The sequence below is a fragment of the Eschscholzia californica genome, unplaced genomic scaffold (assembly GCF_041429995.1).
Source record: "Eschscholzia californica isolate CP2 unplaced genomic scaffold, dmEscCali1.0.p SCAF_2, whole genome shotgun sequence".
Taxonomy (NCBI): Eukaryota; Viridiplantae; Streptophyta; class Magnoliopsida; order Ranunculales; family Papaveraceae; genus Eschscholzia; species Eschscholzia californica.
In genome coordinates, this window is record NW_028238309.1 from 8866488 (window position 1) to 8983578 (window position 117091).

General features: G+C 34.8%; 7 protein-coding genes and 6 pseudogenes across 10 annotated transcripts; 7 read left to right on the forward strand and 6 right to left on the reverse strand.

Moving 5' to 3' along the window:
• Window positions 1-15964: 15964 nt before the first annotated feature.
• On the reverse strand, window positions 15965-16734 carry LOC147555961 (putative long-chain-alcohol O-fatty-acyltransferase 8; the record flags this gene model as incomplete). The annotated part of the gene is made up of 1 exon (XM_086658553.1): window positions 15965-16734. A coding segment is annotated over one exon (606 nt), but the record flags the coding sequence as incomplete, so codon positions are not given.
• A 2564-nt stretch (window positions 16735-19298) lies between these two features.
• Window positions 19299-20090, forward strand: LOC147555962 (peroxisomal membrane protein 11A pseudogene; annotated as a pseudogene).
• A 1794-nt stretch (window positions 20091-21884) lies between these two features.
• Window positions 21885-24717, forward strand: LOC147555963 (uncharacterized). Its single transcript, XM_086658554.1, has 2 exons — window positions 21885-23123; window positions 24667-24717. The coding sequence occupies exons 1-2, from the start codon at window positions 21885-21887 to the stop codon at window positions 24715-24717; spliced, it is 1290 nt and encodes a 429-aa protein (XP_086514680.1).
• Window positions 24718-26768: 2051 nt separating this feature from the next.
• On the reverse strand, window positions 26769-27877 carry LOC147555964 (acyl-CoA--sterol O-acyltransferase 1 pseudogene; annotated as a pseudogene).
• A 4395-nt stretch (window positions 27878-32272) lies between these two features.
• LOC147555965 (small ribosomal subunit protein uS12-like) lies at window positions 32273-33112 on the reverse strand (annotated as a pseudogene). Its single transcript, XR_015234926.1, has 3 exons — window positions 32931-33112; window positions 32694-32820; window positions 32273-32606 (listed from the first exon to the last, which is right to left on the reverse strand). The product of XR_015234926.1 is annotated as a small ribosomal subunit protein uS12-like (transcript).
• Window positions 33113-36792: 3680 nt separating this feature from the next.
• LOC147555966 (low affinity inorganic phosphate transporter 1-like) lies at window positions 36793-38022 on the forward strand (annotated as a pseudogene).
• Window positions 38023-41979: 3957 nt separating this feature from the next.
• On the reverse strand, window positions 41980-44159 carry LOC147555967 (putative long-chain-alcohol O-fatty-acyltransferase 5 pseudogene; annotated as a pseudogene). The gene has a single exon (XR_015234927.1). The product of XR_015234927.1 is annotated as a putative long-chain-alcohol O-fatty-acyltransferase 5 pseudogene (transcript).
• Window positions 44160-46630: 2471 nt separating this feature from the next.
• LOC147555968 (putative long-chain-alcohol O-fatty-acyltransferase 5 pseudogene) lies at window positions 46631-47828 on the reverse strand (annotated as a pseudogene). Its single transcript, XR_015234887.1, has one exon. The product of XR_015234887.1 is annotated as a putative long-chain-alcohol O-fatty-acyltransferase 5 pseudogene (transcript).
• An 18039-nt stretch (window positions 47829-65867) lies between these two features.
• LOC147555969 (Ypt/Rab-GAP domain of gyp1p superfamily protein) lies at window positions 65868-70511 on the forward strand. Its single transcript, XM_086663681.1, has 7 exons — window positions 65868-67251; window positions 68384-68500; window positions 68625-68803; window positions 68921-69014; window positions 69126-69203; window positions 69349-69450; window positions 70124-70511. Exons 1-7 carry the CDS (start codon window positions 66769-66771, stop codon window positions 70277-70279), a joined length of 1209 nt encoding a protein of 402 aa, XP_086519807.1. The 5' UTR covers window positions 65868-66768; the 3' UTR covers window positions 70280-70511.
• Window positions 70512-72243: 1732 nt separating this feature from the next.
• On the reverse strand, window positions 72244-75681 carry LOC147555970 (rho GDP-dissociation inhibitor 1-like). Its single transcript, XM_086663682.1, has 5 exons — window positions 74762-75681; window positions 74589-74655; window positions 73519-73737; window positions 73309-73433; window positions 72244-72627 (listed from the first exon to the last, which is right to left on the reverse strand). The coding sequence occupies exons 1-5, from the start codon at window positions 75056-75058 to the stop codon at window positions 72550-72552; spliced, it is 786 nt and encodes a 261-aa protein (XP_086519808.1). The 5' UTR covers window positions 75059-75681; the 3' UTR covers window positions 72244-72549.
• A 5842-nt stretch (window positions 75682-81523) lies between these two features.
• Window positions 81524-90957, forward strand: LOC147555971 (uncharacterized). Its single transcript, XM_086658555.1, has 12 exons — window positions 81524-81926; window positions 82558-82621; window positions 86133-86238; window positions 86325-86371; window positions 86630-86711; window positions 86964-87060; window positions 87440-87491; window positions 88016-88090; window positions 89081-89150; window positions 89427-89510; window positions 89699-89759; window positions 90510-90957. The coding sequence occupies exons 1-10, from the start codon at window positions 81524-81526 to the stop codon at window positions 89442-89444; spliced, it is 1014 nt and encodes a 337-aa protein (XP_086514681.1). The 3' UTR covers window positions 89445-89510; window positions 89699-89759; window positions 90510-90957.
• Window positions 90958-93513: 2556 nt separating this feature from the next.
• LOC147555972 (putative lipid-transfer protein DIR1) lies at window positions 93514-94512 on the forward strand. The gene is made up of 2 exons (XM_086658556.1): window positions 93514-93838; window positions 94505-94512. Exons 1-2 carry the CDS (start codon window positions 93514-93516, stop codon window positions 94510-94512), a joined length of 333 nt encoding a protein of 110 aa, XP_086514682.1.
• An 8132-nt stretch (window positions 94513-102644) lies between these two features.
• LOC147555973 (uncharacterized) lies at window positions 102645-104115 on the forward strand. Its single transcript, XM_086663685.1, has 2 exons — window positions 102645-102917; window positions 103345-104115. Exons 1-2 carry the CDS (start codon window positions 102903-102905, stop codon window positions 103852-103854), a joined length of 525 nt encoding a protein of 174 aa, XP_086519811.1. The 5' UTR covers window positions 102645-102902; the 3' UTR covers window positions 103855-104115.
• Window positions 104116-117091: the final 12976 nt, after the last annotated feature.

Consider the following 117091-nt stretch of genomic DNA (forward strand, 5'->3'; position numbering starts at 1 on the left):
CACAAATAAAAAATAACATGGAACTACTACGCCTGATAGTTTTTTCTCTTTAATGTATCAAAATGGAACCCGTCGCTCCTTCAAATCTCTAAAATCATCTATGATGGATTCTGTGATCCTTGACTCTGTGATCCTTGACTCTGTGATCCTTGACTCTGTGATCATCTATGATGGATTCTGTGAACCTTGACTCTAAAATCTCTAAAATCGTCTATGAAGAAAATTTCCACGATTTAGTGATCCTTGACTCTCATCATCACCTCTAAAAGCAAGACCTTGAAACGCTAGCCATGGAACTGCATCAATTGATGTTTTGAGCCTTAACCGATTTTCTACAATTTGTTGAGAAGTGTAAAAGTGTAACTATGAATCACTTGTTTTATGTGTTGAGATTGATTCATTAAGTCCTCTAAGGATCGCATGGAAACTTTATGAGAAGAGAGTGAATCTTTTCCGACATGATTCAAAAATGCACAGTTTTTTCCGTCTCTTACTTTTTTCCAGTTTTAAAGCCATCAACTGTGAAAGATTTTTGTCCAGAACTCCCAGATGGCTTGTTAAATAGATAACATGGTAGACAAAACGCAACATCTTTTGAAGGATAATATACTAACCATAACGCAAACAATTTAAACCACGAATATTGAAAGCTACGTCGGTGAGTGGCATGTCCTGATTTGGGGTAGATTGAGAGTAGAGGTTGGTATGGACCGGCTTTAATATAGGCTCTCCTAACTTCATCTTGTTGGTTAACATTATATTCCCATATTTGAGGACGTAGCCCTGGATCACGCTCTAAAGAACCAATGTTAACCTCATTGATATCGATTCTTGGGGATTTCGTAGGGGGTGCATCTATAATTGGAGCTTTAGCATTAGAAGATGAAACTCCTTCTGCTCCACCAATATTTTTTCTTTTAAAAAATTGATCGATCGTAGTAGATTTTTTAGGTTGTAAATTATCAAAATATCATACGAATGCTACACATAATAGAGAAAAGTAAGAATAATATATAGACTAATAAAATAAGAGCTAACCTTTTCGATGTCTCTTTTGGATCATCGTTATTCATTCGATTGCTCCCGCTAGCCATTTAAATCTTTATTCCCTATTTGAAACAAACAAAAATTGACATTAAATTAACGTTTATCTACATGAACATATAAATTACTAAGTAGCAAGTAATGTGTAGTTTTTTTTTTGAACTAGTAGTAAGTAATGTGTAGTTGCAAAAAAGAAAAAGAGAGATAAAGACATACAGTAAGAGGGTGAGAGATAGGAGAGAATGAGAGATAGACAAAAGAGTTCTAATAAATTATTAAATTCAGTTGTCAAAGTAACTCATAAAATAATACTTGTAAGGATTGAAATTGGGAAGGTGGGAATTAGGGTAAAGAGGTGGTGGGGTCAGGGGTGAAAATTAGGGTAATAAATAGGTGGGATTTTTTTTTTTTTTTTTGGAAGTCGACTACGATCTACGTATGTCGTTACATTTGGCACTTGATACATCATAGATGTGATAAGCTCGATAACCGCCCACTCAAACACTAACAGGACCGGGCCTATAGCCCAACTAGAACATGCCCTAAAGGCCAACAACAACATTATTTACACCCTAATAATCCCAATTCAAATAACCAAAGATTCCACCTTCTCTGAGATTCGAACCTGGTACCTCCAGGGCTTTCTGGAGTTTATGTCAACACCTTGGAACCACTTGGGCTACCAACTGTTGACAATAGGTGGGATTGTGGGCGGCAAATTCAGTTAAGTTTTTAGGTTATTAGCTCGGTGGCTAAAAGTTGGTGTAAGTGATGCCGTGTTGGACTTGAATTGGATCAAGGGGGCCAATTAATATCATTGCAAAAGATTTAGACCTTTTGACTGTTTAGTAGCTGGGAAAAAATAAGGGTCAGGGGGGCCATGGTCCCTCTTGGCCCTAACATAGTAACGTCCCTGGAGGTAAGGAGAATAAAAGCAAACATATGTTAATACTTGTTAGTTGGTATTTTTTGTTTGCCCGTACTCTGGTTAGCATTAGCGATAGTGAGAATTCCATCTTAGATATGGGAACCTGTATGATCCAGAGAGACATGAAGGGTAGAAAGAAAAAAAGATTTAGAGAGAGAGAGGAGAGAGAAAATAAAAAAAAAATTATGTTTGAAGGTCGCCGGCCGGAAAGTTGGCCAGCCGGCGACTTTCGCCGGTGAAGATGATGAGGTGTCGAGAAGATGAAGTGGCAGAGAGAACAGATGAGATGGAGGAGAACTTTCAAAAAAATGTATTCTGTATTCCCCATAAAAATTTATTCCCCGGAGAATTTTCTTTATTCCCCAAAGCCGCGGCCAAATAAAATAAGGCCGTGGCTTTGGGGAATAAAGAAAAATCTCGGAGGAATAAAAACTTTAGTCAAAAATATTTGACTTAGGGGGCATTTTTTATTTAAGGTCCAAACATTGACTTTGTTATATTTTAATCCCTGGTCTTCATCTCTGTTAGTGATCAATAAACAAACAACAACAATAAAAGGAAGCATCTAAGAAGTTGGGTGATCAGCAACAACAGTAGAAAGAAAACAAAATCAGAAGAAAAAAAATAATACAACAAACAACTGTGATAAACTTGCTGGCAGAAATCTATGGTAACAATGATGCAAAAGTACCATTTTTATTTACTGAAAAACAAATCTAGAGAGAGAGAGAGACGGAGAAGGATAAGTAATTTATTAGAGAGAGGAACAGGAAATAATCATTCCTTCTCAACTTGCCCTAAATACAAATAAGCTAATCTTTAATAGTTTGATGAACCCTAACATATCTAGGATCCGATCTAATTGTTCTTAAAGTCTCCCTGATGGTGTTGCCTAATCTTCTCATTCCCGTTAATGTAGTTGCTTTGTTATCAAGACAATCTGCATTTCTTGAAATTGTTCCATCATAATAAAATAAAAATTCTGAAGTTTCCCTTTTATATCTTCTGAATCAAAACTTAAACTCACTTTCTTAATCTTCATTGATTCAATACTTGATTTATCAACAACCAGCGTCGAACTATACTTCAAATTCCATAATTTCCTGTTCTAGATCCAGAACGAGAGAGTGATCTACTGTGAGAGAGAGATAGATCTATTGAAAGAGAGAGATCTACCGAGAGCGAGAGAAAGAAGGTGACAGAGAGAGAAACAGTGAGATGGAGTGATGAAGATGATGGAGTTTAGGGGAGACAAACAGTGAGATGGAGTGATGAAGATGATGGAGTTTAGGGGAGACAAACAGTGGGATGGGGCGATGAAGATGATTAAGTTTTGGGCAGAAGAGGGGAAGATGAAGATTAGGGGGCTAAAAACAACCAAGTAAATTTTTGGGTTAAGAAAAAGTATTCCCTCTAAGTCGATCTTGATTGACCAAGTCTTTATTCCCCGCAGAGGTTTCTTTATTCCCCAAAGCCGCTACCTAAAAGAATTTTTAGAAAGAAAAACAAAATCAGAGAGAAACAAATTATGAATATAGATTTTTTGTATAAGTTTAATCTAGGGTTATTTCCCAAATAGCCCCCAACTTTGTGACCGGTTTCCCACCCTCCTTTTTCAGATTCCGCTATAACACTGTTAACTAGTCATGACCTCTCTCTCATCCAACTCATCGCCTCTCTCTGCCACCTCATCTTCTCGCCCCATCATCTTCACCGGCGAAGGTCGCCGGCCGACCAAATTTCCGTGCGGCGACCTTCAAACTTTTTTTTCTCTCTCCTCTCTCTCTCTTTAAAAAAATAAAATAATTCTCTCCTCTCTCTAAACACTCCATCGAAGGGAAACCCTTCGCCGGAGTTCAGTCTGTTCTTGAACAGACCGTGAAGATCGGGTCTGTTCTTGAACAGATCGGGTATGTTTAAGAATAGATCGATGAGGTATGCTCAAGAACAGACTAAACTCCGGCGAAGGGTTTCCATTCGCCGGAGTGTTTAGAGAGAGAGAGAAAGGAGAGAATTAAAAAAAAAAATTGTTTTTTAAGAGAGAGGTGATAAATGATGTGGCAGAGAGAGGTGATGAGATGGAGGAGAGAGAGTAATGAACACTTAACGGTAACTAAAAAAAGGGGGTCATTTGGGTATTTTTCATAAAGTAGGGGGCTAGGTAGGAAACTGGTCACATAGTTGGAGGCTATTTGGGAAATAACTCTTTGATTTATCAAATTTCGTCATTGAAAAACTTATCGAGTAAGAAAAAACCTTAAAATAATTTAAAGAGAGGAACTATAAACTATAACAGTTATAAATCAACAATTTTGCATAAGTTCACTCATCAAAGATTAAACTAATCTATAATAATTGGAAGAGAAAAACAATAAAACCTTAAAACAATCAACAATTTCAATTTATCATTATGGGAATGATTGAATCAAAGTAAAAAATTGAAATATTAAAGAATTTTGAGAAAGATAAGTTGAGTCAAAGCGTGTTAATCTCCTCCCTCCCTCCCAATCTTTCCCTCCCTCCAAAACTCTAGGTTAAAGCTTTCTATCTCGAATGGGTTTTGAGGAAACCCTTGACCCTCTTTGAGAAAGTCAAAACAGACTTTGAAAAGGAATTCAAGTAAAAGACAATATTAGCCCGACCTTGTTTATAAAATTACGAAAACCGCCAGGGGCAAGTACCCCTTCTTTCCCTCACATGGGTCCGCCCACGGATACAAGGGTAGGGATGTCAACGGGGCGGGTTTGGGACGGGTTACCTCTTTCCCAAGTCCGCCCCGTTAGTAAACGGGTTTTACCATTCCCGTCCCAATAGTTAATCGGGGCGGGTATTTAATTACCATACCCGTTCCGATTAGAAATTACTTAACCATTACCGACCCGCCCCGCCCCGTTTAACATGAAACGGTGCGGGGCGGGTCGGATTTAAACATAAATTTCATATTTTTATTTCAAATAAGTCAGATTAATCAAAATAATATAAATATTATAAACAAAATTTTATAACATTTTGGTTTTATCAACTATAAACACTACAACTTATTACATAATATAAAATAGTTAAATTGATGATATAAGATAAAAAGTTTTAGAAACCTATTGTATATATAATAATACATAACATATATAATCGGGGCGGGGCGGGGCGGGTTTTACTACCTAATCCCAAACCCGCCCCGAACCCGGTAAATGGTTTTATCTTCATACCATTACCGTCTCATTTAATAAACGGGGAGGTAAAACCCGTTCCATTAGGGGCGGATTCGGGAAAAAACCCACCGGTTCGGACTAAATTGCCACCCCTATACAAGGGAAAAGAAGAAAAGTTAAGCTTTTAACAGGAAAGAGGAACCATCAGTTCTTTGTTCCTATTAGAATTAGAGTTCCCTTTTCCATGTTGAACAAGGAGGAAGATTTGAAAATTTAGTAATATCCAATTCTTAGCAGGAAAGTTCATTTGACTAAACGACTGACCGTGACATAAGAAACCCCTAATTTTGGAGCGAAATTTCACTTGAGATTTTAAACAAGAAAATTTGGACAAGTCTAGCTGTCCATTTTTGTTGGGAGCTTGATAGAGATTACATCAAATGGATGATATAAAATCATTTTCGTGTAAATCCTCTCAAAATAGAGGGGTATTAGTGTCAACAATTAAATTAGTTAAAAATCTCCTTAAAATATCTCCCAACATCTCACGATTTCTCTCTTACCCTCTCTCTTTTTTCTCTACCTTCCGTAACTTCCCAATAGCCCTTATCTTTATCTTCTGTTTTCTTCTTCTTTCCCATAAATTCTTTTAAACCATTATCGTTATCTTCTTTCTTTTTCAGATAAAATGTTGTTTACCGGCGTAGCCAAGAGGGATCTGTCGCGTCCGTAGGACGCGGAGGAAACCTAGTTATGTTAATAAAATGACATTTTATCTTACAAAAATCCTCATCTATTATAATAAAATAATTCAGTTAGTTATTCAGAGTATAAGTCTGACCGTCCATTTTTATTGGGAGTTTGATAGAGATCACATCTGAAGGCTGATATAAATGCTTCTTCCTGTAAAATACTAAAAACAGTTGTAATATCCCTAAGAAACCACACACTACACGTCTCCTCTCTACTTTTCTCTCTCTCGGTAAATTTCCTGCAGTTATATTATCTTATCTAGTCGTCCGTTTTTGTTTGGATTTTATATTTGATCTGATCCAACCACATATTGTAGATTTACTTATGTAAATAAACTTAAGATGGAAGGGTAAGTTTAAATGGAGAGGAAACTCAGAAGGTTTGTGATTTATATATATATATACAAATCACTCTTTATTTGTTTTTAAAAGTCAGGAAGTTTGTCCAGTTTGATTTTTTTTTAGTGTTACTGTTATATATCCCTCTCTCTCCCTCTAGCCAAGAGTCCCATGTATTTTTATGTTCTTTGAATGTGTGCACTTTCTCTTTTTTTTTTTTTTTTTTTTTGAATAATAGCCATTAACCAAATCAAGATTACAAAGTTAGACCCAAAACAAATTACAACAAAACTCTGGGGTACCAAAGTAATCTAATTAACAACGGGCTTAATGCAAATTAATAACTAGGTAAGGGATGGAACCGAGGCAGCCAACTCGTGAGCATCCGTATTCTGAACCCTAGGGCAGTAAAGGACCTCAATCGGACGGCCATTTATTCTCTCTCGAATTCCTTCTATCTGATCCGTTAATCTCCAAGGAGGAACCAAATCCACGTCCCTTATTAGCTCTAATAAAACCCTAGCATCCCCTTCGATAATATAAGAAGAGAGACCCATTTCTTCAGCTAGGGTTATACCCAGCTTCATGGCTGCGATCTCACTATACATCGGTGAAATCGACTCGATCAATCTTGCTCGAGAGTTAATGATTTCTCCCTTTGAGTTCCTCACTATCGCTGCACATGAAGCAGATGATGCCCTAAAAGCACCATCGAAATTTATCTTCAATGTTCCTTCTGGAGGTGGGCACCAAAGTGATTCCTGCATCGATTCGTTAGTGTTCGAGATAGAGATGGATGAAGGAGCATACCTTAGTGCTTCTGTTACCGACCACCAGCATCTCTGCAAATTTGGTGGTTTATTTTGGAAGATCTTTTCATTTCTTAACTTCCACCAACTCCACAAAAGATAAGTAATCTTATACCAATACTTTAGCCTACTGTCTTTATCCTTTAGAATGTTTGAAAGATTTCTAATGGGATCTGTCCTAAGATCGTTTAGATCTGTTATACCTGCTATGTTAATTAGTTGACCAAACAAAGGGCACTCACCAAATAGATGTTCCATACTTTCCAGATCTCCCGAGTTGCACATCTTACATGTTTGATCTACTTGAGGGATTCTGATCCCTATATTGGTAAGAGTAGGAAGACCTTTATGAATCAATTTCCAAACAAAATTTTGAATTTTAGGTTGCATTTGATTCATCTTCCAAAATTGGCTCCAAGGAAATTCCTGTGCTTCTGTTGATAGTACTGGATTGGTCTTTATTTCTGTATAGTATGATTTTGCAGAGAACTTACCACATTCTAGAGGACACCATATCAATCTGTCACTATGATAATTAGCATGAATAGGTATTGTAAGAATTTTGTTAGCTTCCATATCATTAAAATGTCTACGTATAAGAGCCGAGTCCCATTCATGAGTATCCTGCTTAATAAGTTGAGAAACATAAATAATATTTTGAGGTAAAGTGTTAGTAGTAGAAGGTATGTTCTCTATCAAATCAGGAATCCAAGGATCATTTCTGATATTTATAATACTACCATTAGCCACCTGATAAATTGTATTTTTCCTAATTACATCTTTAGTATGGTTCATTGCCTTCCAGAAGTTTGATGATCTAGCAGTAGGTCTATGAGACCAAAAGGGTTCATTGTTAAGATACTTAGCATGAATTAGTTTTACCCATACCTCATTTGGATTAGTCAGGAACTTCCAAGTCATTTTAGCTATAAGGGATTGGTTAACCTCATTTATAGTCCTAATGCCTAATCCTCCTTTGTGTTTGGGACTAGTTATTATGTCCCAATTTATGAAATGAAGCTTTCTATCAGTGACATCATGTCCCCACCAGAAGCACCTCTCAATTTTATCAAGGTGTTTAGCTACTCCTTTAGGCATTATTTGATAACTGCAATTGTAAGTACAAAAAGAAGCCAGGATTGATTTGATTAATGTTGTCCTCCCTGCCTGAGATATATATTTTTGCTTCCAACCTGCTAACGAATTCTGAAATTTATCTATAAGCCACTTGTAACTATCAATTCTATTGTCTTTTTTGAGTACAAGGGCTCCTAGATATTTCTCTCTATCCGTCATGAGTGGAGCATGAAGCTTGTGGACAAATTGACTAGTTATATTGGTGGGAACTCCTCTGCTAAAATACAAGGAAGATTTCGAGTAATTTACCTGTTGTCCTGAGAAGCTGCCATAATGCTCCATGATCCGTATCACAGTATCTAGATTTTTAATTTTTGCTTCACCAAAAATGATAAGATCATCAGCAAATAGTAAATGTGTAATTGTAGGGGCTGAATGATTGATCTTATATCCTGTAAACAAACCTTGATTCTCATAATAATTAAACAGGAGGGAGAGTGACTGTGAGGATAAAATAAATAGATAGGGCGATAATGGACAGCCCTGTCTAAGGCCTCTAGTGGCCTGAAAGTTCCCAACAGTAGTACCATTGAGCTGAATATTGAATCTCGCAGTCGTTATACACGACATAATGAGATTAAGAATTCGACCATTTAATCCTGTTGCCTTAAGTACTAATTCTAAAAAGTCCCAGTTCACTCTATCGTAGGCTTTCGCCATGTCCATCTTAAGAGAGAAAAAACCTTTCTTGGCTTTTGACCCATGCATCGAATGAAGGAGTTCCTTAGTGATAATTATGTTATCCATAATCTGTCTATTGGGCACAAATGCATTCTGATTCCACATAATTCCTTCCTCGAGATAAGGTCTAATTCTATTGGCTATAATTTTAGTGATGAATTTATAGACCGAATTGCAAAGGGAAATCGGTCTATACTCCGAGGCTGTACTCGGATTCCTAGTTTTAGGGATTAAGGCAATAGTAGTAAAGTTTAATTGTGGATCGATCAAACCTGTAGAGAAAGCTGATTGAATATATGCAATGAGTTCCTGAGAAATAGCTTCCCAATTATGTTGAAAAAAGAAACAAGGTAATCCATCTGGTCCCGGACTTTTGATCGAGCCCATTTCCATTACTACTGTCTTAATTTCCTCAGCCGAAGGAATCCTTGAGATATCGGCCAGTTGTTCGACCGAGAATACCTTATATGCATTAATAACTTCGGCCGGCGGATTAGTTACTTGAGTTGCCGTAAATAAATTCTGAAAAAAGCCAATGAATTCCTGCGAGATTTCTTCGATGTCATTTGTGGACTGACCATTGCTTAATGTAAGTTGATGAATTTTGTTTCTTTGTTTTCTGACTGACATGGCAATGTGAAAAGCCTTTGTGTTCCTATCCCCGTTTTGGACCCATTTTGATCTCGTTCTCTGTTCTGCTTTCGCTCTTTGAATGTTTTCCAACCAAACGATTTCTTCCTGAATTTTTCCTTCTATATGTAAAATAGCCGAAGTAGACTGTAGTGATTGGATATCAAGAAGTCTTTTTCTCAAAATACTAAGTCTGTTTTTGATAACCCCAAAAGCTCTCTTACTCCAATGTGTGACCGAATTCTTGACCTGCTCAACTTTTTCTAGAAAATTTCCTTCTGAACTTAACCATTTTTCTTCAAAGATCTGTTTGTAGTCAGCATGTTTTGTCCAAAAGATTTCGAACCTTGAAATGGTATTGATAGGATGGCCTTCAACACTTAATTTAAGCAAAATCGGTGCGTGATCGCTATTATAGCGAGGTAAATGGAAAACGCCGGCCTCCGGATATCTAGTTAACCATCGAGCATCACAAAGAACTCTATCCAGTCTTTCTTTTGTTAAATGATGAACCGCTTTGTTATTTGTCCATGTGAAGGCAGGGCCATTAAAACCCAGGTCCAACAGATTAGCATTAAGGATGAACTGTTTAAAATTAGACATAAAAGGAATATTAGAATGACCACCCCATTTCTCATTATTACTACATATGGCATTTAAATCACCAATACAACAAAAGGGATTAGAAATATTCTGAATACGAGTAAGGATACTATTCCAGAAATTAGGTCTATCTCTAATATTAGGTGGTCCATAGATACACAAGATATCCCACGACTCAGTGAAGGGGATATTAACCGTAGCATGAATAAGATTATTAGAGGTATAGTGAATATCCATGTGAATGTCTTCCTTCCAATATAGGAGAAGACCTCCACTACGACCAACCGACGGAACAGAAATATATTTACTTAGATTTACATTAATAAAACAGTTAAGAGGTACATAATTAGATATTTTAGTTTCGGAGATAAAAACCAAAGAAGGTTTTATCGCTCCTAGGAACTGATTAAGTGTCTCTTTTGTCGGGGTGTTCCCTAATCCCCGACAATTCCATGCTAAGACACTCATTGATTCTCCGGCATTTGGGTTGCCGGCACCCTTTCATTGTTACCCAAAACCAGATCATTCGATGATCTTTTATAAAACTTTGAAGTTCTGTCCTCTATCGATGTCATTTCCTCATCTTCCCCCCCCATCCGATCTTGGTACTCCAGAATGTTGACCCTGTTCATGAAGAGAGTTTCCTGAAAAAACAGCATTAGTATATAAGCCTGTTGCACCATACGACATCTCCAGACCTCTTTTCTTCGTTCTAGATAATCTCGATAGTAATTCTCCAAAATTAGTGTGAATGGAATAGTCCGGTACTACTTCATTGTTGTTGTGACCCTCCTCTGGCTGGTTGTGTGTAGTAGTATCACTAGTCGAAGGTTTGTCCGTTCCAAAAGAATCAAGATCCCTAGTTCTATTTCTAGCATTGAAAGGGACTTTAAAGTCCTCACTATAGGAAGGAGTCATTGCTTTTGTCACTTTGAAACGTTGTTCTTCTGAAATATTCTGTTTTAACAAATCATTCAAGGCTAACATCGTAGGACAAAACTTGATGGTATGACCGGTCAAACCACAAGACAAACAAAACCTCGGTAATTTTTCTATCTTAAGAGGAACAGCAACTATTTTGGTATTCGAGAGTTTGAGATACACTCGTTGAGGGAATGCCTGTTTGAGATTCAATTCAATTCGAACTCTGGCAAAAACACACCATTTAATCGCTTCCTCATGGGTAGTAGGAATAAAGTTTCCCAATGGTGCTGCTAATCTATTCACAATTGTACTGTTGAGATGACTCGGAGGCAGTCCATGCATCTGGACCCAGAACCATGCAGAATCAAACGTTTGATCTCCCGGCATGACATCTTGAGTACATTTCTTCAGTATAATCAATTCGTCTTGTATTACCCAAGGCGAACTTTCAAAAGCCAGATCCAATTCAGTTGCCGTAAGAAATTTGATTAAGAAAGTGTTATCTTTTATCTCCGAAACATTAAACCTATTTGGTCCATGAATGACCCTCGATAATCTAGACAAAGCAAGATTGATATCGATCTTCCTATCACTTTGAAACCAGACCACACCATGTTTGACAATTTCCATCTCCCAAGGAGGCAGATCTTCCACATCAACTAGAATCGGAGGCTGTTCCTCCGTAGTTAATGCTGCAAATTTTTGAATAAATTGGTTACTCGGTTCTGCCATTGAAACAGGAAAACGAAAGGAACTTAATCGGTGAAACTGATTAAGACTAGAACTTGAACACAGAAAATAGAAACAAAGAAACTCCCAAAGAGTGACATAAACTGGAATTCCAGGCGAAAATTTGCCTGAATTCGAGAAAAGAGGAGTTTAAATCCCCGGTAACTGCCAGTAACTGTCACAAAAGGAAAACAAAACTGAATAACTGCCCAAAAAAGAACTATTGCACCACCAAAAATGGTGTTGACCGATGCCTATTATAACTGTCTCCGCCCGGGAGCAAAAAGTCTACCAAAAATAACAAGAGAGTTCGTGTGCACTTTCTCTCTAATATCTTTTTTACATTTTTTTAGTTTTCAAATTAATTTTCAATGCATGTTTCATCTAAGACAATTATAGCCTATAGGGAATAAAAAGTTGAATTGTACTCATATATATTTTTGGCGTTTGTATTAAGTTGGAATGTGGCCAGTTTGTGTTAAGTTAGAATATCCATGTGATTTTTTTTTTTAGGAGTCCATGTGATATTTAGATCTCTCTTTTTATCCCCTTTGCTCCTGTTAATCTCTGTTTTATCTCAAGATTTGATCATGTTTTTTCAGGGAGAAAGGAAACAGAAAACCGATGATTTAATGGAATTTTCTATGGTCAAACTTTTTCCAAGAATGATGAATATTAAACTTTTTCCAAGAATAAATGAAGATCAGAACTTTCAACAAAAAAAAAAAAAAGAAAATCAGAATGAAAGTTGGGTGGATTTTTCCAACAGTTTAAAGTTATTGAAAAGATACATGTAACTCCTTTTTTTTTGTTGAAAGATAATATATATTAGATAGAAATTAGAGTTCTATTACAATACAACTTACAAAGAAAATAAGGTACTTGTTTCCAAATCTTCGATTTGTTTTTCTTTCGTGCCCATTTTGCCAGCTTATCTGCTACTTCATTGAATTTCCTGCTTGTATGAGAGAATTGAACTATTTCCAAACTCTTTTTTATTTCTTGGATCTTATTGATATCTACTAGGGATTGCCATTGAATATTATTCTTTCCTTTCTGAAGATATTTTATGATATTAATGTTGTCACTTTCGATAATGATTCTTTTATATTCATGAGATTCTGCCTATTGCATTCCTTTAAGGATCGCAATTGCCTCACCTTCCTCCGAGTTTCTGCTTCTAGAGGTGAATGTTGCAGCTTCGACCAATTTAGATTCATTGTCATGGATAATAAGACTGATGCCAGTAATACTTTGTGTGTCTATGAAGGATGCATCTACATTGGTCTTTAAAAAGGACGATTCAGGGGGGATCCATTTGCCTTGTTCTGTTTTGGTTTTTGTTTCGTTCACTTTTTGTATTTGAGGGAAGGTCGTAATGATAGTAATCATTGTGTCTAACTTGTTGATTTCATGTTGAAAGCAATGGTCACATCTGATTTTCCATATGTTCCACATGATGGTAGCGTAATGAATGTTGTTAGTTGTGTAAGCCGTTTGGTCTTTGGTTTCCCAGGAGAAGATCCAGTCTCTTACTGATATAATATTTTCTGAAATTATATTGAAATAGAACCATATATTTTTTGCAAGAGGACAGTGTAGAATCCATAGATACATGCAACTCCCTAATATTTTGTATTGTTTTCTTACATCTATTGTAATTTTTGTGTAATTTTAATTATTATTTTGTCTAAAATTTTCTTTTTCCTTATAATTATATTGGTAATTATTATATTCGGTAGGGGTACAAATGTCTTTTGTAGCACTTAGAAAGTAAGTGCAAAAAAATAAGCTCCACCTTTTTTGCACTTACTTTGACCCACTTACAAGTGATATTCAATTATTAAGTGAAAATCACTTAATAAGTGCAAAAATCAAACACCATCTAAATTACACTCCTTAGTACTTTATCGTTTTTTTAATTCACCCCCCCATATCTCGGTCTCATTATTATTACAATTATATATATATATATATATATATATATATATATATATATATATATATATATATATATATATATATGGGACACAACAAACTGTGTATTTTATATTTTTCTCTTATATTTTTTTTTTTTTGAAGTCAAGGGAACAATTTCCATTAATAAGTGATTAAATCACAATGTTTACATGGATGATCATAATTATTTCTCTCCTCTGAAAACTTCATGAGAGTTACATACCTTTAAATGCAAAGTGCCTCATGAAGAGAAAGAAATGAGACTAGACACAGACTCGATAAAATGACTGTAAAGGTCGAAAAATGAAAGGATCCTAAAGATCACAGATGAAAAGACCCTAAAGGTCGCAAATGAAAAGACCCTAAAGGTCGACTGAGAAAAAAAACGAAAACAACCGATGTCACCAGAAAACCACTGTCGTCGCCGAAAAACCGTCGCCAAAAACCGTCGTCATCATCGGAAAACCACCGCCACCATAGAAAGAATCTCTCTGTTCTACCTGTCTCCGTACCACCACCACCATAGAAAGAATCTCTCTGTTCTACCTGTCTCTGTACCACCACCACCATCTTCACCACCATTAACCGCCACCCTCTATAATCATTTAACACCACCACAAATACCACAACCGCCACCCTTTACCAGACCCTTCTGTCCAACACCACCACCACCCCACCACCATCACAAACCATCACCACAACTCTCATGTCTCCACCAAACCACCATCACGAAACCCCACCGGATGTAGCCACAAATCCAATCGCACCCCCACCACAACCACTATAACCATTAATCACACCAAAGCCGAAGTTTAATGCCTGCCATTACCACACACCACAACCAGATCTTGCCTAGAGCAAATCCGTACTCTACCACCACCACTAAAACCACCGCCATGAGCAAATCGGTCACCACCAAACATCACAACACACACCACATAATATTCCTTTAGAAACAGAGAGAAAAGGAGAGGAGAAAGAGAGAGGGAAGAAGAAAAGAGGGAAAAACTTAAAACATAGAAAGATAAGTATGGGTAACTATCTGCAAATGGAAGGCTCCAAAACCAAATTATGGTTGTTGACAACCCCTGCAACAAACAATTTATAGCAAAATTGGGTATAAATGCTACTTTTGAATACCCGAGAAGAACTATCTGCAAATGGAAAGCTCCAAAGCCAAATTATGTTATGATAATACTGATGGCTCACTTCGTATAAACAGAGGCGGTTATGGTGCTATCATTCGAGATGAACAAGGAAATACTATAGGTGCAGCAGCAGGGACAACAACTCCTTCTACTATTACATGAGCTCCAAGGCATTGAGGCAGGACTTAAATTGGCTAACGCCCTTCATTTAAGTCGGGTGCAACTCAATACTGACTCGATGACAGTCAAGTCATTCTTTACCACACGTGGCCCTAAACCACTATGGCATTGTTGGAACATTTGAGAAGAATTTTGCGCCTCACTACGGGATTACAAGAACTGGAGGTCGAACACATATACCGAGAGTCGAATAGAGCTGCAGATATGTTAGCTAATTGGAACACGACACACACATATGAAGAACTCCACCAGACAAGTTTCACCGAGGAGTTACACGATATCTTTCGTGAGGATAAAGAAGAAAAATTGTATTTAAAAATTAAGTAGTCTCTTTTATTCTTATTTGATTGGGTCTGAGCCCTCTCTCAGTGTACCGTTTCAAAATATAAAGATAAGTATGGGTAACTACCCCGTGGAGGAGGCGCCACCCTAAAACGGATCTTTCTCTCTCTTCTAACTCTTTTTTCTTATATTATTGTTTTTTCATAATTGGACTCTCTGTTCCCAATTTTTCTATCTCGATCTCATCATTAATTTTCTACTGGTGAGAAAGCTTAAGATGATAAACTATGTATTTCATATTATGGGCATACCTAAGATTAATGACTTCATTTAATATAAGATAGAATCAGAACATGTGATTTGTGGGTAATACAAAATCTAATTAAACCTCTTAGCACATGATGATAAGTAAATCTCAAGTAGTCACCTCTTTTTTATGTTGACTAAATGGAACCAAAACATAAAATAATTAGTTTACGAAAACGTTGAACAAAAGTCTATAGATGCGATAGGAAAAGCATTATTTGTTGCACTAGCCATTAGGAGAATCGAAAACCTAAATAACACATAAACAGGAACAAAAAATATTTAAAACATAAACTACAGATAAAAATTGCAAAACAAAGCTCTTGGCAAAAACAAAAGAATTACTTCTAAAAAGACAAGAAGAGATAAAACCCTGGGTCTCCATTGACAGAGTGATTCCATCATAGGCCATTTCCTTACACTTCGTGTCCCAATTCAAACAAAAAGTGAAATTATACCAATATTGAGGATCCTATAATAATAGAGAATGTGAAGGATGTGATATTTGGTTATAGCAAAGTTAATAACTTACAAAAATGATCTTAATCTCAAATTGTCTTTAACAAAATCAGCAAATATACCATATTCAGCCATTGCTTTTAGAACCACATCATTCCTCAAAAGTTGGGGGAAGAACCACAGAAATCCTGTAATAGCAACAAACCCGATAGTCAATGGTCTTGATATCCATGGATTCAACTGCCACCTGTCACCTACAGCCTTCTTGATTCCCAATTCAAGTGCCACACAAATCCCATGTATGACAAAAAACCACGTCACCTCCCACGTGGGATCAACTCTTGTAATGTGATAGTATATCAACTCATGCATCAACCCTGACACCACGAATGTCATAAATGCCCCTAGTAATGGGGCCCACATCTTTTCGAAAATACGTACGGAAAGACTGTATACAGGTACATACACGGTTGACCGCAAAATATTCGCAGCCATAAGGTTCCATCTCCTACCCCAAAAATCTTGAAGCGATGTCGTTAAGAATGGCTTATTAAACTGGGGTTCGAGCTCTACACCTAAAAGTGATCGAGCCACGGTTGCGCATGTGGTCACCATAACTTCAACCGATGAATATATGTAGAGGACTAAGAGAACTTTTGGGTGTATAAATCCATTTTTTTTTTTTTTTTTTTTTTTTTTTTTTTTTTTTTTTTTTTTTTTTTTTTGTTGACAATGTATAAATCCATTTTGGTATACATACATGTAAACTACAAGGGCCAAAAATAAGATTTTAATGGCCAAATTAGAAGATGGAGTCAAGGGTGATGCTTCTTTTTTGTTTTGGGGAGATGGGTTTTGTTTGATTTTAATGGGAAGACAAGTAACAGAAATGAAAGATGTGAATGATGAATTTGCTTGACTAGATGAGGATAATGGACCTTGGTCAAAGGAAAATAAAAGGAGCTTGAAATTAGCAAGCCAAGTGAAGAGAAAAGAAGTAGTACCTCTAAGAGTTATTGAGAAGAAATCTAAGGGAAGGATTGTGAAATAATAGAAGATAGGAAGGAGAAATAGAAGTCTCAATTTTCCTTTTGGGATTTTTGAGGCTATGAAGTAAGAGTAAGATAGAGATGCAAAAATTAAAATGCATACCTTGATGAAATTCTTAAATTCACCCTCCATCATCTTGTTCTTCCCCTTCCCCTTCCCCTATCTCTCTCTCTAGATTTTATTTTGACAACATCATCTTTTGTTCTCTTTTTCTCTCTCTAGATGTTTGACAATACTTGGGTGTTTTATTTTGTTGGTGTTGTGCTATACTATAACAATTTTTTGGACATGGTTGACTATATTCATTAATTAATGAGTGATTAGTTATTATAATAGAGACAGAGAATTTGATCTGTTAGGAAATTATACTACTTTATAGGAAGGAAATAGTTGAGAAACTTCACTTTAAATGATTTTGTAGTTTGGAAAAGAAATATTTTCTGCCTAATCTAAATCACATTTAAAAAGAAAATCATTTATTACATAACTAAATTTTTTGAATGATCACACCTTTTCAATCTGGCTTATATAGAAGTCACATTGAAACCTCACTCATTTGAAAACTACTTTGTAAGTAAAGTATAATAACGGAACCATATGTAGTTCACAAATGCTGAGCACATCTTATTAGTTATTACAATGTAATAAAAAAAAGGGTTAATTCCGTTTTGGCCCCCGATTTGTGACCAACTGGCCGTTTTAGCCCCCATAAGTGTCCGGCAGTTCGTTTTGGCCCCAAGGGCCAAATTTTTGACGAAATTATCCTCGGGGGCCAAAACAGAATTATTTTTGAAAAAGGGTAAAAACAAAAAAAAGCCACATCACCCCTTTCTTTATCATCCACTTCACCTTATCTCTCCTCCATCTCACCACCTCCTCTCCACCTCACCCTTCTTCTCCGGCAATAGGTTGCCGGCCGGAATAAAAAATTCCGGCCGGCCACCTCTAAAAAAAAAAAAATGCTCTTTCTCTCTCTTCTTCTTCTTTCTCTCTCTTACTCTTCTTCTTCTTCTTTCTCTCTCTTTTCTTCTTCTTCTTCTTCTTCTTCTTCTTTCTCTCTCTTTTCTTCTTCTTCTTCTTCTTCTTCTTCTTTCTCTCTCTCTTCCTCTTCTTTACTCTCTCCCTCTCTTTACAAGTCCGGCGAAGGGGAGGATCCCCTTCGCCGGACGTCTGGTTTCCAGACCTTCACGGTCTGGAAACCAGACTTTGAAGGCCTGGAAACCAGGCCGTGAAGGTCTGGTTTCCAGACCTTCGTCTGGATCTGGAACTCCAGATCCAGACGAAGGTCTGGAAACCAGGCCGTGAAGGTCTGGAAACCAGACGTCCGGCGAAGGGGATCCTCCCCTTCGCCGGACTTGTAAAGAGAGGGAGAGAGTAAAGAAGAGGAAGAGAGAGAGAAAGAAGAAGAAGAAGAAGAAAAGAGAGAGAAAGAAGAAGAAGAAGAGTAAGAGAGAGAAAGAAGAAGAAGAGTAAGAGAGAGAAAGAAAGATAATTTTTTTTTTTTTTTTTAAAGGTGGCCGGCCGGAATAAAAATTCCGGCCGGCAACCTTTCGCCGGAGAAGAAGGGTGAGGTGGACAGAGGTGAGGTGGACAAAGAAAAAGAAAAAAAATAAATTACAGAAATGCCATGGGGGTAGAAAGGGGGCAACGGAATTAACCCAAAAAAATATTTGAGCTTATAGCCCAAAAAACGGGGCCTAATATGACATTTAGTCCACATAATTCCATTAAAGATTTGAAAACCAAAATAATATTGTAAATGGATATCTAGTCCATTGGTATGGCCAGCGCTTTGGGGAAAGCTAAATAGTTTCCGGGGTGTTAAGACTTGGTCAATTTTGTTTGACAATTTTATTTAGGGGAAAACAAAATAGCTTCTCCACCTCAGTTATCTCTCTCTCCACCTCACTTCTCTCTCCACCTCATCTTCTCTCTCCACCTCATCTTCTCTCTCCCTACCATTCTCTCTCTCTTCTCCGATTAGGTTGCCGGCCGGAAAATTTTCCGGCCGGCGACCATGAAAAAAAAAATTCACTCACTCTCTCTCTCTCTAGAAACTCCGGCGTAGGGGTTTGTCTTCGCCGGAGTTTCCATTCCGTTCATGGGTTTTTTTTTAATTGCCAGTTTGAGCACACCTTTCCACCTCTTACTCTCTCTCTACCACTCCTGTAAAAATAGTTACATACTAGATGGAAGCTCCCTCTGTTTCAATTTCAGAAAACCCTAAACCCATCATAGTGAGACATGCTAACAAAAAAATGAAAGAAAGAGATTTTCTTACCATCTCGAATCTTATCTATCAAAGAGAGATGGTGTTGACAAACTCCTCAAAACCTCAAGGTATGCTTCTAAAATTATCTTAGCTTCTTCAATTCTTCCCCAAACCCTACCTTTAAATCGTTGTTTGAAAACCTTCGAATCAAGCGTTGGTGTTAGTCGTAAAGCTTTTCGGTTAGGTAAATTCGTTCAAGACTTAAATGCTTTAAGAAAATCAGATTTTGATTCCAATCATGAAAAAATTCTCTCAATTTTAGCTTATGGAGGTGAGGGTATTTACTTTTTTGTTGAACACTTTGTTTGGTTGGCTAAATCGGGTTTAATTGATTCTAAATATTCATCTGGGTTACAAAAAATTAGTGCTTGGGCAGAATTTATAGGGTATTTTGGTAGTATTGCTTTGAAAATTAGGGATTTGAAAATGATTACCGAGGCAGAGGATCGTTTGAAATCTAGTGTTGAAATTGCTATGTTGAGGGGAAATGGATATTTAGAGGAGATGAAGGAAATGCATAAGATGAGAGAGAAAAAGTTAATGAAGAAACTTTCAATTGTTCAAGATTTTGCTGATGGGTTAATGGCGTTTTCGGATATTCGAGATGGAAAAGGGTTTTATTCAAGTCCACTTCTGTTAGCATCAACTGGATTTCTTTCAGCTCTTATTAGTACTCATAAGAACTGGTTGTCTTGCTGAAACTTTGAGTTTTTGAATTCAGACTTTCGAGATATGATCTGTATTTTGCCTTGTACTTGTAATTTTTTTTTAATATATTATAGTAGCTTGGAGATGAACGTGAACCTATGAAGATTCTAGAAAATTTCCGGTCGGCGACCTGTCGGAGAAGACAGAGAGGTGAGGTGGAGAGAGAGAGGTGAGGTGGAGAGAGAGTGAGGTGAGGTGAAGTGTTTTTTTTATTTCCCCTTAAAATTTATTTCTCCGGAAAATTTCTAAAATTCTACATATTCCCTTTAAAATTTCATACCCCGGAAACTATTTAGCTTTCCCCAAAGCGCTGGCCTTTTTTTATTTCCCCTTAAAATTTATTTCTCCGGAAAATTTCTAAAATTCTACATATTCCCTTTAAAATTTCATACCCTGGAAACTATTTAGCTTTCCCCAAAGCGCTGGCCATTGGTATACATCTAGAGAGAAAAACACAAATCCCTAGAATATATATTAATTCATAATACCTAATATAACCTTCCTCATATATTATGATGGAGACCATCTTCCTATTGGGCCTCACGGCCATGGTGATAGTGGGCCTCACGGTCAAGAAGCTACATTAGCGTAGTTTCTATAATTAAGTATTTAGGGTTTCCATAATTATGAGTCTTAGCAATCAAGGAAAGTATTATTAGTAGTTATTTTATTTCCTTATTTGAGTCTATCTAGGAAAGTTTTATTTCGTTAGTTTAGTTTATTAACAATGGTGGATTCCATTACTTTTACGCTTCCGCAACAATCTACATCAGCTGGTATTCAGAGCCTCAAGAATCGGAGAACATATAAAATTTTTTTAGATACTTCTCATCTTGAATGTTGGAAAAATCTTCCACGTTTAAGTTGGGATCCTTTTAGAGATGCACAACAACTCTATGTTGATCGAAAAGATCAAAACAAAATTAATGTCGTTTCCAAAATCCCTATGTTTGATTGTCAATATCATATAAATTTTTGGATCCAACAGATGGAAGATTGGTTTCTGAACCAAGAGGTTCATGATGAAGATAAGGTTTTTGTCATCGAACAACATATGTCCGCAAGAATCTATGAACATTTCAATGCAATGCAATGGAGACTCATTAATCAAGGGAAAAAATTCGTAGATGATTGGACTACATTGAAAAGCATCTTCAGGTATGTTTTTCTTCCTTTAGATGAATATTTTTCTTATGTGGAAACAAAGATTGAATCAAGTAGACAGTTCTCCAATGATACTTCGATCACCGTGATCGATGATATGGAAGAAGAAGAAGTTCTTGACAAAGGGAACAAATTTCTCTCAATGGCCGAGGAACAGGAAGGAAGTAATTTTCCTTCATCGAACCTAAACTCTATTTGTGATACAAAGAAACCATGTCCGGACCAATTATTTGATTCATATACAATTCCGGGAGTAGACATCCTCGTCTGCAATCATAAGATTCTTCCGCCGCATCTATTCTCCACTTCGCCTCTTGATCAAAGAAAATCGTTCATAGATAATTGGAATCAAATTAAAAGTATTTTTCGATATGCTTTTAGCCCTTTAGATGAATTCTTATCTTATGTAAAACCTCGATCAGAAATTGCGGCAAAAACCCTAGTCGATAAAACCATGACACTTGACCAGGAAAACAAAATCCAAGAGGCTACAAAAAACCAAACGAAGCCTCTTCTTCCTCCCTCCTGTTCTGGTATTCAAAAGAGAAGATACAACCATCAGAATCATCATAATCTTCAATTTGGTATTGGGTTTAAAACCCCTTTCAAAGTTCTTCGCTTAGGGGAAGTAATGGCGACGGAAGTGGAGGAGATCGTTGACAACTCAACTATTACCTCTCAGCTGACTGATACAGGTAGTTCTTGCAAGGAAACTGAATATGATAAAACTGAACATGATAAGTCCGAAGTAGATAAGCTGCAAGAAAAGGTTAGGGAAGTAGATGCTTCTATCCAACGATCCGAAATAGATCCAAAGAATGAAGTAGAAGTAGTTTGGATAAGGGTCAAAGCTACTGCATCTGTGTTATCTTACTTGAAATCTAGGGCAAGAATCTTGGTTGTTCCACATTTAATCAATACTTCTTGTGGGACCAGACATGAAGAAGGTGTTGGACTAGTTGACAAGAATGGTATACCATTATCTCATTGGTGGAAGGATGCAAATATTTCTTCGTCTCACAATCTAGACGAGGAGACATGGATTCAAACTGATAATAGATATGTTTCTGTCAATGAACACGACGAAGCTTATATTGCTGAAACACTGAAGTCTGTACAAATGGTCACATATGTGATGGAGGTTCTTGTTAAGAGGATTATTATGGCAGAAACAAAAAAATGTATTGAGAAGGAAAAGGTAAAATTGCGTCCAGAAGAAATTAAAAAGAAGGCTCGCCAAATAGAAAGCATGTATGCGAAAGTAGAGGAAATGGATAAGTTCGCGCCAAATACAAATTGTATTCTGAATGAAATGCGTCAGAAGGTAGAAGATATGGTACATGAAACATCTAAACAAAGGGAACGAGCTTCAAAAATTGAGCAAGATCTTTGTCGTGTAAAGCAGGATTTTGAGTCACTGAAATCTTATGTTAGTAGTCTTATCAGCGTAAGAGAAACTCTTCTTTCTTCGGAGAAGCGGTTTCAAACAATTGTCAAAGTTAATGCCCATCACCTGCTCGATATAATGTTTCTTCGAGGTTCTCCACCTACTCGATTATTTCAAGTGAAGACAATGGTGCCTACTCAAAGATATAAGTCAGCCGGAAGAACATGTGGTGACTTTTCTCAGGTAATTCCTAACTTGACATATTATGATCGAGTTTTGGTTTATAAGCATCACGAAGACGAATGTGGGAAGATTGTTCAAGCAAAGGATTTGAAAGTTGATTTTTCCATCAAGAAGGAGGTGGTATTTTCACCGCTTTTGTTCAAAGATGATGGAATATGGTATTTTCAAGTTTTGAATAGCTCCGTCTTATACGTTTTGGATGGGAGGACGACATTCATCGTTTTTCCAAGAACAAAGAAGGTAGTATATGTGGTTTCTTTCCTCAAATTAAAAGACGATGGACGATGTCGCAATTTACTAGACGTATCTACGTTGGTATTGCTTTTGCGAGTATCTTGACAATATATGTTTCACATTATAATTGGTGATATTGTCAATATTTTTCTTCTTCGGATTTTCGGCAATTTTCGTGAAAAGTGGGAACTAAGGATTGCCTTCAAACTCGTCGCCGAAGTTACCTTCAACATCGCTGATATATATCCTCATTACTTGGACGATCCGCTTTATGACAACACCAACTTGGGGGCAAGTTGTTCCGCAGCGGGGGAGTATGATGGAGACCATCTTCCTATTGGGCCTCACGGCCATGGTGATAGTGGGCCTCACTGTCAAGAAGCTACATTAGCGTAGTTTCTATAATTAAGTATTTAGGGTTTCCATAATTATGAGTCTTAGCAATCAAGGAAAGTATTATTAGTTGTTATTTTATTTCCTTATTTGAGTCTATCTAGGAAAGTACAATCTCTATATAAGAGAAGTCTAGTCTGTCTTTGTGAACCAGATCAGAGAATATTATCAACCAAGTTTATTATTAATCAAGTTATTAATCAAGTTTATTGTTTATCGTTATTTTATCAGTTTTATTTCGTTAGTTTAGTTTATTAACAATGGTGGATTCCATTACTTTTACGCTTCCGCAACAATCTACATCATATTATAACTGACTTACCAACAAAATCCTTGAATATCTTTTTCCATTTTTATCTCCCACATTCTCTCTCCAATCACGTTTCTATTCAAAATAATGTTAGCTTCATTATCTTCAGTAACAAAAACAATTTATTTTCTCTCACTAAAACCGTTTCACTTAATAAATCTCCATTAAACTCAGAAATCTTGTTTCATCTTCTGTAGATTGTTGTGCAAACATTCATCCTTTATCAGGTTTGACACTTTGAAATTCATTATAATCACCATTGTTAAGATCTAATATTGTTTCTCATGTTAAATTATCAGATTATGTTGCTCTATTATGGATCATATCAGATTTATGATCCAATTTTATAATATATGGTTACTAATTCATTAATTCTAATGTATGATGTTTATTTTCTCTCTCTAAAATTTTCATAACTATTTGTTCGTGAATTTCATTATAATCAAATTTCTCTCTGTATCATCTAATCAAATCTTCATCATTATTCAGTATTTTCTCTCTCTAAGATTCATAGCGAATTTTATGATGTTAATGTTAAATCCTTCTTTACAATTCATTTTATTCGATTAAGAAGTGTTCGTCTCTATGTATTTTGTTACTTTTTAGTAGTTTTAGGTTACAGATTTTGATTTTTAGATCATTTTTTCAAATCTTCATAAAGGTTTCCGAACAATTTTTGATGCAGAGAAGATCTCGTACGATTTGTTATAACTTAAGGCACACGATATATAATTTAAAATAAATTACGGATCGTTTACATTCATCCTTTATCAGGTTTGACACTTTGAAATTCATTATAATCACCATTGTTAAGATTTAATATTGTTTCTCATGTTAAATTATCAGATTATGTTGCTCTATTATGGATCATATCAGATTTATGATCCAATTCTATAAGATATGTTTACTAATTCATTAACTTCTAATGTATGATGTTTATTTTCTCTCTCTAAAATTTTTATAACTATTTGTTCGTGAATTTCATTATAATCAAATTTCTCTCTGTATCATCTCATCAAATCTTCATCATTATTCAGTATTTTCTCTCTCTAAGATTCATAGCCAATTTTATGATGTTAATGTTAAATCCGTCTTTACAATTTATTTTATTCGATTAAGAAGTGTTCGTCTCTATGTATTTTGTTACTTTTAGTAGTTTTAAGTTACAGATTTTGATTTTTAGATCATTTTTTCAAATCTTCATCAAGGTTTCTGAACAATTTTTGATGCAGAGAAGATCTCGTACGATTTGTTATAACTGAATGCACACGATATATAATTTAAAATAAATTACGGATCGTTTACAATAAATTTCATATCATTTTTTATCCAGAGAAGAGCTAGTACGATTTAGTTGTAACAGAATGTAAACGATATATAATTTACACGACATTACATGATGTTTACTGAACATAACACATACATAAAAGTAGCATTTAAATTCGTTACTAAAGTTCTAGTACATTACGCAAACATCTTTTGTACGATGTTTTTATAACAGAATGTAAAATATATGTATTTTGTTACAAATTATACATACTTTATAAATAATATCTAAAACATCTCATAAATCTGAATACATTATATATAATTTATTCAACATTACGCGTACCTTTTTCCCAAAACAGTTGTCATTTATAGTACAATAAATGTTCCAAAAATTATATGTAATTTATTACACATCATACATATTTTTTCACATAACAGTGACCTTGTGATTCAAACTAAAGTTATGTTTGCCTCCTAACACATTATGAAGTTTAACAAACATTATGCATAATTTATTTCATTATGCATGTCGTTTCTAGTAAATTATATGTTTTGTTTACAAATGTATATGTTTTCTTTTTGTAGTTTTGCTGTTACTTGTGGAATTTCCTACAGAATCATCCAATATAAGTAAGACCACAAAACTAAAATCTGATGGTTGGGGTAAAATATTTACTGAAGTTGGTCAGCTGTTTCCTGGTGGTGCAAAAGCATTTCGATATGCTCTTCGACAATATAGTGTAACTGTTGTTTGTCCTGCTCAAGACTACAAATGGAGAGTACATGGATGGGAACCATTTTTGAACCAGAGAAGATTTTGTACGTTTTTTGTAACAAAATGTAAACGATATGTAATGTAAAAGAAATTATGTGTATTTTATTGAACATGACACACATACATGTGATAAATTACGTTATATACATGACAAATGATGGTTTCCTCGTCATAAATAACACAAAATTTACGTATTTGTTTCATAATTTGTATTCAATGTGTATTTATGTATGAGTAAAAACGAAAACAAATGTTGATGTAATGTTCCCAGAAAAATATACTATTTCCAAATCTGAAAGTTAAGTGAGAGAAAATGATATATACGTGTTGTATATTAACCCCCAAATCACGCTAAATTGATTTCACAAAATATACTTTTTCTAAATCTGAAAGTTAAGTGAGAGAAAATTGATTTGAATCGAAAAAAAATTACATAGTAAGATAGAGAAAATTGATTTGATTTCCAAATCTGTAAAGAAGAGAGAGAAAATTGATTTAGAAATATCCGTGGTGATGGCGTTTCGTTTTGGTTAGGATTTTAGTTTCTTATCGATTCGGGTAATAGGAAAGAGAATATTTGATTTTCAAATCTATTTAGAGGAGAGAGAAATTATGATTTTTTTTATCTGTTTTTTGCTTTAAAGCCCCCAAATCACGCTCGCTCACGTTAGAAACTTTCCAGATCCACCCGGAAAATTAAAATTCCCGCGAATTTTTTAGGAGGGACATGGAAGGTATAATTTCATAAAGTATGGGTTATTTTTGTCCATAATGTAAAAGGACAAAATATCCATATTTTGCGAAGATTGGATCATATACCTTTTTTGAACATTATTTTGGTCTATATACCCATGGACCCTAATGAGATACGTGAATAACATGATGTATCGAGAAGAGAAGACCTGATCAACAAGAGTTAAATATATTTGAAGCTCAAGAAGATTGAGTTTCATGAGAATGTGTATTGTGATAACCCAACTTATTACTAATGAATTCCCAAAGAATAGCGTACTCTTGAGTTGCTCTAACATCGACTCGACTTCGTAAATACTGAGGAAAGAACAACCAAAAACTAGTAACCACCACAAATCCAATAGCTAACGGTCCAGAAATATATTGAGGCAGCCTCCACCTGCCCTTAGAATATTTTTTCATCTCTATCTCTACAGCCAAGCAAACCCCATGAAGAAGAAAGAATGAGAACACTTCCCCAGTGGGCCAAACACGGCCTAAATAAAAGAAGATCAATTCATGCATAAACCCAGATACAACGAAAGTGGCGAGTAAGCCCAGTAATTGGCCCCATTTCTTTCCTAAAATACGCGTACTAGAATACCGTACTGGTATGTACACGGTTGGCCGTAGAATACCTGTTCCCATGAGATTCCATCTTCTACCCCAAAAGTCTTGTAATGAAGTTGAAAGTAATGGTTGGTTAAATTGTGGTTCTAGTTCTAGTCCGAGTAAGAACCGAACCAGTCCTGCAAATACTGCTAGAATCATTTCTAAACTGATGTACATGTGAACACAATCAAGGACTTTTATAAAATATGGGTGTAATTTGTGTTTATAATCATAAGCCCAAATTAATGGAACCAAAATTAGGGCTTTAATGAAATAGAATAGTGTTGATTTAGATTGGTTTGATGTTAATATTGGTGATGGGTTTTCTTTGATTTTGATGGGAAGACATGCAATGAAAATGAAATGCAAAAATGAGATTGATGGGTTTGAGAGAGGACCTTGACCAAAAGAGAAAAGGAGAAGTTTGAAATTAGCAAGCCAAGCAATGAAGAAACCAGTGTTTCCAATAAGATGAATTGAAGAGAGAGATAGTGGGAGGCCAATAAAGATGGGAATGATTGGAAGGATTGAGATGAATCTTAGGAACCCTTTATGGAGAGTTCTTGAGATGAAGTAAGAGTAAGTTAGGCATGCAAGAACTATAATCCATACATTAGTCAAGCTTCTAAATTCACTCTCTAATTCCATTCTGTCTTGCTAGATCTCCTTTTGTACTTTCTCTCTACTTTGAGAAAAAATGAATTCTTCACTAGTGATGGAGATGGAGTACATGTGAGAGTGAGACCCTTTTTATGGATTTTTTTGGGGGAGAAAGAAAAATGACCTCTCTGTGTGAGACCCTTTTTATGGAGTTTTTAGGGGAGAAAGAAAAAGGGCCTCTTTGTGTGAGACCCTTTTTATAGAGTTTTTGGGGGAGATAGAAAAAGGGGAAATTTCTAGAAAGGTCAAAATAATATTGAAAATGAGTAGAAAAGCACAAAACATTTGAAAATTATTATTCAGGTCAAAAAGTGTGCAAATACTAAAATACCCCTTTTTGTCATTTTGTGTAACTAAATTCTTTTATTTTTCTTTAAACTTTAAATCGATATAACTTTTGTTTGAGATGTTGGATTTCTATAAAAATTATATATTTAGAAATAATTTTTCATTAGCTTTCTAATAAGATCCACTTTCAATATTTTTTTCAAAAAAAAAACTCAGAAAAAAACGGCATTTTTTTTTCCTTTACGTTTTTCTGCAAACGTGTTTGTAACAATCTGTTATGCAAACATGTATTTGCATTTGCGATAATGCAAATTCATTGCAAACATGTGTTTGCATTTGCGATATTGCAAACATGTGTTTGCATTTGCGATATTGCAAACTGCGTTTGCATGTGCGTACAATGCAAACTGAGTTTGAAAACCCGAACTGCTCTTACATCTTTGGTGGTGGTATTAAAGAGATAAAGAGATGAAAACCCGAGCTGCTCTATGGTGGTAGTGGAAAACTTGAACAAAGGAGATAAGAATAATCTCGTATATTATCCCGAAGAACATAATTTTGTTATCAAGTAATAAAAAATTGTAAACATTGAATCAAAGATGAAGAAGGAGAAGAACTGAAGAAGAAGAAGAAGAACGTTTGGGAGAAGAAGAAGAAGAAGAAACACCTAAACTTTATGAGTTTTCTAGAAAGAAGATAGATTTAAATGAGTAAGGGTATTTAAGGAAAGAATAAAATAGAAAATGACCTTAATAATAATTATTCATATTATTTTAAACCTTATGCATCAATATTCATATTATTTTGGTAACTTTTAGTTAATATAAAATGTTACATGCTTTTTTAGTTATTATTAATAATATATTGACCTAAACAACCATTTTCTCATAGAAAAAGGGCCTGTTTGTGTGAGACCCTTTTATGGATTTTTTGGGGGAGAAAGAAACGAGTCTCACACAAAGAGGCCCCTTTTCTTTCACCCCCAAAAAAATCCATATATAAAAAGGGTCTCACACAAAGAGGCCCTTTTTTGGATTTTTTTGTTGCAACCACAATTTCTTTTTGTTGAAATATAAATGCATTAACCTACGAATTACTACAAGAAAGATGGATCTAGCGACAATTTTTTTATCGCTAAACATTATATTTTGTCATAAAATATTTTTATCGACCAAAAATAGTTTTTTTTTTCTTGTTGAAAGTCGACCAGAAATAGTTAGTCGTCCCTTGGTTGCAGTAGTCCGGTCACCAAAAGTATTTAGAGACCAAGTAAGAGTTAGTTGTAGAAAATAATTTTTTAATGACAAAGTTTATTTGTCATTATAAATATTTTCAACATCCAAATTGTATGGTTGTGGATGTCCAAAGCAAGTTCTTTCCTCTATTAATCCTCCCCAAGATAAACACATTATAAACCCTAAAAATCAATTAATTTTGAAACCCTAAAACATATTCACTTCTAAACATATTAGGTTGTTCTCCTATGTTTTTAGGGTTTAGTGATTATAAGAAAACAAAGCTTTGAAAAATAAGATGTAGAAAAGAAGAAAATTGGAAAGAGTTTAGGGTTTAGAACCCTAGAAAGATTTTGCTTAAATTTATAAAAGTTCTTTCTAAATTCGTTTATAGGATCTTCTAAAAATTTAGTTTTGTTTAACTCTAAAATTGGGAGCCCTATAACAACAAATAGATATAAAAAAAGTCAATCTCGGTTGACCAATTTTGTAGAGAATTTTTATTCTCCAGATATTTTTTTTATTCCCCAAAACCGCGGCCTTATTTTTTGGGGCAAAAATAAAATTTGACACAAAATAACTTATTGGTAACGACTATTTATTTTGCTATTGAAAACAATTTCCCGACGAACCACTTGCTCGTAAACACATATTATAGCAACCAGATTTCATTTTCTCCCTAAAACCTATCGTTATTTTTTTCTAGGACACGGAGGGAAATATACTCATTCTGTTTTGGTGACAAATCTAATGACAAAATTCTGAAATGGTTGCTAATAACATTTTTTCGTGATAATTTAAGAAGTCATCGTTGAAACTCACTTTCAGTGACAAATTTCATTTCCTCGCCGAAAATATGGTCGCTAGACCTGTTTTTTCTTGTAGTGAACGGTACAAGATAAACATAAAAAATTACATAAATGTAGAATTGTAGAAAATATCTTCGAACTCTAAAGCGTTCTTCATTTTGTAGCCTGCACATACGACAACTCATCTTGAAAATGATACGAATTTGATCTTAAGACTCCGCCTGGTTGATTAAAAGATGAAACTTGTACCTACCTTTATGTAACATTAAAGATAGATAAAACAAACACCCAAAGTTCCAAAAGAAAATGAGGATGTTTGCAAGAAGGAACCAAAAAATGATTTCGAATTATTCCGCCAGTATTCTCTAAATAAAGAGACCATGTCCACTCGAATTTTAAAGAAAAAAAAATGAGTCACCTGTTATTGGAATCGCTGTCATAGCAAAGGTATAAATACCGAGCTAATCTAACAAAGGATCGCAATTGAGTTGCTAATAAGAGTGGAAAAGTGAAGCTATTAAGGAATTTGGATAAAAGTTCAGATCTATTCAATAACCAAAGACAAAAGTAAGCAACAAAAAGGGAGCTGGGAGATCAGAAACAAGACATGTGAGGTGATTTTCAATATATTTCACTCTTCATCAACCTTGAGCAATACATAGACCAAACAATGATAATCAAGTGTTAAAATCAACTCAGTGATTAAATATGTTTGAGGTTAATAGTAAGAACAAGACGTATGAAGCGTAAATGATGAGAAGGGTAAATTACTTCCCAGAACTCCTGTGATCGTTTGCTTGACTTGATTTTTCGATCCACGCTAGCTTGTAGTCTCAATTGGTTGCAAGTTGAGCCTTTACCTCTAAGTGATGACAAATTTTTGGAAGAGACTAAAGAATTAACTGGAATCTAGTTGCAGGTATGGACGCCGAATGACGTATCGATTTTTCTAAGATATTTAAAGATATGTGAAGATCCAGAATATTTAGTTTCATATATTTCTAATATCTATTGTACTATATCTACTACTATTATTAGATAGATTTTGTGTTGTTTCCTAATTTAGTAACGAGAAATTAGGAAACCTTAACCCCTAATTTCTCTATAAATTAGAGAGGGTTCTAGGAATTAGATTATGGAGTTATGTCTGACCAATGTAATCGGTCAAACTCATAATTGTTTGTGGTGATTGTCAATAAAGAAATAATTCTCCGTGGATGTAGGTCGTAATTGTCCGACCGAACCACGTTAAATTATCGTGTCAATTATTTTATTGTAGTTCTCTGATTATCTCATAATCGTGAAATTTAACACAAAACACAACCCAAGATGAAACTAGATCTAAAATTCTTGAGGCGTAAATGAAATTTGATGAAGGTTGATGAAAAATGGAAAAGCAAAGGAATTGAAAATTTTGGTATAATTATTTCTTCTCACCCATTCTACAAGAATATTTATATATTTGGAAACAAAAGTAAACGTTATCAAAATCTAACAGAAAGGCTAAAAGAAAAATCAAGTAATTAAGGCGTTGGTTACATCATCGCTTTTAACAACATAATTATTGCCCTTAATTTGGTTTGTTATTCATCATTTTATAAAAACTATGGTATATCTCGTGCCCACACTTGTATCAATCAAATGTTACGAAATTTATTGTTATATTTTATTGAGAGAGAAAGATTTTTATTAGTTATTATTGTTTTGTTTCTTTTCTCTTAAATTAGTTATTACTAGGTATAACCCGTGCCTCCGGCACTGAAAAAAGCAGTCTTCGAGCAAAAAACATATAAAAACACAAAGAAGAAAAAAAAAATGATAGAAGTATATAAAATATCTTCGTGAAGAAAATACAATAGGTAAAGTCTTGATTTAATCAGTTTATATCCACAGAAACAATAAAAAGAAGAAGATATATGTAATGAACCTAAATAGATTCTCGAACAAAATTACATAGGCATATTTTCATATTTCTAAGTATTCACAACATAATCTTTCAAATTTTGAATGTTCCAAGTAAGTTGATATTTTGATTACAGAATTTAATTAAAATTGTTGAAGGGGATAAACTAAAAGTTAGGGCTTCTCCATAAAGGATAAACCCTTCACATGAATTGTTAAATTAGTAGGAACTGTGTAGTATATCAGTTCCTTCATATGATTTTTGAAGTTAGGGCTTTTCTTGATAAAATAGTTGGAATCAACTTTCTACCATAATACCATAAACCTAAATGAAGTGTAAGATGAGTCAAACATTTCTCAACTAAACTTAAGACCTTGGCTTCTTGTTCTTCTCCTTAAACAAAGCAAGGAAACACTTGCTACGAACACAACTTTGAACCTAACTCCAAGAATATCTCCGACATCATGCCCTTTACGTCCAAATCCGACAATCAAAATCTCATCCTGCCAAGGAAATAAAGAAAAAGCTTTAGTTTTTGAAGATATGCTCATTCATAGATGCTGATATCCAAATTTTCGTTAATGACTTACATTTTCTTCGATGTAGTCAAGGCACCCATCATCTGGGTACAAAAGCAGCAATCTTCTCACATTCTTAATCAACTGAACTCGGGCACACTTCTTGATAGCAGAGTTAGGCTGCTTAGCTTCCATTCCACTGTAAATTTTTTAAGTATTTCTTAGTTTCCAAGTAGTGAGTCAAAAAAGTAAGGACTAATGGCAAGTAACAAGTACAAGAAGATTATTATACATCAGTATTAGCCTCACATTTTCTCAAGAACAATGCCCTTAGCATGAGAAGAACCGGCAACTGTCTTCTTCCAATCATTTCCAATGAGACTTCTTGTATGATTTATCGGCCCACCTCTGTCTTCTGCGGTGGGACTTGAGCTTGCGACCAGCTTCCCTATGGTGGGACTTGAGCTTCCGACCAACTCCCATACCTCTTGTCTTCCTGTATAACATTCATTCTATGGGTTAACAACCGTTTACTTATCTATGAGTGACGATAAATAGCAAAAATCCCAAGTAAAAGGCAGGTAAAACATTCCAACTCTGAGAGTTGGTGATGAATAACTCTTTACTACTTCCTCGACACAATTTAAACATTTCAGGGCAAATTCACGATCAACCAATGTTTACTTTAAGTACATCATATATGTTACTACTGCCCTAATTGGTCCTCAAATACTATGATCTTGCTCTCATAATCTCATCAAATCAGAGAAAGCGTGACCAAACCCAATACATTTTTAAACCATAGTTTACTGAAATAAGAAGCCAAATGTTTTATCAATCAAAATAATCTCTTCTAATGGCATTGGAGATCAACTTCCAACAATCCATACTACCAGCAAATGTAGAAATTAGAATCTAGATAATGAAATTCAGGGGATAGCTAAAAAGTATCAAATCTGGGTGATAATCATTACAAACATAAACTGAAAAACTAAAACCCTAGAACAGTTAGTTGGCCTACTCAAATGCTTTAGTTCACCGTACAGTTCAAACTAAAGACCACAATATATTCATTTTTTGGTATCTCACAGAGTTTGAAGAATAGTTTCCACGTGTGTATTTAAGTATTGTCTATAATATACGAACACCTAATCCAGCCAACCAAAGCAAAATATCCCATCATGTGCTTGGATTCACACACGATAATAGAAACCTTATAATATAATGCATAACGAAGCCTTACCACCATCCACATCATTGGTTGCATTTGCACCCTGCTTTACAAGGCTGCACCCATATCTTTAAATCTATCCATGAACGGATGCTCTTCGCAACAGTGACACCATCTTTTTTTACTTTCGACGTCCCAAGTTTGTTCTAATACAACATTTCGCCCCTTCGAGAAATCAAACCATCAAAACAACCATCCATCAACTATAACATGGATTACTTGCATTAAGATTTATCACAGCCAAATAAACTTAAATTTCCATTCAAATGAGGTTGAATGCTTCTGCAACAACTACACAAATAAATGACAAAGGGAATGATTGATTCCCTCTCTTCCATCATAAAAATAATATAAGTTAAACTACAAAAAATTGAAAACTGGAGCCCAATCCACCGACAATGAAACCAGATCAAATTCAAAAAATTGAACTAAGAATATCAAAATAGGAGAACAACCTTACAACTCTAATGAGAAAAGAAGCTAACCTTGAAGGTACAATTGGTTACTTGGTTGAGGATTTTCATCAAACAACTGGAGCTCACAGCTCATTAATCCAATTACATAATTACTGGATAAAGAAAGAAGATTAACAGTGAAAGACTAATGATTTTCCTGTTTTGACGTTTCTAAAAAAGGATTTTCAATAACCGCATTAGAAAACCGAGTTGGGTGAAGGTGAAGTCGTAAGAAACTTCAGAAATTTACTTGCGTGAAAGATCTTCTACAAACTCGTTCTTATCTGCATATCAACAGAAAAAATATATCAAAATATTGAAGAACAACAATAAAACCAAGATTCTTTTTCACCAATACCGGAGATTTGGGGTTTGTGGTGTTAAAACTGATAAATGTATTAATGTAGTTTGTGGGCTCACCATTCTAATGTCAATCTTATAATAACAAAATAAAGATTGAACTTCACTTGTACATACCTCAATTAGGAGCATGTATTATTTCGAACCTTATCACAAACTTCAGACTGGTATAGAGCGCGAGTTGAAACAATGAAGGTATAGATGCCCAAAAAATTTCTTAGGACATCGAGGGACATGCTATTCCTTCTATAATTTAACATTAATTGATCAGCATATCTAGTACTCAATCGAACAACCCCAAACACATAAGTGAAATAAGACGAACTGCCATTAAAAACATTCATTTCTTGTTCAATAGAAAAGTTCGATTCAAAATATAATGACTAAACCGTCCACACTCTATAACCTAACAACCTTTCTCGGTCAATCTTAAGTAGTTAGAACAGCTAAAAAGAAAGCTTTTAAGTAATCAAATAAGTTATCACCGAAAATAAACAATAATTAGGCAATCTCATAAATTGGGCAATTAAAAATCTTCCTTTTTACATAATGGAACAACTTGCTAAGAATTGTCGGATTCAAGCCTTCCATATTTGTTGTTTCACATATAGTGAGGAAAAAGTTAGTTCAGTCCCTCATACGTAGAAACTTAAAGTATGGTAATTTCATAACTAAAAGATTACTAAACAAAACAATCATAAGATTTAACACAAATTTGAATAAAATTGAGGAACTAACCGCGATCTTTTCTGCCAAATGAGCAAGTCGGAGAATCCTGATTCGCTATTACTGCTACACCTTGAATTAGGGCCACTACTACCATTCTCCAAGAAATCACTACCAAAACTGCCAAATCAAGCTTACTTTCAAGGCTAAAACCATTTATGTTCCCAACCAATAGCCCTTCATCACAAATCAACTTCCTTAGTAAATAAGAGAGTCTAACACAATCGAATAACTTCATTGGATCAGGATTAGGTAAAAAGAGATTCAGATCAATCAGTTGTTCTCAACCTATTGTTACACATCAATGAAAAAATGGAGTAAGGAGATTCACAACTTTGTACCACAATCAAGAAACCGAATTACCTTTTAAGAAAAATTGCTTTTAACAAAAAAAAAGTAAGAAGTTTCAGAGTCATTACCAATAAAGAACTTTGTCCCACTCACCATAAGTTGTCGACAAAATACTCTTGCTGTTTCATTCTCTCTCCAATCAAATAAGAATTAGATTTATCAATCCTCAATATCAAATTGACACAACAAGATTAAGAATCTAAAATAACCTCGACCTTCTTCTTTGAATTATGAAGGCCTTATGTGATTTTCTGACTTCTGTATTGCCTTGGAAGATGAACCAATTTGTATGGTGTATTTAAGTACTCCACTCTTCCGTTTAAAAAGGAAAAATCAAGTCTCTTCCATCTCACTCTTTCGTTTCCTTCTTCTGTTTAGGTTTCAAGTCTCGAAGGGGATTAAAGACGGAGAGAGAGAAAAAGAGTCTGGTTTGGAGACGAAGGGTTTTGGTATTAGGGGTTGTTTTTTAGAAGGGAAAATGGTTGTTTAGGTTCAAAATATTATCATAATAACTAAAAACACCTAGATATTTTCCTATTAAGTATAAGTTATCAAAATATTATGGGTAATAATAGGTCAAGTTTAAAATAATTTTGATATTTACTATTCAGGTCATTTTCTAATTGTTTGGTTCCTAATATACCCTTGCCCGTCAGAAATTACTTTCTCTCTCAAGAAACCCAAATTTTTTCTAGGGTTTTTCTTCTTTCTTCGAGTCCTTCTCTTCTTCTTCGAATTTTCTTCCCCAGACACTTATTATTATCCAAATCAAAGCAAATACAAACTATGTTGAATTTAGAAAGCCTATGGACAGCAAATTACCTCCAAGTGGGCAAAGTCAGGTTAGTTTTTGTATCAAAATTCCTGCGTTTTTTTCAAAATTTCTAATGGTATTTGTTGTGCTCGATTTCATAGCATGATTCGTCGAGGGCTTTTGTTGTTCCTGAGTTTGCTTTTGAAAGTTTAGGGTTTATCTTGAACCTTTTTATAGTGGATTTCTGATTTCTGCAAATTTTGGATATGATTGAATGTTCTAGTCTACCCCAGCATGGTAGAGACATATTTAGACACAAAGGAGTCATTGGTTTTTGCTACAATTGCTTCTGGTCTATCCTTTGGTCATTCACCTAATGCGTTATGATCACTCTCTATTTTTGGAGATTTTGGTTAGGGTTTTGTATTGGTGGTGACTACCCATTATCTACAACTATTATGTCTGAATATGCCAACTAAAAAATGAGAGGTGCATTCATTGTTGCAGTTTTCTATGCAAGGTTTTAGATTTTTATTTGGAGGAATATTCGGAACAGTAATTTCATTAGTATTCAAAACTCTTTATAAAGCTCCTATGTATTCCGTCGATGTTTGGAGTATAATTTTGATGTTTGGAGCTTTACCCGCTGCTTTAACTTATTATTGGCGTATGAAGATGCCCGAAACTGCAAGATATACCGCTCTTGTAACGCAAGATACTAAACAAGCAACTGCAGCTATGTCAAACGTTTTACAAGTCGAAATTGAAGTTGACTGCCCCGAAAAAAACAACAATTGAGAATAAATCCATTAATAACTCTTTCGGGTATTTTCGAAGAAATCTGTTAAGAGACATGGCTGGCATTTGCTTGGACCAGCTAGTACTTGGTTTTTACTTGATATAGCGTACTATAGTCAAAACTTATTTCAGAAGGATATTTTTACTGCAATTGGATGTATTCCACCGGCAGAAACTATCAATTGAAGAAGCTTATAAATTTGCAAGAGCACAAACCATGATTGCGTTATGTAGTACTGTTTCTGGGTATTGGTTTACGGTGGCGTTTATCGATCGAATGGGTGGATTCAAGATTCAATTAATGGGGTTCTTTTTCATGACAGAATTCATGTTAGGTCTTGCAATTCCTTTCCACCATTGGACTTTGAATGGGAACCATCTAGGGTGTGTTGTTTTATGTTCTCTAACATTCTTCTTTGGTAATTTTGGTCCAAATGCTACTATATTTGTAGTTCCGATCGAGATATTTCCCGCTACGTTAAGATCAACTTGTCATGGTATATCAACAGATTGTGGTAAAGCTGGTTCTATAATTGGTGAATTTGGTTCTTATATTTAGCTCAGAATCAAGATAAAAGCAAGGCTGATGCAGGTTATCCAGCAGTTATTGGTGTAACAAACTCTCTTTTAATACTAGCAGCAACAAATGGGGTTGGCTTCCTTTTGACTTTCTTATTACCAGAATCAAAGGGAAAATCACTTGAGGAAATCTCACGAGAGAATTAAGATGATGATGAACCGTGAATAGCTATATTATATGCCTCGATTTTGTATTGACTTATTATTCATTTGTTTCTTAGTTCTTGTTGTGTTTATGTATATGATTCATTGATCAAGTTTGTTTTTCTCAATCTCTCTCTCTACATTATTTCATCTTGAAGTATTGAAAGTTTAATCTTAAAGTAGAAAATAATAAGAATTTTGAAGGTTTGATTTTAAAGTCGACCACATAATTTCTTCATGAGTTTTATATGATGAATGATGAAATTAATTCCAAACTCAAGATTTCGTACACATACTCTTAGTTTATATTCTTGATTTGCAAATTGAGTTTGCAAGATATGTAACTCAAGATTATATTCTGCAAAGCTTGCAAATCATGTTTGCAATCTATATTTTGCAAACATTGTTTGCAGTTTACATTATGCAAACATATGTTTGCAGTTTACATTATGCAAACACATGTTTGCAGATCAGATTGTTGCAAACACGTTTGCATAACAGATTGGCATAACAGATTGTTGCAAACACGTTTGCATAGCAGATTATTGCAAACACGTTTGCAGATCAGATTGTTGCAAACACGTTTGCAGAAAAACGTAAAAGAAAAAAGCGTCGTTTTTTTCTGGATTTTTTCTTTGGAAAAAAAATATTGAAAGTGGATCTTGTTAGAAAGCTAATGAAAAATCATTTCTAAATATATAATTTTTATAGAAATCCGACATTTCAAACAAAAGTTATATCGATTTAAAGTTTAAAGAAAAATAAAAGAATTTAGTTACACAAAATGACAAAAAAGGGTATTTTAGTATTTACACACTTTTTGACCTGAATAATAATTTTCAAATGTTTTGTGCTTTTCTACTCATTTTCAATATTATTTTGACCTTTGTAGAAATTACCCCTTTTTAGAATATGGTATTAGGGGTTGTTCATCTCAGTCAATTCTGCACACAATCTTATTCAACGGTCTAGATTAAGTCTTAGGTTTTTCTTTGTCCCACTCACAAGCATTTATTTTGTCCTAGTCAGCACAAAACCACTCTGTTTTGTTATATAGATTTTATTGAGAGAGAGAGATTTTAATTTCTTTTTTTAACTCTTGAAATTTATTTTGTTTCTTTTTTTTCTTAAAGTAGTTATTTTATTTCTAATAAGGAAATGATTATTTTTTTAAAATAGGTAATTTTATTTCTACGAAGGACTATATTTTAAATTTTGACAATGGATTCTAGACAATCTATTATATAAAACAGAAGGGAAAACGATGACTGGGACAAACATCCTTATTTAATTATGCATATTGTCTAGAAGCCCTTCTAAAAATTTAAAATATAGTCCTTCGTAGAAATAAAGTTACCTATTTAAAAAACAATAATTTTTTCCTTCTTAGAAATAAAATAACTAATTTAAGAAAAAAAAACAAAATAAATTTCAATCATAATCTATATAATAAAATAGAAGGGAAAACGATGACTGGGACAAACATTTTTTTTTTTTAATAAAGGATATTGTCTAGAAGTCCTTCTCAAAATTTAAAATATAGTCATTCGTAGAATAAAATTACCTATTTACAAAATAATAATCGTTTCCTTCTTAGAAATAAAAATCTCTTTTTAATAAAAGATATTGTCTAGAAGCCCTTCTCAAAATTTAAAACATAGTCCTTCGTAGAAATAAAGTTACCTATTTAAAAAATAATAATCCTTTCTTTCTCAGAAATAAAAATTCTAATTTAAGAAAAAAAGAAACAAAATAAATTTCAATGGTTAAAAAGAAATTAAAATATCTCTCTCAATAATATAATAACTAATTTAATAGAAAAGAAACAAAACAATAATAACTAATAAAAAAATTTCTCTCTCAATAAAATATAACAATAAATTTCGTAACAAATAATAATCCTTTCTTTCTCAGAAATAAAAATTCTAATTTAAGAAAAAAAGAAACAAAATAAATTTCAATGGTTAAAAAGAAATTAAAATATCTCTCTCAATAATATAATAACTAATTTAATAGAAAAGAAATAAAAAAAATAATAACTAATAAAAAAATTTCTCTCTCAATAAAATATAACAATAAATTTCGTAACATTTGGTTGATACAAGTGTCCGTGCCCTAGGGCACGGATTATACCCTATTCTATATAATAAAACAGAACGGAAAACGCTGACTGGGACAAACATCTTTTTTTAATAAAGGATATTGTCTAGAAGCCCTTCTCTTAATTTATGATATGGTCCTTCGTAGAGGTAAAGTTACCTATTTAAAAAATAATAATTCTTTCCTTCTTAGAAATAAAAATCTTTTTTTAATAAAAGATATTGTCTAGAAGCCCTTCTCAAAATTTAAAACATAGTCCTTCGTAGAAATAAAGTTACCTATTTACAAAATAATAATCCTTTCTTTCTTAGAAATAAAAATTCTAATTTAAGAAAAAAAGAAACAAAATAAATTTCAAGGGTTAAAAAAAGAAACTAAAATATCTCTCTCAATAAAATAATAACTAATGTAAGAGAAAAAGAAACAAAAAATAATAACTAATAAAAATCTATCTCTCTCTCAATAAAATATAACAATAAATTTCGTAACATTTGATTGATACAAGTGTCCGTGCCCTAGGGCACGGGATATACCCTAGTCTATTATATAAAACAGAAGGGAAAACGATGACTGGGACAAACATCCTTATTTAATTATGTATATTGTTTAGGAGTCCCTCCCAAATTTTGAAATATAGTCCTTCGTAGAAATAAAGTTACCTATTTAAATCTATTATATAAAACAGAAGGGAAAACGATGACTGGGACAAACATCCTTATTTAATTATGTATATTGTTTAGGAGTCCCTCCCAAAATTTGAATATAGTCCTTCGTAGAAATAAAGTTACCTATTTAAAAAACAATAATCTTTTCCTTCTTAGAAATAAAATAACTAATTTAAGAAAAAAAGAAACAAAATAAATTTGAAGGGTTAAAAAAAGAAATTAAAATCTCTCTCTCAATAAAATCTATTATATAAAACAGAAGGAAAAACGATGACTGGGACAAACATCCTTATTTAATTATGTATATTGTTTAGGAGTCCCTCCCAAAATTTGAAATATAGTCCTTCGTAGAAATAAAGTTACCTATTTAAAAAACAATAATCTTTTCCTTCTTAGAAATAAAATAACTAATTTAAGAAAAAAAGAAACAAAATAAATTTCAAGGTTAAAAAAAGAAATTAAAATCTCTCTCTCAATAAAATATTAACTAATTTAAGATAAAAGAAACAAAAAATAATAACTCATAAAAAATTTTCTCTCTCAATAAAATATAACAATAAATTTCGTAACATTTGATTGATACAAGTGTCCGTGCCCTAGGGCACGGGATATACCCTAATCTATTATATAAAACAGAAGGGAAAACGATGACTGGGACAAACATCCTTATTTAATTATGCATATTGTCTAGAAGCCCTTCTCAAAATTTAAAATATAGTCCTTCGTAGAAATAAAGTTACCTATTTAAAAAACAATAATCCTTTCCTTCTTAGAAATAAAATAACTAATTTAAGAAAAAAAGAAACAAAATAAATTTCAAGGGTTAAACAAAGAAATTAAAATTTCTCTCTCTCAATAAAATAACAACTAATTTAAGAAAAAAAACAAAAAAATAATACCAAAAAATAATAACTAACAAAAATCACTCTTTCTTAGTAAAATATAAAATAAATTTTGTAACATTTGATTGATATAAGTGTCCGTGCCCTAGGGCACGGGATATACCCTAGTATCCATTATTAAAAAAAGATGTTTGTCCCAGTCATCGTTTTCCCTTCTGTTTTATTGTATAGATTTGCCACCCAAATAGATTTAAATAAAAAAATTAAAACGAGTGCAAGTCACTTACGTGAAACTACATTTAAGAATAAAACAACATCCAGAACTACAGAAAACAAAAAAGATAAAATAAACATTAAACAAAAAAGAAAATAAACATTGAACAATTTAAATAGTCCTACATCAATGGTAGATGAAACAAAAAGCTCATTTCAAGAGTATGAAAAATTCTAGTTGGCCAACTTGTTTTTGAGGTAAGAGAGCTTAAATACCACTTATCACTGTCAGGCAAGCTGCAACAACATCTAATGGGGTAATTTTAAAACGCCTCCTATAGTAGTTATTGCCACCATTTTTTCCTTACACTTTCTTGCAGAACTTGCTTTGCACTTGAGGTGACACCGATAACACTTCAGATAAAATTACCCGGGTTAGTGTTCAGACAATGACCCCCCAATCATTTTTCTACCGAACTTATTCCTAATGAACTCCCAAAGAATAGTGTATTCTTGAATTGCTCTAACATCCGCACCACTTCGTAAATACTGAGGAAAGAACAACCAAAAACCAGTAACCACTACAAATCCAACCGCTAACGGTCCTGAAATATATTGAGGCAACCTCCACCTACCCTTAGAATATTTCTTCATCTCTATCTCTACAGCCAAACAGACTCCGTGAAGAAGAAAGAATGAGAACACTTCTCCGGTGGGCCAAACAAGGCCGAAATAAAAGAAGATCAATTCGTGCATAAGCCCAGATACAACGAAAGTGGCTAGTAAGCCCAGTAATTGGCCCCATTTCTTTCCTAAAATACGCGTACTAGAATACCATATTGGTACGTATATGGCAGGCCGTAGAATACCTGTTACCATGAGATTCCATCTTCTACCCCAAAAGTCTTGTAATGAAGTTGAAAGTAATGGTTGGTTAAATTGTGGTTCTAGTTCTAGTCCGAGTAAGAACTGAACCAATCCTGCAAATACTGCTAGAATAATTTCTAAACTTATGTAAATGTGAACACAATAAAGGACTAATATAAAATATGGGTGTAATTTGTGTTTATAGTTATAAGACCAAATTAATGGGACCAAAATTAGGACTTTAATGAAATAGATTAGTGTTGATTTGGGTAATAATTTAGATTGGGTTGATTTTGAAATTAATGATGGATCATTTTCATTTGATTTGGTCATTTGGGTTGATGGATTTTGTTTGACTTTATTTTGGGTTGGTGGGTTTTCTTTGATTTTGATGGGAAGACAAGCAATGAAAATGAAATGTAAAAATGAGATTGATGGGTTTGAGAGAGGACCTTGACCAAAAGAGAAAAGGAGAAGTTTGAAATTAGCAAGCCAAGCAATGAAGAAACCAGTGGTTCCAAGAAGATGAACTGAGGAGAGAGAAAGTGGGAGGACAATAAAGATGGGTATGATTGGAAGAATTAAGATGAATCTTAGGAATCCTTTTGGAATGATTCTTGAGATGAAGTAAGAGTAAGTTAGGGAAGCAAGAACTGTAATCCATACCTTAATCAAGCTTCTAAATTCACTCTCTAATTCCATTCTGTATTGCTAGATCTCTTTTAGTACTTCCTCTCTCTCTCTACTTTCTTTTAGAGAAAAGAATTCTTCTCTAGTGATGAAGATGTATGTGATAAAGATGATTTAAATAATAGTAATATTAGTCAAGGTGGGATCGTGATTCGTGATTACAATGAGTTTCACGGGTCAGTCCTGCCGGTCATCCATAAAAAGGGTCTCACCGTAATTGCCCCTTTTGGTCTACAGGAACTCGAAGACGATACCATGAAATGACCGCTAACGAAATCAGGTAACTTCACCATTAATTCTATGTACCGTCATATCAGAGTAAACCAAGATTCAAGAAACAAACCTGAGCATTGGAGTCAAATGGTTCTTCATATGGAACATCAACACCTCCCCAGGATCAAACTATTTCTTTCGAAATGTTGCACCAATAGCTTACCAGTTAAAAATAGAATGATAAATACATTGGTAATGACTTTAATTGTAAGTATTGCAATAGCACGGAAACACTAGAACACACACTTTTACATTGTTCTTATGCTCGCATAATCTTGTTTTGTTTCAATATCAAAACTGATAAAATTAACTCGCTCCTACGTTGGATCTTACAGTGGAAAGACATAGAAGCAATTTATGCAGGTCAATTCTCCAAATTCTATGGTTTATCATGAAGACCAAATGCGATCAATGCTTTAACAAGTCAGTCCAAAATCCTATGTAACTCATTCAAAGAATACATGAGTCACCACATATCAATAAAAGCGACAAAACCCAACATACCCTCGAGCCATAGAATAAATGGAATCCACCAACAGATCCTTTCTACAAAATCAATGTAGACGCCTCATTCACTCATATTACAGAAAGAGCAGGTATAGGATGTACCATCCACGACTCCCAATTTCAAGTTATAGTAGCCTTATCAGACACGACCAGAGGATGAAATTCAGAAGAATGCGAAAGCAAGGCGATTCTCAGATGCATACAATGGGCAATACAAAGGCAGATACAAGACATTCATATCGAAAGCGATAACAAGAACATTGTGGAACACCTCTACAACCCCAAAACCTCGGTGCATTGGCAATCCATATCTCATATCAAGATGATTCAAAAGCTTATTGTGTACTTCAGAAACGTGATCTTCACCTACTGCTCGAACTCGTGGAATTCCTTACCTGCCTTTCTGGATCCTTAGGTTGTTTTGTTGCTTTGTTATTTGTTTTTACTTTCCTCAGTTTGTAGTTCTCAACAAAAAAGAGAGGCCCCGTTTAGTTTTCTTTTTTTGAGTTATTTTCTTTTTGGCCCCCTACTTTGTGACCAGATTCCTTTTTGTCCCCTCCCCATTTTTCGTAAATTCAAAAAATGACTCATTGTTTCTAAATCCGTCCGTTAACTTTGACAGCAGGTATTTTTGTTTCCTTAATTACCCTTCCTCTTAAAAATGAATTCTCATATGTTCCTTCTCTATCTTCTCCAATGTTTCAGAAGTGGTCTCATGAGATTTTTTTTTGTTTCTTCTTCTTTCATTGTCTTCCTCTTTCATCTTCTCCTTCTCCTTCTCCTTCTCCGTCTCCTTCTTCTTCTTCTTTTTCTCTTCTCCTTCTTTCTTACCAATCAATTTGTAATTATATCATCACCAAAGTTAGCTTCAACTGTGTTTTTAGTCTGCAACCTAAAATAACGATTAGGCGAAAGGGATGAATTTAGAAGCCAATAATGATCAACAATTCTCCCTTCACCGAGATTAGCAATTGCACCTTTCTAAAGTTCCTGAATATCTTAAAATGAAGCTTGAAAGGTTGGTTTAATTTTCTTTACTAAAGTTCCTGGGTGGATGGTTCCCCTAATGGGGAATGTCAGATCTGCCCTTTTGGACATGGTTTGGACGTCCACACATCAAGGGAATCAAGAAATACAAACTAGTTTCTATTTTTGACTATTTCCTTAATCTTATTCAAAATGGACTTTTTAGGAATCTAATTAGGGTTGGACTCTAACTTAGTAGTCGAAAAAGCCTTTCGAGTGATACTGGTATGCTAAACACAAACAAAAGAATAAGCAATTTCAGAGAAATTAAGAAAATCTGAAGAAAGTTCTTTTAATAAATACTCCGCGGAAAATTAATTTTTTGTTAGTTTGTATAGGCTCCATTTTCACTTTCGCTTTAGGCTTCTCGTAGACTTGGGTCGGCCCTGGTTGCAAGACAATTGCAAATTGTTGTAAGCTTGTTGCGACATGTTGCAAGCATATTTCGAATTGTTGCAAGCATATGGCAAGCAACACCAAACCATTGCAAACAATTGAAAACCATTGCGAGACACTAGAAATTGTTTGAAGATTATTGAATCTTTTGCAAAAAATGTTCAAACCTTTGCAAATAATGTGGAAGCGTTTTTAATTAATGTGTAAGTCTTCATAATTAATGTACAAGCCTTTGCAAAAAATTGTGGGAGTCCTTCAAATTAATGTGCAAGACTTTGCAATTAATGTGTGAAGCCTTTACAAACAACCTTAACAATTTGGAAGCCTTTGTAACCCGTGCGAGTCTGTGCAATCACTGTACAAGTCTTTGCAAGTAGATTCAAGCACTTGCAGTAATTAGTATTTTGAAAACATAAAAGTATTATCTTCAATTTTTACAGTAGAAAAATCATCATCTATTGCAAACTTATTGGAATCGATTTTAAAATCATTTGCAAATAAATCAAAACAGAGGAAAAAAAAAGATTTTAGGCTTTAGAGAGAAAAACAGAAAACAACTAGAAATTTGAAATGTATTTCGAGAATCAACAATCAACAAATTTAAATCCCTAGAAAGTGGATTCATTAATCAATATATAAAGTAGAGGACACAAAATTTCTTAAAATCATTGACCATGTTTTATTTTAGAGTTTCAAAACATTTCCAAAATCTTATAGAAGAATAGTAACTTAGCAGAAATTTTGTAGGATGCCTCATGGAGATTTGAGTATCAACAATCTCATTAATGATAGAAAATGAAAATCTCTCAACCCAAGAAAATCGAGAAAAATAAGTGGATCTTCAGCTTGTTTTTCGATTTAGGAGCAAGAAAAAGAAAATTAGAAATTAATTTGTTTTAGCTCTCAAAGTTATTTTAGTCTTTGCAGACATCAGATAATTTATAATAATACCCTAGGGAATAAGGGAAGTAAAGACTATAAAACATTAATAAATCATTTTTAAAAAAAAAAAATTTTGGGAAACATCTTGAATTAAGTCATTAACACATTTATAGATTTAGATTTGAAAAATTAAGATTATTTATCAAAATGTAACAAATTATTTTTACATAAATGACAAACTACTTTAAATGACATATCGGTCTCTAAAAGTAACAATATTTTTAATGAAATCCCCAAAGTCAGCATACTCCTGTATTCCTCTGACATCCACACGACATCGGATCATTTGAGGGAAGAAGAATCGGAAACCAGTTACCACCACAAATCCTAATGTCAGCAGCTCCGAAACCAAACGAGGTAACCGCCACCTCTCCTTAATAAACAACTTAACTCCGACCTCGACAGCCAAACACACTCCATGAATAATAAAAAACAATAAGATTTCCCCAGTGGGCCAAGTTTGGCAAAAGTAATAAAAAAGAAGTTCATGCATAAGCCCAGATACAAAAAATGTAACAAATAGGCCCATTGATGAAGCCAACTTCTTCCCAAAAATACGGATACTGTTGAAATATACGGGTTCAAATACGGTAAGCCGTAGAATATTACTCACCATAAGATTCCATCTTCTACCCCAAAGATCTTGTAATGATGTGGAGAGTAATGGGCTTTTGAATTGTGGTTCTAGTTCTAGCCCAAGTAGGAACCGAACCAATTCTGCAAATATGGCTTCAACCATATCCACAAGGAAGTAAATGTTGAGTCCATATAGGAATAGTATGAAATTTGGGTGTAAATATTGTTTATAATTATAGGCCCTGATTACCATAGCTAGAGCTAAGCCTTTTGCAGCAAAAATTAGGGCTGACTTGGGGTATGATGATGATGACCATGGGTGTCTTATTTCTTTGATTTTGATAGGGAAACAAGCAAAGGAAATAAAATGTAGGAAAGAAAAATTAGGTAGAGATGAAGAGAGAGGACCTTTATCAAAGGCAAATAGGAGAAGTTTGAAATTTGCAAGCCAAGAAATGAAGAAACCAATGAAGCCACTAAGATGGATAGAAGTAAGAGAAAGTGGGATGAGGGTGAATATGGAAATGATAGGGAGGAGAGACAGAAGTCTTGGGTATCCTTTAGTGATGTTTTTGGAGATTAAGTAAGAGTAGGTAAGTGATGCAAAAATTGTGAGCAAAACCTTCATGAATCTCACTAACTCACCCTCCATGCTATATGAATCTCTCTCTCTCTCTCACCTTCTCTGCATGCAATATCTCTCTCATCTCCATTCTTTTTATACTACTTACTAAAATCATCTATATATGGCCCTATAGGTTGAGAATGCTTTGTTAGCAAGTTAAAATTCAATTAGTTGTTCATTGAACTTGTGGATGAGAAAGAGATGTTTGATAAGAGTAAATGAATTAGTAGTAGATAGGTCATCCTCATAAAACCCCTCAATCAGGCTACAAAATGAAATGTTAGAAACTAGTTAAGCAATAACATTAAGGGTTAATTCCGTTTTGGCCCCCAATTTGTGACCAACTCACCGTTTTGGCCCCCATAAGTGTCCGGCAGTTCGTTTTGGCCCCAAACTTCCTGTTTGGCCCCCAAAATTTTTCATAGCCTCCCCATTCTACCCTCATGGCAATTTTGTAATTTTATTCTTTTTTTTCTCTTTGTCCACTTCACCCAAATAATTCCACATCACCTGCTTCCACATAAGATGTCGCCGGAGAAAGCACCGGTCGGAGAAGTCACCGGCCGGCAACTTTTCCGGCGACTTTAATTTTTTTTTTTTTTAAAATCTTCTTTTCCTTTTCCCTCATCCTCTCGTGACCGGGATCTGACCCAAACAAACTGAATCCCTCAAAGATTTCCCAAAACTCAACCCTTTGTTGTCAGCATAGTTTGAATCATCTCTCTGATTATCCTTCTCTTTCTTCATCCCCAATAAGTTCCCAAAACCATCTTGTTGCTTTCCCCATTTCTGTTGAAGAACAACAAATCAAAGATATTTGAAAAATACCCAAACCTTTTAGTTTAAATCAAGAAAACCAACTGTAGCTTTCAGAGAAAAACCCTCTTAATACTTCTTCCATTTTGCAAATGAAGAACTGATAAGGACAGATAGATAGAGATAGAGATAGAGAGAGAAACAGAGAGATCTAGAAAGGAAAAAATAATGAAGAACTCTAAAAAAATGGATAAAAACACGAGATTTGGGTAAAACAAAACCTGTCCATACCTCGTGAAGAACTATCAGACAAAATTGACGCCACATAAAGATACAGAGATATGATTAATAAATTAAATTCAAAAACCCTAATAAACTACTTTGAATTAGAGAAAAATCCCAATTATATGAAAGGTGCAAATTTCAAAAATGAAATAATTTACAGAGAGAGAGGTAGGCCACTTACCCAACTTTGTTTGAATTTGGTATTATTTAAGGATGATGATGGTTGTTTCTCTCTCTTCCAGTGAGAAATTGAAAAGAAAATACTTTCTTTCTTTCTCTCACTAAAAACTAGTAATGTGGGGTCTTTAGAAAGAAAAGAAAGATACCTCAGCAAATCTGACACTCTTGTGAATCGATGTTCAATTCGTTTGTTTAGGTTTCTATTTTTACCCCTCTATTTCTTACTCTCTCTACTCTCTGCAACTGTTCTTCCTCACTCTTCTTTTCAGAAAAAAAAAAGAGTAACTACCTGCCCTTCTTCTTTCTCTCTCTAACTTAAGTAACCTAGGCTTCTAAGCAAGAAAATGTAATGAAGAAAGTACGAATTGAGAGATGGGTTTTTTGTATTTTTTTCTCTAGCTATGGATCTATCTATTTTGACTGGACCTGAATCCGTATAACCATTAAAGCTCAGGAATTAATTACGGGAGCAAATCTCTGCAACTGAGTTATCTCTCTCTGTTATTTTTCAGAAGGAAGATCCCTGAATGCAAAGGATCTCTCTAACCTAAATCTAAATTTCGAACGTCACAGACCTTCTGAAAAAAATTAGGGAAGAAGAAGAAAAAAAAAATTAAAAAAATTAGTCGCCGGAAAAGTTGCCGGCCGGTGACTTTACGGCCTGTGCTTTCTCAGGCGACATCTTATGTGGAAGCAGGTGATGTGGAATTATTGGAGTGAGGTGGACAAAGATAAAAAAAAAGAATTAAATTACAAAATCGCCATGAGGGTAGAATGGGGAGGCTAAGAAAATTTTGGGGGCCAAACAGGAAGTTTGGGGCCAAAACGAACTGCCGGACACTTATGGGGGCCAAAACGGTGAGTTGGTCACAAATTGGGGGCCAAAACGGAATTAACCCTAACATTAAATACTAAAAGTGTGGAGAGGTTGGTGTTGATGGTATTCTATCCTTTGTATAACCTAACTTTCTCCCAATCTTGGTGAAAAATTACATTATGCAATATGTACATGAGTACGTATACACTCATGTTATGAAAGCTAAAGCCATATCTTATATGGATAAATAAATAATTCGATATTATTTTAACTATCAAATAAACAAAGAAAAATATGATCTAGTTTGTTCCTTTGTTTGCTACAGTACAAAAAATTATATGATAATAATTTCTCATTCTATACATTTTCTCTGCTAACGAAACTCTAGAAATTTCAACAAAAAAAAAAACGAAACTCTAGAAAGGCTGGTAACTTTCCGTACTACTGCGTCTCTCTCTGCTGAAGAACCAACAAGAGAGAGATGTCCCAATGAGCAAAATCAACATACTTCTTTGGAGATCTTCCACGAAACTCCAGATGTTTGCCTCTCAGTTAGGTTTCTGAAACCCTAACTTTTACTCTAGCACAAAATTTCTACTTTACGATAACATCTATATTTAGGGTTTCTATGTGTTGGTTTACAATAAAATATCAACTGATCTAGAGTTTTTGTGTAAATGACTCATTAATCTAGGTTTTCTATGTGTTGATGAACTTTTTATATCTTGTTTTGATAAACTATGCATCTCATTCCGGGGTAATATTTTGGTGGCTAGTTTCAGGAAGTAGAATTTCTGAACTCCGTTACTAAGGTCAAACAATTGAAAGATTTTGCTAATGCTAATTCCTTTTCTATTTTGAAACCTAAATTATAATTTTTATCTTGAATGCTAGTTAGTAGACACTAATATGTTTAATAGTTTTAATGAAAGTTTTCTACAGACATCTCCCTAAAGTGTAAGGTGTATAAGCAAAATCATTGCTTATTCTTCCATTGATTCTGTAATAGGTGTCCTTGAGAATTTTAAATTATTCTACTTATGATGGTAGATCTTGAATGTCCCAAAAGGTCAAGTCAAAGTGTCGTCACACTTAGATCATAAAACTTACAACATAAGATTCAACCGTTTTTATCCTTGTAATATACAATCATCAAGAAAGAGTCACCAGTCTCTCCAGATCGTGCTATTCTGACCCGAAGAATTTGAAGTAATATATAAATATTCTTCATTGTTAGTAAGTTGAAATTCAATCAAAATTGACCTTTTGGATGAGAAAGAGATGTTTGATGATTGTAAATGAATTAGTAATAGACATGTCTGTTGAGAATTACACGTATCTAATACATAACCTAATCATGTTACTAGTGTTGGTAGCGGAATCTCAATCATCTTATGATTAACACTAGGTTGTCCAAGATCTATATATGAACTTATCAATGAACTAGAATGAAGAAGAATACCTGGATTCGCTTTCCCACGAACTAAATTCCGACCAGTATTCGGAAGATAAAGAGCTTCGAGTGGAGTTCCTCTACTTGAGACACCGAATTGTACAACTCGAACTCCCTTCTTTTGAGTCAGCTAGGATCTTCTTGAAGGTTGAGATGAAGAACTGCTTCTTCTAGACTTGATAGAAAGAATGGGAACTTTTTCTCTAAAATCTTCTTCTCTCTAAGATGTGTGAGAGAGATGATTTTCTTTTGAGAAAATTACATACCTTTTCTGAACTCATAATGGGGCTTTATATAGGCATTACCTTAGTAGAGTCATACTCAAATAAGGAATCCTAAAAGTCCCTTCAGAAAAGATAAGCACAAGTTAGTGTTTAAACTAACCGGAACACTTTAATATGGGGAAGACCCTAATTAGGGTTCCTCATTGGTATGGCCGGCCAGAGCAGCCCTTAACGGGCTTGCTCTGACCGACCCACCCCTTTAGTTAGGCCGGCCAGGGACCTCCCCTTAAGGGAATCTCTGCTTGCCCCTTAAAAGTGGGTTTTTACCTTTTCGGACTTCCCTTTCGAGCCCGATTTTCTATCTTTTAGACTAGATCATATCCATCTATTTGCAAATTCCCATTAGTCTATTCTCACTGTTCAAGTTATCAATTCTTATATGTAACCCGTTGTAGGATCCGGTCTATGTTAGTCGCGGATAACCGAAGTGATCTGACAATCGTAAGCGGCTTCTAGCTAAGCATTACGACTCCTAATTGAACCGGATTGATCGATCTGTTGGGTTTTAAACCCTTATACTAGTGTTTATAGCGGAAATAAGACATCTAATGTCTACACTAGTATCCCCAGGATCACATGCAAAACTAGTAATTAAACTAATGGAGATAGTAGATTACCTTAATCGCTTTTCCCTCGAACTAGTTGAATTGATTGAAGAAGACCAAGAGCTTCAAGTGTAGCTCCTCTACTTGGGACACGAGCAATCAATTTAATCTCCCACCTTGTTGTATAGCTAGCACACCAATGGTGGTTGGAAAGAAGAACACCTTCTTCTTTGACTAGATAGATAGTTAATGGGAATCAGCTCACTTTCTCCTCTCTACTTGATGTGGTAGAGTAAGAAAGCTTAGAGAGAAATTCCACACCTTATTCTCTGCCCTAAGAGTGTTTATATAGAACCCTAATAAGAATCCACCTCCTTTTAGGTTTCCCAAAACACCCTTTAGAATAAGATTTAAGGAAATAGTCGAAAATAGCAACTATTGGTATTTTCTCAATTCCCTAAGGAGATGACGTCCAAACCCAGCCAAAATTGGCAGATTTAATGTTCATAACATAAGGAAACGTCCCTCCAAAAATCAGCCCAATCCGAGCCTTAGAAGTGCCCGAATCGGCTAAGGCCCAAAAACCCTGTTTTTGGCCTTTTTGTACTATCTTTGCCTAATTCCTTTTTAGGCCTATGGGATATGTTTATGGGACACTCCCATGATTATATCTCACTCCCACTAGTCATATCCTAGATCAATTTGACACTCTTATGTGTAACCCGTTGTAGGATCCGATCGAAGTTAGCCGCGAATTACTTCGTAATTCGACGATCGTAGTTGGTCTCTAGCTACAACTCTACGATCCCTAAATCAATCGGACTTGATGATCTTCCACATCAATTGTACTATCCGACAAATTGTTCGCATTGTCACCTTGGTCGAAGGACATCTCCTTCAACTCCTTCAGACTCCCACTTGGACTTAGAACAAGTGCAATGCCTCGATTCCCGTGTCAATTTAGTATCCCATCTGATACGTCATGTCATTCAGACTTTCTTGATATCCGAGTACAACTGTAAAAGACAAACGATTAACTTTTAATCTGTTTGAGCGCGGCCACGCATTTTCAGTTGCTACTCATCAAGTGGCCTTGAGACACTTTGTACCTAATGTGATTTAGGATGACACAATCCATTATTGCGCTCCCACTTAACTTCATGTCTATCCTGTCCTTCCCAGTATCCGTCTTTATAACCTCCTTTTACGGCGCGGCGTTTGACGGAACCAAAGTCGGGCATTCCTTACATAAGATGAGTGGAGCACTCATGTTTTGAGGAATCTCTCCAATTGTCTTTATGAGAAGTATTGACGTTCATCACGAGTGATGTACTTCTCATTTGAGGGTTATCCAGTGTGTAAACCTTTTACACACCCACGTAGTCGAATAGAATATACTATTCCTATAGCCCATGAAACTGCGCTATCCCATCGACTCCCGTGCTAGTCTTCGTGAGTCATTGTTGTCCATGCAATGACCTGGACCAGGGTTTATGATAATAAATATTCCAAGTTCACTTAATAGGGTTTCATTCATCAAATCACGTATGTGACAAACCTATTCGGAATGTTTTATTATCGATGGACTGTCGTTTAAATACTAAACCAAATTTAGACGACTTGTGAAATAACTCTATTATTTCTGATAACGAGAGTTGTAAATCTGAGCCTCTTCTGTAAAACTCTTTTTACCCACTCAGTTTTACTCGTCGAGGTTTATTCCAAATTCACCTCATGCCTTAGACTGTGTATGAGTCTCATACTATGTCTTAGGTGACAGTTTAGTTTGACTACGTATGTAGTCCGTTTTAAACTTTGCTAATTATCAATTAATTTGAAGATTGCTTACTTCAACCTTGATAATTTCTAGTAACTTTTACTAGAGTTAAGGCTTTTAATTCTTTATGTAGTATTTGCAACAGTTCCCGGCTTAAAACACTTTTAGCCTACTTTCCTTCCATGTCTGGAAGTTTGCTACGATGACATGTTCAAGTTTTGTACTACTTCATCCTTTAGCCTTCTAGGATGTTTCTAAGTAGTGTTTCGGTTTTCAAATCCGAATTTGGATATTCAAATGCTAATCATACCCAATATGATTGACTTTATGTATTCGAACATAAATCTCTCTCTCATGCTTGTTTGCTACATCGGTGTCTTTTCAAACTCCGATTTAGCAACGCTCTTAGTCATGAGTTTTGGGTCGATATTCTTTTAGACTTTTCCTGAGTCTTAGATTTTCGGTTTCGGATCTCAAGCGTCTCAGCGTACTGAGTCTCTCTAATCCTATCATCTTTTTGATCTATGCTTATAGATCCTCAGATGCCCAAAATGGCATTTCATCCTTGTGTGTGGTCCTTTTATTGAGTCAGTGTGTTTACTGTTACACAACATCTTATGTCGTACTCAATCTTTTGTATGTACTCTGCATACGGACTCGGAAGGTTTGTTTCTCCCACTTACCTTCTTGATACTCGTGATTCAAGATTTTCTTCATTCCTCAGGAATCAAACTTCTTTGATTTCCTTTTTGAATCGAAGATTCTAACTCTTGCGTGCTTTTAATCCGTCGATAGATTTCTGAAGCATGCCTATGGACATAACTTGATTGGAAGAATCTTATTCTTCTTGTCTAGTTTCGGGAAACATGAATGTTTCCATCCTTCTCAGTTTTCTATTTTGGAAAACCAATTTAGGTCTTCTGTTGACTTAATAAATTATCAAGCTTCATGTCTTGACGAGATATAGATTCCACGATGATTTTAGCTTCTAGCCAAAATCTAGAGTCAGTTTCCGTTTCTGCGCAGGTCTTTTATCTCTTCAGAAATAACCTTTATTTTCTGAGTCTTTAAGATTTTATTTTGACCTTTCAGGGCTTTTGAACAACAACTTGGAGTTATCTCAACTACTTTGAGATATTCCTTTAGAGACACTTTCACTCGCTTTGAGAGTTCTCCTGCGAATGACATTCGCTTTTGTGCGGTGGGTTTACAAGATCATATCTTTAATCTTTCCTTTTCCGAGGAGCCGCAGTTTGTTGCTCTTGGTCGAATTTAATCGTCTTGTACAAGTTTTCATGATTGTTCTTCATGACTCTTCATGATTTTTCTCATGATCGAATTAAATCGACTTGTACTTTTTTCCCACTTATTCTTGTAATAATTAGTGATTTTCTCCCAGACTACTAGGTGTGCTAATTATTAGAAGAATACTATCATGAGCAACAAACACTTTGTTCTCTTGATTGGTTACGGAAGAAGCCCAAATTTCTTTCAAAAGAAATTGCGTCAGATATTAGCTAGTTTTGTAACACTTTTACAAATTTAGCTTTAGACGGAATTTTGGTAAGTGTGAAAACAATCGTTTATAGAATATGTCCCAAAATATTCGGAAGACTGGCTTAAACCCATCTTTGATCGAATTATGCATAGCAATGTTCGATTACTCCCACTGAATCCAGCATCATAGCAATGTTCGATTACTCCCACTGAATCCAGCATCCCACAGATGTGTTCCATGGAGCGAGTTGGGAATCGGCTTCTCAACTCCTTTGATGGTTTATCAAATGTTTGACTCAAGTTTTTACCACTACAATCTAATCGGATGACTTAAACTCTCTTGTCAAAATGATTCTTTACTTCGGTCTGTACTTTGTTTGAACCTTTCAAAACATTCTGACTTATACTTTATGATTTGTACGTTTCCATACTTCACGAAGTTATCAGCGTACATATTTGAGTAGCTCTAGTTAGCTTCTGCAAGTAAACTTATAGGTCTGCATAACACTGTATGAGTCCTAATAGATTACTAGTCTCTATGCCTTTTGAAAAGGGTGACTTTGTCAATTTAGTCCTTAAGACCTAATTGACAATGCTGAAGTTTAATGAGTTTGAATCTCTTGATTTTAGCCATTATCAATGTTAACCTTCAGTTAATTTTACCACTGGTTTAAAACATCAGACGTTTCTAGAAGAACAAAATAATCACTATTAAGTTCTAAGCTAGATCAGTGTCTAAAAGAAGACTTTGATCCCTTTCAGCATCCTTAGCATTACTGCTTCTGCTCCCTCTTGGATCTTTACTTCTTTTAGTCAAGTATGTGATTTCCTTGAGCTTTACCGAGCCGTACATCCGGTATAAAATACCTGATGAAGAAATTTTACGATACTTGTTTTTAACTTTGTTAACAAGGATGTTGGAATCGGAATTCGTAATTCCATTCCTTATGTCCTCCAGGTGCTAAGGGTAGTTTCCTCTTGAATGGTCTAGCCATTGTTTGGAAACATTCACAGTAATGAGAAATACTTTTGATCATGTACTCGGTAACTGTTTGCCTTTTCTTCGATCAAATGTTTGTCTCACTTGACTGACCCTTTGCCCTTTTGAATCTTAAGAGCTCTTTCTTAGATTTTTGTACCAAATCTCAAGAACCTTTCTTAGACTGGATATTCCCGTATGTTCTGCTTAGTTTGTTCGTAACAACCTGAGTGACTCATCTAAGGTTTTATCTATCTTTGTTCAATCGATATTGAATTGGGTGATAGATGTATTATGTTGTCTTCCGTTAGGATGACTTTCAGATTGCCTTGGAAGTCTCGTACCTCTCCATTTATGACTTCTGTGGGAAATTCTTCCTCAGTTTGTCTTAATGGTTATGCTAGCATCCATTACTCTTCCAAAGAGAATGTTATAAGATTGCTTGCAAATGGCTTTTGACCTTCTTCGATATGAGTCAACATGGGGATTGGGTATTCTAGTAAGCTTTCCTTTTGAATCTGAGAACTATTCTCGGATTTATTCTTCCATTCTAGGAAGTGGATCAGCACCTCCCTTAGGTGTGATTTCAAAGTTGAAACCGTTTTCATGTGTCATCTTAAAAACTACATAAAGAAATGACAAAATTTTAAAACTCGTTATCGTTTTCGAAAAAACTTAGTTTTCCCACATTATTCAATAAAATCGTCCCCGATTGAATAAGTGATTCCAAGATCCCACTTCTTCGGAGTGAAGCGGACTTTGGCCCTGCCCTCCACTTCCGTCGTCCTAGGTGAGTGAACTGCTTCACTGATCATACCCTTATGACTCTTGGTTGATAGATAGTCATTGATGAATGACTAATCTATCCTTTTGCCTCGAGTATCCAAGACTCTCTTGCTGATCTCGTTGAGTAGAACCATTTAGACGTGTAGGCCTCTTCTATAGACCTACCCGCATTGTCCCAAGGTAGAGGAGGTACTCTGCTTTGGCCGACCCACCTTCCTCGAACAAGGGCGCAACGAGTGTCTTAATCTGGATAGGCGATTACTCAAGATTACTTTTGGGGACTTTTACGCTAGTCTGGCGTTTGTTATAGTGAACTATTTAGCCTAACTAACATCCAAGACATAAAGCGTAAATAAGTAAGTAAATGCGCGCGAGAAAGTAAATCAAGCAGACATGGATCCTAGTATGGCCCCTAACCTAGAAGATCTAATCTCCTTTGGTCTTTGTCTTGTTTCGCCTTTAGGTTCGTCTAAGACCGCCATCTTTGAACCTCCATTGATTTCTCCCACTCGCCTTTGGATCCCATCCTCGAGCTTCTTCAATGGACTCATAGACCCTAAACTCTAATTACAAGACTCACGATTCGCAGATCGTATAAACTTGAAATTAAAATTAATTACAAAGCATGCACCCATCCGTGCTTAAAACAAGAATAAGATATAAAGCTATGGTCATACTAGTTTCCCGCATTCACATCTCATGCAATCATATAATATATCAAGGCTAAGAATTATATATGCATGATTATCTTGGGAGATACTTTTGTTGACATCCCATGTCACATTACGGACCTTAAGTCTAAATTCGAAAAATTCGACTAATGGTGCGTTCTCGTTTTATCTCTTATGATTTCTAAAATCAACTTTAAGAAAAACTCCGTTTTGGGCTCGAGAAAGCCCGGGTCAATTTCGGAAAAAACTTGGTTCGATTCTCAATGATTTCATAAATCAATTTAAAGAGAAATCCGTTTTTGGCCTTCCGGATGGCCCGGATTAACTTTGAAATTATTTGGTTGGAATCGGAAGAAAATTTGGCAAAAACTCCCACTCGAATGATAGTCCCTTTTCGTGGTCCGAAAAGCCTCGAAAAAGCCCGAGACAAGTCCTAGACAAGTCCCGGCCCAAGCCCAAAAAAGGGCTCGGACAAGGTCCGGACATAGCACGGCCCATAGGGCCGGCATGTCCTGGCCGAGGCCTATCAAGGCCTGGTCTCGTCCTGGCCGGAGCCAGGACGCTAGTCCATGTACCAGACGCGTCCTAGACGTGTCTGGTGCTGGACCGGACCAGCACTAGGTGTCTCGGACTAGTCCGAGACACCCAGAACCTCAGACGCGTCTGGTGGTAGCTACTGGACGCGTCCCAGACGCGTCCTGGTATAGCTACTGGTCGCGTCTGGAAGACGCGACCACAGTAGTGGGACGCGTCCTGGTCGCGGCCTTGGACACGTCCTGGTCGCGGCCTTGGACGCGTTCTGGTCGCGTCCTGGCCTGACCAGGACAGCAACCTTGAAGTTTCTAAAACTTAAAGTTTCCACTTTTTTTTTTTTTTTCTTATGCAACTCTAAGTTGCTATTTTCCAATTTTAAAACTTTTCTAAAATTTTGAAATTCCTTTTAGAACACTTCTAAAATTTTTTCAAAACTTTTAGAAACTTTTAAAATTTTCCAAATTTTGTTTTTCAAAAGTTTCCAAAACTTAAAAACAACTCTTAATCAAACCAATTTTGGATCAAAATCTAGGTTTTTGAAACTTTTCAAATAACAATTGTGAAATCAATTTGAAAAATCTTTGAATCCAATTCAAAATCAATCAAATTCTTATGTTTAAAACTCTTTTAAACATAACTATCAACTTAATCAAGCATGGATTAGTCCGAAATTCAATCAAATTGAGTTTTTAAAACACTTTCAATCATCAATTTGATTCTCAATTTGAAATTCATTGAATCCCATTCAATAATATCAAATTGTGAGTTTAAATAATTTTAAAACACTTTTAAAATACTTTTATAAACTCAATTTATTAAACTATCAATCATATCCAATATGAACTAGTTCGATTCTTAGCAAAAACTAGTTAATTGCAAGAGGCTCTGACGCCACTGTTGGGTTTTAAACCCTTATACTAGTGTTTATAGCGGAAATAAGACATCTAATGTCTACACTAGTATCCCCAGGATCACATGCAAAACTAGTAATTAAACTAATGGAGATAGTAGATTACCTTAATCGCTTTTCCCTCGAACTAGTTGAATTGATGGAAGAAGACCAAGAGCTTCAAGTGTAGCTCCTCTACTTGGGACACGAGCAATCAATTTAATCTCCCACCTTGTTGTATAGCTAGCACACCAATGGTGGTTGGAAAGAAGAACACCTTCTTCTTTGACTAGATAGATAGTTAATGGGAATTAGCTCACTTTCTCCTCTCTACTTGATGTGGTAGAGTAAGAAAGCTTAGAGAGAAATTCCACACCTTATTTTCTGCCCTAAGAGTGTTTATATAGAACCCTAATAAGAATCCACCTCCTTTTAGGTTTCCCAAATCACCCTTTAGAATAAGATTTAGGGAAATAGTCGAAAATAGCAACTATTGGTATTTTCTCAATTACCTAAGAATATGACGTCCAAACCCAGCCAAAATTGGCAGATTTAATGTTCATAACATAAGGAAACGTCCCACCAAAAATCAGCCCAATCCGAGCCCTAGAAGTGCCCGAATCGGCTAAGGCCCAAAAACCCTGTTTTTGGCCTTTTTGTACTATCTTTGCCTAATTCCTTTTTAGGCCTATGAGATATGTTTATGGGACACTCCCATGATTATATCTCACTCCCACTAGTCATATCCTAGATCAATTTGACACTCTTATGTGTAACCCGTTGTAGGATCCGATCGAAGTTAGCCGCGAATTACTTCGTAATTCGACGATCGTAGTTGGTCTCTAGCTACAACTCTACGATCCCTAAATCAATCGGACTTGATGATCTTCCACATCAATTGTCCTATCCGACAAATTGTTCGCATTGTCACCTTGGTCGAAGGACATCTCCTTCAACTCCTTCACGATCTTCCAATAAAGTCATCATTATCCTATGAGCCAAATCATATGCATTGCCATCTTAGTCGAAGGACATTCCTTCAGAAGGATATACCTTCAGACTCTAAGAACATATATCCTTCAATGTCATCTCAAAAAACCCTTCGAGCATGCTAGAAATGTCACTGGAAGATGAGTTTCAGCAATCACTGTCATACATCATCAAAACTTGACGGTTAATCTGGAAAATCAGATGTGAAGTCCTATTTCAAAACCAAAAACCCTCTATTCCTAATCATAAGAATCACCAGTCTAGTATCATCACAAATTAGTCTTTTGACTCCAGCTAGACAGAGTATGAATTCATCAACATTCATATGGAACGGAAGCCCCCACCATCAACTATTATTAAGTGTAATTTTGATGTTTGCTTCACTACTATGACAGAAGATGCAGTTATTTGTATTCTTTTTCATGTTTCCAATTCGAATTATATTGTAGGCCAATCAACAACCATTTGTTGCCGGATCGTAGATGAGGGGGAACAGTGGCAGCATATCAAGCACTATAATTTGCCATAGAACTGAATTTAGTGAATCTCATTTTGGAAGGTGATTCAAACAACATCATCACAACCATAAATGGGGCTATCAGTTCAGCTCACTAGACCAGTTGGAGGACCATTAACCTTATTAGATCCTTAAGATCATCTTTTATTAACTTATCTTTTAAATTCGTAAACAGAACTGCTAATGCCAAAGCAGACATGCCTGCAAGGCAAACCAGAATCTCAAAATTCTCTCCAGAATGTATCCCCCAAAGGACATGGTGAAATGTATTATGTAATTCTCTTGGAGATGAAAGTACAACCTAACTTTCTCCCAATCTTTGAGATGAAAGTACATCATACATGTTGAATAAGAGTTCGACACGTGGCGATGAGCGTCCACATTGGCGTCCTTAAATAAAATTTCCTTACCAATTCAAATTGAGTCCGTCAAATGTCTACGACTGATATTAGGTCCCCGACTTTTCTTCTAATCTGGGCAGTTGAAAGGAATCGACTATCCAGATCTCAAAAGTAGGTCATAACACCTCCCAAATCTCAGTTTCACATGATTAACTCTCCCCCATCTCTTTAGCAGCAACAAAGTTATTCTTCTCTTCTTTAATTCAATTAAGAATTATCACAATTTTTCATCGATTTCAAGGTGTTTCAGTCAACAAGTCGTTGGTGAATCTTGTTCATCGAAGATTCATCCACTTTGAAGCCAAAATCAAACTACATTTCTTATGATTTTTTAAGTAAGGAAGTTGGAGTTTTTTTTATATATATTTTTGTTCCAATAACTATATTTAGTACTTATAAAAACCTAGCTTATGGTTTTATTGCTCTTATAAATATAGAATTGATGGACTCAATTTGAATTGATTAAAAAAATGATCTTTTTAACCAAGATAAAAATGATAGTTTGACTAAGCAAATTGGGGTAGGGACCTAATTGCAAATGCAGTCATTTGATGGACTCAATTTGAATTGGTCTGAGAATTAACTTTAAAGCCGCCAATGTGGACACCCATTACACGCGTTAAATTCTGTTTCTGTAAGTTTGTTGTATGTCCAAATCCTTTCTTGTTTTTTTGGAAATTGACTACGATGTACGATAGTCATTACAATGGCGTTGATACATCAAAGATGTGATAAGCAAGATACTATCAAAGTTTAACAAGAACAAGGCTAAAGCCCTGGAGGTCCCGGATTCGGTCCCCCGACCGAGGTGGAATCCTTAAGTTATTAAATTTGAAATTATTAGGGTATAAATAACGTAGTTGGGCGCCATAGTTTAGTCCAAATCCTTTGTTGCTTGCAGCATTTCCGCAGGGGAGTAAATGAATTTTAATTTAGATAGTACCGACAAAATTTAATCTATAAATCATATTTTCCTTATTATATTTTGGCCATAAATATTTGAATCTGTTTCAATATTAATTCTGGTAGTATGCTTTTATTTTTCTATTGGTTTTTTTTTTTTTTTTTTTTTGAAAGTAAATACATAAACTTAAGCGTCTGTTACAATATCCAAAATAAAAACAAACATAAAGGTACACAAATTACAACAACATAAAACCGATATGAGGAATTGCACAAAAAGCTTCGTTTGGTGGTGCTTCCTTCATTCTGAAGCTTATCAGCCCTCCAACTCTTCAAGAGAATGCTATGACAATTGATCTTGAGAGACCTTTCGATTAATTGAAAGACGAAGGTAGTACCTGTTCTTCTGGTTGGTTTAATGATGAAACTTTTACCTAACTTCCTGTGACATAGAAGATGGATTAAACAAGCACCTACAGTTTCAAGAAGAAACATCGGTGACTGCAAGATGGAATCAAAAATTGATTCCGAGGTATCCCGCCAGTATTCTCCATGTACAGAGACCATATCCGCTTGAGTTCTACCGAGTAGAATCAGGTCAGACACCTGGTAAATGGGATCGCCGTCATAACCTATAAATACCCTGCTAATCCGACAAACGATCGCAAATGAATTGCGACAAAGGGTGGAAGTGAAAATGTTACAGAACTTAGATAGAAAGTTAAATCAGTTTGATAACCAGCTTCAAAGGTAATCAACAAAAAGTGATCTGGAAGGAAAACAACAGAAACTGCACCACAGAGTAGAAGAATTATATTCAACATATAATGTCGTCCGGGGTCGAATGGAAAGTTGAGGTGTATTTTATATGTTATTCGGCTGATCCAGAGGCCAAAGTGGCCAGCTACTGTTCGATTAATGTTCCTAAATTGATAACAGTTAATGATGGATGAAACTAACATGGAAACCCGATCAAAACGATCGCAAGTAGATCGACGATAAGCTAACATAATGTAACGAGGATAAGTTTTAAGAACGAAGTATGCATAAAGGTTCAACATGACCGGTCGACCCACTGAATTGAAATCAGATACTAGGCTATACTTCGAAGTGAAGAACACTAAACTAACATGAAGGTGATGATAGGCAATAATATCAGATTCAAAAGATGAATCTAAATTGAAGCTCTAAGTGATGAAATATTCTCCTATTTAGATACAAAGGATAGAAAAAAAAAAAGGCAATATGAAGCCAGAAGAAGAAGATCGATTTCACCTATATAGATAAAGAGTAGCACTAGATAAAAAGCTAAGAATTCAGAGAAAGCAGATTAAATTAAGAGATAAGAGAGAAAGAAGCTTCCCTGAACTCCCTGGAAAATGATGAACTAAGCAGATTAATTCAGAGTCTCCATGCTTTTCTCCAAGAGGTTTCTTCTTTCTATGATTTGGTTCCAAGTGAAGCTATTTTACTCTGGATAGATAAGATTTTCGTGAGATGATCTCTCCGTAAGATCTAGTTGAAAGAGGCAGCGATTTTCTTGTTGTGTTATTTGATTGTGATTGATTTGGATTATAAAAATTAGGGTTTACTTGGGGTGACTTAGTTAAGGTGGTTTAGAGAACAATAATGGAGGTAAGGAGTTAATTGATTTGGATATAGGGTTATGCTGGTATGTTAAATGAGAAGATGCAATTGCATGTATGATTTGGGTGGTGGAAGAAGGTGGATTTGGTTGATCTAAAAGAGGGTTAGGGTTGGTTTTTGGGGGGAAAAGAGGGAGGAAAGTCAATTTCCTTGACTTTCTCTCTCTTCAAAAACCCGTTAGTCACCACTTCTATTGGTTACTTTCTTACTATAACAAAACCAACTCCAACCCAACCCTAGTTGCACAACTCATTAGAAACACTAAATGGGAGGAAACGATCTTCCATAGCACTTTCAATCCTAACATATGCAATTACATTCGTTTTATTGATATTCACTCTAAAGGGCAGAACACTCTCTAATGGTCGCTCACAAAATCACAATTCTTAGATGGATCTATGTACCATCAATTGGCGATCGAATAGGTATCAATCCCTAACAATGATATTAAATGGAATTTCGTTTGGAAAACCAAAACTATTTCCAAAATTATGTTTTTTATGGAAATGTTGTACTGACACTTCCAGTGAGATAACGAATTGGCAAATACATTGATAATATTTTAGAATGTTTGTGGTGTACTTATCCATAAACTACGGAACACGCTTTACTACATTGTTTTTTTGCCGGAAATATATGATTCTATTTTAATATTATTTCTTCTAACATGATATCTATCGAAGATTGGATCACCTCTCGGAAAGAACTGTATACTAGTGATAAAGCGGATATCAATTTCCAGGTAACTATCCTCTAGTTCATCTGGAAAAAAAAGATGCGAGCATTAGTTTAAACAAACTATAGTATGTTCCCCAATTCAAGTCATTAACCAGATCAAGTCTTTTCTGATGATCAGAGATATTTATATTCCTTATAGTGATAGCGATACATTCTTTACATTCTTATCTGATAGTATTGGCGTACATGCCAGTCGAACTTATTTTGCATTCTTATCTGATGATCGGTCATATTATCCATGCCCGTCGAACTTATTTTGCACAAGTGCCTACATAAATTCTAAAATTAATCTGGCACAAAGAAAACAGTGAAGTTAACTGTTAAGACAATTATAATTGGCCTCCACCGAGTAAAATAACAAAATATGAACAATCATAAAAAGGAGAAAACCAAATTATGATACATGACCTTCAAAGTAAAAAAGTTAAACTTCACGCGCAATCTAAGGTGACGATCATGAAAATAAAGATGTCAAATTGTGATTTTATTTCCATGCATTCCAAATTTCCAATTGTATTTTTTGCAAACACATTGATGTAACAGTCTTATTTTTTTTTTTTTTTTTTTTGAACTAACAGTCTTGTTAGCTAAATAGACAATAAAAGAAATAGAAAACAGATGTAAAACTTAGTTCTTCTGATTCTCTGTCACCGTTACTCTTGTAACAATGTTTCGCGTTAGTTTACGTGAAATTTGTAGACAAAAAGATATTTTATTTAATGATTAAAACGTTGTAACATAACTTTCCATCTCATAAGTTACTTCTACAAAAAAACAATTTTTTTAAGTTCAATTGTTTAAGACAAACTTGGAATGATGTCGCATCTTTTTTTTCTGAATTTTAGTTGGTTTGTAATAGACGCTTTTGTTTAATGATATTTCTCTTCATCAAAAAAAAAAAAAAAAGACAAAAATGAGATTTGTGTACTTCCAACAACGGTAACAACTTGTCAACAGTTGGTAGCCCAAGTGGTTCCAAGGTGTTGACATAAACTCCAAAAAGCCCTGGAGGTCCCAGGTTCGAATCCCAGAGAAGGTGGAATCTTTGGTTATTTGAATTGGGATTATTAGGGTGTAAATAATGTTGTTGGCCTTTAGGACATGTTCTAGTTGGGCTATAGGCCCGGTCCTGTTAGTGTTTGAGTGGGCGGTTATCGAGCTTATCACATCTATGATGTATCAAGTGCCAAATGTAACGACATACGTAGATCGTACATCTATGATGTATCAAGTGCCAAATGTAACGACATACGTAGATCGTAGTCGACTTCCAAAAAAAAAAAAAAAACAACGGTAACAAATTTAAATACTTTTTTTTTTTTGATGAAGAACAAATTTAAATACTTGCTTAGGAGAAATGAAGTTTAGATTATCACCAAGACAAAAATTAGAAAACAAAATCCCTAAATAAGCCCATGAGACAAAAGGGCATATAGTTTGGTCATAAAAGGGTTAAGGGCATACTAGTTTGGTCGGAAAAGATATGAAAGTATGAGGAAATAAGAAATTAACTCAAGGGTATATTAGTCATGCTAAAAATTAAACTGGTTCACCTTAATCTACTCGTTAATCCGAGACCTCATCTCTATCATGTCAATCACTCAAACCCTCGTCACCATTAACAAATCCACTCATTCTTGAGTAACGCCAACACCCATATTGATGAGGCGATGAAGATTTTTTTCTTTTTAATATTAATAAAGAAACGTGAGACATCCCAAATTAGGGTTTCAGTGAATCTCTCTATCTAAGACCTCTTGACCTCTCATATCAATCTTCCAAGTTCTTAAACATTTTTAATCACGAAAAAAACGGGTATTTGGTCTCCCTAAACACATCTCCCGATTTTCATTCCTTCAAACTTTCAGACAAATTTTAATTCAACACAAAATCCCCTTTCCTCCTGCAACTTCTTTTCTTCATTCACTTTCAATCTGTAAAAATTCCTGATAAAAGGGTAGTATTTGCTTGATTTACAAACTTGGGTTTTGTTCATTTTTTCATAATTTATTGTGGGTTGTAAATGAATAAGAAAACCTAATTCAAAATTACTATCACTTTTTTTCTTTTCCATATATATCATCTCTCTGATCTTAGACCCACAAAAAAGACCCTTTATTGGTTTAAAAAAGAATGTGGGGTTTTGATTGTTTATTGTTTTCATGAATCTTCCTTAGGCTCCCCATTTCAATATATTCAATTTTTTTTCAACCCTTTTCTTCAGATTTCAAGGTCTGAAACTTTATAGAATTTTGGATCAATAATGTGGGTTTTGTTCTAATCTATAACTCTGTAAATCCCAATCTTTTTTTTTTCGATCTAGGAACCCATCTGATCTCTCTCTTGAACCTCTTTCTCTCTTTAGAACAAGAAGAAAAATGTTTGGGACTCAAGCAAGTAGAGAAATCTCTCATGAATTCCAACCCCAAGTTTGGAAAACAAGTATTCATACAAGAAGAGCAAATATTACTGTAAAATTTCAAGATTTGTATGGATTTACAGTTGAAGGGAATGTTGATGATGTAAATATATTGAATGAGGTGAGAGAGAAAGTAAGACAACAAGGTCGTGTTTGGTGGGCATTAGAAGCAAGTAAAGGTGCAAATTGGTATTTAAGGCCTAAAGTTTCTTCATTATCTCAAGGAATTTCTGTGAGTTCATTGAAATTATCAGCCCTAACAAATACAATGGCATTAAAGAGACTAATCAGGAAGGGAATTCCATCTGTTCTTAGGCCAAAAGTTTGGATTTCAATATCAGGGGCAGCAAAGAAAAAATCAACTGTTCCTGATAGTTATTACAATGATTTGATCATAGCTGTTGAAGGGAAAGTTACTGCTGCTACAAAACAGATTGATCAAGTAAGTTCTTTGATTTCTGTTTAATTTTTTTTTTTGGGTTTGGAGAATTTTCAATTCTTTCTCTTCTTGATATGTTGTTTAGATTGTTATTTTGATATATGGGTTTGTGAGAATTGGTTCATTAAGTTGTTTGATTTGTGATTTGGAATCATTTGGGTGGTGTTGTAATTTGAAATTTTGATTTGAAGATTTGGCATTGATTAGGTAATGGATATAAGCATAATGTAGTAATGTACATTTCGCGAAGGTTGTTCTCCTCTATAGATAGATGGCAATAAGATACGATTCAACCAAATTGGATTTCTCAACATAAGCATAATGTAGTAATGCATCATATCGTATGGATCTCGAAGTTGATTGCTAAACAGTTTGATGATTAATCGAATTTCGTTGCTTTTGCTTGAAATGTGGGGGAACTGGGAGGGCCCGACTCGCCTTGAAGCGAGATAGTTAGTTGCAGGAATCGGTAAATGTGGATGATGATTGAAAAGTGTATCATATGTCAATGCTAACTTCAAAGGAAAGGAATGGAAGAAGAAAGAATTGAATTAATGTATGCATATGTGGATAAAAAGTGGCATTTTGTCTGGTAATGAAACCATATTAGGGAATCTACCTTCCTAATAGAGATTGGTTGGTTCTTTTTTCAGTGTCATAAGGTCCATGAAATCGCGGAGTTTGAAATACAATGCTTAAGTTGAAGCCAATTTTGACTAACGTATAAAGTGACAAACTAAGTACTAAAGCAGCCGTATTTCATCCCCATGCTTTAGGCTGGATCTGTCTATTAAAGTTTGATCATGGGTTGTTTGTATTAAATTGAACGGATGCATTTATAATATTCGAAATGTCTATAACAGGAAGTAAAAAGTAAATCAGATAAGATTATGTCATTCACTTCCTTTTGTGTGCTTAAATTCTTCGACCCTTGAACCCTTTGTTTTAAATATGGCAAGTATTTAGGTATTTTGACTGCCATTTTACACTCTGGAGAGTTTTGAATAATACAAACTCGGTCTTTAAGTGTCAGTCTGAGACGATTTCGTAGTTTCTTTGAACTGTCCTACCTGTAAATATTTGAAAAATAAACATAAACTTATTTCCATTCTTATTCTTTTCCAATTAAATGTAGGATCTTCCACGCACTTTCCCTGGTCATCCATGGTTGGACACTCCACAGGGACATGCATCTCTTCGACGAGTCCTAGTCGGGTATTCTTTCCGAGACTGCCATGTCGGGTATTGCCAGGTTCGCACATTTTCACCATTAAGACGACCCATGTCTCATATTTTTTTAGTATTACCTCCAGTAGCTTTTATAATGGACTAGATTATCATAGTTTACGCTCAATTTTATTTATATAATATTGCAGGGTCTAAATTACGTGGCAGCCTTATTGTTGCTAGTAATGAAAACGGAAGAAGATGCATTTTGGATGCTCGCCGTCCTCTTAGAAAATGTACTGGTGAATGATTGTTATACTGATAATTTATCTGGATGCCATGTCGAACAAAGGGTATTCAAGGATTTGCTTGCAAACAAGTGCCCAACGTAATTCTTGAATTTTCAACATATTAATTTCCTATTCTATAGATTCTAACTCAATTTTTGTCCTTCTAACTTGGTTTATTGCCTTTGCTTCTGTTCATTTCGAAATGAATTGTGCAGGCTTTTTGCCCATTTGGAATCAATAGGTTTCGATGTTTCACTCGTTGCCACAGAGTGGTTCTTGTGCCTCTTCTCTAAAAGTTTGCCATCAGAGGTTAGATGAAAGATCCTTTTGTTATGTTTCCTTTTACTTTCCTTGAATTGAAAGATATAATGACCTTTATGTTCCTTATTTGCTTTTATCTTTGATAATCTCCGTCTTTAGACAACAATGCGGGTATGGGATGTTCTTTTCAATGAAGGAGCACAGGTTCTCTTTCATGTAGCCTTGGCTATCTTTAGGGTAAACATAAACTCTCCTAAACTTATTTTTTCATCGTTTGTCCTTTAAATTCTTGATTGCCCCTTGAAATAATTTTGGGAGCAAAATTAGAACTATGCGTTGTACAATTCACTCAGGTTTACTAAAAATTAATCTGTTTGTGCAGATGAAAGAATTGGAGCTGCTAATGACCCAACAAGTTGGTGATGTGATCAGTATCATACAGAAAACCAGTCATCACCTTTATGATCCAGACGATTTGTTAACAGTAAGCCGAATCTTGCAAGTTTTTTTTCTCTCCGTATTTTAGTAGCCGTCATTATGTAAAGTTGTAAACCATGTCTACTTTATCACCCAAACCCCGAAAACCTGTAATTTCGGAGGTAAGAGATATTGTTTCTTGAGTGACTTTCGTACTTGCTTTCCGCTTCTTGTGAGGTAGTGTTTCACAATGAGCTCTGACTTGGTACACGACCCGTTTGTGTGGTGTGCAGGGCCGGCCCTAGTATATCGGGGGCCCCAAGCGAAATCAAAAATTGGGGCCCCCATACAATGGATATTAGAAAAAATTAAGTAAAATTTACGATACAAATGGTAGGAATCGAACCCTTAACCTTTTATTTAAGATCTAAACCCTTTACCACCAAGCTACAACTTAAATTGTGTTTGAAATTGATTTAAAATATAATTATTTTTTCGAAAATTACATACGAAATATGAAATATGAGGCCCTTGATTATTTGGGGCCCAAAGCGACCGCTTTGGTGGCTTTGGTCACGGGCCACCCCTGGTGGTGTGGCGTGTTTGCCACACCAGGCACAACCTGTAGATGGACCGGCCTGTGCCATGGGCGTGGCCAGATGAAAAATGGTGAACTCGTCAAATATTAACAATGTTTCCTACCCTGATTCATAACATCCCTTGATAATCCTATTTTGCAGGTAGCATTTGACAAGGTTAGTTCTATGACAACAAACACTATAACGAAGCAAAGGAAAAAGCAGGAACCAGCAGTAATGGCAGAACTCGATCAAAGACTGAGACGATTAAATTCGTTAAAACTTGATGAAAAATCACCTGATTCACCCAAAGAATGATCAAAACCTTTTCCTTTTAAAACCTAATATTGGCATCTCAGGTGTCTTGTTTCTTATCGATAAACAGATGGAAAGAAAACAAAGGAGAGATTATATATGTTCAGTTTTAAAAGACTAATCACTGTTCTGAGAATGAACATTGAAAAAAAAACAGTAGGATGTTTATAGGCTTGTTTGTATGCATAAAATTATGAATTTTGAGTTCATTATAAAATATAGTTACTTTCTTTCATTTTATTGTGAGTATGACTAAAGAAATCTTAAGATTGGTTACTTTTTGGCCAGGCCTTTGGGGAAAGCTAAATAGTTTCCGGGGTGATTATTTATCAGATCTTTTAGTAATAAAGTAGGGCCATATATAGGGTTTTGTTTAAGCAAGTGGTATAACAAGGTCCACAAATATTTGGCCATCACTAGTGGAGAAGCAATCCTTACAAATATTTTCTTGTCTTCCACCTTAGCCTCATATTAATTAGAACTTTTTACTAGAACTTCAAAGTTTCACAACTTTTAAAAGATTTTATAAGTTCTGGAATTTTAAAGTTTCAAGACTTCGGTTCAAATTGTTAGAAACAAGGAATAAAATGTCGACAAATATGTCCTAAATTGACATCACCGAAACGAAATTTTCACCGAAATTTGACACGAAATTTCGAAACAGATATTTAGGTTTAGGGTTTCGAAAGATTCTAAAATCATAACTCATATAATACCTTAGTCGTGAAACCTTTCTGTTAATTTGTTCTATCTTTCTTGACTACTTCTCAAATCTTTTGTTCTTCAAGAGATTCTTCTCTTCTTTAGGTGATCTTTAACTTCAGATTCCGATTTGAGAGAGAGAGAGAGAGAGGAAGAGGGAACAGTCGGTTTCGGCTGAGAAGTCTTAGAAATAGGGATTAAGGGTTGTATTTAAGGGGAAAACAATTGTTACTACAAAACAAGAATGTTATGTTTTATTTCTGGTTAGCCCCCTAACTATTATTATTATAGCAGATTGGACCCCTAAACTAATTGTTTTAGGTTTACATCTGATAAATAATTCAATGTACCCCCTAAACTAACTGTTTAATTGCAGATAAACACCTAACTTAACTGTTTTAGTACTAATAGAGTTAAATAACTCAACTTATCCCCTAAACTAATTGTTTTATTGCAAATTAATACCAAACTTAATTGTTTTAGAACTGTGGTATCATTCCGCAAATCTGTAAAATTTCCACACAGACCGTAACGTTTTCACGAAACGTGTCCACTTTTGGACCGACCGAAATTTCCATCGAAACCGAAATTTCATTCCTTAGTTAGAAAGCACGACGAGAAAGGGGTTCCACGGTCATGAACCTTCAGCTACAACAGTTATTCATAATGCTGACGGGTTGCTCAGTCAGATGCAACCAACTAAAGCCATATCAAATAAGTCAATCGCACTGCACCTATCTTCTAGCCCTCTGACAGCTACTAAGATTTTTTTTTTATTGTTTCTTTAAAGCGATCACTGAACCTGTTGAAACGCCTTTATTGCTCATATTGTCAGAAGAAGAGGCATTGTTTGCAAATCATCAACAACAAGTGAACAAGATGTCAAATTGTAGATTTTTTTTTATGAGATATGTCAAATTGTAGATGAAAGGAAGCCAATGACACGCATGGGAGCAGTCAAATGGGCCATTGCGTCAAACAATCAAAGAAAAGTGGTGTTTTTTCGTGACTCAATTAATATCGTAACTCGTCGTAAAGGTGGATTGAAGGACGAACCACGAGCATAATGCTTCAAAGTATTGGTGTCATATGGATCATATCTCTAGCTGCAATGAACATATTTGTACTACTTTATTAACTCTGTAGATTAAACACAAATTGGTGTATATATATGATATATCTGCAAGTTAAACAAGACCACTATAACACAAGTTCGATTGAATATTCACAACAATTCACAAGATAACAACTGGCCGCATAAAATATTTAGGTAGTGAGGAATTTAAGATTTCAACATATCAATCATCACAATAGTTCACAAGATGGACCATCTAAAAGAATTGAATGTTTAACATAAGAAAAAAAAAACAAATGGAGAGGATTGATTCCTTAGAAACCTTGTTTAGACTAGTAAACACGAAAAGAAGAAATGGCTCACTATTATTGCTTTAACATAAATTTCTCAATTTTCGCCGCTTCTTGCAGTTTGTCATTTTGGACCATATAGATCTCTCTTCAAGGAAACTCTGAAATCTTCTTCAAGTAGATTTCTAGTGATACTCTCGTCGGTGTCAAACCACCGGCCACTCTTTTCGGATGTCGAAGGTGTAATTCATCTCTAAGTAACATTTCTTATCATCATCGATAAACTGAAAACAAGAAAGCAGAGTCACAGTAGAAGTTAAAACATAGAATAGATGTTAGTTTCAATTGGAACTTACGAATACGCCGATATGGAGTGAAGGATTCAAAAGTTACTTTCACCAAGGCTAATGTAAGAGAACCTAAAGACTTGTATGTATGCAATATGTAGTTTTTGAGCATACAAAAAACACAAGAAAAAGTTGAAGAACTTTTCTTTGAAAAGCTATAACCACCAAAAGGATTGAACTCAAACCCATTAAAGAGGTGATCCAAAATTTTGAGATAGAAGGTTCTGCTAACAATATACAAATTTGAAAAGGACATGAAAGTCGCAGTTAAATAAGTTTTTGGAAGCGCTCGAAACTATTCAATTTCGCAAGTCTATAATCAGTACTTTTCATAGTGAAGGAATACATAATTGATTTTTATAAACAATTTAATGAGCTCGAGGTCAAACTTTGATGCTTCATCCGAGCATCATAGATCCTCACATGATAGCTCACAAGGGGACTTTCTACAATATCGTGTGAAAATCTACAACAAACCAACTCAGTTCAAACTGTGAATTTTGAGCTCAAGCTCACTAAATCATGTCTCTTTGAAATTTAAGCTTCCCCTTGGCTTCAATAAGAACTTTCAAATGCAAAAATTCACTTTTTTAAGTGCCAGTATGGTTAAAAGCTTACCTTTGTTCTAGCTGAATATGACCCTCTAGCGAAAATGCCTGACGGAGTAGTCTCTTCGGGCATCTCTTGTGTATAAGGCTCTGCCTGAGGACCGAAAACTCCAAGCATTTCTTTTCTTCTATCAACTGAAAATACAGGCTACCTAAATTTTTACCAAATCGGTCTTTCGATGACAAAAGTAGAAGAAGAAGAAAGAGATAGATACTCTACCTTTCAGACCAGTTTTCCAAACCGTATTGGTATATCTAAGACCAGAGACAATGTTGTTGTTAACTTTGAAAGAAAACTTTAGGCTGTAACGACTGCCTTCTTTCAGAGTAAACCATAATCCTTTCGGATTACCAACCTCAGGAATCGGTAGAATTAGATCGGGTCTGCCAGGTGAAAGAATTGCAAGACTAAGAATCTTAACATCTGGTTCCAAAGCTTCTGAAACAAAGAAGAAAACCAAAATCATAATTTGTAAACTATATTGTGTTAGGAATTGTTCATTAAATGAATAGTCCCACGTCAGATATATGGCAAGCCGACACAAGTTCACGGAAGTACTACACACACACAGACATATACATAACATTGAGAGCTTTGAGAGAAAACGCCATTTTGAGCCCATTTCGTATCAGAGCGAGGATAAGTTTTGTGCATTTGAACAATATCAATATCGGTGAAAGGTAGGACGAAGCCCCCAAAAGAACACAAGTATTGATCTTTTCTAATGGAAAACAAAGATAACCAATTTTCTAGTCAGAAAAAAGCTAAGAAGGGTAGAAATATTACAAGCATTTATATTAGTAGTAGGGCACAAAAATGATTTTTGATTTATACAAACCTCCAAAACACAAAAGGGAGAAAAAAAAAATAACAGCTAAGGCATTGTTTTTTTGCCCTAATTTGAATCCATCTAGAGGAGTCAAATCTTAAAACAAGTACCAATCTCAAATACATCAATTTTCTGCTACAAAAAATGTCTCAATTTGAGAACAAGGCTATATTTACAAGTTTATTTTACCGACGAGATAGTGACATGGATCAATTAATAATTAGATTTATGTCGGATTATTGCAGTCCCACATAGGAGAATGGGTATCTAGCAACTAAACATATAATGTATAGGTCATCTTCACTCATTGTCAATTGGTTTTGAGTCTGATAACCACAAAACTTAACCGTTTGACTTGTTAGATGGCTTATCTGGGTTGATTTTGGATCTATTTGATTTTGGTGGACTCATATTCATTGGTAGAGTTGAAAAGAAACAAGAAAAAAGTGTAAGATTTTACCTCCAACAGAATCCAAATCAACACTTCCAAGAAGCTGTTCTTTCCACCTTCTAAGACTCTCATCTTCCTGATACCATCAAAGAAAATTAACACAAAATTGAATTCCCAAACTATAAAATTTGCATTAAAAGAAGATTACTACACATTATGATTAGTAACATTGAATTCCAAACCTTATCCATCTCAAGTTGTTGTTTAATACTCCAAAGAGGACCTAATTCTATCTTTCCTTCTTCATCTTCTTCTTCTTCCTCTTCTTCTTCTTGCTCAGTTACATGACCAGAACTTTCTCTAATCTGTTTCTCTATATTCTTCCTTTCTTCTTCTCCTTCAAAACCCTCTCCTCCTTTATTACTACTAGTTGTTGATGTTGATTCAGATACCCCATTGTTCTTCTTTCCATTCTCTTTAGTATCACTAAATTTCATGGTTTTGGACAAACTTGAAGAACTCCCAACAACTAAAGACATCAAATAATCATCACCCAAGCAAAGAAAACAAGAAAAAAGGGAAGGAAGAGAGAACCCACCCACTAACTAAGAAATAGCAAAAACCCCAGATCAATAAACCCCCAAATAAGGAATATTGAGAAGATGAAGAATAGGCTATAAAACAGTAAAATCAGAGGAAGAGGGGGCTAAATTGACAACCCATTGTGCCTAAAACTTTGAGCTTCTAATCAAGAAGAAAGAGGATATAGAAGGACCATCCAACAAAAGTGGAGAATGACAGAACAATATCTGTTGTTTGATAAGTTAATGTTAAAATTCTGAGCCAGAGAGAGAGAGAAATGGGTTGTTGGGATGTTTGAATTTAGATTAATGAAAACATGAAGAAAGTGGGAAGAAGGTTGATAGGGTAATCAGTGAGATTGATGCAGAGACAGAAGTGGAGAGAACGTGAAGGTCACTAGCAACTTTACATAATCCACGATTGTCACGATTCATTGACTCAATGAAATGTGACCCACCCTTCAATCAAGTGAGAATCTCCTCCTCCCCTTTAACTAAGAGCATCTCCAATGCAAAACTCAATCTTAAAAACTCAGAGTGCCACATATGATTTTTCGAATTTTTCTTAAGAAATCATCTCCAATGCAAAACTCAACTAAGATCTCAAAGATGATGTGTTGAGAGTGGAGTAGAGATATCTCAAGAGGACACTCTATTTTCAGAGTGTCCTCCTGAGATATCTCTAATTGTCTAACTCATCAATATTTAAATTTTAACCAATAGAAATCAAGTCTTCGTATATTTTCAAAATAATTAATTATTTTTTTACAAAAATAACCATGACACGTAAAGAGTTTAGAGTGTTGCATTGGAGACATCTCAATTGGAACTTGACAAATAGGACGAATAGAGATTTTTTTGAGTTTTGCATTGGAGATGTTCTAAGGTTAATTTACTTTGACCATTTTGTAGTGGCGTCTCCAACGGGCCGACCTTGAGTTTCTGGTGGTCCGAAACAAACAAAAATATGTGGCCCTATACTATATAATATTCAAATGTTTATACTTCCGGTACAATAATGATTCAAATTCAAATTTTAATTGAACTGGCTGCCGTTTTAGAGAAACAAATTTTTTTTTGTCATACAAAATTCTTAATTAATTTTGGTTGTCGCTTTGGAGAACATTTTTTTACTTGTGGTACAAATTTTTTGGTGAAAAAAGAAATTTTTTTTCCCGCAAACTCCCACAGCCACTTTTGATATTCACACCGGCAAGGGTCACCAACATAATTATGTCGCCAACAACCCTTTCAAAAAAATTAGATCTTCTTCCTCGTCTCCTTCCACCACCACCATGATTTCGCTCTTCCTCTATCTATTCCGACGAAAATGAGGGTTTTCTTCGTCAGAACGCCAATATGATTTGGAATTCCTCCAACCCAAATCTCCTCTAGTTCAAACAAAGTCGATTGATTGTTTGAGGGATTTCCCTTATTCCAGGATGCATCCTGGTTTGAGGGAAATCCCTCAAAGTACTAAATCAACATCCTGACGAAATCATTTTCTCTTTCGTCGGAACAAATAAAAGGAGAAAGAGAGGAGAGTGAGGGAAGATGGGAGAGAGAGAGAGAGAGAGAGAGAGAGAGGAGGAGGAGGATGAGAGAGTAGTGGTTGACTATGGAAGGAGTAGAGGAAAGATAAGAAGATGTGAATATTTGAAAGGTCACCGACGATGGAAGTCCACATCCAACCCTTTTGGGCGTGAAGAAAAGAAGTGAGTTTCGGAGAAACAAGACAAATTTCACTTACAATTTTTAAGATCTCCAGAACTTTTTATCACCCAAAAACATCGACCTTGATTGTTAATGATAACCGTGTTGTCAAACAAAATAGATTAAAGTTCTGAATTTTATTGTTAAAATTTCTGAAGAGATTTGAGAAATTTTATGTTTGGCTCAGCGCAACTAAAAGTTAACAATTATAGAAATCTCAATGATCATACAATGTATAACTACATATACCTGTTTGTAAATAGAGAATAATATACATAGTTGTAAGGAGAGAAGGAGTGGGGATGAGAGGAAAATAAGGATTTTTGAGTGAGAGGCCCAAAAAATGGAGGGTAAATAAGTATTACCCCCAACCTAAAACAAAAATGAGAACCCAGTCCAAATTGTCAGGACAGCTCACACTTTTCTGGTTTTTATTTTATTTATCCCTCTTTTATCCCTTTACGGGAAATTTCCGTGTTTTCTGACAATTTGACGAATGACAGCGAAGCAATTAATTCTCCGTACATGACGTAATGTCAGAGAAACATTCAGATTTTTTGAAAATTCAAAAATGGCGCCATTTTTTGACGAAATTTCAGGCAATTTTTTTGGATCCTGCCCACTATATTTCTGTTCTTTCTCTCATTATTTTTGAAAACATTCACATTTTATCTTCTTCATCTCTTTCAATCTCCAAGAACATAAATTTTTTGTTCTTTCTCTCTCTAAAAGTTTTATGTTCTTATTTTTGGATGTTCATCATTCTTATTTTGCTTCACATTTTATCTTCTTCATCTCTTTCAATCTCTAAAAACATCAAAGTTTCCTGTGTTTCTTTCTCTAAAAGTTTTATGTTCTTGTTTTTCTTCTTCATCATTCTTATTTGTTTCACATTTTATCTTCTTCATCTCTAAAAGCATCAAAGTACATAACCAAATGGTCAGTGCACAGAACCATTCCCGGTACAGAAGAAAATTCCAGTTCAAAAGTGTCCAGTATTCAACCAAATGGCCAGTACACGGAACAATTTCCGGTGCACAAGAAAATTCCCAGTACAAAAATGTCTAGTACATAGCCGAATGGCGAGTACACAGAACAATTCCCGGTAGACAAGAAAATTCTCACTACAAAAATGTCTAGTACATAACAAAATGGCCAGCACACAGAACAATTCCCGGTACACAAGAAAATTCCCAGTACAAAAATGTATAGTACATATCCAAAAAATGGCCAGTACACTAAATAATTCCCGGTACACAAGAAAATTTCCTTGTACAAATTCAAGAAAAACTACAAAAAATGAAGAAATTTGTTGAAATTGGAAAGAGATAAGAAATAAATCTGGAAAAAAGAACGAAATTTGTTGAGATTGGAGAGAGAAATTTAGAAAGATTGGAGAGATAAATATGTGTGGGAGAAAATAAAAAAGAAATAAGAAATAAATTTGGAAAAAAGAACGAAAATGGCAAGTTGGTAAATTTTGTAATGGCAATTCTGTAAATTCGTGGACAGTACAAGGTTTAATGTCAGGTGCGTCAGACTATTTTTCAAAAAATTTCGCATTTCCCGGGAATTTTTCGGTGGCAATTTTGTAAATTTATGGAAAGTACACTTTATGATGGGAGGCGTGTCAGATTATTTCTCATAAATTTGAGAGTTTCCCGGAAATTTTTCGATGGTCGTTTCGTAAATTTCGAGACGGGTGTTTCGAAAATTCCACCCCCACCTCCTGACCATTGGACCTGCCCCTTATTCTTTTCCTGCAGTGGACCTGCTTCTTGTTTTGGGTCAATGATTGGGCCTTTTGCCCAACCCCTCGGAAAAAAATAACATTTTAAATGGGGCCCATTATTTACTATAAAGATAAGTGCAACGGGAGGATGAAGAGAGAGGCCCGAGTTGGTTTAGATGGCCCAATTGTTTCCAATGTTAGGTGGGCATCACCTGAATGCCTCTACCAAATTCATCCCACGGGAGGCCCCCTAAAATTGGTGGCCCAAAGCGAGGCTTTGCTCGCTTTGGGCCAAGGCCGCCCCTGGACTCTCCAACTCGGTGGACTCGAAACAAATTTTGTTTTAAAAATTGGATCAAGTACACCAATACTCTAGAAAATTGGAGTTGAAGTCGGTGGACTTAAGCAGATTTTCGATTACCAAATACGATCTGAGCCCACCGATTTTAACTTATTAAGTTGTGGGGGTAGGGATCAAACGATTTTATGAACCAAAACCGGTTCGGCCCCAAACGATTTTTTACTGAATAACGGTTTGAACCTGCAGATAAGTCGTAATTGATCATTTTACAAATATTTGCTCAAAATCATCCAAATTTTTAAGGGGAATTTGGCCAAAACTCCCTAAGAAATTATGATTTTGGTTAAAAAGAATTCATCAAAGTTTTTTAGGCTTCACCTCCCTTATGGCAATTATGTAATTTTCAATTTCAGTAAAAAGACCAACCTAACCCTAGTCTAAGAAAATACCTAGCAAACAACTTGCACTGCCTTGCAAACACTTTGCACTGCCTTGCAAAGCCTTGCAAATACCTTGCAGAGCCTTGCAAACACCTTGCATGGTTTTTGCAAACACCTTGGATAGCCTTGCAAACAAATTGCAGAGCCTTGCAAACACCTTGCAGAGCCTTGCAAAAACTTTGCAGAGCCTTGCGAACACCTTGCATGACTTTTGCAAATACCTTGCACAACCTTGCGAAAACCTTGCAGAGCCTTGCAAAGCTTTGCAAATACCTTGCAGAGCCTTGCAAACACCTTGCAGAGCCTTGCAGAGCCTTGCAAACACCTTGCAATGCCATGCAATGGTTTGCAAATTAGTTTTTGAATTGATTTAACATGAAATTTGTTACAAATTATTATATTTTGTCTAATAGAATGTTGTATCGAAAAACTAGCTAAAACCCCTACAAATTCATAATAGTCATTTTATAAGCTCTAGCACCATCATTTTACTTTTCTTCGAAAAACTTCCAAAGCTTTCATGAAATTCTCAATTTGAACATAAATACCAATCATGATTGTCCAAGAAAAAAAATATTTCTCACAGGCATTTCATCTAACAACTTTATAGCTATTTCAACCAACCTACGTCTTGTATAACCAACTAACGTTGCATTCCAAGCAACAACATCTCTTTCAAGCATTTTATCAAACACATTGCTTGCATCAACTATACTTTCACAACTTCCATATAAATCCAACAAATAAGTTTGAACATAAACATCAAAACTAACAAATTGTCATCCATCATTCATAACTTAATGAAAATAAAGCAATGAAGAAGTTGGATTATACCTTGAAACACTATCAAATTCTCCTTCCATTGAAAGTATATAAAACTTTATCTCTCTAGAATTTAGAACCAAAAACTAAATCAAACCCCTTAAAAGCCTCTTCAAACAATAAGCAAATAGATTAAATCACAAAAACCTAAAAACATCAACCCATCTTATAGCCAAAATCGATTCAAACCCCAGAAATTTTAATCGGCGTCAACAATCCAACTCGGTTCGTTCATGAGAAAAACTCAAGTTCCTGATTTATTAGTTAGATTATTACTAGGTATTTCTAATTGAATGAAGGGTATTTTTGACTCTTAAAAAATTGGTGCCTTTAAAAATGTCCTTCAAGCCTATTTTTATAACTTACTTGGGGCCTAGCTAGTTAAAAAGATGGGTTGTCTTTTTAACAAAAAAATACTAAAAATACTGGATAATATTATCAGTCCTCATCAAACTGCTTTTGTTCCTGGGAGACAAGGGACTGATAATATCATTATTGCTTCAGAAATCACTCACTCTATGAGACTCCAGAAGGGAAATCAAAAATACCTGGGACTAAAATTAGATATGTCAAAAGCATTTGATAGAATAGAATGGAGTTTCCTATCTGACATCATGATTCAACTTGGATTCTCAGACTCCTTTTGTACTCTTATAAATCAATGCATCTCAACTTCATCATCCTCTGTCCTACTCAATGGTATTCCTGGAGAACACTTCTTCCCTTCTAGGGGACTAAGACAGGGGGATCCTCTCTCCCCTTATTTATTTATCATCTGTATGGAAGCACTGAGCAGATTGTTAGGAAAGGCTCAAAATGAAGGTCAAATCCAAGGGTTCAAGTTCTCTAACAGTGCACCTATAATTACTCACCTCCTATTTGCTGATGACTGCCTTTTTTTCACTAAAATGGATATCCCCTCTGTACATAATCTCCTTCATTTGCTTAGAAATTTTGGGGAGGTTTCAGGTCAAGTCATCAACTTTCAGAGAAGTGGTATCTTCTTCAGTGCTAATGCGCATCCAAAACATTGCAAGATTGTTTCTCGACTACTTAAAGTTAGAGCTATCAACAGAGAAGACCCATACCTAGGAACAAATATCTTCATCTCCAGATCAAAAATAAAACCCTTCCTACCCATTTTAGACAAACTCCAACAGAAGCTAAGTAATTGGAAAAGAAACCTTCTCTCTCAGGCAGGAAGAGGTGAACTCATCTAGTCATCTCTGTCTGCTGCCCCTAGATACCAAATGGATATTTTTGACCTTCCCTGCAAGATAAAAAATTCCATCACTTCCCTTCAGAGGGAATTTTGGTGGGGATCATCTCCAAACAAGAAGAAAATATATTTCAAAAATTGGAACTCCATATGCAAACCAAAAACTCAAGGTGGCCTTGGTTTTAGAAACATCAATATGGACAACTTGGCACTTAGAAGCAAACTGAACTGGACTCTCAAGAAAAAAAACACTCCCTGGGTTCAAATCATAGAAGCAAAATACTTATGCAATTCCAGACAGAATTCTTCTAAGGCTTCATGGCTATGGAATAACATCAAAAGCAACCAAGCTAAAACAGATGAACTCATGTCTTGGGATATTGGCGATGGTTCTCAGGTCAATATATGGACAGACAGATGGATTCCAGGTATTCCACCTCTGGGTCTCCCTTATAAGGTTTCCCACCTTATTCTTCCTAACAATGTTTGGAACACAGAAGCACTCTCAATCCTCTTCCCTTTGCATATCCAAGAGCATATAAAAACCATCCCCCTCAACTCTGAGTCAGACCATCTCAAATGGATATTATCTAATTCAGGTGATTATTCTGTCTCCTCATATTACAAACATCTTATCCATACTCATAACCATAATGGTCATCCTTTTGGTCATTGGAAGGATCTTTGGAAACTCAGAGTGCATCCTAGAATCCTCCTATTCCTATGGAAATTGGCCCAGAACATTCTCCCTTTAAACAAAAAACTTTCAGAATTACAAGGAACCATTTCTCCAACATGTATTCTGTGTGGAGTAGAAGAAGAATCTCCCATGCATTTCATTCAACAATGTACAACTGTCAGATGTATCTTAGGCGAGTTTATTCAAAGCTACCCAGATCTAAACCACACCAATTTCGAAGAATGGTTTAATCACTTCCACAAAATAGATGAGGATAACAACTTGGAAGGAACTCTAAGCCAACTGGAAACTTTGGTAACTGCTCTCTGGCTAGTTTGGAAATGCAGATGTGACATAGTTTTCAGAAATACAACGACGAACATTCCTCTTTTAGTCAGGAATATTCGAAGTTACATCCAATCTCAAACCAGCATGTTGAAAGCTTTCCCTCTTCTTCAACAGCCAAACACCAATCACTGGAACGGGCCCCCTCAAGGAGTTCTTAAGATTAACTATGATGTCTCTTTTATCAAAACCACTTTAACCTATAGCTTTTGTTGTTCATGACTTCACAGGAAAGCAACTCGCAGGAGGGTCCTTCCTCACCAAAGCCAGGTCCGTAGACGAGGGAGAAGGGAGCAACCCTTCTTGGAATTCATTGGGCTATTAACAATGGAGTCAGGAAGGTCATTTTGGAGGGAGACTCCATAAATATTAACAACTTTTTGAATGGAGTTCCAAGCAACATGCACTGGACAGCAAAGCATGTTCTTAGACAAGTTAAAGAAGCTAGAAGTTATTTTGATCTTATATCTTTTGTGTATGTTAATAGGAAGCTAAACTCAAAAGCTAACTCACTTGCTATTAACACTAGGAATGGGGTTTCTATTTTGAATCATCAATAGAAGTTATGTTGTTTTAAAAAAAAACATAGAGAGACCCTGACATCACATGGAATTCTGTATTGTTTTAGCCCGGTGATGGCTTGTCAAAGTTGAAAGAAAGTTTTCCTTTAGTGGGAGTGGGGTAAAGAGATTCCATCTTTTAAGGGAAAAAAGAGAAAAAAATTGTCACGTGAGCAGGTTTTTCTTTTTCCTAAATTGTGTTATCAAACACAAGGAAAAGTTGGAATTTAAAGAAAAATTTTCTATTTTCTCTGAGAAAAGTCCTATCAAACACAACCGAAGAAGAAGAAGAAAAAGAGAAAGTGCTCGACCCCTTTGAAATTGGAAGACTCGAACAAATTTTGGACCAATATCGGCTCAACGTCCTATGATTTTGTATCACACATAAAAGTAGGATTGACCCTTTTAAAAGGGGGCGTTTTTAACATTTTTCTAGAAATTAGGGGCACTTTTAACCGGGAGGCGCCACTGACACAAAAGGGACCTTTAAAACTCTCCACCCCACAATAGACGTCAGAATTTTTTTTTAGTTATTTTCTTTTTGGCCCTTAGTTTGTGACCAACTTCCTTTTTGGCCCCCTCTTTTTCATAAATTCAAATTTGACCCCATTTTTTAATGTAAATACCCTAATTACCCTTCCTATAAATATATTTTAAGAATAAAATTAATTTGAAAATATCTCTCTCCACCTCACTTCTATCTCCACCTCACATCTCTCTCCACCGACGAAGGTGACCGGCTGGAAAAAATTTCGGTCGGCAACCTTCAAACATAAAAATATATATATATATATATATATATATATATTCTCTTCTTGTCTCTCTCTCTCTCCTTTCTTCTCTCTCTCTCTCATTTCTTCTCTTCCTCTCTCTCCTTTCTTTGTTCCCTACTCTCTCTCTCTAAAGCTCCGGCGAAGGGGAGGAGTGCCTTAGCAGGAGCCCCTTCTTCTGAGGTCACGTTTAACCATTCGAAGGTCTATTAAACCAAACTAGTTTGGAGAAGGGGCTTATCCCTTTTGCCGGACAGATAGGAGAGGGAGATAAGAGAAGAAGAAAAGAAAGAAAGAAGAGGAAAAAAGAAATTGAAAGTCGATGAAGAAGTCTGTCAGCAGCTTTCTGTTGGCGACCATGAAGAAGAAGAAGTGAGGTGAGGTGAAAGGTTTGATGATGTTGAGGAGAAAATAGGTGTGAGATGGATATAACTAAAAACATCTAAATTACAATAATACCTAAAAGATATTTTTGGAAAAAAAAAATCTAAAAACTGATTTTTTGGGACCAAAACAAACTGTCTAACACTATTGGAGGCCAAAGCGGCCGGTTGATAACAAATTAGAGGCCAAAACATGATTACCTCTTTTTTAAAACATACATTTGTATGTTTTGAAAGAACAAACAAGTTATCAAACCCTCTTTTTAGATAAACGTATATATTACCTAAAATTGTAGAAAGAGAAATAATCAAGTAATCAGACACGTATGCAGTGTGATAGAAACAAACATGTTACTTTTCTTCGACATACATGTATATTTTTACCTGGAAAAAAATATAAAGAAAATTTGCAAAAAAATGGTAAAAGCAAACCCTTGAGTGTTGGTGACATACTGTAGTTTGTATTTACTTTGAAAAAAAACGCCAAAGATGGTCCATAAAAAGTTGTGACAAAAAATTCGAGAAATTGGTGAAGGAAATGTCAATTTAGTGATAGTAATCACGAAATAGGAATCGACGATTTTGAAATTTCGCCTCTACTGAACTAAACAACTTTTCTGAAATTATTCTGAGTTTTCTGCCATTTCTTTTGGACTAATTTGTCAATCACACAATTCATTAAGAGAATATAGAAAACTAAATTCTTCAATGACCTTAAACCTTCAAGCTATTGGGTTGGGGGGAGGGGGGGTAAAGGATGGAGACCTTGGTGGACATTGCAATGTCCACCAATGTCTGAGTTATTACTTGGGGAGATTTAAAATGTCTCCTAATGTATGTGTTATTAGTTTGGGTCATTTTAAATGTCCACCCATGTCTCTATTAATTATTTGTGATATTTCAAATATTCACCAATGCTTTTATTATTCATTTGGGGCATTTCAAATGTTTCCCATTTGTTACTCGTTTCGTATATGAGCACATATATTTAGGACATTTTGGTTTCATCACATTAGTGGATATTTCAATGCTTTTTCAGATATAGTTTCTTGAGAGAATATTTTCCAGATTTTGGAAGATATTTGTAGACATGTAGTTAAGAAAGATAATAAAACTAATTAATGATCATGGTAATAGTTTCCACATTTGTCCACAGTATCCAAAACGAATTCTTGAAATTTCAATGAAAATGTGTTATTTCATAGGATAAGACAATAATAATAAATATCTATAAATTGTGCACCGATATCCATGAAAGTCAGAGAATATTATACTAGTGAAATATGTGTAAAAGAATATTACAATAATAATAACAATAATAATTTGTTTTTGTTAAGAAATGTAATAAAATAATAATATTAAATATCTAATAATAATTTATTTTTGTTAGAAATGAAATAAAATAAATAATAATGATAGTATTAAATTTTTTTTAAATGTCAACTACATGTGTTATCTCTAGAGTCAATGTCATGAACAATCTCCACGAATCATTTTGTTCATATACTATTCTTTTGGAATTGTCAGTGTGTCTCGAATTCTTGACCTCTAAGGTGGAAGACTAAACTTCTTACAACTCAACCAAAAGTTGTTGACATTTTTTATATACTCAATAATTAATATCTTGGAATGCTAAACGACATTTTGTTATAGTCTCAATATTTTGAACTGCCTTAAAACATCCAGAATCGTATTGACAACTATTCTGCTTATATTTTGTTCATAAATGTGCACTAATATCTTATTCTTCTACTCCCTCCTCCCATTGAGAGGATTTGCCACCAACAACAAGCATAAAGAAAACATAGACTGACATAAGGTGGTTGTACTGGTAACCTTGAGACACTTTATCTATATAATAAGGGAGGAGGGTATCTTTTTCCCTCCTCCCAACGGCCTAGATTTAGTTTCATGAGGTTATATCAAGTGGCTGAAATTTCTTCTCTTAAATATAGAGGGTTCAGATTTAATCACAATTCATTGAACGGTTGAGATGATAACAAAGAGTATCTTTTCAAAGATGCCAGCCTTCTTTACTTCGCAATTACACTAATACCCTTCCAATCAGCCCCTTCCCTCATCTTCCCGCCCAGTTTGTTTCTCACGACACTCTCCCTCCCTTATCTTCCATTTTCAAATTTCGAAACCTCCTTTGGACTCACCTCCTCTCGCAGGTACGTCGCTCATCTCCTCTCGCAAGTATCTCTCTCTCTCTCTATCTCTCATCGTAGGTCTCTCACCATCTTTTTCATCGAGTTAGGGCTTCCTGCTTGATGTTCCTTTCGCTCTCTCTCTCGGTTTATACAGGTGATTGACGATGATTATAGATTGTGACTTAGGGTTTTGATTTCGTTTTGCTACTTCGTTTAGTGACCAAATGAATTTCAAGTTCAGGGGTTTAAATTTGGAATTTCTGAAATTAGGGTTTATATGATTTGGAGATTTTTAAGTTAGGGTTTCTGGAATTTAGAGAGTTTAGAAATTAGGGTTTGTAGAGATCTAAAATATGGAATTTCTGAAGTTAAGAGTCCTCATACTAATCTTCACTTTTTCTACGATTTTCAGGAAACACCTAATTTATTCTTATAGCTGGAAGGTGAAGCTTTTAAAGAAGAAATTCAAAGCGGATAAGGAAGAAATCAGTGAGGTATCTCTCTTTCTACATTAAACCCATCTATAGTTACTTCTAATTTTCTATGCATCATAAACTATTTGAATGATTATTGTAACAAGATGATGAGTTAGATAATTGATCTCATTACAGAAGATAATATGTTCGAAGTCGAACCCGTTTCAGAAGATAATATTGACTTATCGGAACGATTCCTTGCTGGCAGGGTATAGTATTCATTTGCTTTGAATATTTCAATTGACTAACTTCATTGATATTAATGTGCAGATATTTGAAAGTCGAACAGATTTAATTGATTGGGCTAAAGAAACGGGAGAAAAAGTTGGAACTGTCATTGTGACTAAAAAATCCGATTTTGCTATTGGTAAGATAGCGAGGCTTCTCCCTGGGTGTCAGAGGGTTTTGAATTTGTGTTTGCTTAAGAAGGGAACACATATTTCGTTGTTCAGATCACCTTGGCTCACCTTGCTAAGAGATTCAAATACTAATGATCCATAGAACCACAAAAGTCGGACTATAATGCTAACTAATATTTGCATATCAAATGATTTCAGTAAAATTTGAGTTGACACATTTATAATCGTGTATCTGTTAAGATGTATATTAAGCTAGAAACTATAATGGTTCAAACGATCTCTTTATTGTTGTTTCATATGACTGCTAGCTTCGAAATCTGATGTAATGGTTAAAACGCCTTTTATTTAGTTAAGGTATTTATTTTATTTTCATTTTTTTGTTGACAGGCTTTGAAGAAGGTGTCTGTGACAACATCGCCGAACTGTTACTTCAGATTTTGTAAGCTATTTATTGTTTTTGTTTTTTTCATTGATTGTATTTTTAAACTTTTTTAATTAGTTAAGTCTACGGACTAAAACACTTTCGCTGATGCTCACCAGTTTCAAAAGATCTTGCTCAGTTGTTCGATTTTAATTTGTCGATTAGACATGAGCCATTTTATAGCTTTCTTTTCTCTCTTCAATCTTTATCATCACCATGTAGATTTTGTAGATCTTTATTTCTGTGCAAAAAGTATATTGCATTTGCGGTTTGTGGATGGTTTTCTTTTGTATCTAAGTAGTTTTCTTTTCATGTATGGTAAGAGTGAAGAAATGGAAGGAAATTTCCTGTTTTGTGATTTTGTATTTTCAATATCTCTCACAGACACACATGTACTTTTTCTTAGTGTTCTCTTATCGGCCACGTTATATGCTTCCATTGAATTGTGCCAGTGGATTTAGTTGTTTTGTCACAAAACATTTAAGGGTTTACTCACTGGCTTTCATTTGTTTGGGTTTGAGGGTTTAATGATTTCATTTTAGGTTTTTAAAGAGGCCTAAGAAGAAGTTATTTGGGATATATCTTTGCTTGATCTATCATACTTTAGATGACTTTCGGTAAGTTGTCTTGCTGCTATACCTGAAGTTGATATTTAGTATTGAAAAATTAGTTCATTTTGTATTGAAAAATTAGTCTAATGAGTAATATCACATAAGAATCTCTAATTTTCTCAGTCTCCCCTCTCTATAAAGTTTGCTAAATATTTGGCATCTTCGTCTCTATTTTGGTGAATGCTTTGTCTGTTAAAGTTCAGTAGAACTTCGTCTTTCATTACAACTGTCGCAGGTATATATTTTGACTTTCTTGCCATATTTCTCGATCGATAAAACACAATAACTATCATTTCTGTCTATATAGTAGAGTTTCTGATTATGAGATTCAAGTTGAAGCCATGAAATTAAGAGGATTTTAGCGTAGAAGAATGAAGATTAACACCGTGAAAGAAACAAGTAGATACTAAATTTAGATGGTTGTGAAATAAAAGAACATGAAATTGTATGAGGTATGGCTAAGGGTAATGATATTTGCTATTGTGTCTTTGGTTCTGTTGTTCTTCTATCAAATCATACAATGGGTGATTTTTTTTATGGAACTGTTCGACGAATGTCCTGAATGAAATTTAGTTGTTTACACTAGACTGGGTTTGTGCATAACTTTTGAATGGCCAAAAGCACTTTGTTGTAGTAGTGGTTCACCTCTTATTAACTAAGCACTTAATATCTATATAATTTTGCGTAATTTTGCGATGTCCAAATTATGTTACACAGTAATTGGAAAAACAATATAAGCACAACATTGGAATGTGATGAACTAATGTAAATACTTATGCGCACGTAATGTGTTCGACAAATGTAATTTGGTTATCTTTCTTTATAAAAAGGTTATATTGTACTGTGCTCAAATTTTTGCGTTGTTATCACAACCGAATGTCTAATTTTGTCACTTTTCTCCCTATACAGTTTGCTGATTGGGTTTATCTATAATCTTCATGTTCATTCTCTTTCGTAATTTTCAGTAATTTTCGATCTTCAATTTCATTTGACCAGGATAATGGAGAAGACGGGTTCAAAAGCAGAACCTGACCTTCAAGAGTTGTTTGTATCAGGAACCCATTTGGTAATCTCTCTCTCATCTTTTTTTATTTTCTTTTATCATTGGTTTTTCCTCACAACAGTGAATCTTTTAATCTGTTTTGATTTGGTAGTAGATGTGTATTAATTGTGTGTATTTATAATCAACAGTAGTTGAAGATTGAGAATTGCTCTTATATCTAACATTTGTTTTATTAATCGAGTTAGTTTCGTCAGGTTATTGTTAATTTTTCTATTACGTTTACTTAGGTATTAGGATTATTCGTTTAACTACAATTCATCCTTGATGAATCCTCTTTAGGTCTTCATTCTTCTTTGAGACATTTAAAGGAATTGAATTTCTTCGCCAGAAGATAGTCCGCAATTTGCTTCCGCTTCAACTAAGGTTAGTTTTTCTCTTTGATTTCTTTATCCAAAATTTTAATATTTATGTCGGTTGGTCTTTGAATCATAATTGAACCCAGTCGTTACTACCTATAAATTAAATGTCTCAATAATGTCGGTTAATCATCTTTTCTAATACTGAAACTATGCAAAGATCTCCAAAGTTAGGTGCTTTTTACGATGTTTCAGTTCTTCCAAGAATCAAAATCGTCGAAAGCGAAGAACAAACAGAGTCCAACCCAGAGCTCAAGTAAGATATCTCTACTAGCTCAATCAATTATCGTTTCCTGATCTGTCTCAAGGTTTGTTCACTGTAGTTTGCTCACTGTAGTTTTATCTTTTACTTTAATAGTTTTATCTTCTACTTTAACTTATGTCTAATAAAACTGATTATAAGTCGAAGTTTGCTCACTGTAGTTTTATCTTCGTAATACCTAATGCAATGGAAACAACATATAGGAAATCTTCCGTCTGTTTTAATGCAATGCAACAATCTGTAATGCTTTAAACGACTTCATGTTTATAAGTTATAACTTCATGGAGCATCCCCCACGCTAAAACTTGCAAATTTGATGTCTGCATTGAAGTTAAATGTGTTTAAAGTGTTTGAAGTTAAAAAAAATTCACTTGCTGCAAGTTTTTCACTTCCATTTATAATAGCTTTTCATACTTTATTTATTTGTTTGAATTAAATGAGCTTGAGTTGATGAATGGAGAGCTAAGATAATAATATTTTATAACCCATATGAAATGTGCTTGAAAGAATTGTTGGAATCGATTGACAGATGATCTTGCTTAATATTTGTTGTTGTACATCATGCTCATTAGATTATGCTCATGGAATCTTGCATTTTCTTTCTTAGGGTTTTTTGGATTCGTAATTAGGTGTTGTTTGGACAAACCTTAAGCTTACGTTTTGTTCGAGGAAATACTAAGCTTGAGGTTTGTTAAACAAACCCCGAATAAACCCCTTCTTACTAAATCTTGCTTTTGTGATCAGGTTCCCTTACTTAGTAACTCAACTTTGAGTTAGTTCGAACGATTACTGAATGGATATATCAAAGAAAGCACCTCCTGCAAAAGTACTCTCTGAGGTTCAAAGCCTATCTCATGGAAGTTCGACAACTAAATATCTACACAAATATATCTTCAAGGGTGAAGATCGTACGACCATCGTTACGGAAGGAATCAAGGAAGAAATGTTACAAGAATGTCAAACAATAGATTTATCAAAGAAAGAACTTCCTGCAGAAAATCGTACGACTGTTGTTGTGGAAGCGACAAACGATATTCAGAAGAGTTTCGAATTCTAATTTGGAATGTTTAGATGCTTGAATTTTTGTTAAGACGGGGTTGTAAAATCGTTTTTTATTAAACTACGATCGACACTTCTAATATGTTGACTTAACGAGGGTGACTTCATAATATAAGTTAGATCTATTTTCTCATACGCACTTCACTTAACGCATATGATAAAACTGTCCGTGCCCTGCGGGCACGGGTTATACCCTCGTTCTTTAATAATAAGGGTGTATGGGTGAAATATGTCCACATTGAGCTATAATAATAATTCCCAACATGTCTAGGTCATTCTATAATAATAATAATAATCGCATCTTTTTTTGTTAAAAGAATAATAATCGCATCTAAAACATTCTTTGTTACTAGCATCAATAATGAGGGTCAGGGGCGGATTCAAGGGGGTGCGAGGGGGTGCGGCCGCACCCCTCGTTCCTCCCGAAAACAAATAGTAGTAGTAGTAATAATTTCTTTTTTACACATATAGGTATATAGATATGGAGATAACGATGTGTGTAGATGACATGAAGGACACTTTGGTGTAATGGATAAAAGACGGGATGTAAATCTGTGTGAACAAGAGGTCATGGGTTCGAAACCTATCACTTGAATTTTCACTGTTTTTTTGAAGTGCTTGTGCCTTCAAGTGGATGTGTAAGTAAGCGTGCATAATTATAGCTGAATTTAAGAGTGGCTTGATGGTAGAAGAAACGGTCCTATAGCACATCGTACCTAGGTGACTCGGCTTCGAGTCCAACTTCCCCCATTTTTAGTTTTATTTTTTAAAACATAATCAATGCAACTATCAACCTATATAAAATCAATTCAAATATCCTAAACCCCTACAAACTTCAATTTATCTACCTTAGATTCTATAAACTTCAATCCATGTACCATAAACTCCTAGAAACTTCAATTCATCTACCACAAACTCTTACAAACTTCAATTTATCTACCTCTGTTGAAAGAGTTTTATCAGCTATGAAGCTAGTTAAAACACGATTAAGAAAAAGGATGAGTGATGCGTGGCTCAATGATAGTTTAGTAGTCTTTATTGAAAAAGAAGTTTTTAGTGAAATTGACAATGAGTCGATTATGCGAACATTTCAAAATATGAACTCTCGTAGAGGTCAATTGCGTTTGTAATTGTTGATGTATCAATATAATTAATGAATATAAGTATTTTATCAATTATTGTGTTTGCAAAAAAAAAATTTATTTAGGTATATAAATCCGCACCCCCTAGGTGAAAATCCTGAATCCGTCCCTGAGGGTGTATGCCAAATTCTATTTTCCCTTCTATTTGCTCCCTTGCCCAACTGTCCGCCGGTTGATTTGGGACGTCTCACTTGAGCGTGGAAACAAATAGAAAGATAATATACTTAAGTGAGAACTCACCACATCAGCGGGAGGACTCGGGGAGGATTCAAATGGGGAGAGAAATAAATTTCTTGAATATAATATTAGTATTACCAAATATTATTAACTAAATTATCTAATGTTTCGTCGTAATAACAACATAAAGTGTCTACTATGATCCGACAGTAACCTCTCCAACTACCTATCTAAAAAGACGATATCAATGAAAATATCAAACTCGTCGTTATTGAAGGTTTGTTGGTAAAAGTCATCGGTCCCCTTCTCATCTTTGAGACGGAAATAAAACAAAGTTTTGGCTTTCTTGAAAAAAAAATATAATGCCATATTGCTCTCAATTTCTCAAAAGAAAATTACTCTATAAATTGTTTTGAAGCGACAACTAATTACCGACAGGGAACACCTACGAAGTTTTTCTTGAACTGTCAGCCTGCCTCAAATCCTCGAACACCTACAAAGTTTCTATGTAATATCATCGTAATCTTCTTTCCGTGTGCATCACTTCTTCCGAGTCGAAACTCGTAAGTGAAATTTTATATACACTTAGGTCATGTTTGTCCTGTGAGGCTTTTGTGGCCTGTAATAGGCGAGAAGTTCTATAGGCACCACTGAATTTGCTATGGTTAACCTCATATTAATCGGTTGAATCAATTAACGTAACGGTTTGACTTACATAGGGTTTGGGTGTCCAGTGTCCGTGGCCTCAATGAACAGGAGTGGTTTGGATGTCCACGGGTCTCACCGGGCTCGTGTGAATATGATAAAGGGGATTTCGGACTTATATCCGGCCTCTACTTGAGATACCTTGTAAAGAGATAGAATTTGGTAACTCTTGGTTTTGGCTGTATAGGGTAAACTTATAGTCCCTATAAACTAAAGGGCCGAAAAGCCCACCGCTTCAATACTTAGCCCTTTTCCAAAGACATCCCGTGACTAGGAGGCTATATGCCTAAACTGCCCTATCTTTTTCACAGTAATACCTCAACTGTGCAGTTACCTTTCCTCTCATTTTATAAGCAATTCTGCCAATTAAAATGGGTATTTTGGTCAAGAGTTTGTAAGACTTCACTGATTCAGGTGAATTCAGGTGAGTCGGTCACTGTACTAGAACAGTCTTTATGTTAATCAAACAAAAGTTTACCACATTTGACAACAGCAACAAACAAAAACTTGACCCAAATACCAAGTTTCAATACCCAAAACAAACAAAACCCTAACTCACTATAAAATTGACAACTACCAATTTGATTATACAATCCATTGCCAAGCAAATTTGAGAGAGAGAGAAAGAGAGAAGAAAAAGAAACTAGCTAGAGAGAGAAGAGAAGATGGGTAGGAGTGGTGAAGTTGCATGGGGTTTAGGAGTAATTGTAGTGGTGGTTTTGATTGGAATTGAAATAGGAGAGAGAAAAGGTGTGAATGGCATGACAATATGTAACATGGAATCAAGTCAATTGGCACAGTGTTTGCCATCAATTAGGGCAGGCTCAACACCTGCCCCACCAACCCAAGGTTGCTGTGATGTGATGAAAATTGCAGATATGCATTGCCTTTGTACTTATAAAGTTCTCCTTCCTACTTTTGGTGTTGATCCTGACCTTGCCATGGGTTTACCTAAGAAGTGTAATCTTAATGCACCCCCTGAATGTGGTGGTACTTATCTTTTAAACCCTTTATACTTTTTTTTTTTTTAATGAGAAATCGACTACGTTCTAAGTTAGTCGTTACAAGGAGATGTGATAAACACGATAACCGTCTAAGTTAAACCATGAAAGAGGTCTAAAAGTCTGACAAATTTATTACATTATTTTATTTATACTAATAATAACTCAAGTTTAATATTCTTCGGATTTGCACTTCTAGTGGATCGAACCTTGTACCTCTTCATTGCAGAGTAACGCATTAACTAACTGGGCTACCAATAGTTTGCTATACTCATTTCATCATTATACATCTAATTAGTGCTTTATGTTAAGGTTAAACTATTTTTATGGAATGTCAACCACTTCTAAGTTGCAAAAATAAATCAATTTTTTATATGTGATATTCTCGAATCCGCAGTTCCCTTTAGTCAACCATTTTGCAAATTTAAGAGGTTTAAAAATAGACGAATCTTGTTTTTTTTTTTAGGATATGACCTAAATCTTGGAGGTAGCACGTTTGTAGGCAGTCTATCTTGTCCTTTGTAAAAGAATAAAGCGGACAAGAATTACGTTGTTCTTATCGTCTTTCTTTTCCGCCTTAACAGACTTATTTATTTATATTTTCATCTTCTTCTTCTTCTTTTTCTATTTTATTATTTGCATTTGGATATTGCAGGAGCATGAGAAAGGTTCAAATATGGAAGTCTGAAATGCGGGAAGTAATTTCAAGTAGTGGTTTAATAGCAGGAAGTTAATCAATTTAGGAGTTTTATATAGTGGCTATTCAGACTATGAGGAGCCTCAATTTTGTATTTGAATTATGAAATGTCATGTACTCTTATAATAAATTAATAATATGTTTGTTAGCAAGTTTCGACTAAAGATCGATATAATAATTAGGATTCAAGTTGCTTTTATCGCATAAACTTAGAAACGTTTCACATTGTTTTTGTTTTTTTCGAGAAATCGACTGCGGTCTACGTTAGTCGTCACAAGGCATTGGTACATCATCAAGATGTGGCAAGCACGAGAACCGCCTAATTTAAACCACAATGAAAGAGTCCTAAAGTCCGACAACATGAAATAGGCCTAAAATCCGACAAATTTATTATATTATTTACTTTATTACTCTATGTTAGGGTGCTCGCAGGAGCGAAGCCACTGAGGGGCCTTTGCGTGCAAGTACTCTCGTGGCCCCAAAAGTAATTTTCCTTTCCTACTTTTGGTTTAGCCTCTTCTCTGTGCCTATCAACAGAAGTCTAATTTGATCCCACGAATTATAACTCTTTGCATTAAAGCCCAAGTACTAAAAGGGCCCAACACAAATTAAAGAAATCAATAAACCCAAAAGCTCCTATATACAGGGGCGTGTTTGAGGGGGTGCGACAGGTGCGGTCGCACCGGACCCCCTCAAATCACATAATTTTGTCAAAGAGACAGGGGCCCCTAAATGTCAAATCAAATATATTGATTTGGCAGTATGAAATGAAACAAGATAGTGATATAGCTCAATTGGTAAACCTCTTCAACATTTAGTACGAGGTCTTAGGTTCAATCCTCTCCATGGTCAATTTTTTGTTTATTTTATTAACTCACATTGCCTCGAATTATTTCTAACAACTATTAGAATAGTCTAGTGTTTATCTTAATGAAGTTGAATACTTATTGTTCTATTCACTTCATGGAAGGAGTGTCAAATGTGTATTGTTTTTGCATATAAGTATTTGGGAGGAAAAAATGCACAACTTAAATATTATTGGAGAAAGGGCCCCAAACATTTTTTCCGCACCGGGCCCCCAAATTCTCGGCCACGCCACTGCCTATATACATAACACAACAGGCCTAGAAGGGGCCAATATATATCCAACTCTCGGAGACTAATAAATCTCTTAAACCCACATTTAATTTTAAACACGAAACTATTACAATTAGAAAACTTAAAATCTTTAGCGGTCGTTCAGCCTAATTTGGTGTTTGAATCTCTTACTATGATATAATCAATTCATTGAGTATTTATAGACATGGAGTCCAGAGATGTTTATGTATACTTACAAAGTTATCTTCAAACTAATCTAAACTAATCCAATTTGTATAAGTCAAAAGCACAATATAATAACAACTTGTCTATCTACCTTCATTTAATCGGTTATTTAACCGGTTATTCAAGATTCTTCTTGTACACGCAGTCTCCTGTATAATGCATGTAATATGATCAACAACTGTGATGTATCGAGTTTCAGTTAAATTAGTGTTGATACGTTCGCGAATGAAATGACAGTCAAGTTCAGTGTGTTTTGTTCTTTCATGAAATGTTGGATTTCCTACAATATGCATTGGAACATGACTATCACAAAAGACTTATATCGATCGGAGAAAGGAATGTGAAGATTATCAAATAAGTATTTCAGCATGTATTTTTTTTTTAATTGTTCAGCGTGCCTCGAACCCTTGACCTCTAAGGTGGAAAATGATGAGACATGAAAATGTCCCATCTGAATCTCTTAACTCGGGTTAGTTAGTCCAGTTCGAGCGGTTACTCTGATGATTTGTTTGATTTTCTTTCTCAGGTGTCTTTTACGGAATTCGACGAGAAAAACAGTTAAGATTGGGAGAAAGACACAAACGAGGGGCATTATGGTCATTTGTTCATTCTGGTATTTTGACCAACATTGATGATCAGATAAGAAGTGGGGTCCATGACGAGTCCGTAGGCGAAAACGAAAGTGAAATCGGAGTTCGGGTTAGAGAAATAGAGGAGGTCAAAGATTGGGGTCAAAATCATTTGACCAAAACACCTAGAGCCACGTGGCGCAGATCCATCAGGAGGACACAACGCAATCTGACGGTAACATGAGTTCGTGGTATAATGTCGGGAAGATTGGTGGGCTCCCGGGTGTTTTCGGGATCCTGACCTAGCAGCAGTTGGGTGCGACATGGCACATGGTACTATGATGCTCCCTTACACACGTCATATTGATCGACGGCCGTAGATATTTCCCACAGATCCCGTGTATGTGGCTCTTGTCGTAGTTTATGTTGGCTGCCGCGCGAAGCACCAAATCACACCCTTATGCCAGCTTTTGATTAAACGTGATAAGCATTGATTGGCTCCACGATTTAGGGGATCTCTTTGATTGGGTCATATCATTCTCATCTTCTCCTTCCTTATGAAATAAATAGAAAAAAACAGAGAAGTAAAGAAGGAGAAGATTTCAGAAGATAGAGTTGGATTTTGAAAGAGATTTTCCTCTCCGATAAAACAGAGGAAGAACCGAAACAGAGAGAGACCCGAGAGAAAGGGATTGAAGGAGTTAGTTTGTTAGGATCCAGGAGAGAGAAAGATCGGGGTTAATGAAGAAAAGATTCGGTTGGATGTATTTTGATAAGAGGAAGAACCGAAACAGAGGGGGCCGAGAGACTTGATATTCTTTAAATTCAAATTCAAGAGGGAGTGAGAAGGATTCAAATTCAAACCGAGAGAGAAGGAGAGTTGGATCACGGTTGTTAGAGATGGTTGTTAGGATTTTAGAGAGAGAGAGAACCAAGAGATTCGATTCAATTCGAATCAAAACAGAAACAAAGGATTTCAATTAGGTTGTGTTTGATATCAGGGAAACAATTCCATGGAAATAAAAGAATTCCGTGGAAACTCTTCCACGGAACTTGTTCTGTGGAAATAAGAGTTCTTTCGTTTGGTAGTCATTTATTATTCCGTGGAATTACGAACTTTGTTATTTGGTTGACAACTAACTTCTACGAATATAATGTTCAATTAAGAGTTTTATTTACTCTTATGTAGTCTAAGTGATATTTTTACTTTTGCGAAAATTACATTTTCATCCTTATGTTGTCTAAATTACATTTTTACCCTTATGCTTTCAAAATTATATTTTTACCCATATGTTGTAAAATTATTTAACCTTGTGTCACGTTACTAATTTAAGGGTAAAAATGTCATTTTGATATTATACGAGGGTAAAAATGTCATTTTGACAACATAAGGGTGAAATGTCAATTTGATATTATAAAAGGGTAGGAATGTAATTTTGGCTATAAATTCCAAAATGTCATTTTGACAACTTTGTAAACATGTCTTTTGGTAAGAAGGACAAAAGTGTCATTTGCCCAATGTATAAGTAAAAATTCATTTTGCTAAATTTTATGGGTAAAAATATCATTTTGAACATATATGGGGATAAATATTAGGTTTCAAGTATCCGAATATATTAAAATATTTTTATTTTGATTTTTGACTTTCCACGGAAACTAATTCCGAGGGGGAGCAAGGAATTAAAAGTGGACTATTTCGTGGAAATAGAATCCCTAGGGAATTAAAGTCATGGAATTACACTTCGTATCAAACGGTGGAAATACCTATTTCCACGGAAATTCTTTTATTTCCATGGAAATGGGAGATATCAAACACACCCTTAGTCTTGGGTCTATAAAACAGAAGAGAAACAGAGAGCTAGTGGACCACGGATTTTATAGAGAAGAACAGGAGAGAGAGAGAGAGAGAGAGAGAGAGAGAGACAGAACCGAAGCTTACATTGCCGATTTTCTGGATTTTTGATTTTCCTTTTGTTTCCTCTACTTCTTAGTGAGAGAGAGAGAGATTACAGAGGAAGAGAGAGAATTAGAGAGAGACAGAGAGATTAATAAGAGAGTTATTGTAGAGAGAGAGAGAAACAGAAACTCGGTTTTAATATTATCATTTTCTTGCTGTTGATTTTTCTTGTTGTTTTGTACTTCTTAGTGAGAGGGAGGGAGATTACAGAGAAAGAGGGAGAGAGAGATTACAGAAAGAGTGAAAAAGAAACAGAAAGAAAGTACTTTCAAGAAGATGAGAAAATAATTTTCTCTCAGAGAATTCATTTCCGGGAAGACGAGAAAATCGTTTTCCCAGAGGGTGCGTTTGGCAGATTCCGAGAAAAACAGAAGGAAATCACTTCCTTAGGCTCTGTTTGGTGGGAAAATCGCAGAAAAGTTAAGTTTCTTTCTTCTTTTTCTTATACTAATTCAAATATTTATCGTTTCTAGCATGAGTAGCTAAATCTTTTTTATCTAGGGTTTTAGATGAAGTCATAATAATTATTCTCTCGATAAATTTATTAAAGTTTTTACTATTTTAAAGATAAAATCTTCCGGATTTTTAAACCGTTCATGGACTAAAACCTGAGTTATATAAAGAACTCTCTAATTAGATCAAAATTAAATTGTCGTTAGAATTGTTAGGAAGACAGATTCGAAAACCCTAGGTTCCCTTTTTCTGAATACCGACTTATTTCTTTATTTATTTTTGAGTTTTATATTTTATTTTTATTTTACCACCATCAAACCATTTTTAAATCTCAATAGTTTTAAGGGTACGTAAAATTTAGTTTAACTTAGTCTCTGAGGAACGAACCGGTCTTACCGGAACTATTACTAGACGCCCGTATACTTGCGGGTGGAGACCTTTTAGGGTAACCTTTTAGGCCCATCAGAAAACTATACCTCTTACCACTCCAACCAAGGGTGGTTGGCTGTATTTCAACATGAAGATTCGCTAGAGCGCAGTACTCTGCTTCTGCGGACGATCGGAAAACAGTAGATTGTTTATTGGATTTTCAAGAGATAGGATTATCACCAAAATTTGTAAAATAGCTTGATGTGGATCTATGAGTCGTGTTACATCCTGCCCAATCAACATTAGTATATCCACGAAGACGTAAAGAATTTTGAGCGGATAATAAAATGCCATGACCTATAGTTCGTTGGAGATATCGTAAAATACGAAAGGCAACATCATGATGAGTAGTGTGTGGTGCCTTCATAAGTTGGCTTAAGGTAATGACAACATATGTAATATCAGGACGGGAACCGTTAAGTATAAAAGACGCCCAATAAGCATGCAATAGAGACTCAAATCAAGTAGAGAATTCCCATATGTTGGGCACACTTTAGATGTTGCTCGAGAAGGAGATGAGTTTTTGGGCTATGAGACCCAAATATTTTAAAATGCCTAAAATATATTTTCTTTGGCAAAAGAAAATGCCCTCAGCAAGATACCTCGATCCTTGGAAAATATTGTAATTGTCCTAAATTTTTAACAAAAAATCGATTTGCAAGATTTTCTTTGTGACGTATGATGGAAATTGCATTGCTACCAAGACAAAAAAAATATAAAACCTTTATGATAGGTAAAGAGAGAATAATCTGCTAAAGATTGTTTAAATCATTCATCGAGGAGTGCAGTAGAAAATTTTGCGAACCACTGTCTTGATATTTGTTTTCAACCATATAAAAATTTGTGAAGACGACATACACGTTTGTCGCTAGATTTAGTGAATCCAAGGGGGAACTTCACGTATGCTTCTTCATGGAGGTCCCCTTAGAAGGAGCATGTTTCTAACATCTATTTGATGGAGAGTCCATTCTTTAATAACGAAAGCAAAAGAAGGATTCTTACTGTTACCAATTCGGCGACAAGAGCGGAAGTATCATGGTAATCTATACCTTCGACATGAGTGTAGCATTTTGTCATAAGACGAAATTTATATCTCTTAATGGAGTCCATCGGGCTTTTATTTGATCTTATATACTCACTTACATCCAATTGCAGATTTGTTTGAAGGTAAAGATGTTCACGATCGTGTATTATTTTACCATTAAAGAGTTGAGATTTCTTTTGCCATGGCTTCTCCCCATTCATGAGATTGCACTGCATGTTAATTTGAAGTATGTGGGTTCCTCAGTACTTAGTACATTAGTAAAAAAAGTTTCATAAGTAGGTAAAACAGATAACAGATGTGAGTGCCAAATAAGATTTTTAGAGTTTTTGTTTGATAACTCTCTCCAATGCAACACTCTATTTGGATCTCTAAGATGACGTGTCGAGGGTGGAATAGAGATATCTCAAGAGGACACTCTATTTTTAGAGTGCCCTCTTGAGATATCCCTAATTATCTAACTCGTCAATATTTGAATTTCGACCAATAAAAATTGAGTCTTCTATATTTTCTAAATAACTAATTATTTCTTTTAAAAAATAACCACGACATATAAGTAAATGAGACAAGTTTAGAGTTTTGCATTGGAGATGCAAAAGAGTTGAAGACTTCTATTTCCGCCACATATGAGTGAGAATCTCAATTGAAACTTTGACACGTAGGACAAACAGAGATTTTTTTGAGTTTTACATTGGACATGCTCTAACAGATGTGAAAAGAGTGGGACCTAATCAAGCACCGGCCTAGCTTTTTTCTTGTTTGGGAGTCAACTTTCTATTGGGGGGACAGATGTATTATCTAATCAGTGTTGCACTTGAACAACACGAATTATACCCGGTCTGAAAGTTACATGGAGTCAAGATAGGAATGGGCTAAGAACAAAGGATGGAATGCCCTCAGAGGCACCCTTGACCCTTCCCAAACAGTACAGGATTATTACAAATTTTCATCCTGGCCTAGGATCACAGATTCACAGTAATATGTCATTGAGCTCCATTGATGGACCTCAAGAAGTGTGTTGGTTAGTGAGGTGCATGATTGATGGGAGTAAGATAGAGATGTGAAAAGAGTACTGGGACCCAATCAAGCACCGGCCTAGCTAGCATCTGCTGTCCCTCCCTCCTGAGTCCTGATACATGTTCATCACCTTTTTGGTGATAAAGTTGTACAGCGAAGAATACATGTACAACTCTTTTTTACCTCTAAATAACATTATGTTTCTCTTTGGTCATTTTCATTCTCTCTCTTGCCCATTATTATTAGTATGCTTTCTATACACTATAGTTACATTACAAAAACACAAAAACAAGATAAAAATTGAGTGCATACCCTCTCATAGTTACATGTGGGTTGTGTTACAAAATAACCCCCATTACGAGGGGTTGTGAGCGGGTTGTATACAGTAATACGGCCTAATATATTGTCAACCAATGTGTTGTAAATTTGTACTCTCGTGTGAAACTATATTAACCGTGAGGGGCACTTTTGGTCCTTAACTGAAACTATATTAACCGTGCGTTTAAGAAAACATATAGTAAAATTTGTTATTAGTTGAAATTTTACTTGTTTCGTCTATTTATGGCTTAAGTTCCACATTTATAATAAGCAACCAATTCTACCCACTAAACTTTTGTTGTGCAATTACACATCTATATGGGGTCAAGCGAGTATCGGTTATCTGAAATTATGTATCAATTTCGTATGAAATCGTGTACTAATTTCAAATCACAGGTACTCACATGTCGCCAAAAGGTGTGAAAATAAACATATTGGAACATGCAGGTGCAGATGTATGCTCGACACGGGAAGTCAGACCATGTGATCTATCTCGACGGCGTTAGTCAAAAGGGATCTACCGCGCCCGTAGGACGCGGTGGGAACCTAGTATATATATAACTAGACAAAGAATAATAAAAGAAAGATTAGTTGCTCAGTTAGTTTTTACTCTCTTATTAGATTAGAGATACGAAATCATACCTTATGTTTAAAAATCAATACAAAGGGAAGAACAGATACAAAGTTTCACTAGGGAATAATGAGATCACACCATTTCCAACTTGATATTGTTAGAAAATTTCCATAAAAGTAGATTTTCATGATGAAAAAATAACCCTAAAAATGAAACAGGGGGAGTTGGATAACATGTGAAAAGGTCACCTACATTCCCTACTGCACAAAGCACAGAAAGGATCATCATAACAAACATGAAAGTTGCTTCCATCAATTGGCCATTTCTCAATCCCAAAGTACTCAAAAAGTTTATCATAATAATTTACACACTAACCCAACATTATTTATTTATTTAACAATTAAGGCACATTAATTAAGGTCCTTGATGTCAATCTTGTATGGGTATCAAAAATGAAATTGTATAGAATCAATAAGTATTCCCACTTCTCTCTTTTTCTTTCTCATATTTTTTTTTACCAATTCAAGGGTGGTAGGGTACTAGGGTTTCTATAAATACCTCTTCACTTGTGATCATTTCTTCATCTCACTCACAAACATCTTCTTTCTCTCTCATTAATTCTCTCACTTACATTTTCTTTTTCATCATCTCTCATCAAGTTCATCACATTTTCAATGGCCACTGTTGAGGTAATTACCTTTTAGTCCATGATTTGTTTTACAAGGCTAATTTAATTCTCATATATCATCATTTCAGCTAATGTTATATCTATTTAAATCTAAGAAACAAATAAAAGGTACATGCACATATACCTTCGTGGTCAGAGTATTATGATTATATGTATACATTTATACGGCAAAACACATAATGTTTGCTGACTAAGACAAACCCCATCAAGAAAAACTGGGCAGATTCTGGACAGAAACTCTATATGGCTTGTTGTGATTCGCTATTTATTGGGATCAGAATCACCGAAAGCACGAATCACGACAATCCTCATAGGATTTACGCATACAGTCTGCCTAACTTTTCTTGTTTATTAGCATTTTTCGTTCAAAAATCATTTTCATGATAATTAATTAGTAGTACTTATAAGAAACTACTATTGGGTGGCAGGTAGTATCAGCAACATCAGCATTGCCAGAGATGGAGAAACTTTCTGTTCAAGAAGAAGAAACAAAGACTACCCAAGAACAAAAACCAGAAGAAGTTGTTCCAGATCTTCCTGTACCATCAGAAAATGTTACTACCACTGATGAACAAGAAGAACCCAAGGAAGAAATAAATAAAGAAAATATTGTACCATTAGAAGAAGCTCAACCAGCAATCACTGAAGACGTAGTTTTTGATGAAGCTCCCAAAGAAGATCAAGAAGAAGAACAAGTTGAAGAATCAAAAGATGTTGTTGATGAGAGTAATGAAAAACCAGCAGATGTAGTAGTAGTACAAGAAGAAGAGAAAGTTGAAAATGAGGTTGAAGTACCGAAACCAGAGGAAGAAGAAGTGAAACCAATTCATGTTACTGAACAAGATGATGAGATTCCATCATCAGTTGGATCAGAAGAAGAAGGAAATGAAAAAGTTGATCAAACTGAAACTACCCAAGTTGAGAAAACTGAAGAATAGATGAATATTGAAGGTTGAAGCTAGCTTTGGGTACTTTGTGGTTTTATTATTATTAACTAGGGTTTCTGAATAAGTGTAGTAGTACTATTAAGTATTTATTAAGTTTGAATTACCACTATGTAGTTTGTTGGTGTCTTAATTAATGAAGCTAATTAGAGTTGTAATAGTAAACATTAGTGTGTTATTGTTGGATTGGATGCATCTTAATTAAGTTTGATAATGAATTTTTACTAGCATAATGAATAAATTAATTTTAATGTATGTGGTAAACTTTTATATTTTGGAATTTGAACAGTAGAGGTCCTATTGTGTACACATACTTACCTATTTGGCAAGAATCGTCGTCATTGGATTTGCAGCTCATTTTAGATCTCGATGAAATATCATTGAAGGATCACAAACCGACGTTTTTCTTCATTGTCTGTAAGAGATTTATATACCTCTATAAATCTAAAAAAAAATATTTGAACCTTGATTTCATTTTTGAAGTCTGAGGGATATACAATATTTTTTAGCCCTAGAAACGAAAACTGCCTAAAGCAGAGACGTATGGGCCATATATATGGGGTACCCTTTGGGCAACCCCCAATGTAATGAAAATTATTTTGTTGGCAAGGTATGAGGAAATGGAAGCCTTTAAGGTGGGTGGCCTTTAGAGCTTTTTCCATTTTTCGCATTAAAAGTTGGCCACCGGTTTAGATTCATGTAACTTGAAGGCACTTCTGTTATTTTTCCTTCGGTAACCTTGGCGGGCAAATTTTGAGGTTAATAGAGAAGTCATACCACGATGAGCATGTACATGATTTTACTTGGACGAGATTTAGGAAATTAAAAGAAATATCACCAAGGGTCCAATATTCCATGTGGAGACTCTTCACTCTTTAGTATCATTTGGTAAACTGTTGTAGTAGTTGGACACTCACTCTGTATGCTGAACATTCTAAGTTCGTTCTCTAGAAAATAGAAGTCCATGAATTATTGAAGTATCACCAAGAGTCCAATATTTCATGTTGAGACTGTCCACTCTTCAATATTGATTGACACCCATGCACTCTGCATCCCAGGCGTCCCAAATTCGATTCTCACAAAACCAGAAATTTATAAATTATTGAACTAGAATATAAATAAAGTAGAGGTAGGAATAAATGGGCTTTCAAACCCAGTAGAATGGCTAAGGTCATTACTTTGCTCACTTTCGGCCACCAATATTTACGGCCTCATTTACTTTCAAACTTGGAGGTGCCTATAAAACAGACCGTTCAAACGGGAGCCCGTGATGAAACTTTATATTTCAAGTCCCCAACGACAAGCACCTTTCCATCCTGTATTCTGTGTATTATCTATCATCTGGGTTGAATGGGGCTACAAAAGGCTGGTTCCAATCGGCTCATAATTATGACTTATTGTAAAATTTAGCCGGTCTATCAATCTAACTTGGCCCCAAAATTCATATCTTTCACTCAATCCCCCATTTCACTCTTTGAAATTTAAGAGACCATCATCAAAGATTTCAACGGAAAACCTCAAGAAAGATCATGTCCCGAAAGGATTCAATAAAGGTTGATATTGGTAGTTTGGGTGAGAACAAATAGACGTTTGGTGAGAATATTTGAAAGAGTTTTGTTACGGTCTTTAGAGTCTTGTTATAGCTTTCGGATATCCAAAAGTCTATGCCCCAGCGGTGTATGTGCTCATTCAATCGAATTATCATTCAGTGTTTGATCAATCAAAATCACCTAAAATGTTTGACTTTAATTCTTACGTTATCAAATAAATGTTTCATTTAAATAATTTATCTATCTATTTATTTAGTATTTCTAAAATGACAACATTAAACCAATATTCTAAAAAAAAAACTAGTCCCTTTCACTTTATTCGAATTTGTCACGGTTGTTTAATGGATTCCAACTCGCAACCAATATTTCATCAAAAAAAAAACTCGCAACCAATAACAAAATCAAAACAACGTGGGGGCACGAATCTACGGTGGGACCTCCGCTAGATTAAACAAGTATGCTGTCGTGGACCCCTCATAAGCGTCCATCAACATTACCCTACGCCGCTCCACCCATGTGCATGTTAGATGCATTTCCTCCATTTTAGCAATTTCCTTGGCTGGTTCTTCATACCCTACATACATAATATTACAAGTATATACTTACATTATTAAAGGAGAAAATATCCTATATTTGATTAACTTCTAATAATGAAAACTAAGTTCTAAAACGACAGAATATCTAATTTTTTTACTTAAGTGGACCCTTTTGTCTTATTGTCTTATACCTTGATCGATCATTTTGTAAACATGTTTTCCAGTAACTGGCCTTTGGTATTTCTGTTGTATTTGTAGTTCTGTTGTTTACCATTTATTCTAGAGTTAATTCCTATATGGCCCCCTACTTTGTGACCAACTTCCTTTATGGCCCCATTTTTTTCGTAAATTCAAATATGACCTCCTATTTTCATGGAAATGTCTTAACTACCCTTCATTTAAATCTTTTTTCAAAATAAAATAAAAAAAAAACAAACATAATTCCACCTCACTTCCCTCTCCACCACTTATCTCTCTCCACCTCACCTCTCTTTTCCAATCATCTTTCTCTCTCTCCAACTCACCTTTTTCTCTCTCCACCTCTCCTCTCTCTCTCTCCACCTCACTCTATCTCTCTCCACCTCACTCTATCTTCTCCGATGAAGGTCGCCGGCCGGAAAATTTTCCGGCCGGCGACCTTCAACCTAAAAAAAAAAAAATTTTTTTTTTTTTTTTTATCTCTCATCTCCCTCTCTCTCTAAAAACTCCGGCGAAGGGGGTTCCCTTCGCCGGGGTACGGGTCTGTTGAAGAACAGACCCGTACTCCGGCGAAGGGAACCCCCTTCGCCGGAGTTTTTAGAGAGAGAGGGAGATGAGAGATAAAAAAAAAATCAACAGATCGGGTCTGTTGAAGAACAGACCAGATCGGGTCTGTTCTTCAACAGACCCGTACCCCGGCGAAGGGAACCCCCTTCGCCGGAGTTTTTAGAGAGAGAGGGAGATGAGAGATAAAAAAAAAAAAAAATTTTTTTTTTTTAGGTTGAAGGTCGCCGGCCGGAAAATTTTCCGGCCGGCGACCTTCATTGGAGAAGATAGAGTGAGGTGGAGAGAGATAGAGTGAGGTGGTGAGAGAGAGAGAGAGGAGAGGTGGAGAGAGAAAAAGGTGAGTTGGAGAGAGAGAAAGATGATTGGGAAAGAGAGGTGAGGTGGAGAGAGATAAGTGGTGGAGAGGGAAGTGAGGTGGAATTATGTTTGTTTTTTTTATTTTATTTTGAAAAAAAATTTAAAGGAAGGGTAGTTAGGACATTTCCATGAAAATAGGGGGCCATATTTGAATTTACGAAAAAAAGGGGGCCATAAAGGAAGCTGGTCACAAAGTAGGGGGCCATATAGGAATTAACTCTTTATTCTAACTGTAAGTAATTTTCTTTATTGTTGTCGATTACCAATTTTAGTTATGTATCTGTTTTCCTTTGTATCACATTACGCTATCCATCTCTTTAGCATTTTCTTCACATCTCTGCGATGTTCTATCGCTCTTTTTACCTCTAATTTCCTCGCTCTTTCTCCTTTCTCCCTTCATCTCTCTCCGCTAGAGTTTGGAAAAGAATTAGAAAACGAGATGATGAGGTTTATTCTGGCTTTTAAAAGAGAATTTGTTTTCATATCAAAGATGGTATGACAGAGGAGTGGAATGAGGAGAGAGAGATCTACTCCACGTTGAATTGGCAACAAAAGACAACAAAAGAAAGACTAAAGGTGCAAAGAAAGAGAAATATTTTCTCATATATACTAACAGAGGCTTTAACGATATACGGTAATATATGAACTAAACATGTGAATGGGTCACGGAAGAAAGGCTTAGACCTAACAACTAATAGGCTTTAACGACATACTACATTTCCATGAATTGGGGATTACAATAAAGGGCAAATGGAAAGATTCTTTTTTTCTTTCATTTTCCTTTCTATCTATGTTTGCTTTTTCTTAATTTTCTCTAGGTTTAATATAAGTTTTTTTTTTTGTTAAGTTTAATATAAGTTGAAACCTACAAAGAAAACTAAAAAGTTAGATTATACTTAAGTACCAATATTTGGGGTATGGCTATTCCAAATTAAGAATGTCCCGATGCCACTTGCAAAGTGATGCCCATCATTTTGCAAAAGGTAAACCCTTTTCATACTTTATGGTAGTGGGCATAATTTAACAAAAAATGGCAGTGGGCATAGTTATGTTATAGAGGACAACCTTATAGAATAAGCCTCCCAAGTCCTTCTAGTCAATTTTTCTTGATTTTAAATTAAGATTAAGGGGTTTAAAAGAGTATTATCAAAACTAAACATGTTTTACTTTCACATTGTTTTATTTTCTTAGCCCGTGACCCTTACCGGCATGAGTTTGATTCATCTAGTTGATTGATTCATGATTTTAATTGTCTGAAATTAATATAATACTCTCAATTGAATATTATTGTTTCTCGATTTTGAAATTAAAATAAGATTGATTGAAATATGTCTGAAATAACCGTATGTTCATCAAAGGCGTGTTTCATTAGTCAAATTGGAAGAAAATGTGATATACCTTGATCAGACATCAATCTGGAAAAGAAAAACATTCCAATTAAACGAATGGAAAATGATAAATCTAACTAGAATTTCAAAGGAGAACTAGTGAAAAATCTCTACCTTGAGAGATCCATATTGAACTTATAGGAATAATCCAAAACCAAAACAAACAAAAGAGGAGAAATTTTAACCATATCCCCCGGCATTTATCATGGCATCTAAGACTATTGACAAAAGTAGCCGTTGATTGTCAGCACATTAAAGGGAAAAGTTCAAAACTTTAAAACTCTTTATAAGGTAAGCTAAAATAACAAATACCATAAAAAGCAAAAATTTCCATAAACCTTTGTCTGATTGATCATAACTCATCTTAATTTTTTTTTTTCATTTCCTGGATAAATGGACCCACCAAAAGTCCAAAAGCTTGTTTAATCGACCATAATAATATCATACTACTACAGGTGCCCATCTTTATTGCTGGAGGGGACCATTTACACACAAGGCCTCCTCAAAAATTGGTCGTGAGGGGTGCCTACTGCAATTTTGATTGGCTCCAATAGCTCTTACAATTGAAATAAAAAACTTTATCCTTATTTAAGTGACTTACAAAGTCATTTTTTTTTAGTAAAACATTATATGACACAAAGCATGAATACATTGTTTAGTCCCCACGTAAGAGCAAAAAGTTAAAAGGAAAAACAGAGTTACGGAGGACTGAAATGTAAACAACTTTAACATTAGGTACTTGCCGAGAACAACCCGCCAATCAGTGCAAAACAGATGCCGCTAAGCGATGAGCACCTTGCACGATCGATCACAAAGAGATGTACTTGGAATTGTAAAGCATCCGCGCGTAGTGGATTTAGGTCGTCGATCAACCGCCAAGGGACGGTCAGATATAAGTTGGATAAAAAGTCGATAATGACCGTGGAGTCTCCTTCCATTATAAATGAGCGTAACCATAATTCCTTCGCAAGTTGAAAACCTAAACAAACTCCTTGAAGTTCGATGTGGAGAGGGGAGATCGGAGAAAATACCTGCGTTTTCAACCCAACAATGGTGCCATCAAACGTTCTTGCTAAGGTTGCAGTTGACGCTCCAGTGGTACCAAATGTTCCATCAGTGTTAACAATGGTGCCATCAATATAGATCAAAGATGTGATAAGCACGATAATCGTCGAAATTAATTTTTTTGAAACAAACAGGCGTAAAGTCCAACGAATTAAATAGCCCAAAGTCCACCTAACTACATTATTACCTATTAATAACCCAAGTTAATAAACCATTTATTCCACTTCCTCCAAGAATCAAACCTGATTTTCAGAATTTTGGAGTTTATGTCATCCACCATTTGGACAGAAATTACTCTCTAAAAAAACGTCAAAAACTAGTAGGTAATATTAAACTTGATTAAGGGTAATTAAGTCAATCTCTAATTTTACCAGATTATGGGTCACTGATGACGTTGGTGTGGCTGAGAAATAATATGGCCAATGAAGTTTAGCTGGAGATGGACCCACTGAAAAATGTGACCCATTTAGCGCGTTGCTGATGTAATACTTCATTGATCAATAAGATCAAAACAAGTGTCACTATGCCAGCTAATCAGAGAACGACCGACCTGACCGGGTAAACCTGTTGTTGTTGGAGGTGACTTGGCTTCTGGTATATGGCTGTAGCCGGTTGTTGAATTATACTCTACTCCCTATTCCCTAATAGGCTAATATATGAATGAAGAAAGTTAACAAGGTTGACTGGTCATGATTTTGACGAGATTTACGTGCCTACATGATCTAAATCTTTTTTTTTTTGAGAATCCACTACCATATATGTTAGTCGTTAATTCGTAATAAAGCATTGATACATCATTAAGATGTGATAAATATGATAACCGCCTATGCTAAACTAATAATTAAAGAGCCCAACAACAAAGAGCATAAAGTCCGACATGATCTACTTTATTTCGTGTCTAAATTACATGAGATAAATTTTGGTGATAAACTGCTTCTACCGAAACTCGATCTCAAGACTTCATGGATTTAAGAGGGATGTTCTACCCCTACACCAAAGGGTGGTGGACATGATCTAAAGTTGGGGGGTAGTGGTTCAGGACATTGGAGGACACTCAGAGACAAAATGTTCCAGAGACATTTCAAGACATTTCGGGACATTTGTCCGTAGACAAATGTCTTTATGGACATTTGATTCATAGACAAAATGTCTCAGAGACATTTCAAGACATTTGGTTCATGGACAAAATGTCCTGGGGACATTTCAACATATTGAATCCATGGACAAAATGTGTAGTAGATATTATTATTATTATTATTATTATTATTATTATTATTATCATTATTATTATTATTACTATTATTATTATCTCATCATTGAAGGATAATTGGTAGACATTTATTATTTTAATATTATCATTATTGTCAAACCATATGAAATAATATATTTGTACTCATATTTCAATAATATATTTTTCGACTTTTGTGGACATCTGTGGATATCTGAGGACATTGATGGCAGTTGGTAGACATTTATTATTTTAATGTAATCATTATTGTCTAATCATACGAAATAAATTTGCCCTACTATTTTTTTTTTGATGAAATTTGCCCTACTACTTTGAAAATATATTTTTCGACTTTCGTAGACATCCGTGAATATCTGTGGACATTGATAGATATTTAGTTGATATTTATTATTTTAATATTATTACTGTCTTACCATATGAAATAAAAAAAATTAATTAATATTTCTAAATATATATTTTTCGACTTTCGTAGACATCTGTAGATATCTATGGACATTGATGGACAATTGGTAAATATTTATTATTTAATATAGTTAAATATTAATATAATAATAGTATAATATAATATAATACAATATAATATAATATAATAGTGATATAATATAATAATAATAATAATACAATAGTAATATAATATAATATAATATAATATAATATAATATAATATAATATAATATAATATAATATGATATAATATAATATAATATAATATAATATAATATAATATAATATAATATAATATAATAATATAATAATAAGATAATATTATAATAATATGATTTGATAATAATAAAATTTTATTACCTTCCTCAAATATATAATATAATAATAATAATAATAATAATTAATAATAATAATAATTATTATTATTATATTACATTTACTATAATAATAATAATATAATAATGTAGTAATATAATAATAAGATAATATTATTATAATATGATTGGATAATAATAATTATTTTTATTACCTTCTTTACTCAAATATATAATAATAATATAATAATAATAATAGTAATAAAAATAATAATAATAATATAATAATAATAAGGATTTTTGAGTTTAAGGTCCAAAAATAGGGGGGGTAATTAGTCATATATCCACTCCTAAATCAATAAATAAAATAAAACCAAAATAAACCGAAAATGTAAAATAAGTCCAAAAATTCACTATTTGGTGGGCCCCATGCATCAATCCTTTAATTTTCTCTCAGATTTGCCCTTTCATAAATATTTTTTAACCATTGGTAAACCAAAGGTTTATAATGGTTGAGTTAATACAATTATTCTTTCTATAAATTTTATGAAAGAATATTTATGGTGGATATTTAATGTTAATCTTTATTTCTAAAACTTATATTTTTCTAAAGTAACCTACCAAATCAATGGATATTTACCTAAAACTAGTTTCTCTCTCCCAAACACGAGTTTCTCTTTCTGTAACTATATGTTCTTTGAATTCAAGAAAATATATTATTTCCAAAACTGATATTTGTCTAAATTAACCTACCAATTCAATGAATATTTACCTAAAACGAGATGCTCTCTCCCAAAAACGATTTTATCTCTCTGTAACTCTATGTTCTTTGAACTTCAAGAAAGTATGAATTTGTTTTTTATCTCTACCTCGATCCAATTAAACATCTACAAATTCTTTTGTGAGGTTAAAAAGCAAACTATTTTGCTAGCATCTTACTGATTCTACTAGCATATTTTACATTCTACTAGCATCTGATGAATGAATTGGACAAAGTAGTTTATAAAGCAAATACTATTTAGCTAGCATCTTATTGATTCTAATAGCAATTTTTACATTCTATTAGCATCGGTTGAATAAATTTGAATACAGTAGTTTAAAAAGCAAGAATATTTTGCTAGCATCTTATGAATTTGTTACAATAGGTTAACAAATACTTTTTAGTAATTTTATGAAAGAATATTTATGGTGGATATTTAATGTTAATCTTTATTTCCAAAACTTATATTTTTCTAAAGTAACCTACCAAATCAATGGATATTTACCTAAAACTAGTTCTGTCTCTCCCAAACACGAGTTTTTCTTTCTGTAACTATATGTTTTTTGAATTCAAGAAAATATATTATTTCCAAAACTGATATTTGTCTAAATTAACCTACCAATTCAACCAATATTTACCTAAAACGAGATGTTTTCTCCCAAAAACGATTTTCTCTCTTTGTAACTCTATGTTCTTTGAACTTCAAGAAAGTATGAATTTTTTATTTGCTTTTTATCTCTACCTCGATCCAATTAAACATCTACAAATTCTTTTGTGAGGTTAAAAAGCAAACTATTTTGCTAGCATCTTACTGATTCCACTAGCATATTTTACATTCTACTAGCATCTGATGAATGAATTTGATAAAGTAGTTTAAAAAGCAAATACTATTTAGCTAGCATCTTATTGATTCTAATAGCAACTTTTACATTCTATTAGCACCGGTTGAATAAATTTGAATACAGTAGTTTAAAAAGCAAGAATATTTTGCTAGCATCTTATGAATTTGTTACAATAGGTTAACAAATACTTTTTAGTAATTAAAATATATTATGTGAAATTGTTTTTGTTACATTTTCAGTATTTTACTAGCATTTTCTTGATTCTGTTACCATCTGATATGAATTTGTTACAATAGGTTGATTCTAATAAAATTTTATGCTGGTAGAATCTTATCGAGTCTAACAACATTTTTAACATTTTATTTTAACGTTTGTTTTTTCTTACTCTTCACTACTGTAGATGATGAATGAAACCATCAATCGATTCTCTCTCTCTCCCACTCGATGCTTTCACCTTTTTTACTCAGTTTAATTTGGGCGTCGATGATGGATGAAATCAAAACCTAGTTCATATATTAGAAAGTGACGATGCTCCCTCTCTCTCTTCGGTTTGCTTTTGTCTAATTCTAATAGAAATATAAAAGAAAGTATTCTGCTAAACGGTAAAGGTAACTATTTTTTCGGAAGGAAAGTTTGTTTTTGAGGAAATCATTTAACGAATCTCTAAATATTATGGTATATATTATTTTAGGTTATTTTTTTTAACTTAGGATAGGTTAGACAGTAAAAGAGAATGAGAGGATAGACATGTAATTTACTTTGAGTGGATTTATTTTTTATTTCAGATTATCTTTGGTCTCTAGACTCATTGATCATGCGATTTTGGACTTAAAACACATCCCCCGTAATAATAATAGTATAATAATAATAATAATAATAATAATAATAATAATAATAATAATAATAATATAATATAATAATGTAGTAATATAATAATAAGATAATATTATTATAATATGATTTGATAATAATAATTATTTTTATTATCTTCCTTACTCAAATGTCCCCAAGTGTCTTCCATATTTTGAGAGACATTTTCTCTCCAAAAGCTCTCCAAATTTACACTAAAATGTCTCCAAATGTCCCCAAAACCAATTTGTCTTGAAATGTCCCTAATTTCGTGTCCCGAACGAATAACATAGACATTTGGGGACATTTGAAATGTCCCTAACCAATAACACGGACATTTAGGGACATTTGGGGACATTTGAAATGTCCCCAACCAATAACACGGACATTTGGGGACATTTCAAATGTCCCCAACCAATAACACGGACATTGGGGGACATGAAAATGTCCCCCAAAGTCCCCAACCACTACCCCCCCCCCCCCCCCTTAGTAACACAAAGTACATTTATCCTTTGGGTTAATTCCAATTTTTGGGTTCAATTTGTGACAAGTTAGACAAATTTCGCCTCTATATCGTTGACGACGACCATATTTTCATTGCCAGCGACCTTTTAGTTCTTTTTCCCAGCTTCCCTCTTCTTTTTCTTTTTCTCATCACCACTACCGTCATAAAATGTTCTCTCAAAAGCTCTACTTTTTTCCTTCTCGGTCTCTCTCTCCCTTCCTTTCCCAAACTTCCAAAGAAGTTTTTAAATCAGAGCTTCAGAAGTTTTTAAACTGAAGCTCCTGCTGAAGCTTCGGTCTAAAGCTTCCACAGAAGTTTGAGGGATCTATCGAAAAATAATTCTATTATTTTTTGTTAAACTTTCTAATTTTTGCTTTTGGATTTTTCGAAAATGTATTTCATAAAAACTTGATAATGTCAAATTACTCTATAGTGAAATACGAATGATATTTTAAGGTGGCCAATACGTGGACAACCGTTTTTCTTATGTGGACAACTATCTTATTTGGACAACTAAAATAATTAATTTTTTTATATGGACACCAGTTTCTAAGAGGACAACTCTCTATTATTTTCACTCAAGTCCTCTTAGAATTAGATGTATTATTTTAACACCTCCTTCTTTTCTCATAAACCCTAAGTAAGTTTGGTCTTCTTCTACTACTTCATCTTCATCAGATAATTTTTTTGGAGAAGATTATGACATCAAACAAAGGGAAGGGAATTGTTGAAGGATATTCCTAACTAGAAAGATCAGATCTAAAAACCCTAAAACCAGTTAAACTTTTAAAATCTAGAAATCAAAAATTTCGAAACCCTAGATTATTTTACAAACAAGTAGAGTTGCTCGTGCTTCCTAGAAAATCGACAAAACACGAGAGATCTTAATTTCTGAGTTTTTGTAAAAAAAAAAAAAAAAAAAAAAAACCTGACTTGCCAATTTCGTAGATTTCCTACGAAAATTTGGCAAGACAGAAGGAAACTTGCCACGAAAATCTACCATATTTTTGTAGATTTTCCACGAAAATCTGGAAATTTCTTCTTCAATTCGATTTTTTGCCTTGAAATCGTTTCGTTTTGTATTCTTTCAAACTACCCAAACGAAAACACAAAATTAAATTAAAAAAGTTATAGTCTTACCTCATCAATGTAGGGTTTGATAAAAAAAACAAAGGGAAGTAGTAGAAACTATAGTTCACTAAAAGACAAAGAGAAGTGGTAGAAACTGTAGTTTACTTAAAAAAATAAGAGAAGTCGAGATTGATGAGTTTTATCTTCTTCATTCATCTAGGGTTTGATAAAAAAACAAAAGGAAGTGGTAGAAACTATATTTTACTTTTAGTAGCAGTACAAGAATAAGAATAAGACTAAGAAGAAGGAAGAAGAAGAAGATGATGATGAAGAAGAAGACAACTTAGGTTTTCAAATTTGAACTATTATTTTGTTAATGGTCCACAAGTTAGTAACTGTTAGTATTTAAGACTTTATGGAGTTGTCCCCTTATTAAATCAAAGTCAACTAAGTCAAGCATAATTGACTCGCACCGGACCCGAAAATAGTTGTCCATATAAAAAAAACAGTTGTCCACGTATTGGCTACCTATTTTAAACTCTGTAAACAACAAACGATCTAAATATTCCGAATCTTTTCCGTTTCACTAGTTATGCTCCTTCTGCAAAATTTTAAAAATTGTGGTTTGTCATATCAACATAGAGATGTTATATTTCATTATCGAAGTGTCGACAATCTGTTAAAAGTAGGGTTATTTCCCTAATGGCCCCCAACTTTCTGACCAGCTTCCCGCCTGACCACCTACTTTATGAGAAATACCCATATGGCCCCCTTCCGTTATAACACCGTTACTCTCTCTCTCTTCCATTTCTTTTCTCTCTCCTTCAGCATGTTTTCTCTCTCTGCCACCTTGTTAAAACCAGCCACATCATCGTCTTCACCGTCAGGGTCGCCGGCCGGCCAAATTTCCAGCCGGCGACCTTCAAACTTTTTTTGTTATCTCTCTCTAAAAAAATTTTGCTTTTTAAAATTCTCTCTCCTCTCTCTCTCTCTAAACTCCGGCGAGGGGAAACCTTCGCCGGAGCTAGGTCTGTTTATCACGAACAAACCAGATCAGGGTTTGTCTGTCATCACGAACAGACCCAGATCTGGGTCGGTCCGTGATGAACAAACCTAGCTCCGGCGTAGTTTTCCCTTCGCCGGAGTTTAGAGAGAAACAGGAGAGAAAATTTATTTATTTTTTTTAGAGAGAGAGAGAGAAGAGAGAGAAAAAAAAGTTTGAAGGTTGCCGGCCGGAAATTTGGCTGACCGGCGACCCTGCCGGTGAAGACGATGATGTGGCTGGTTTTAACGAGGTGGCAGAGAGAGAAAACATGCTGGAGGAGAGAGAAAAGAAATGAAAGAGAGAGAGTAACGGTGTTATAACGGAAGGGAGCCATATGGATATTTCTCGTAAAGTAAGGGGTCAGGCGGGAAGCTGGTCACAAAGTTGGGGGCCATTAGGGAAATAACCCTCAAAAGTAATATTTAAAGACAATATTACGTGTAATAAGCAAAATTGCTCGAGCTTGTATTAATTTTTTTTGGAAAAAAATA

Coding starts and splice junctions, on each gene's coding strand:
- LOC147555963 (XM_086658554.1), top strand. CDS start 21,885: ATGGCGACGGAAGTGGAGGAGATCGTTGACAACTCAACTATTACCTCT. Junction 23,124..24,666: donor TTTTTCCAAGAACAAAGAAG/GTAGTATATGTG, acceptor TTAAATTATCAG/ATTATGTTGCTCTATTATGG.
- LOC147555969 (XM_086663681.1), top strand. CDS start 66,769: ATGTTTGGGACTCAAGCAAGTAGAGAAATCTCTCATGAATTCCAACCC. Junction 69,015..69,125: donor CTAAAAGTTTGCCATCAGAG/GTTAGATGAAAG, acceptor CTCCGTCTTTAG/ACAACAATGCGGGTATGGGA. Junction 69,204..69,348: donor TAGCCTTGGCTATCTTTAGG/GTAAACATAAAC, acceptor CTGTTTGTGCAG/ATGAAAGAATTGGAGCTGCT.
- LOC147555970 (XM_086663682.1), bottom strand. CDS start 75,058: ATGTCTTTAGTTGTTGGGAGTTCTTCAAGTTTGTCCAAAACCATGAAA. Junction 73,738..74,588: donor TGATTTGGATTCTGTTGGAG/GTAAAATCTTAC, acceptor TCTTTGTTTCAG/AAGCTTTGGAACCAGATGTT. Junction 72,628..73,308: donor CATATTCAGCTAGAACAAAG/GTAAGCTTTTAA, acceptor TCTTGTTTTCAG/TTTATCGATGATGATAAGAA.
- LOC147555971 (XM_086658555.1), top strand. CDS start 81,524: ATGGACAACTTGGCACTTAGAAGCAAACTGAACTGGACTCTCAAGAAA. Junction 82,622..86,132: donor TCCTTCCTCACCAAAGCCAG/GTCCGTAGACGA, acceptor CCTTCCAATCAG/CCCCTTCCCTCATCTTCCCG. Junction 87,492..88,015: donor GAACTGTTACTTCAGATTTT/GTAAGCTATTTA, acceptor ATTTCATTTTAG/GTTTTTAAAGAGGCCTAAGA.
- LOC147555972 (XM_086658556.1), top strand. CDS start 93,514: ATGGGTAGGAGTGGTGAAGTTGCATGGGGTTTAGGAGTAATTGTAGTG.